Genomic DNA, 142,077 nt, shown 5'->3' with positions numbered 1-142,077 from the left:
AGCACACACCAATGACAGGTCTAGTAATGCCGTCATATTTAGGACTGTCACATGCAATGACTGCTTGAAGTCTGGTGATGCTCTGCCAAGCTTCTAATGAGACCATCTTCACCTCGTGCTTGTTTTGGGGGCTTGTTGTCCTCTTCAGCACATGGAAGGCCTGCTCAATTGGATTTCAATTTGGTGGCTGCCTTGGCCATTCAAGAATTTTCCATTTTTTAGCTTTGTTTGGCTTATTATCTTGTAGGTTGAAGCACCATCAGTGAGTTTAGAGGCCATTACTGGAACTTGAGCAGATCAGATGTTTCTAAACACCTCAGAATTCATTGTGCCGCTGCCATCAGAAGTCCCATCATCGTGAAGAGAAGTGTGGCATGCCCTGTGGCAACTATACATGCCAGAGCCATAATAAAGACAGATGAGGTGGTCCGTGTTGGATCTTGGGCAGTTCCTGTTCATCTCCACACTTTACTCTTGCCATCACTCTGATGAGATGAGGTGTCCCGTGCAACCCAACTGGGAGAATGCAGTGTTGCCAGTGTCCAGTAGGGGTGCTAAATGCCATCTTGACCTTTGCAGAGTCATTCAAGGAACTTGCTAATATCCTTTCATCATGTCAGGAGTGGTCAAGAAATTATCTAGTCACTCGAGGAGGATGTCAACGTGTGGCATATGATAAGCATTGAATTTGGAGACTTAAGTTGATAGTCATTGCAAAACCTCCAACTCTCATTGGGCTTGGGAACCAACATGATGGGACTACACCAAGGACTGTGACTCTCCTCTAATCACATCCAAGTCCAGCATTTGCTTGATTTCAAGCTCTACTTCTGCCTTTTTTGCCTCTGGGAGCTGATTGGGGCATTCCCTGATGTCCAACCCAGGTTCAGTAACAATGTCATGCACAACCAGTGATCATTGCCAAGGTTTCTCACTAACCACCTCTGGAACAGACAGGATGACTGCTTCCAGGTCCTGTTTCAGATTGGGCGTCAAATTGGGGCCAAAGGTAAAGTTCAGGTTATGAGAGAAAAGAGAGTGGGGTTGGCCGGAGTAAGGGTCTGGCTTGCTTTCCCTCCACGGTTTCAATAAGTTGATGTGGTAAACCCACTCGCTCAGTCGACAATTAGATTCTTTAACTAAATAGTCGAAGAGACCTTTCTGCTCCTTAACATCGTAGGGGCCTTGCCAGTGCGCCAACAATTTGAAATAAGAGTGGGTAACAAGAACCATAACACGGTCTCCAGGCCTGAATTCCTGGAGAGACGTACGACATTCGTAACATCGGGTCTGACCCGCTTGTGCCTTTTCCATGTTCCCTTTTAAGATGGGCTGGATTTTCGAAAATCTATCACATAACTGAGCGATGTCTCTCTATTATATAAAAAAAATCCTGGGAAGACTTTGAACGTGAGATTTTTTTCAAGTCACGCCCTCCATTCAACCACACAGTCCCTGCGCTCTCGGCTCTTATTAATTTTAACGTTTTCCTCACTTTAAGTTTCAAATAAAAGGATTGTTATATAATTAATATTTTGTTTTAACAATTATTACACTTTCTGTAAATCCAATAAACTTCATTTCACTTCTCAAATATCACTGTGTGTGTCTCCTATATGATATATTTAACTGACATTTTTTATCGTAACAACCAACGATTTATACAGGAAAATAATGACTATTAACGAGGTTGCCCAAACTTTTGCATCCCACTGTATTTCCTTCAAGGAAATGTTACAGGGGACAGGTACCTCAACCTGCTTGTGAATGATGTCATCCCAGAACTTTGACCACCTCATTTTGCGATAAATGGTAGGAACTTCCTTGACCAACAGTTTCTAAACCGGTGGTTGGGACGTCGAGGGCCTGTTGAATGGCCTCCATGGTCACCTGACCTTACCCCACCAGATTTTTCTTCTTTGGGGATATCTTAAGGACAAGGTCCACGCGCATTCTATTGACAGTTTGGAGGATATGTGCCTGCCGATTGTTGAGGAGTTCAGGAAAGTTCAAGACACATGTGATGCCATAGCCAGAAGACTCCGAGCCTGTATCCAACTGAATGGAGGACAAGTGGGACATTACATGGAAAATCAGTGGATTAATTCATTGTAAGTCCATTTTCGTTTATTACAAGATATTTCGAACAATTCTTTTGTCTTGTATTGTTTTCCTGCATTGCATTAAAAATTGCATAATTAGATCTGGACCACCCTGTAGATTAACCCTGTTTTATTGATCTTGGCTTCTTTCTTTCTTTTGACAACAGAAAAAGACTCTTTAAAGTCAAAGTGAAAGCGGATCTCTGCACGGTGGTCAAATATGATGTGATATTACTAACAATTCACGCTCTTAAAAATGAAGGTGCCAGAGTGACTCTTCAGACTTGAGGTCTTTGAGTAACCATTTTTGGTTCCTAAAAGACCCATCCACATGAAGGTTCCAGAAAGAACCATTTATTTATTAATTTATTTAGATCCATAAGCCATGAACAGATGTTAACAGATTTGTGAAATGGTTCATGCTGCATATACGTACAGGAACACGGTCAAAGTTCAGTGTCTCCTTGTCTGTTAATGTCCTGCCAGGTTCCCTACAATGCATTCAAGATTTCAGCTTTTTCTACATATTAGAAAGTTTTCAAAGCACGTAAAAACAAATTCATATGCAAAGAGCCAGTGCTTTCTGTAACGGTGCTTTGTGAAGCAATGAAGCTACGAGGACTCGCACAACCCAGTAAAGAGCCATAAAGTGCCAATTGAAGGATTTTAAGAGTGTATTGGTCCCTCTCGGAGGGTTACAACTGAAAACCTTCTATTACAATCGGGAATATTTAGACTTTAAACATTCAAGCTGAAGCACAAATTTTAATATTAGAAATATTTGACAAAATTATTCTCTTTTATTATGTACTTCTACCTCATGATCATTACATTTCTTATGAATCCCGAGTTAAAGGCGGCATACGCTAATTAGAACTGTTTATAATTTGTAAATCTGTTATTTCACTTTTCTCATCCGGTCAAAGTTACCAAAACTGTGCATCCCAATGAAGCTGTCATGAAGGATTGTCACTTGAGCTACACGTCCATGCTGTTCTCCTCTCAAACAGAAACTTGCGCGCTCGAGCTCGAGGTCTGCATGAGCGCAGAAGTTAGCGCCGTGTGCGCACGCGCAGAGACTCGCCGGCGCTGTCCAAGGGCTGAAAAGTTGCCGCCTCCTTCCGCCACTTCGTTGTTTTACGTCATCAGCCTCGTTGTCTTTAAGCGCTTCTTATGAAAAAGGTTGACGGCATACACCGCCCATCCATTCCTCCATTTTCGTAACTCACTTATCCTGAGCAGGGTCGTGGGGAAGCTGGCGTCTCTCTCGGCAATCACAGGGTGCAAAGGCAGAAACGACACCTGGACAGGGAGCCAGTCCCTCACAGACGGGGGCATTGTGTTTAAACAATCCAGACAAACGAACACTCGGTCTAAGTACGACTATATTGTTCTATATTATTTTCGAATACTAGCGATGTTTGGTCTTAACGTCTGGCGACCTAAACAATAACACGTACAACAATGATAATAATAGTCAAACTACAGCAGAGAAGTCACAGACGTGGCAAAATACAAAAAAACGGTCAAAACGGCAACAGGAATGCAGCTCTGGAACGCACTGCAAATTCAAACTATAATCGTTTCCTAAAAGAGCTTCCTTTAACTCCTGTGTTCAAACTTCGTTTTCTGTTGTTCACCGACATCTATTTGATTCGCTCTTGGTAGGCTAAAGCCTTTCTCCATAGTCCATCAGTCACTGGAAGAGCTCTGTGAGATCGTGCGATGGCTATATAATAGATAAAGTGAAAGGCACTATATGATAGATAGACAGATAGATAAAGTGAAAGGCACTATATGATAGATAGATAGACAGATAGATAAAGTGAAAGGCACTGTATAATAGACTGAGAAAGTCACCTTAAAAATAGACTTGATGGGCACCATATAATATATAGATAGGGAACGTCACTGTAAAATTAATAAACAGATACATTACAAAGGCTCTATTTAACAGATAGATAGCTACATAAAACGTTGCTATGTACCAGATAGACAAGGCACTAATTAATAGATAAATGTGATAGGCACAATACAATAGATAAAGCACTTTATTATAGATAAACATTCCTCCACAATGAATGGCACTATATAACCGATAGACATAAAAGAATCTATCTAGAATAAAGTGAGATTGTCAGTGGGAAAGAAAATCCAGTGTGAGGCAGGTAGCCCGTCCACAGTCTGTGAAGCACATCTAGTTGCATTCTGTGACTCTGAGCTGTGTGATCCTCCTCGATGTTATCAGGTTTTATTGGTGGGGTTATTCAACTGTACTCCTCGGAGACCCTCCCATGAGCTGGAATACAAACCCACCTTTTACTGACATGGAACATGTTTTGTAATTCAGCTGATCAAAGTGTAATGCTGCTGCTTTGCCTGTGGGGTCTGCGTGCAGGACATGTCATGAACCAACATAGGCTGTGTTATGAAAGGCATCTTGTGACATTCACAAAGGGAGATTCAGATGTTCATAGCGTGTGAATTCCCCCTGCGGTACTTTTTATTATTTCTAAGGAAATCTTGGCATTTTTGCACCTAAACAAAGAGTGAAGCTTGTTTGTTCCACAACACTATATGTATATATATATATATATATATATATATATATATATATAAAATATGTGTGTGTGTGTATATATATATATATATATATATATATATATATATATATATATATATATATATATATATATTCAGCAAAAAGAAACGTCCCTTTTCAGGACTGTGTATTTCAACAATAATGTTTTAAAAATCCAAATAACTTTACAGATCTTCATTGTAAAGGGTTTAAACAATGTTTTCCATGCATGTTCAATTAACCATAATCAATTAATTAACATGCACCTGTGAAATGGTCATTAAGACCTTAACAGCTTACAGAAGGTAGGCATTTAAGGTCACAGTTCTAAAACGCAGGACACTAAAGAGACTTGTCTACCGACTGTGAAAGATGCCCAGGGTCCCTGCTCATCTGCGTGAACGTGCATTAGGCATGCTGCAGGGAGGCATGAGGACTGCTGATGTGGCTAGGGCAATAAATTGCCATGTCCGCACTGTGAGACGCCTAAGACAGCGCTACAGGGAGACAGGAAGGACAGCTGATCATCCTCGCAGTGGAAGACCACGTGTAACAACACCTGCACAGGATCGGTACATCTGAATATCACACCTGCGTGACAGGTACAGGATGGCCACAACAACTGCCTGAGTCAGACCATGAACACACAATCCCTCCATCAGTGCTCAGACTGTCCGCAATAGGCTGAGAGAGGCTGGACTGAGGGCTTGTAGGCCTGTTGTAAGGCAGGTCCTTACCAGACATCACCAGCAACAACGCCGCCTATGGGCACAAACCCACCTTCGCTGGACCAGACAGGAGTGGCAAAAAGTGCTCTTCACTGATGAGTCCGGTTTTGTCTCACCAGGGTGATGGACGGATTCGTGTTTATCGTCGAAGAAATGAGCACGTCTGGGACCTGCTGGATCGCAGGGTGAGGGCTAGGGCCATTCCCCCCAGAAATGTCCAGGAACTTGCAGGTGCCTTGGTGGAAGAGTAGGGTAACATCTCACAGCAAGAACTGACAAATCTGGTCCAGTCCATGAGGAGGAGATGCACTGCAGTACTTCAAGCAGCTGGTGGCCACACCAGAGACTGACTGGTACTTTTGATTTTGAGCCTCCTTTCATTCAGGGACACATTGTGAAACATTTGTAGTTTATGTCTTATGGTGTTGACTCTTTTAGTGTTCATACAAATATTTACACATTAAGTTTACTGAAAGTAAAAACAGTTGAAAGTCAGAGGACGTTTCTTTTTTTACTGAGTATATATATATATATATGTGTGTGTGTGTGTGTGTGTGTATATATATATATATATATATATATATATATATATATATATATATATATATATATATATACACACCAGCAGACCACATGCGCTTCGCTGCAGTCGCTGTTATTGGAATAATTATGTATCTACATGCGACTTATAGAGCTTCTTTATATACAACATTTTGGTTTGTCCTGCTGGAGCCAAAGTATATAAATTTTCTCTATGACTAATTCGTGAACATGCTACATAAAAAATAGAAACGGGAAAAACGGCAACACCGCCGGGAACAACAGTAAATGAGATAAAGTAAAAGTCTACTAAACACTAAAGTACAAAAACGAAGTAGAAAGTAAGAGTAAACCGCAACACCGCCGGGAACACCGGCACACCGCGTCTACTAAACACTAAGAAACATTAAGCAGACACAATAAAGGAAAAAAATTACTATTCAGTAAGTACTGCGTCTAGTAAACAGTATATCAGTAAAGGAGAGAGGACTAAACACGGTAAGAACGGTAAGACCGCGTCAGCTGCGGAGCTCAGCTCGGAGCGAAATGAAGTGAATGAAATGACGTGTATGGGAGGGGAGATGATCACGTGACTCTCCATCCCTACACAAACACAATCTCTCAGATCACAACTCTCCTTTATATGTATAGATATATATACTGTAGCGTGTTTCCCCGGAAATAAGACAGTGTCATATTAATTTTAGGTCCAAAAAATGCACTAGGGCTTATTTTCGGGTAGGTCTTATTTTTATTGAAGTTCAAAGAAGTAAAGTACATGTTTTCCTGTTCAACAATTATACGGTACAAACTACTGGTACGTTAACGCCTGTTCAACAATCAAATCAACGTGTACGGTATTCATGTTCTACAAACTACTGTATGAGGGGGATACCCAAATGAATCTGCAATAGCGCCGCGCTGGACGGAGCCCCCGGAGCACAACCTCCTCCGCCACGGCAGGCAAGCACAGAACAACTTACTCCGAGGTAGTGTCCCAAGTTTCAACTCATCTCCCGCCGTTCTCGAGCCCTGCGGCCAGCGCGCAGCCGCGAACCCGAAAAAACACCGCACCTCACTCCTTTCCAAAAGAGAGAAGACTTTTCCCGCCTAAAAAAAGGTGAAATGCAGCACTCCTCCCCAGCAGGAAACAAAAGCCCACAGCTGCACGCCAACCACAAAGAACGAGAAGAAGCAAAAAACGAGGTTGAAAGCTGTTCCACACTCACCCACCGCAAAAGGAAAAATGTGCACCCCAAAAGCTCCGGCCAGCGCAGCGCTACTGGTATCACAGACTCGCTTGGGCACCCCTCCTATGTTAACTCTGGTTTAACAATCAACACGTGTTCATGTTATACAAGCTACAGTATGTTAACTGCTTCTACATTTATTCAAATACAATCATGTCATCTTCTTCTTCACCCATAGGATTGTATGTAAATACAATTAATCCGTTCAAGACCGTACGAACTGTATGTACATTTTTTTAAAGATGCTTAAGCACAAATATAGTTATTTACACCATAGAATGCACAGCGTAATAGTAAACTAAATGTAAAAACATTGAATAGCACTAAGAAAACCTTGAACAACAGAGAAAACTAACACTGCAAGAGTTCGCGGTTCACCGACAAAAGCGCGATAGACATACGCGCCCCGACAAATGAGCGCCGACAAATGCGCGCCGACAAAATCGCGAGAGAGGCCAAGAGAGTGGGACGCGTACGTGCGCATTATGTACACATTATGTGCTAGGTTATAACTGTTATAACTGCTGATGGCATGCCGCGAACAAATAACTCAGTCGAGGGTTGGCATAACACGTCGTATACAAAGCGGAATTACCAGCAGCCAGGCAGCCAGCAAGTCTAAATACGCTCAGCTATCAAGACGTCTTGCTGCAATTCTTCCTACATATGCAGGGCGTGATCTTAAGGGCTACCTGCGTGCCGTGCTGATAGCATGCCGCGTCTCATAATATTGACTTCTGAAATAAACACTATTATATATGCTTTGAACTAGTCATTCATATTTAATTAACCTTTCGCGATTTTGTCAGCGCGTTTTAATCGGCGCTATTTTGTCGGCGCGCATATGTCTATCGCGCAAATGACGGGTCACAGAGTTGGCGCTATAGCGCTACGAACCGCTCGCTAAAAACACTTTTTTTAATGAGTTTTAAGCAAAGGGGAAAAAAATGAACATTTGAAAAATCCGTAATTTAATAAACCACCAAGAAAAGTAACATTGCAACAATGCACGCTACGAACCAATCGCTGTAAACAGAAGTGAAGTGGAGGTTAAAATCCAATAGAAAAAAGTCTTTATTAAATTCAACGAGATTAAAACAACGCTCGGATTTGTCTCTTTAAAAACAAGCCCAGTGCATTCTTTAACTGCCTTCTCGGCCTTATGTGGCCAGCCCTCTCTCTGTTGTGTGTGTCTGTGTGTGTCGCTCTGTCTCGCTCACTGCACAGGGAATGCACAGGGAGAGACTGGACAAATCATCGGCGCGCACAAACCGAAATGGAAACTGGCTTGTTGGTACAGTAATCCCTCCTCGGGGTTGCGTTCCAGACCCCCGCAATAGGTGAAAATCCGCGAAGTAGAAACCATATGTTTCTATGGTTATTTTATATATTTTAAGCCCTTATAAACTCTCCCACACTGTTTATAAATATTCCCCGCAGAGTTATACAGCATAATCCCTTTGTATTCTCTTAGATATTAGGTAAGATTCATTGAAATGATGTATATAAACATACAGTAAAACCTAAATATTATTTTAAAGATATTGAGTGTCTCCGATATCACATATGTTTACAGCCATTACGATAGACAGGCCACCAGCAATAAATACATACAATGCAAGAAAAATAGTATACAGTAAATGTGTGTGTACAGTGACACTAAACGTACGTACATGTACTAAGTACTGTAAGTAGAAAATTAATATGGTTACTCACCAACAATGACACGATGACTTGTCCGATAACAATGAGTTTAATTTTACTGCACAACAAAGGAGAGCGTTACAGCCCTTAAAGGAGCCACTTCAGGCGATTGTGTAGCACCGCCGTTGTTCTTCTTCAATCCAAATCCCTAAAGCAGATTCCATCCAGACTACTGCCTTATTACATCCACTTACAACTTGTTTTGCATCCTGGTTAAAAGGACACTGCGGCCGTAGATCTTATATTTCTTTCCTACTTTTTAAATAAAAAGAATCGTAGCCTTCAACAAATCCAAAACGTTTACCTTTTCGGCAATCATTAACATCTTCCGTTTGCGCTTGGGCACGGCCCCTGAAGCAGTAGCAGATCGTTTTGGAGCCATAATGAAGGGCTTGACAATGCACAAAGATAAACACAAAAGAGCACAACTCTTTACACAGCGAAACACGTTGATGCTGAATGAGCGAGACAAGACTTCCTGGTTAACACTGCATTCAGAACGCAGGAACTTAACTGCGTGCTCTGATTGGTTAGCTTCTCAGTCATCCGACAATAGTGTCCCTTGTATGAAATCAACTGGGCAAACCAACTGAGGAAGCATGTACAGGAAGTAAAAAGACACATTGTCTGCAGAACCCGCGAAGAAGCGAAAAATCCACGTTATATATTTAGTTATGCTTTCATATAAAATCCGCGATAGAGCGAAACCGCAAAAGTCAAAGCGCCATATAGCAAGGGATTACTGTATACCGAGTGTGTGGTCGTGAACAAATGCAAAAGTTTGGCGAACTTTTTGGTCGTAAACCGATTCGTACGTGTTCCGAGATGGTCATGAACCGAGGTTCCACGTACTTGTACTTGTACTTGTAAACTTGTACTTGTAAAAGCGCCTTACCTTGTAACCAGGGCAGCTTCTAGGCTAAATATGGCAGCTCTCAGGACAGATGCAAAAATGGCGGAGGGGGAGGGCTCATATTAGCGGTACATCAGAAATTACTGCTAGGTCTTACTTTCGGGGAAACACGGTATATATATATATATATATATATATATATATATATATATATATATATATATATATATATATATATATGGAAAGGCACAATATAACAAAGACACAAAAAGAGATGTGACAGACACTATATAATAGATGCATAGATCTGCTATATAACAGATATCAAAGGTACTATATAGTACACACACGTGACAGGCGCTATATAATACATAGATGAGACATTATATAACAGGTGTCGCAAGCCCCTCTTTAATAGATAGATACATAGATATAATAGGCACTATACTGTATAATAGCTGGATACATATAAGTGACGGTCACAAAGATAGACGTGACCTGTACTATGTGACAGATATCAAAGATACTATATAATTAACAAGTAGATGTGGCATGCACTATATAACAAATAGACGTGACCTGTACTATATAATAGATATAAAAGGCACTATATAATAGATGTGTCAGTTAGTATATAATGTATAGATAAGGCATTACTGTATATAAGAGAGCTCACAAGCCCTAGCTAGATACGATAGGCACAATATCATAAATATATGTGACTTGTATTATATAACCGATAGATATGGTAGGTACTATATAATAGCTGGGTACATAGACATGACAGGCAGTATATAACAGACAAATGTGACGTACTATATAATAGACAGATGTGTCAGTTACTTTATAATGTAGAGATACAGCATTATATAATTGGTGTCACAAGCCCTATATAATAAGTACATACATAAATTTGAGAGGGACTATATAATGGATGTGGCCTGTACTACATAACAGATAGATAGAATAGATGGATACATTGATGTGACCTGTACTATATAACAGATATGAAAGGCACTATACAATAGACATATAGTGACAGGCATCATATAATACATAGATAAGGCACTATATAATAGATCTATGTGACCAGTACTCCATAACAGACAGATGTGAAAGGAACTGTATAATAGATAGACAGAGAACTGTGAAAGGCACCATATAGCCGATAGCTGAACCAGCCCTGGTCATGATGCCAGCCCATAATAACACACTTCGGGCTCACGCATGCGCTCACTGTCACTCATGCCAAACCCGCAGAGTCTCTGGCTTATGTAACTGCAGGTGAGGTGTGCGCATTGCAAGAATTTTACAAAGACTGCGTGTCGAGCGTCTCTCGATCCATTTGTGTTCTTGTTTGCTGTTGTTGTGTTGAACTTCAGAGTGATTATAAATCTCTGTCTCCCAAAGTGCTGGCCTCCTCGTCCCCTTCTTCTATCAGGTGACGGCTGTCCTGTTCAGGAGCCCAGACTGTCCAGAGACCCGCCAGCCCGCTTCACTTCTGCATGGCGCATTGGATGGTAGACAGGGGGCGCCAGTGATCACAGCCTTCCGCTGCACGCACATTTGGTGCGGATGGCCAGAGTGTGGCCAGCAGACTGGCCTGAGCGAAGTCATCGACAAGGTTGCGGACCACCAACACAACCCGACCCCTGCAGTAAGCAGCCCAGTCTGCCCGGGTCAGCCGCCAGTTCGCGCTCCGTCTGTCAGAAGGCGCTGCTGCAAGGGCGAGTGTGAGCTGTCATAATAAAAAGAGGTCACAGCGACAGAAATCAGATGCGTCTGAAATGGCCGTGCGTGATTGAAGCTTAACTGTCGACATGCGGCCAGATCTGCTTATGTAACGCTTCACCGACGGCCATCTGGCCCCGAGCGCACGGCCTGCTGAACCGGAGCGCATTAGCGGCACTTCACCCGCACAGCACGCTGCTCCTCGGGGGGTCGGCCTGGTTTGTGTTGATCCGCTCGGGGGTCTTTTTGATTTTTGAACACAAATACCGAGCGCACACTTGCTCGCTTTAATTGCATCCGAGTGTTTGCACTCTTGGGCCCTGCGGAGGTTGAAGATTGAATTTTACTCCCATTGTTAATAATCCATGCGTTTTTGTACGACTTGTATGTGTTAACGCATCATTTGCAGATCGAGAAAATATAAATTAATTCTAACTAATGCAATGAAAACTTAGTGACCCTTAAATGCGACAATAACGGGTTTGCACCCCAGCGGGTAACGCACCGCCCGTGTGGAGTCTGCGCGTCCTCTTCACTTCCTCCCACATCCCAAACATTCAAAATGGACCCATGGAAGGGCTGACGCCTCAATCCCCCAACCGGGCTGTCACCTCTCAGATAAACTGAAATCATTCAGGTAATAGTCACATTGTGGAGAACAGCCAAGAATGAAAACCAACAACAACACGTCCCCCTCAAACCCACTTTAGCACTCGCTTGGGTGGTGAAGTTGCCACGGTCTGAAGCTATCCTGGTCTGCTTCTTCGTTGTTTTGTGTTATCAGCCTCCTTTTGTCTCCTCGTATCAACCATGTCTAGTGAAAAGACCACTGTCGCAGAGACCCCGAGGCCGGGTGCACACGACCACCGCTCCACAGACCCCGAGGCCAGCCCCCGTTCCTAACCGACTGTTCCTTCACTTTGTTTTAGCGACACGCATACAACATGAAATACGCAAAGAAATGAAAACTGTCACTTTCACCTGTCAAAACTGAGAGGGCGGCCTCTACCGAATGCTGTGTTTTGATTGGTATAGCGGACGTAAACCTTCAGCCATTGAGTGCCGCATTTACAGCAGATACGTCAGATGAAAACTCACACTTCCTTTAATTAAAGTCATCACATCGCGCAGGATTTTATTTTTTAGATTTAACATCATCGTGAACTCGTCGCATCAAAGGTGGGCATTGTCGTCAGATGGAGGCCCCGAGCCCTGATGTCCCAGCTCTTGCGTCCCACGCGCAAAGTCACAACTTCGCGCATGCACATCATGGACGATTCTACTGTCGAAACGCAGCCCACCCCTTAAAACAGTGAAAGGCGACCTTTTTCGAGTTGCGGCGCACTAAGTCCAAAGATTTTCTTTCGCGGCGCATCTGAGGGACTGCCCATAAATAAAGTCGTGAGGACACAATCTGTGGACAATCGTCAATAAAAACAGTTCATTTTACAAGTTTGAAAGACATTTTATTAATAAAGGAATCAAAGGATAAATCTTAAATTTCATTAATGTGAACATTGAGATTGTTTTTCAGCACATATGAGATTGATGCGAGGATCAATTTTCGAAAGATCATTTGAAGTCTCTCGCGTTTCTTAGACTTCATTTCCGTAAGTGTTCCGTTATCTGTTTTTCAACATAAAATATATTTTTTAAACATTATCTTTTTAATCAACCCAAAGTTCAAAAACACTAGCAATTTTTAATATTTTACAAACGTTTTCGCGGCGCCCCTAGAAAATTCAGCGGCGCACTGGTTGCCCGACAATGCCTTAAACTCTGGCAGGTGACAGTGACAGTTTACATTTCGAGGCGTATTTCATGTTGTGTGTGGTGGGACATAAATAAATACAAAAGGAAATAAGCAAAAAATAAAAAACATCATTCATGACACATTTAATTATTTTTACTTGCATTTTATGTTATCATTTATTGTCACATTTCAAAATACATTTATTTTTGTGTGAAATAGTTGATTATGGAGGTCTGCAACATAAGTATGCAAGAAGCTAACAGAGAGACAGGTGAATAGGAAAGGCACTATATAGAATAAAATGAGTTTAATAGATAGGAAAGGTACTAGAGGATAGATAATGTGTCAAGGCACTATATAATACATCCATCCATCCATTTTCTAACCCGCTGAATCCGAACACAGGGTCACGGGGGTCTGCTGGAGCCAATCCCAGCCAACACGGGGCACGAACCAATCCTGGGCAGGGTGCCAACCCACCGCAGGACACACACAAACACACCCACACACCAAGCACACACTAGGGCCAATTTAGAATCGCCAATCCACCCAACCTGCACGTCTTTGGATCGTGGGAGGAAACCGGAGCGCCCGGAGGAAACCCACGCAGACACGGGGAGAACATGCAAACTCCACGCAGGGAGGACCCGGGAAGCGAACCCGGGTCTCCTAACTGCGAGGCAGCAGCGCTACCACTGCGCCACCGTGCCGCCCACTATATAATACAGAGATAAGTAAATCACCATATGATAAATGCATAGATGTGACAGGCGCTATATAACAGATAAGATAGACACGTGACTGGTAATATGTAAAGATAGAGAAATATGAAAAGTACCGCAAGATAGAGACGTAGATAAAAGTGGCAGATATGAAATGTACTAAATATTATACTAAACATTATACTAAATGTTAAATAGACGTGAAAGGCACAATATAATATTGTAATAAATACTTAGACATGACAAGCGCTATATGATAGACAGATACATGTGACCAGTACCAGTATATAACAGAAGTGACAGGCACTATATAATCAATAGACAGATAAGGCGTTATATAATATCATAATGAGTAGATTGATATGTCCAGTGCTTTATGATAAATAGATAAATGGATAGATGTGACAGGCACTGTAAGTTAATAAGTAGATAAGGCTTTATATAATATGGTGACAAATAGATGTAAAAGGCACTATATAACACACAAATATGAAAGGTACCATATGACACATAGATAGATACTACAGATGTGACAGGATAGATGGATCAGTAGATAAGGCCCTACATAATATGGTAATGAATAGATGTGACAGGCACTATATACTATAATAGAAGGATATACAGCCAATGCTCCAGCAGCACCCCATAATCATTGAATTTCCAAGCCCTCAGACTGTCTTCCATACATTCAGCCAATCAGCTATTCTCTATTATTATTATTATTATTATTAATGCCAGACTGCAGTCCAATCAGATTCCATCCTTTCATTCTTAAGTGCCCACTGACTGGCACACTTTGTTGGCCTGCTATGTGATTTAAGTATAAAGAAGCCCCTCTAATTTGTCTTGGCCTCATTGTCTACCTAAGAAGCCACCGTCTACATTTTTGTCACCCTGCTCAGTGACTTTGGCAGATTTGTCATCTGAAGGGTCTTTTGGTTTCACATGAGCATTTCTCTTATTTTTCAGTGTAACATCAAGGCTGGTGCATGATAGTCAGCCGACTGGTGAAGGCGTCCCCTCAAAGGCTGGCATTGTTCCTCGTCATGCCAAATCGCTCTCCATGTCACCAGCCGCAGGCCCCAAGCTCTAATGTCCCATTCCACTCACGCCTGCTGCCGACTCTGTGCGTGTCTTGACATTTGAATCGCGTTGGGATTCGCACAGTCGCCGCTTCTTTTTGGACGGCACTTTTGAAATGGAACTGGGGAGCTTCAAAGGAGTGGTGGGCCGGGAGCAGCTGCAATGCTGCATCTGAGCGGAAGACTCCTCTGAGCAGCCCCCCGTCACAGTGCGGTGTACCCATTGGAAAGAAAGGAAGGCTGCAGAGGGCCTGGGGTGCAATGCTGAATCCCATCAGATCCCTTGATGACAAATTGTGATTTGTTAATCGCTTCTTAATGCCAGATTTTAACTTAACCCCCCGCCAATGGAAAAAGGTCAGCCACTAGCGGGTACAAGGGCAGGGGTGGGGTTGTCACGTGCTAGAAAGGGGGGTTCAAACCCTCCACCCCCATCAACCCCTCAAGCCCAATCCTTCCCAGATCTCCAATGTTTGGCCTGTGACAGGAGGAGCCACTTACAGGCTACCAGCTCAATTTTAGCTTCAAGTGACTCAAGCTAGTCTCCCGTATTTGGCCACTAGAGGGCGCCATCTTCACTTTAACTTAAGGTGTCTTGAGCCAAATCTGAGCTGAATCTAAAATCGGGAGAGTGACAGGAGGAGCCACTAGAAGGCACCAGCTGTCCTTTAGCATCATGTATCACAATCGAATGAGGGTAATTAGTCCGTCACTGGGGACACCAATTCAAATTTTGAGTCAAGTTTCTCAAACCATGAGAAGATGGTCACACTTATTTCATCTGTGATAGGAGGAGCGAACTAAGCTAATCAGCTTCTAGCCAGATACAAGTTTCTGGATCAAAAAAGAAAGAGTCCCTCCTTCCCAAACATCATCTGCTACGAGATTAACTATTAGAGCGCACCAGTTCACCTTCAGCTTCACGGGCTTTGAGTCATGGAAGAACAACATCCTATGTCAGATCTGTATCAGGACAACCACTAGACGGCACCAGCACCCAAGAAGGTCCAAGAGGCAGGGACAGGTAGTCTTGATATATGATCGATGACAAGAGGAGCCACTAGAGGGCACCAGCTCCTTTTTAACGTTGGGTTTCCCTAAGCTAGGAATCTGTGGACCTGTCATCTGGTGAATGAGAGGAGCAGCCACTAGAGGGCACCAGCTCCCACTGAGGTTCAAGTGGAAGAGAAAGGTGGTCTTGAGATCTGAACGATGACAATAGCAGTCAGTAGAGGAGCACCAGCTCCCATTTAGCTTTAGGCTACCCAGGTTAGGAGCCTGTAGACCTGTCATCTGGTAACTAACAGGAGGAGCCAGTAGAGGGCACCATCTCCCATTAAAGTTCAAGTAGAAGAAAAAAGTAGTTTTGAAATCTGATTGATGACAGTGGCTGCCACTAGAGGGGCACCAACTCCCAATCAAATTCAAGGGGCAGGTGAAGGTGGTCTTGAGATCTGATCGATGACAATAGCAGCCACTAGAGGGTACCAGCTCCCACTGAGGTTCACACCGAAGTGGAAGGTGGTCTTGAAATCTGATTAATGACAATAGCAGCCACTAGAGGGCACCATCTCCATTTTAGCTTTAGGCTCCCCAGGCTAGGAGCCTGTAGACCTGTCATCTGGTAACTAACAGGAGGAGCCAGTAGGGGGCACCATCTCCCATTAAAGTTCAAGTGGAAGAAAAAAGTAGTTCTGATATCTGATTGATGACAGTAGCAGCCAGTAGAGGGGCACCAGCTCACAATCAGATTCAAGGGGCGGGGATAAGGTTGCCTTGAGATCTGATTGATGGCACTAGCAGCCACTTGAGGGTTCCAGCTCTCACTGAACTTCAAGTGGAAGCAAAAGGTGTTCTTGAGATCTGATCAATGACTGAAGGACAAACTAGAGGGTGCCATCTCCCATTTAGCTTTAGGCTTCTCGGGTTAGGAGTCTGTAGACCTATCATCTGGTAAATGGCAGGAGGAGTCACTAGGGGGCACCAGCTCTCATTGAGTTCCAAGTGGCTGGGAAAGATGGTCTTGAAATCTGTTTGATGACAGTAGCAGCCAGTAGAAGGGCACCAACTCCCAATCAAATTCAAGGGGCAAGTAAAGGTGGTCTTGAGATCTGATCGATGACAATAGCAGCCACTAGAGGGTACCAGCTCCCACTGAGGTTCACATCGAAGTGAAAGGTGGTCTTGAAACCTGATTAATGACAGTAGCAGCCACTAGAGGGACACCAACTCCCAATCAGATTCAAGGGGCAGGGAAAGGTGGTCTTGAGATCTGATCAATGACAGGAGAAGCCACTAGAGGGCAGCAGCTCCCATTTAGATTCAAGTTGACAGTTATGGAAGGTTTATTTCACACAAATAATGACAACCGTCCATTAAGTCCACTCCAGGTACTTGGAACTGCAGGGTGGAGGCTCCAGGGTGCAGAGATACCAGACTCACATTTCTTGGCCAGTGATCGCCACCCTAAAGTCTGTGACTAGAAGAGCCACTAGAGGGCACCATTCCTTATTAGCCAGAGGCCATACTGAAAGCCGAGTGGGAAAACTGAGCTGGTGGACCAATGAAGATAACTCAAACTTGTGTCGGCATCAGGGTACAACTCACTGATCACTCACTCCACTTTTATTCTTACCTGTGCTTGCTGTTGGACCCTGTGTCTCCATTACTATCTGCTCCTTCTTTACTGAATTTAGGATCCATTGTTTTCTTGCCCGTTCTCCTTTCACATACTGGCCTGTCAACTTAACACCAAACACTTAGGTTAGGCACTATATATTTTGAAAGTAAATTTAAAGATATGCTTTCATTTTTTTTTAATTATACTGTTCTTTTATCCAAAGTGAAGGTGACAATTATTATTCCCATATTCCAAGGCTGGCATCCCAGTTCAGTTCCCTTCCCAGTTTGATGTGAATTTATCTCCTCAATCTCCATCCTGAGTGATGACTGAATTAAGGGAGTCCAGGGGTCTTTGTGTAAATCAGCGCCACCTACAGGCCTGAACCTTGCATTTCACGCACTCCCTACCCATGAAGGGTCTCTTCTCACTTTTCAGGTGTATGCTTAAAACGGCGCCCCCTACAGGGCTGATCCCTGCTTCCATGATTTACTGCTGATCCAAAACTTGATGAACTTGTTATTCAAATCATGATACCTGATGTTATTAATATTATGAATTTATATTAATGACGTATTATCCTGCTTCACCCATTCAGGGTTGGTTTCCACACTGTGCCCAGTGCTACCCACAAGCCTGAACTGGTCAGAAAATGGATGGCTGTAAGATGAATGGATGCCGACTGACTGGTAAGTTGCTCATTGTAATGCAATGTTAAAAATCAAAACAATTAATTTATAAAATGAATGAATATTTATAATGAGCTATTCCAAGAAGCAGACTGCACCCCATTACATCACACGGTTCCATAATGTCTGGTTTTCTTTTTTTCTGACGTGTCATCCGAATTACCTGAAAACGACCTTCACTCCTCCATGACAGTCGTTTACCTTTTTCTGACACGTTTATCCCAGGTGACCTACAACACTTGAGAGATACACTCAGCAACATTCACAGCCAGGTGAAGTGAAGTGACTTGCTCAGGGTCTGAGGTCCGAAACCTCAACCACTACGTCACACTGACGTGAATCTTAGCACAATAAAACTGCACTTTGCACATTATCGTCTATTACTATCAAGTCTAAATTACTTTTATTGGAGTAAATGGACACTTTCTAGCGACATTGAAATAGGAGGAAATGTCTGAACGTGCGCTAAAACCCCGCAATGTCCGCCCGCCGACGCCTGCCTAAGGTGAGCTCGTTTGCCGCCCCCGCGCTCTCTAATAACCCGCTCATCCAGAAGGTGGGCGTGTCTTGATTTCATTTTAATCCACGAGCTTCCTAAAGCCACGCCCCTAACCCTTACAGAATCAAATTATATTTTCAGCAAAAACCTAAAGAGCTTATCTGTCCTGATCTGTCCCCTCCAAAAATGAAGATTTAGGAATTAGTGGAGGATTTATGATAGAAATATAGGCGGATTAGGTTATGAGAGGAAATACATTTTTTAAATCAAATGCGTTGCTTAGTAGCTAAATTTGCGCTCTATGTGAAAGGCACTATATAAGCCGAAATAAAGACTCAATCAGCCTGGTATAGTTTAATGGGTATTAAAATCACTAGCAAGAGGATACAAAAATCCATTGAAATGTTTCCATCAATCTATAAAAATTGACGATCAGATCAGGCGCTATATGTAAAAGCCTGGCTCATCTTGGCTTTTAAAGTGGTCAAAAGTTTATGGAAGAATAAACCAAAGGCTTCAGACTGCACTTTGATTAGTTTTTATCAAATCTAACAGCCTGCTCCTTAAATATGTTTTTAATTTATTTATTGATCTCCTTTAAAAATCTGTCTATTTTATGGTGCTCTATCTATCTATCTATCATATAGTGTCTTTCACATATCTATCTATCTATCTATCTATCTATTTATCTATCTATCTATCTATCTATCTATCTATCTATCTATCTATTTATTATATAGTGCCTTTCACATATCTATCTATCCATCTATCCATCTATCTATCTATCTATCTATCATATAGTGTCTTTCACATATCTATCTATCTATCTATCTATCTATCTATCTATCTATCTATCTATCTATCTATCTATCTATCTATCTATCTATCTATCTATCTATCGAGACCCCGAGTCGATTTGCAAAACGTGTTTGTTTTTCTCTCAGTAGCGCTCAGTTTTCATTGTTAATTCGTGTGCGTCTTCACAGCTCAAGTCTGACGGAGCTCAGTCTCATTCAAGCATCATTTTCCATGACAGGATCTGATTTCAAAGAAGAGCAAAGACAGGGTGGGCGCTGAGAAGAACATGACCTCCTCATTTATTAAGGGGGTAGTGGGGCTCTGTTAAATGGAGGCTCAGCGCTCATATTGAGAAAGGCTGGGGCAGTGGTAGAGTGGTAGGCGGCTCACAAGGACGAGACGATGGTCGGCTTAGGCACATCTATAAACGCAAAGACCCCCAACCACTGCATCACGATGTGAGCCCAGGGGAGCCACTTTACAAGTCAGGGCTCAAATGACGGGTAATTCTGACACCGTTCTATTGTGTGGGTGAAGCGGCCTGCATGCTGCTTATTATAGAAAAGGCGCTATATAACACTACCAGCTCACAGACTCAGCTCACTATGCGAACTTCCTGGGTCAGCTCACTTGCTAGACTTCATATTATACAGGATGAGTCAAAATGAAGTATCACACATCTCAAGGTAGAGGCAGCCGAGTGGGTTGGGCAGGGTGGGGTCCTTTGAAAGGCGAGCCCTTGTAGTTTTCAGTCGGCCACATGCCTTGGCTCGGTGCCCACCGTGCTTTCGCTGTCAAAGCTTTCGTCAAAACCAACGAACCCATCATCACTACGCAACGCGCCTTCCGAACGCACTTTAACATTCCTCCTAATGATGATGTCCCAAATCGAAAAACAATTCTTCAGTGGGTAGCTAAATTTAGACAGACGGGGTCAACATTGAACATAAAATCTCCAGGCCATCCTCGAACTGGACGAGCACCTGAAAACATCCAATTTGCAGTCTGTCTCCTAGACGTTCAGCGCGCTTCTCCCTTAGGCATTTCCAACACGTCTTTGAGAAGGATTTTGCATGAGGACCTTAATTTCCATCCCTTCAAAATGGTGGGAGTGCAGGAACTCACTGAGAGAGACTGGGAGAGCCGTAGAGAGTTGTGCGCCAACATTCTGCAAACCGTTCATCGAGATGCCATCGTCGAGGCCCATTTTCATTTGAATGTTGGGTAAATAAGCAAAACTTTGGCTATTGGGCTGAAACCAACCCTCGTGAACTTCATCAGAGACCCCTGCACGGTGAGCGGGTTACAGTTTGGTGCGCCGTTGTAGAATTTGTTATTGTAGGCCCTTACGTTGGTTTTGGTTTTTTTTTTTTTTCGATTACCGTCACTTCAGAACGTTACACTGAAATACTAGAGAACTGGAAGAAACTGATCTGGTGGATGTCTGATTTCAACAAGATGGGGCCTCATCTCATACGGCTTACGCGGAGATCCATGCAAGTTTTGCGGGGAAGCCGATCTCCCTGCGCGGCGATGTCGGGTGACTTTAACGATCGCCTGATCTCGCTCCGTGCGATTTCTGTCTCAGGTCGAAGCTATCCACACACCGACCTCAAAACCTTGAAGCCCTCAAGGATTCTTCTATTCCCCTTTGAAATGGCCGAGCGAGTCATGCGAGCGTTCAGAAATCGCCTCGAAGAGTGTAACGTTAATGATGGCCACCGCCTTGAAGACATTATTTTTTAATCACAGTGAAAATAATCTATTTTGTATACCCTTTCTTGTGTCGTAATTACATTCATTTTATCTTGTAGCGTTTTTGTAAAATAAACCTCTGAAATGTGGTACTTCTTTTTGGCTCACCCCGATTCCATTTCACAGGTAGAGATAACGGTGCTGACGTTGGCGATGAAAGGCGCTATATAAAACCGCAGTCACATCGGCCTCCATTGCATGGCTGTGTGTCGCCGGATGAGCCTCGGTACACGGAGGGGCTCACATTCTAGACACATCGAAGCTGTTCTGTTGTATGCATAAAGGGTCTCAGAGTGCGGTTCACTGTGCAAGGCGCTATATAGAACCACACGGTTACAGGCTCACTTTAAACCATCTTCTGTTTGACCCTGGACGGCTCATTTCACCTTTTGGTGCCCCCATTTCAGCAACACAGAAACAATCGATCTGCATGTGTAAATGGTGTCGGCAATGAAAGGCGCTATATAAAATGGAGGTTCAGGAGTTCACCTCACACAAAATGTCCTACTGGCTGAGCCAGGGTTCACATTTTAGCAATATGGAAGCCATTTTTCTTGGCACGCGGAATGGTGTTTCATCTGAAAAGTGTTATATAAAACACAAAGACCCCCATGAGCCCCTTTACATGCCAGGTTTCTACTGTACAGGCAAAGTGGCCTGGATGGTGAAAGGCGCCATATAAAATTATAAAGTGCCTTGCTCAGTTTCCACCCCAGTCTGCTACTGAGCTTCATTATCTTAGACTCAGGAGGTCCATTCAGTGTCACTTATGAGGGTCTGCTGTGCATGACTGCATAAAATGTTTAAACCTGTAAGGCCTTCTGCCAAGTGCCACCCTAGTGACACCCTAGTGACATGCTGGACATTAAGTAGATGACCACCAGCCACTCATGCCAGGCCTTCAGGCACAAAAACACCTGTGAGCCCACCTTGTTAGAGAGGGGGCTCCAGTTGTCCAGTCTGTCAGCACATTTCTGCCAAGCTGTGGCATCAGAGGAGTGTACCCTCCAATTTGGGTGGGTTTCATAAGGGCAGCCCATGTATTATTAAGTTTACTGAACCCACTCTGTCATACTGAAATTGCATCGATGGCATCTGGTGACACGAGCACTCAGCGAAGTGCATCTCCTGTGCCTAGCGAGTGTCACCTGAGACCCGGTGTTAAATTACCACGCTAGACGATGCCAGCCTGTGGCTATTTTTGATGCCGTCCATACCAGCTTTGTAACATCAGACGCCTCAGATTAGGCCAGTCAATCCTCATGGAATGTGACGGGCAGTCATGGGGGTGGGGGGGGGGCATCAGCCCACTTTTAGAATGGATTAACCCTCGCCCTCCCCAACACCTCATCATCTTCAAAGGCTTCTGAACAGGAAAGTAGGGTGGCAGGAGGACAAGACGGTCCACATGGGGTAGGTAGCCTGATCCTGGGGTTGATAAATCAAACTGATCAAGTGGGGACCCTCGAGGTGTCAACGTGCCTTGAGCCCACCCAGGTGCTAAGGGCCACAGTTCCTGTCCTTCATTTTCTAAATTCCATAAAGTTGTAAAGGAAACCAACAAATGAATACAAAAATAAATAAATGGGATAAGGGGTCTGCTGTGGACAAGAGACCACCGTGAGCGTGACGCGGTTCTCTTGTGCAGTCTGTTTACTTCCAACTCTTAAAAAATGAAAGATTAAAAAATAAAATTATAAAATAATAATCCAGTTTCTTTTTCTCTATCAGTCTTTTAAACTTTCTTCTATCAACTCAGGGTCATGGTGGACGCGATCCTCGGGTTCAAGTCGTGGACCAACTCTGGGTGGGACATCAGTGGGCTGCAGCTGATTATGTCCTATAAAATGAATAATAAGGAACACTTCTGAAAATGGAGGGTGGGGGCTACAAGACCCCCCACTACGCCACGCATCTGCATTAAGTGGAGGATGAGTGCCCCCCACGTCTCTGACGAGAGGCAGGAAGAGCAGAGTGGGACGACGTGCCCGCCACACAGCTGTCCTGCTCATTAAAGAGTAATGGGGGCCTCCGCAGTGACAACGACTGGAGATGGAGGGGCTCGCGATCTCATGTGACAGCAAATGACTGAGTGGGTGAGTGTGAGTGAGTGAGTGTGAGTGTGAGTGTGAGTGTGTACACATATATGGCATGTGTGCTCTCGGGTCGTGTCATAAATGTCACACGTGCAGGTACTGTATGTCTGCTTTATCAGTTTAAAGTGGATGTGTTTGCAGAATATGTTGGTACATTACGTGTGTGTGTCTTTATGTACGAGCTGTGGCAGAAAAGTAACGAGACTGATTTTTTATTTACCAAAGTTTTTATTTTTTTCAATCCCTTTCAAAGTAGTTCCCTTGGGCAGCTCCACACCGATGGAGACGTTGTTCCCACTGTTGGTAGCAGCGCTGGAAGTCTTCAACCGGTATGGTCTTCAGCATGTCCGTTACACTCTTTTGGATGTTTTGTAAAGTCCCGAAATGACGTCCTTTGAGGACATTTTTCAGTTTAGGAAAAAGTCACACGGACTGAGGTCAGGTGAATAAGGGGGCTGGGGAACCACAGGAATGCGTTTTTTCGATTGTCCTTCTGCTCAATTGTGAGGTTTTTCGGCACCATTTTGGCACCGACCTGTCGCATGTGCAAATGTTCAGTCAAAATTTGATGAACGGTAAATCTGTTCAAATTTAATTGTTCACTCAACATTCATAATGTTAAACGACGGTCTGATCTCACAAGAGTGTTCACACGTTCGATGTTTTCATTGGTTTTCGAAGTTGAAGGCCTCCCTGAAAAACTTGAGCTCGGGATAAAGAATGTCCCCCATAGGCCTGTTTTAACTTTTCAGACGTCACACTTGCCGTTTAATGGCACAACGTTGCTCCAAATTCCGCTGTTCCATTTTGCGTGACGCACAACCAAAAACACAACTTCGCTAATAGCAGTCACAAAAATCACGTAGTTAATGGAAGGAGTTGAAACTCGCACTGAGCTATGGGAGGGTACTGATACACGGGCTCTATCAAGGACAACAGCTCAGCGTTGCCAGATCGCTTGCATTGTTGCCAGTCTCATTACTTTTCTGCCACACCTCGTAAACCGTCTAACTATGTACAGTACATGTATACCTACTGTATGTCACATTCATGTCTGCTCACGGTAATATCTGTGCATGAGCGTGTCTGTATATACAGCCTGTGGATCTGATCAGTTGTATATGCAGCAGCACCCGGCAGAAATACCTGACTAATATAAATGGGCTTTCAAGGCTCTCATTTGCTCTCCATATCTGTCTGCCTGTCTATCTCACTCTCTCTCTGTGCATACTGTATATGTTATGGCGGACGGCCGGGACGCCCCTTCGATGGGTATTCAGGGGGAGCAGCCCTGGACGGTGCAGTACGCTGGATGGCCGCCCACCCTGGGTAGGCGCGGTGCCTCAGTTTCTCGCAGGGCTTCATGGGAGATGGAGTTCTCCACAGCCCTGTTGGGGTCTGGGGTGGCCGCCAGGGGGCACGGCATGGGTACCTGAGCCCAGCTGGACGAATCTTCAGCCCCACCCAAGGGTGCAACATGGAAACAGGTGATGAAGCACCTGGAGCACTTCTGGGTAGGCCATTAAAGGAGCCAGCAACCGCCACTCAATGGCCAAAGTCGGGTGGAAGGAGGAGTGATGGTGGAAGAGAAAGAGAGAGGAGTGTTTTGGTGTGGTACTTTGTGCTTTGGGACTGTGATATGGCTGGGGGACACGGGGAAGACGTGCCCTCCAGCTGAAGAAAATAAAAGTTTATCTATTTTTATACGTGCCTCCTGTGTCCAATCTGTGTCGGGTCAGGCACAATATAGCGCCTTTGTTACAATGTATATATCATAATATATAATAATAATACATATGTATATTATTTATATATATATATATATATATATATATATATATATATATATATATATATATATATATATATATATATATACACAGAGTACACAGGCAAAGAAAGTCAGTCAGTCAGCCATTTTCCAACCTGCTATATCCTAACAGACGGTCACGGGGGTCTGCTGAAGCCAATCCCAGTCAGCACAGGGCACAAGGCAGGAACAAGCCCCAGGTAGGGTGCCAGCCCACCGCAGAAGAGAGAAAGCATAAAGTATAAAGTGATATATACTCATATATATACATACATAGTCACACACACATGCTTAGGAGATATCTCCAGGACATCACGAGGTAAGCAATACCACCCTGAGTCGAGAGGGGGCGCTGTCTGTAACGACATCTCCTTTCACAAACACAGTCACACCTGGAGGATAAGCAACATCACTTCCTTTCCATGAAAGGAAGCCCCGCCCCTTCTGGGAGTGCAATATAAAGACCAGAAGGACCCCTGAAGTAGGAGTACTTTACAGACCTGCAACTGCGGAAGACACAGCGATGCCCGCTCCCTTTGAGCCTTGTTGTTGGCAGAAGCTGTTAGTCTTCATTTATGAGTGCATTTTTCTTTTCCCTTTTTTTTTCTCTTCTGTATTAATTGAAATACTTTATATTTTCTCTATACTTTACTGTGTTGTGCATGCATATATATATATATATATATATATATATATATATATATATATATATAAATAAATAAAAGCTGCTATGTCTCTGTCATTTATTGGTAGTTTAATAAAATGCATTGCATAACTCCAACAGATGTACATCATACTCATTTGTAGTAATGCATTTTATTGCTACAAATGTTAGCGATGAACCATCTGTTGGAATTTTAATCCGACATGCATTACAAACTACACTCCGACAGGTGGTGCACTGCACACGTTAAAGCTGATTATTTAGATTTCACCCTGTCTTAGATAGGTAGCATAGCTAGCATATGTATAAAGAGAGAGTGTTAATACACCCACAAACACACACACATATCTTTTTTTTCAGTACTTTCATCCTGTGCTTGCTGGGTTAAACTCCAGTTTCCCTGTGACCTGCTCAGGATAAAGCTGATTTACAAAATGAATTGAAGGAGAAATGGATGGATGGATTTGTAAATTTATGCCCAAAGCTATCAAACTGTATACGTGATATAGTAATTTCTTATTATTATAATTTACATGCTGGGGGTCCAGTGGTTAGTGCTGCTGCCTCACAGATGTCCAGTTGTTGTCTTTGTGGAGTCTGCATGTTCTCCTTGTGTGTCTACAGGTCTTTGTCCAATATCACTAAAAAGATGTACAGCTTAGTCCAAAAGGCACTGTGTGAGTTTCTGTACACTCACGCATACGTATATGTGTGTGTGTGTGTCTGTGTGTCTGTCTGTCTGTGTCTGTCTGATTGTCTGTGTGTCTGTCTGTGTGTCTGTCTGTCTGTCTGTCTGTCTGTGTGTGTGGTGTGTGTGTCTGTGTGTCTATGTCTGTGTGTGTGTGTATGTGTCTGTCTGTGTGTGTCTGTCTGTCTGTGTGTGTGTGTGTGTTGTGTGTGTGTGTGTCTGTCTGATTGTCTGTGTGTCTCTGTCTGTCTGTCTGTCTGTCTGTGTGGTGTGTGTCTGTGTGTATATTCTATATACTGTTATATATATATATATAGGTGTATATATACTGTATATATATATATATAGGTGTTACCTGTACCTGTTAAAGACAGGCTATTACATAAATGTATATTTCATGCCCTTTGTGTGCCCTCAGTGGTCCTCCTACGCCTTTCTTTGTCTCAGTCGCGTCCCCATAACGTGTGTTTCTCAAACTCTGTCATTTTGTGGCGCATTGCTTGCCTCCTGTTTGCTTTTTGGTTACCACCAATGGAAGAGGGTCCTCCATTATACCTGTCATGAAGACTTCTATTTGAATTCTTGTGAGTACTTGTTGTTTCTGAAGGCGACTCTGCTCGTTTGCTGTCGTCTTCTGTCCCTTGAGCTCCACTTGACATCTTAAACAGACTTGAACATCTGAGAATGATATCGGGAACTGAATGAAGCTTCTCCATTAAGGAGCCACCCCAACATCCTTAGGTGGAGGTGCGAGAGCACGTCTATCGCTGGCCACACACACACACACACACACACACACTCCTCCTCCCTGGCTGAGCCTTCACTTTACCGTCTCACACCTCATCAGACACAGGATGTGAATTCTTGTCTGCACCTCCAAAATGAAATTTCCACCAGTCGCTGTGCTGCTTTGGTCTTTAGCTTTGTTCCTTCCCGAACTTCTGTTCTTGGAGCTTTGATGTCACTTTAGAGCTACTGTAGTTTTTCATATTGTTGTCTAACACACAAATCCCACCGCTGACGGCAGTTTATTTGGCTGACGTGTAAAATCAGGACGCTGCTCAAGTGTTTGCGTATCTGGAGGACAGCCGGGTGAGGTGACCTGCTCGGAGCTGACCCTGCAGACTTGCTGCATCCCACCGCTGACACCAACGTGGCTCTCGTCACCGCACACCCAGCCCACTGTCTGCTGGGCTGAAGCTTCTTCCAGACTGGTGGGCTATCAGTCTGTCCTCTGTCCTTCTTCCATGGCTATTCCACTTTTCATATGGGGCAGCTATTACTTTTGCCTAGACTTCTACAATAGAGCTTCCGGCATGATTTTTTTACAGCCAGATGCCATTATCTTAAATTAATTTTGCAAACAAATAAAATCATTTAAAGAAAAACTGCCTAATTTTAAGTAAGTTAGACTGGACGACCGTCATGTGAATTTAAAACTGACTTTCCATTACTCAGCCATGGAGCGCTGGCCCAGTCAGGCATGCACTTGACTATAAATAAGCCAGCCTGAAAATAGATCAGTCGTAGTAGTGGGGGGATTAGGGGGATGTTTCTGCCCCTTCGACTTTTTGGAACTGAATAATCAAAGTTATTGAGAGAGGGCAGAAGATCATCGCTGGCCGCCATTTATAGGGCTGTAGCTTCTCCATTTTGTCTCTTTGCAGCAACAGATAAGGGTCTGGGTGAAGAGTGGGTGGGTCGGCCGCTGTGGTCTGTACGAGTATTCCATACAGGAATGGGGCGTCACTTTAGAAAAGGTTTGGACATGGAGGAGAACCCAGTATGGCCACCCTTCTCTAGGAGAGCTGCTATTAAAGCTTTGATTAACTCAGGCTTGTCCAGCTTGGGCTAGCTGAATACTGTTGGGGTGGGGGTCTCAATGCGTCCCCCCTATGTTAACTAGAAGAAGAGAAAGCCGACCCGCTCAGCACTTCAACGATCTCACAATTCATTTTTTTCTTTGATTAATTCATCTGCTTGCTAAGTAGAAAGTGCCGCAGCATAAATCCCACTCAGGGGGCTTTCTGAAGCTCGCCGGCAGATTTATGACGGCTCTAAGCAGAGCGAGCTTTGAAAGTCCAGTGCACTCTGCATAATTTAATAGCTGCGTTTTATGAGGACTTGATTAGTTTAATTCAAGAGACAAAGACGCCAGAAATCTTCCAAAGAAGTTCTTCATCTTGATTACTGGGCTGCAGGGATTTGATTGGAGGGGACCCCTGTCCATCACAGACAGACCCGCCCATTCCCAGGCCTCTCCCTAACATGTGGTTGGTTGGCATCTGCTAATTTTTTTTTTAATTATTCTGCTACTATGACACACCTCCTGTGTATGGAATTTCAAACGTAAGGAAAACGCACAGGTGACATGACGTGTGACGTGAGGCAGAACTGCACTGTAGGAGGGGTGTAAACAGCGGCGGGGTATTTCGAGATTAAACCCCTTTGCAATATGACAGTCCCAGCTGACTGACTGTAGACAGAAATATAATCTATAGACTTTATAGACTTAAGTGGGTTGTGTCTGCATTGCTGCTTCATACCCGTGACAGTAAAGACCCTGTAAACCAAAACGTAATGTCACGTGCAGTGCTTAGTCAAAAATGGACCTTTTCACATTTTTATGTTATATGACTTTGAATAATTTGGCTTTTTTTGTTACACATCAACAGAAAAAAAACTCTTTAATGTCAAAGTGACAATCAGTTTCTGCGACCACAAGGGGGCTCCACTGAGCCCCAAACCTCAGACCCAGTGTTACCCAACACAATGGGTTTTTAATTTTCACCCACACTTCTGAGCACAAATGCCAGCTGAAACATCCATCCATCCATTTTCTAACCCGCTGAATCTGAATACAGGGTCACGGGGGTCTGCTGGAGCCAATCCCAGCCAACACAGGGCACAAGGCAGGAACCAATCCAGGGCAGGGTGCCAACCCACCGCAGGACACACACAAACACACCCACACACCAAGCACACACTTGGGCCAAATACTTTAATTAAATGCATTTCTTACTCCTGTCACCTCCCAGTTGAGTGTCACCTGCTGCCCCCCGACATGATATGAGGCAGAGGGTTTCTTTTCAAGCAAAATCCGGAACTGCGGCCGGTTTCCCCGGGTTACATGAAAACCAGTACTGTCCTCCCTCAATGGCGCCCCCTGGTGGTACACAAGGACTCCAATTCTCATACAGCCCTGTGGGTGTCCTGATTGGGGTCAGCCTTGAGGAACACTGCCACCTTCTGTTTGGGGGTATAAACCGTTCCTGGAATCCATATTGAGCCAGTCCATCCATTATAGATGAAAGTTATAGGGCATTGCAGCCGGGTTGGGTCTCCATTCCAGCATTCCTTCCATTAAGGTATCCAGTCTGGGCTGGGATGTCTGTCCTTCCTCTCGGGCACTTACACGGCTAAATGAATTACAAATATAAAACACAAAATGGTTGATCACATGAGTGTTCACACCCTTTGACATGACACGTGACACCCCTAAATCTTCAATGGGGCAACCAACTGGTTCTACAATCTCCATCAACGGAGCACCTGAATGTGGAAGGACCAGCTTGTAGTGAGTCAGTATGGTGGTCTAACCTCCAAAATGAAGACAAAAGAACACAACAAGTGACTGCATGAAGAGCACAAGTCAAGGGACGGAGACAAGAGAATCTCCAAGTCACTGAATATCCAGTTAAAGCAGTCGTGAAGGCATGGAAATCTGCTAGAGCAGGCCGTCCACAAAAAAATGTGAAGAAGACGAGTGAGGAAGGCCATCAAGAGACCTCTGATTGCAGGGAGTGACAAGCAACAGTGGCTCATACTGGAGAAACTGTGCAGACAGCAACTGTGCCCGGGGGGCTCCACCAGTCGCAGCTTTAAGGGGGTGTGGCAAAGAGAAAAAAAATGCACAGGACATCTCAGATGAAGGCTCATTGGCAGACTCGGAAGTCGACTCGAAGATACTAAGGCCTGATGAGACCCCAATTAACTTTTCTGGCCATTAGACTAAACGTCATGTCACATCACACATTATCACAATCACATCTGGCAGAGTCTTGGTGTGATTCAGTGCAGCAGGACGTGGGATGCTTTCTGGGAATCAAATGGAGCAAAAATACGGAGAAATCCTGGAGGAAAACCTGATGGAGTCTGCAAGAGGCTTGAAATTTGAGAGAAGACAGCAAGACCAGAAACACAAGGAGAAGGCTCAGAGAGACACAGAAATGGCTTCAGAAAAACAAGGCGAATGTCCTGGGGTGGCCGACTCAGAGTCCACATCGCAATCCGACGGAGAATTTGCGGTGGACTTGACAGAGGGCTGTTCACTCAGGACCTCCATGACACCTCAAAGAGCTGAACAGTTCTGCGGAGAAGAAGAGAGCAGACAGAAAGGGACCCGAGCACAGCAACTCCAGGCTGTCATGGCTGCCATCTACGAAAAACTGGCGTGAAGGGGGTGAGTGCAGTTGTGTTTTATGTTGGTCAGTAATTCCGGCCACTTTGCAGAGATCTGTTTTCACTTTGACTGTTGATCAGTTGTGAAAAAAAAAAACCAATCAGTCCACTGGGATTCAACGTCGTAGAACAAACGACTGGGAGAAACTCCAACGGGGTGAAGGCTTTTTCTAGGCGCAGATTTTATGAAAGTGAAATGCAGTTGTGAAAGTGTCTCCTATTCCATGAATCATTACGTCGTTCCCCATCACACTTCTTCAGTTCCACGCGTGTTTGATAGTCGAGGCTCATGACCGAGAGAAGCCATTGAGTGGTGGAACAGCACCGCCATTTCACTACAGGTCAGGTCAGGTTGGGGGGCATGCACTGGGCCACCGCATTGCAGCACCCACCACACAATGAAATAGCTCTGGATCCCGGATGGCACCCCCAGGCAGACACGCGGTCCAGTCCCACCCTCTGGAAATGACCCTCTATCTGCTGTAGCCAGGTGTTACATGGGCGTCCCCTTGGCCTGGTCCAGCCACTCAGGTCCTTAACAGTGAGGGTCCTGTGAGCCAGATCACTAATCGCACCACATGGCCGTAATGCCGTAACTGACGTTCACTCACAATGCAGGTCATGTGCCTCTTTTGGGACTCCAGTAGCAACACAAAGTCAAACCAGCAGGACCCAAGGATTCTCTGAAGAGATGCAGTACTGAAGGAGTCCAGTCTTCATCTCAGGTCACTGGATAGCATCCATGTCTCGCAAACAGGAAGCACCAGGACTCTAAAGACTAGGACGTTCGTCCTTTTGCAGAGACATCAGGAGCGCCACACACCCCTTTCCAGCGACCTCATGACCCTCCATGCTGTCCCAATCTGTCTACTGACTTCATAGGAAGAGTCATCAGAGTCATGAATGTCACTGCAGAGGTAGGTAAGCCTCTCGACGAGGTCGACACTCTCTCCACCGACAGACACTCTGCTGATGGCCGTGCCCACAAGGTCATTAAAGGCCTGCATGTTGGTTTTTATCAAGACACTCGCAAGCCCAGACACTCAGATCACTCACTCAGTCTGTCGAGAGCCCCCATCAGGGCCGTCAATGACCCCACTACCCCACACCTAAAACCTGCCAGTCTGTGTGTGCAGCTGTAACATTTGAGGAGACTTTACCAAGTTATGTGTATAAAGTGGCATCTCCTTGAAACAAAATAAACGTAATGTTGAGGAGAAGATCCAAGATTATTGTGATTCCCAAGGCTTCTCATTTTATATGGAGAGGAATAAAATTCAGATGAAGACGACAGACATGAGCACTATGGGAACTGTCCTACTGTGACAGACTTGGAGAACTAAACCTGTTCCGGGTGCAGCTCTGGCCACCACCACCAGGCTACAAGTAAGACAGAGCAGCACTTGAAGCTATGCAGATGAGAGCAACCAGGTGCATCATGGGACTTCAGGACATGTGCTACCGTGACAGACTCCGGGAGTTTCACCTGTTTAGTCCCGAGACTATGTAGGAACCTGACCCAGATCTTCAAAAGGCATTGATCCAGCAGGAAATTTTCAACTACACGTTGAATCGCATAGTCAAGGACACCACTGGAAATTAAGGGGACTGGAGCCAGGAAGGACTTCTTCACGCAAAGAGTTGTGGGAATCTGGAACACAAACTACCAAAACATGGAGCGGAAGCAGAAACCTTCACAAACTTTAAGAAGGATCTGGAGGAGATGTTGGGACAGCTACGCTATTAGCTAAACAAACGAACTGGATGGATTGAAGGGTCTCCTTTTGTTGGTCACATTTCTTATGTTCATAAACATTAGCATTTTTTCAAAGAAACACCGAAATGATAAAGTCACCTCGACTTTTATACGTTGTGATGGACGGTGCACATGGGCAGGCATCCTGGCTGGGATGAAGTACGGTTCCTTTAACTGGATGGGAGACCAGCCCTATGACGACACTAGAACCAGGATGGAGATCGTCCTGTCTCGCCCAGAAAACCGACAGAAGATGCCAATGCGACAGTGGGTACACGGGTATTCCAGTTTTGTTGGACCCAGCCAGTATATTTGGACTGGGGAAGATAACGGGTAGGACAACGGTGGGCAACCCCCAGAACAATAGGAGGCCTCTTTTTGGGCGATGTTACCTGTGCAGATACCCACAAGCCACTCTGCACATTGTAGTCCCGTAGAACAACTTTGTTGAGTTCCATGGACGCCGCCGGAGGGGTGCCAAAGAGATTCCTCATCCCTGATTTGTGGGACTTCCATTTGACCCGAAAGTACTTCCATCGGGATATGTCCTAGAACCAGAAGTACTCTTGTGATCGGAATAGAAGAAAATGCTCAACCTCATCCAGGCGAGTCAGAGATGGAAGAGATGGAAGTGGACAAAGCTCACCTGAGTGGGGTAGAGGAGGAGAAAAGAAAGATTTGTGTTGGTTACACTTTTGGAACCTTTGCAGAAGGTGGTGTGAAAAGCAAACCATCTTTATTATAACAGGAGTTGGTGTCTGTGGGGTTGTGTTTTGGGGATGGATGATCTCTGGCGCCCCATACTGTCCACAACATGTAATGTAAGATCATGGAAGAGTGAAACAGTAAATGTCCAGGGATGACCATCACTCCTCATGTACTCCATGGTAAATCTCGCAGTGGCAGAGACAACCTAGTTGTCTAAGGCAGGCAGCTGCATGCACAAGGTAGTAAGTCGGGTAGCGCCACCTGATCAGAGACACCCAATCATCTGAAACCAGTGACTTCTTACTTTGCATGCATGAAATAGAAGGTCACGAAAATAATGAAGCAGCATTAGTCGTGATGTCCTTGCATTGATGGATTAAAGGCCAGAAGTCCACATGACCGTCATCATCAAGTTCTTCCACGAGAACCCTGAATGCCATGAGGACTGATTGAGGTCATTTATGTTAGGTAGAATGCTTAGAGGGGGCTTGCTGGATGGTCTCGTGGCCTTGGATCCCCTGCAGATTTTTGTTTTTTTCCGTCCTCCCTGGCCATCGGACCTTACTTTTTTTTTCTATGTTAATTAGTGTTCCCTTATTCTAAATTAAAACTTTTATTTGTCTTTTTTCTCTTTCTTCATCATCTAAAGCACTTTGAGCTGCATAATTTGCATGAAAATGTGCTATAGAAATAAATGTTGTTGTTGATGTTGAGGGATACCGGCGGACTGTGACGTGCACTAAAACAGGGAGTCATAGGAGCAAAACCAGATTAAGACCCCCATAGGCCCCTGGGTGACTTAATGAATGGAGCTCCTTAGGAGATAGTTGACCATACTTTATAATGCGGCACGCAGACACCCTGCTGTTTAATGGGTATGGAGATTCGAGCGGTGAAGAGGGGTGGGGGGGTTTTCTCCCCTGATGATTTTCGTATGCAGACATTAAATTGGGTCCTTGGTGAATCCGGTACGTGGAGATAGTCAATGATAAAAAAGTCCCCTGCCTTCACAGGACCCTGAGTGAGTACCCAGAACACCCTGATGGTCAAACCATCCATGTATGGGAACAAAACAGTAGAGGCGTCTCTAATTATCATGTTTCCGTGTCCTGAAACTTGTTGTGGATGTAATACAAGATCACTGAAGAATGAGGTCAAGAGAAGATGGCCACCAGTCATGGGTGTAGAGGGCTTGAATTGGGCCAGCACACAGGATCGGCAGTTTTTCATACTTCACCGGCTTTTCGGCACCTCCCACTCTGACCTACTAGGGGGACCGTGACTGTCCGATGTAAAGTTTGAATATCAGCTCCCACACCCCACTCTTCAAATGAATGTTCGAATCTGATTGCGTTCAAAACTCCTACAGCTTCATTAAGAAGTCGAGCAGCATTTCCAATATAGCGGTTAGGAGATCCAAGAAGCCGACAATAACCGAGTGAACTACAACTTCTTGATTTTCTCTTCAACCACTCCAGGGTACCCCATGGCAAATCTTACAAACAAGTGGAATGCACGAGGTTACTCCTGTCACAAGGTGGCAAGTCGGGAGAACACCAGAACCACATTTTCTGCCGGAGGACACACACACTCATTTTCTTGTTCCTGTGATTTTTTGTTTTGTTTACTGTGTACGTGTGGACCACAAGACCATGAAGACATAAAAGTCGAGGGATGCTGGCAGATAGTGGGGTCATGGGAACAAATTATGAGCAACTTCTACTCCTGCAACTTCATGAAAGACTGAAACAGGACAGGGGAAGAATATGTAGTCAACTGTATGATGGCGTAAGTCAAGCGAATGAGGTGACAGGATCATCTCTTGAGGTGACACATGCAGAATTACCATCATCCTTTATTCGGCGTCATAAATTTCGTGAAACCTCGGAATCGTAAAAACCAAAGGAAGGCTGCAACAAGTCATGTGACTGTCTGGGAATGACATAAGAGAGAAGTTCTTGTCCCCTTGATTCTTAAGTGAGAACCTGACGTATAGCAACGGGAAGGAGATAGCAAGATGTGTGTACCAGGAAGCCATGGAAACCAAGCGGCAGCATCGTTCAGAAGGATAACCGTCATTGCCTCATTCAAACAGAAATCATGAAGGAGTGAAACTTAAAAAGACGGGAGGATGACGAATGGTCAGTCATGTCCACCAGCTTGTGGGTCAAAGGGGATGAAATAATGGGGAGGTACACAATGATTTATTAAATCCACCTATGAGGTACAAATCGGTGAAAAACTGAAATACAGGTAAAATTCCATTACAACGAACTGCCAGGGACCTAAAAAATATTTCGTAGTAATGAGATTCTGTGTTTGTCACTATAGTGCTTTCTTTAACTTGCGTCCAGGCATCTGCAATCATTTCAATAGCTTCTTTCTTGTTAATTTTAATCTTCTCCTGTCTACAAGTTATGCTGACAAGAATTTTTCTCAGCATTTCCTTGCAATAATACACTTTCAGGGTGCGAATGATGCCCAAACCCAATGCTGTGCAATTGGGCGGGAGGAATTCAACGTGAACATGAAGCATGATGTGGGCAGCACAGTTATCAATCAGATGCCGAATCATCCTTTTCTTCTTCTTCATATTGTGAGGTTTATGAACTCTTTTGGGATCCCCCCACCCAATGGGAACGACACGCCGAAGTGCGTCCCAAAGTGCGATTGACGCTTCTGTGGAAGACTGTTTGTCTGTTGCTAAGGCAGGGCAATAAGAGGCTCTCAGCACTGCAGTGAAGCGCCACAGAAGTGAATCCTAAAAGATCGTGGGTGCATTATAAGTTCCTGTCTTCCATCCCAAAACATGAGCCTGAGTCTCAGTACTTTAGGAAAACCAGCTTTATTCAGCTTGAAACAGAAGCAGCAGGGTTATTTATTGTTGCGGATCTGCCGCTCTCCTATACAGAGACACAGCAGTCAGACAGGGTCATGACCAGGTTAGTGGCCAAGTAATCCTGTGCCCTGCATTTACAATGTGCCTCGGATCACCCATCGAGATCTTTACTGTTTGCTTCAGTGCCAAGCTGCATCAGAGCTGCGAGCCTGCTGTTGCCCCGGCAACAGGTAAATAGTCTTCCACAGACCCGGTGATCGCACTTCGGGACGCTCTTCAGCGTGTTGTCCCGTTGACAGAGGTCCCAAGAGAGTTTAGAAACCTCACCTTTTCTTGAATGAGTGCCGTATTAATAGGAATGTTTCTTGATCGAGCCTCACTGAACAACATAAAAACGGCTTTTTCAACATCTTCAAATATTTTTGCAACCCAAGATTTTTCTTCTTTTTTTGCTCTTTCAAGAAAGTTCACAGTGTCGATGGCAAAATTCCGAATTCACTGGCAACGTCTTTTTTCTTTTTGCCGCAATCGAGAAGTTTTATCATTTTTTCGTGTCTGCCGTTTCTATAGGAGGGTGACAATTAGTTAAATTCCAATGGATGTTTTTCAAATGTTGACGAGAGATAAGCAAAAGGTATCACTGAAAACCACCGAAAACAAACACAGCAAAAACAACAGTACGAGGAAAGAAAAAAATGTACACATTTGGGGATCGTTGTGCACAACTGAGTTGCGACCACAGAGATAACTGCTCTGTGGATGATTCATTCAAGCATTTTGAGGGAACTTCGTTGTGATGAAAGTATCTGCTGATAAAAATACTTAAATGTAATGAAAATTTCATTGTAAAAATATTCATTGTAACTGAATTTTACCTGTAGTAAAAGTAACGGGAACATATCAGATAGTCGGCTGTGTGTACCGCGAAGCTCAGCCTCAAATTTTACCGACTTCCTAAATTAACGTGAATGACACACTTAGGTAAGATGTATTTGGCTGTACCAAACTGTAAATCTTCACAAGGAAATTGTCGTAATTGAATGTTGTTGTTTAGTATGTATATTTATGTGTATTTTATGTTATTTTTCACAGTTTCTGTGATTTGCTTTTTTTCTTTTTTTAGCTTAATTCCACAAAGTTTATGTGCTGTTCTGGAAGAAAAAGACACAATTTTTAAGCAGAAAACAAGGAAATAAGACATCATTAAAAAACAAAACAGGCTAGGATCATAAAAAGCAAATCAAGGCGCACTTGCAGAGGAACCAAAGCCAAAAAGGTACAAACAAAAGTTGTGAACAAACAGTTTAGTAAACGCTAAGTAGGCTCCGGGGATTTGTCCACAAACTCAGATAGAAAATGGCCGAAAGACAAACGCGTCTTTGTAAATGGCATCAAGATTGTGACCCTTGTGGCCTCAGCCATAATCACCGTTTACAAAATTGCATCAAAACAAACAGCAAATATGAACTTTATAAAGTAAATTTCAAAATGTTAAATAGATGCCCAAAAAATTAGAAGCAAGGTCCACATAGAAGAAGGAGAGGAGATGCCAGGAAAAAATGGTTTCACCGGAGACTCAGTTATAAAGGGCCGCGCCTGCCTAGGGGTTTTTAACCTCAAATTTAAAGACTTACTTATTGGATATTTTAACCTCCACGATCTGAGACTTTTAATGGATTTTGTTTTTTTGATTGAAGATTGCACTGCACTTTAATTTGGACACTGTTTTGTTTTTGGAGTTTTAATAAAAACTGTTTTTTATTATTCACTTTTTTTACACCGACCCCTTGCTACGTATGTGTCCTCATTTGCCTGGCTCATCTCGGTAACGTTATCAAAAGTGGTGGATTCAAGAAGCTCCCAAGCATGAGGGAGAGCATGGAGCCCACCCGCAGCGTCACGGACCATTTCTGGACAACAGCAAACAATATCAAGAATGTCCATGAAAAGAGTCTCACATTACTCATGTCACATAATCGACGTGTTAACTCGTCCATTTGTATTCTCACAACTTCTCCATAAATTAAAGCCAGGGCCGTCTTAACATATGGGCACAACGAGCACAGGCCAAGGGGCCCACAATGTTTCTGATACCCATGTATGTTTCGGTTTTACTATCAAAACAGGGACCCCAGTGCTTGGGGGGGGGGCCTAGGATGCTGTTCAGACGGCCCTGAATAAAACTCGTGAATGAATGCAGAATGAACTCAGAAGTAACCACGTATTTGAACTGTGGACCACCACCATTACAAATTCCATTCACATCCACAACTGGAATGACTCAGGATTATTTAGCGGGGGTCTGTGAAACTTGCTGAAACCCCTCTGATATGCACAAGTGCAAGGCTGACCCCAAACTCCTGGTGATGTTGGCTATCTCTGGTTGTACTCGTCTCTAAGTGCACAATGCTGATAACACATGACATGCAATGATAGCCAATGGTTAAGCTGTAACAGGGCTGGACTCCTGACCAATCAATAAGGAAGAGGCGGGGACTTCAACTCAAAAGCTCTTTCTTGTTTAAGCGCATTCCATTCTATATATAGTTATAGTTAAATAGTTTATTTAACAATATTTTAGCAAAAATACACAGGATTTGCACGACTTGACACACGGATTCTATCTATCTATCTATCTTTACGCTCACGAGAATGTTTTCTGGAGGTGATTTATTTAACAATATTTTAATTAAAATTACGTTCATTTAAGATGTTGTGAACGTACAAACGGACAAGTTGACACGTGGAATATGCAACACGAGTAATGTGAGATTTCTCTCGTGGACATTTTCGATAATGTTTGCTGTCGTCCAGTGAGGGTCACCCATAGACGATTGTTTTATTTGAAACTTCGCTATTTCCGTTCTGCACGAAAATACGAGATTACAAATTTTCCTCGTCCGTCACTAAACTGCATGGGTTTAGTTATGAAAACAAATCATCCAGTAAATGTTAAGGGAAAACATAAAGTAGTAGCTCAGTTTTAGGAAGATGATAACCGACAAGATCCGTATTATTTCTCGGAGCGAATGCGTAAAAGACGCATCATGAAAGAAAGTTGTGTGGGTAACAAAATAACGCAGGACAGTCATAACTTTTGAATTCCCACTGTTTTTTTTTTTTTCTTTTTTCACATGAAATCAACATTGTGTACCTGAAATCCATTAAATCGCTCTATTCCCAAAAGTTCCAATTCCGTACACATTACATGGGTACACCATTCTTGGGGGGAATGAGGAGGGCTAAAGGAAGTCATTGAATTAAAAAAGCTTCCTGTGCAAACACAATAGCAAATTGTCCGAGCGTCAACAGGAAAGAGACACAGCTTGTTCCAAATCACACATGCACAACATAAGGATCAGATGGGAAAGAAATCGAGAGTAACGAAAACATGATCACCAACCACATGAAGTAACCAAGGCGTGTATCCCAGGCGGGAACACCTCACTCCCACAACTGACAATTTCTGAGAACACGACTTCCACAGCAGGCAGAAAGCCGTGGCCTCCCGACATTTTATCGCTTCCTTCTTCTTTCCCAATCTCTGAACATTTGGGTGGAATTGGTTACAGTTTGTACGATGGAACCATACAAGTTGGGGGTCGTCATCCGTCCAGAAGTACCTGTGTTTGTAAGGTCAATGCTAAAGTTTGAACGCAAAGCAAGACACAAAGCTCAATCCTCAACCAGTCTCCACTGAACGCGGATTTTCGAGTTCTCAGTCTCGTCAGGATTTGTTAGGCGGGAGATGCCAGACGATCCCCAGGATCTCCAGTGCTACGTTCTCACAGTTGAACACGTCGTAAATGAAACAGGGTGAAAGGGGGGAATTCGCATTCAGGTCACCAATGCCCTCCATCTCTTGAAGCCCCTGAGATGATGAAGTCCGTCAAGATGAGTCACGTGATGTTGAAGAGCGAGGGGGCGGGGGAGGGACAGGGGATTGTCACGGCGGTGGGGTGGGGGGGCAGCAGGTGCACATTTTTTTTGGTGGGATCTGAATCTATCCCTGGGGAACAGGGGATTCTGTATCCAGCACTTTTATTTAAGGCAAAGATTCCTTCATGAAAAAGCAATGTAAACTTAAGGCCGCATGGATTGACATTTTGCATGTTAGAAAAGTATTTTGTGTTCCTTTTTGGCGAAAAGAGACCCCTGCCAGTTTAGAATCAAAAATATTTTCCCTGTTTTGAGTATCCAAAATGAAAAAAAAAAAAAAAAGTTGAGATGAAAAAATATGTATCCATATGAATACTTCGAGAGGTCCATCAAAGTCAAGTATTTGTTTCAGAACACAAGCATAAGACTGCCAGGGTTCAGTTTGCACAGTGATAATCCGAGCCACGTGTGAAGGTGCAACCTCAGAAATGACATTCATGGACCAAGACATCCCCTCTTTCACTGCTTGGGTTTGATCACCACAATGGGATCCCCAGAGGTTGGCCGCCACATCAGAACCTGAGCATCGTTGGCATTGGGCTTCAGCATGGCGTGTGGTGGGATTGGTTCATTTTGGCTGAGGATCTGAGGCTGCTCCTGGGCGATGGGCTCCAGCAGTTTGGCACGCTGGCCCAGAGGTTTGCTGGGGTCCACCTCGATGTGCAGTCTCATCCGCCACTTGATGGTGTGCAGTACGATGGTCTCACTGGTGGCCTGGTTCATGGCCACCAGCCAAGTGGTAAAGCTTTGGTCCCTACGGATACTGGTCAGTTGTGCCACGTTGCTGGCACTGACGGGTATGCCCCAAGTGACGCTGGGGTAGAAGTTGTCGTTCATGCTGACCAGGAACTTGGAGTCCTTTTTGGTTGGGCCTTCAATCTTGTGCGTCTCCGTCGTATTGCCATACCAGGGGTAGTTCACCCCGTCCGAATCACTTATTGCTTGGGTCTTCTTGTCTCTCAGATCTGGGAGCTCCCAGCTTGACCTGAAGAAGAGGAAAACAAGAAGAAGAAAAAAAATCACACATCAAAGGAGTTGAAGGTACAGTCTGGGAGAACTTTAGCCATTTCAGAACATTACTAGACTGCATATGTCAGGAGAATACCAGAGACATTCGAGTCCACATCATGTAGGGTGAGCTACACTATAAAAATCTTACAGGTCACCAACACTCGTCCACTACTTCAGACCATGCTCAAAATGTCCAGTTTGCTAAATACGACTCGTGTGCTCAAACTGTGTAATACCCTAGTGAGACCACATCTGGAGTCCTGTGTGCAGTCCTGGGGTCTCATGTATAAATGGTGCGTATGCACAAAAATGTTGTGTAAGAACGTTTCCACGTTCAAATCGCGATGTATAAAACCAAAACTTGGCGTAAAGCCACGCACATTTCCACGGTAGCTCTTACCCTGTCATACGCAAGTTCTCTGCTCGGTTTTGCAGACTGGCGGCACCCAACGTCAAAGCAGTGCTACTGTTCCTGTATGGTTTATCTTTCTTTTTAAGATCCACATCACTGACACGGCTTTATAAATACACTGAAATTAATTTCATGTTGTTTATTAGTTTAATGCATCTGATTGTAATTAACCTGTAACAATATAATGGTCCACAGAATGGTCAAACTATTCCAAATACCATAACTGCTTTAGCGTTGTTACTCTCACTGCACCTCGGATCCCACAGCGGATCATCTTTTTCCATATTACTCTCACTGTACCACTCAGAGTATTTATATCACTGTATCTGAGTGTGAATCACAGCTCAGCAGCTGATCGGAAAGAGAATTATCAGGATACAGCATCAAGCACACATTTCCTCAGCCATACGCACAGTCTATTTGATCTGCTCTCATATGACAAACACTTCAGAGCCTTTCCTGTACGGACCTCACGATTCAGAAACAGTTTCATCCCAAGAACTCTAAATGCACTCAGTCAGTCCATCGAGTGCTCCTTGTAGAACTGTCTGTACTTATAAGTACAATCATCTCACTGTAAACTTGCGATACAGTTATATTACATAACCTGAGGCACTTTATAAAGCGCGTATTTACATATGATGACAATATCATTTTTAAGATGAAATGCATGTTTATTATATTCCTTCTATATAAAAGCGGTCGGGATTGTCCTTCCGTCCCGTGAGTGCTACGCAGGCGCTGAGTTTCACACGCCCGTCCATTTTGCAATGCACGATGGGATTTGTAGTTTTGTTTTTCCAGGTAAAAGATGATTTTCTACTCCAGACTGTGCGATATCTTCTTCTTGTTTCTTACTATGTAAAAGCGGTCGGGATTGTCCTTCCGTCCCGTGAGTGGAAAGTGTAGCGGTATTCCGCTTATCACAGACTTACTACTTGCAGCTTGCGGTAGCGACATGATGTGAGCAGAGCTCCCATCGTTCTCTTGCTTTTGTGCGCGATGCACTGGAAAAATAGACAAAATGATGTCTCTGGAAATAATTAATGTTGATGGAGTACAAATGCCTCACCACGTAGTAAATATCAGGGGGGTTCAAAAGGGCGACCTCAATATAGAAAAAAAGTTTAAATTTCATCAAAAAAATAACAGAAACTACGAGTATTAAAGTAATAGCGCTCAAATGCAATATAACCAAATGAATGAGTTTGTATAAAATATCAAATTGATCTACATATTGAATTGCCTTAAGAAGTGGTCAACTTAAAAGTCGGTCGCCTTAAAAGGCGGGTCAGCCTAGTATACAGATAAAACTTGAACTTTAACTACACGGTGCCGCAGTGCTAGCGAGCCACTGGCGCTCCGTTCACGGATTGTTCCCGCCTCGCGCTGTATTCTTGCTGGTGCTGACGCAACACTGGCAGGATAGATGGATAGAGTAATTAAACTTGTACTACGAAGATATTTCAATGTTCCTTAAAAGTTTTGAAGAATCGTCATTCTAAGCTTACAGATGGCTTAACGTCTATTACTGAGCTGATTGTGTGGCGATTGGTTACTTGGAGAAAGAAAAGGAAGGACAGGAATTGGAGGTTAGTAAGTTTGAAAGAGACAGTACTTCTGTAATAAAGTATTTCATCGAAGGTCACGCACGCCGCTGCAAGCATCCTGTGTGAGACATGAACAATCACTGCGCCACTGTGTTCACATGTTTAATAACACGCTTTAACTCCTATCATCATGAAAATGATATCATGTATACATCTCAGTATTTTGGTTATTCAGAGAGCTGTAATATCACAAATGTAATGGATTCTGTGTCCTGTCGGAGGAAGAGAAAGCCCGTTTAAGAAGCACGTAGTGATTCACACACACAGAGCACATAGAAAATCAAATACAAAACAAAGCATGTAACGTGCTACTTTAGTTACGATGGGTTTTGAGAAATTAGTAAATTAAACGATTTTAAGATGAAGTTTATGATGTTCTACTTTAATGGCAAAATAAGCTTTCATGTGACACTCAAACAGTGGGCTACGACTCGCCTTTTCACGGCGACTTTGATATTTGACAACTTCGTTTTCTATTTCGGGCACTGTGCGACTTTGTGAACGTGAGCTGTGGAGTTTCTCCGACATGCTATGTCACTCAATTATCTTCCTTTTGTTGTTTATGTCACTGTTTAAACCAACAAATAGTACATTTTTCTTTGCCTCCACTTGGTATTCGCTGAAATTCTTCTACTTTCCCTCGTGCTTTTGCCATTGCCTTTTCACAGAACGCTGAGCTTAAGGGCTATTTATATTGATTTGCATATTCAAAGAGGAGTAATTCTGGGAGGAATAGGGGCGGCGCAGCAGGCGCGTGCATGAGCGTTACTTTTCACGCTCAACGGGATTTATGCAGCGGAAGAACGTGGAAGTTGGCGAGCGCACAGATTTATGCATCTGGATTTTTTTGTGCATAAGCACATTTCCACTTTTGTCTGTACGCCATGTTATAGTGTGAGTTCTATGCACAGCGTTATGCATGAGGCCTCAAGTCACCATACAAGAAACATAGGGCAGCACCTGAAGCTGGGCAGAGGTGAGCAACCCAGTGTGTCATGGGATTTAAGGCCATGTCCTACTGTGACAGACTCCAAGAATTCAACCTGATGAGTCTCGAGCAGAGAACACTGCATGGGGACCTCATCCAGTTCTTCAGAATCTTCCAAGGCATCAATAAAGGGGATCCGACAGAATTGTTTCAGCTTAACGGTGAGTCACTAATCTCGAGGACATCACAATTGGAAATGCATTTAGAACTGAAGCCAGTAAGGACTCAAAGAGTTGAGGGACTTGGGAACAAACTACTGAGACATGGAGTTGAAGAAGGAACTTTCAGAACCGTTAAGAAGATCTGGAGGAGATGTTAGGACAGCTGAGCTGTTAAGCTAAACAGATGAGTGACAAATGGATGGAAGGTTCTCTTCATTTTTGTCAGACCTGTTTAGTCTCAAGTAGATGAGACTGCGTGGGGACCTCATCGAGGTCTTCAGAGCCCTTAAAGACATCGAAAAAAGAGATCCAGCAGAATTCTTTCAAATCAATGGTGAATCACCTACTCGAGGACATCAGTGGAAATGAAATGGAAATACTGAAGGACTGAAGCTGTAGCGCTGCCACATAAAGATAATGTTTTCTGCTGTTGATCGGTTGTTGGGGGGGAATAGTCTTCTGACAGAGATTGACAGCGGTACCCCAGAGGTGGAACTTCCGGTTGGTTCGGGGATTCATTTGCATAAAGCGCGCCGTCTTTGAGGGAGAAGGGGAGAAAAGAAGAACATCGGATAACAGAAAAAGACAGATCAGCTTCTGCTCTGGCCATGGGAAAAGCCTAGGAGCTCCTATCAGTCCTGTCAGAAGGTGGATGGTCTTCTCTTTAGTACCTGGGAATCGATCGTTCCGCTATTACCTATGGACTCGGGTGAGCGATCAAAAACGGACGTACTATACTTTAATCATGGTGCAAGTCTGACTGTATGTCTCTTATGACGAAGAGGAGATTGGTTATATAGTCCGCTATTTTCAGGACTCCTCATCAGCTCGCCGGCCATTGCGAGAGTATTACAGTGGACTATTCTGCGGATCTATTTATTATCTCTGGAACAGGATTTGGGGGAATGAAAACTGTTGATGTGTAGATACTTATATATGTGTGTGGCGCTGCAAATTAAGGGTTACTTAGGTTCGGGCGGGGCGATCCATGTGTAAGGGATTGTCTTGCTATTTGTTGTTTATTTGATGGACTGCAAGGATAAATATGGACTATGGTGTGCAGTGACCTATAAATGCATTGATATTAAGGAATTGTTTTACTAGAATAAAGGCGATACGGGAAATTTATTAAGGTGTGATATTGGCCTATCCTTTTATCATCTGCCTTTAGCTAGGTCAGAATAGTGGTAGCATTAACCTCAGGCTAGTGCTTGAGACGAATTGTTACAAAGCCAGGAATGACTTCTTTATGCAAAATGTTGTGGGAATCTGAAACAAACTACTGAGACATGGAGTTGTGAAAGAAACCTTGAGATCCTTTAAGAAGGATCTGGATGTTGTGTTGGGACAGCTTAGCTATTAGCTAAACAAACAAGCTTGATGGATGGAATGGTCTCCTCTTCTTTGTCAAACCTGTTTAGTCCGAGCAGAGAAGACTCTGTGGGGACCTCATCCTGGTCTTTAAAATCCTCAAAGGCATCGATAAAGGAGATCCAGCAGAGTTCTTTCAACATAACCTCGAGGACACCAGTGGAAATGCATTTAGGACTGATGCCTGGAAGCTACTCTTTATGCAAAGTGTTGAGGGACTTGGGAACAAACTACTGAGACATGGAGTTGAAGCAGAAACCTTCAGAATCCTTAAGAAGAATCTGGAGGAGATGTGAGGACATCTTAGCTATTAGTTAAACAAACAAGCTTAATGCATGGAATGGCGTCCTCTTGTTTGTCCGATTTCTTACATTCTTAGGTATTATTTGATTTGTGTCTTTTATTGCCGTGTTTTATATTAGGATTATTTATTTGTAGCTTTTAAGTGAACAAACCCAGCATTACTTTTGCTGGAGCCCTGGTAGGCCGGTGCCAACTGCATACATTGAGATGACAATAGACGTGTTTACATGCGCCTCTGAAGCCCAGTTATTCACAAAAACCTGTTTGCTAAAATGCTACGTAAGCCCTTATTGTGGTCAGAGAACCCGGGTTATTGGTGTTTGAGAAACTTGGTGTACGGAGGCAGATTTCTCCACGAATAACCCAATTCTGTATCCATGTAAACTCTTAACTGGGGACCATTAAGGGTTTTGTTGTCTCCACGTGTCCACTGCTCTTCATCAGCCTGTGTGTGTTACACGGTTTCAGCAGCCACGGATAGAAGCGTCCATAAAATAAATTTCCTGAGGCAAACACTCGGATGATCACATTATTACTAATCCTGGCTGAAATCACCCATCACAGTGTTCAATAGGGAACATGGCTAGATGTTCATAAAACAAACTGCGCTCATTTAGGTTAAGTTCTTTCAGGGGTGACAGTTCAAGTGTGGACTGCCACATCCATGACTCACTAGCGGAAGGTTTCCAAGTCCTTTCACATCTCTATCTATCTATCTATCTATCTATCTATCTATATATTATATAGTGCCTTTCATATCTATCTACTTATCAATTATATAGTGCCTTTCATGTCTATCTATCTATCTATCTATCTATTATATAGTACCTTTGATATCTATCTACTTACTGTATCTATTATATAGTGAATTTCATATCTATCTATTTATCTATTATATAGTGCCTTTCACATCTGTCTACTTATCTATTATATAGTGCCTTTCATATCTATCTACTTATCTATTATATAGTGCCTTTCATATCTATCTATCTATTTATCTATTATATAGTGCCTTTCATATCTATCTACTTATCTATTATATAGTGCCTTTCATATCTATCTATCTATTTATCTATTATATAGTGCCTTTCACATCTGTCTACTTATCTATTATATAGTGCCTTTCATATCTATCTACTTATCTATTATATAGTGCCTTTCATATCTATCTATATTTATCTATCTTTCTATCTATCTATCTATCTATTATATAGTGCCTATTATTTATCTATTTATCTATTATATAGTGCCTTTCATATCTATCTATCTTTCATCTATCTGTTTATCTATTATATAGTGCCTTTCACATCTATCTATTTATCTATTATATAGTGCCTTTCATTTCTATCTATCTACTTATCTATTATATAGTGCCTTTCATATCTATCTATCTATTTATCTATTATATAGTGCCTTTCACATCTATCTATCTATCTATCTATCTATCTATCTATTATATAGTGCCTTTCACATCTATCTATTTATCTATTATATAGTGCCTTTCATATCTATCTATCTATCTATCTATCTATAGAATACGGGGCTGCGTTCCTTTCTGCAGCCAGTCGGCTGATATGGAAGCCCAATATAATGTCCCTTAATGGCAGACATCCCACCTGACCTGTAGTGAATTCCCATGAGTGGCCGGCCTGCCATATCAAAGATGGCTCAATGAGAGGGACGGATGGGCCTCCCTACCTGGATGGGCGCGGCTCCCTGCCTCATTGGGGAGTGACAGAGGGGGTCTTTGTTCTAAAACACGCTATTGTTAGCAGGAGTTAGCTTCTCTTTTCAAGCAGACCCAGTGCTAGGCTTGTTTTGGTTTTATGATCTACTTTTGAGTTTGATTTTTGGTTAGACCACTGCCACGTAGTCTATGTGACACAAACTTACTGATCTCATGAATATTCGCCCCCCTTCACACCAGCATTTAGTAGACGACAGCCATGACAGCCTTGACTCTGTGCTCACAGGTCTTTCACAGGTCAGCTCTGCCATTTTCCTCCTTCTTCTTTACTTAACTGCTCAGCTCTGTCAGGTGTCATGGAGATCCTGAGTGAACAGCAGGTGCAGGTTATTTGTGGATAGCCGTCTTTCAAGATTTCCTCCTATTTTGCTTCCTTCATGTTAACCTCACAAGCCTTCCTGGGCCTGATGCAGAGAAGCGTCTCCACAGCCCGATGCTGCCACCACCATACTTCACGGGTGGAATGGTGTGTTTGTGACAATGTGTAGTGCAGTGCTTCTCAAATAGTGGCTCCATCAAGGGGGGCGCGTTTGACCTCGGGGGACATGCTTTTTTATTTTTCTTTTAAATTTTTTTTGAATTTAGAATGCACTTTAAATCTTTTCTGTTACATTTAATAAAGCTATTCTTTGTTGTAAATTGGTCCATATTTCTTTCTTTTTTTATTCTCTTATACGTTAATAAGGATACAGTGTTATGCAGAGGTGTACTTATAACAATTTTATAGACAAATGATACTATTTATAGTCGCGCGGGGAGCGCGAGATGTTTTCTTCTTCCTAGGGGGGCATGACAGAAAATAATTGAGAAGCACTGATGTAGTGTAACATGGCGTTTAGTATGATGGCCCAAAAGCTCAGTGTCGGTCTCACCAGACCACAGACCTTCTTCCCGCTGATGTCAGAGACCCCCATGCACCTTCTGTTGATATGTGCTGTGCGTGTGGTCTTTTGTCCACTCTCATTTGTGACAGGTGAAGCCCCCAGACACAGGCATTGTCTGCACAGTCTCAGCTACTGTAGCTTGTCACTCCTTCAACCTTCTCAGAGGTCTCCTGGTGGTCTCCCTCACTCGTCTGTTTCTGATATTGTGGCCCACCTGCTCAAACAGATTTCCAGCTCTGCCATGCTCTTTCCAGTTCTTCATGGCTGATTTTACTGGAGATTCACTGACTGGGAGATTTTCTTGTCTTCATTCCCTGACTTGTGCTCTTCATGGAATTCTCTGAAAGTTCTTATCTCTTCATTCCGTAGGTTAGCCCACCATATTAACTCCCCACAAGTCTGCTCTGCTACATTCAGATGCCACCCCAGACAGGTGACCTCCATTGAACTCATTCTGGGACTTCTGAAGTCAATGGGCTGCATCAGTGAGGATTTGAGGGTGTCATATTGGGGGTGGTGGATACTGACACGATCAGTTAAATTGGTGTTTAATATTAGTAATTAAGTTAAGCGACTTTGACATTAAATAGTCTTTAACTGTTGTTCAGAATTAAAAAAAAAAGCCAAATGAATCCCGGTGGGTTTAAATGATGTCGGGAGTGAAGACTTTTTTTATCTGCACTGTTCGCACGTTATGCCCACGCAGGCAGCTTTTGAACAGCGAATGACGCGGCCGATCGCACTTGAAGTCCCCCCTCCCCGCCACCAAAGGTATCGCAAGGTCTCCGAAAATCAATGGCTGACGCGCGATGGCGTCTCAAGTTCCGCAAGCGGTCGGAGATTCGCTTACACGGGAGCCAGGAAGGCTTCAGTCGCCGCTTTGCCGTCCCACGGACACGCTTTCAGTTCATTCCCGTTGCCCTTCAGAAGGAGCAGCACTTAATGCCAAACACACACACACTGAACACCCCCTGACCCCAGCAAGAACGTAATAAAGAAGAAGAAGAAGAAGATCGAGTGAGCCGAGCGAGAAGGTGAATCAGCGAAGACAAAAGGGTTCCACACGACACCACCTACCCGTTCAACGTGAAAGGAGCTATAAACACACAGAAAAGGCCGCTCCGGCCCTCCGATGGACTGACGGTGCGTCCAGGGGCTGTTCCTGCCTTGCGCATAGGGCTGGCTGGGATGGGCTTCAGCAACCCCCGTGAGACTGCTCGGGACAAAGCGTCCGGTGTGTTAATTAAATAGGGGTCACTCAAATACAGCAAGGGCAAATAAAAATATGAAATACACGCGGAAAAGTTATCAACGGGACTGGCGACAACGGACGGCTATAAAAAGAAATTGAATGGCCTGCCATTGAAGTTCTGTCCCTGCAGTGCGCTAAACGTGCAAAATAAACAACGGGCTGCCATCCTGGGACTTGTGGATGAGATTCACGTATTTCATAAAATAAAATAAATGACACCGCAAGGAGCTTTCACTGACTGACTGACTGACTGATTGATTTTTCTGTTTGTCTGCTCCTTCACTCTGATTAGACAGCTCAAACGTTTGCTTTCTTTTTAGTAATTCTTTTGTGCATTTCTTATACTGTTTATTAATTCATTTACTCATTTATTGAGCTACTATAAAAAAAGCCAAATTTTCTGACTTTCACATCGATTTACTCTAAAGTACCATTAACATCTATATATCTATCTGCCATACAGTGTCTTTCACCTCTATCTATCTCTCTATTATATAGTGCCTTTATGATGTGTTTGTGTTTGTCTATTAAATGGTGTCTTTCACATCCACCAATCTACTACACGTCTCTTTCTAGATCTATCCATTTATTAAGTAGAACACCTGAAATCTATCTGTATCTCTATTATATAGTGCTTTTAACATCCATCATGTACTATATAGTGCCTTTCATATCTATCTACCTATCTATCTATCTATCTATCATATGTTGCCTTTCACGTTATCTATCTATCTATCATATAGTGCCTTTCATATATTTCTATTTTATAGTGCCTTTCATATCTGTCTACCTATGGATCTATCTACCATATAGTGCCTTTCATATCTATCTATCTGTTATATAGTGCCTTTCACCTCTATATATTTATTATATAATGCCTTTCACCTCTATCTCTCTCTTTTTCTGTTATATACTGCCATTCACATCTATCCCTTTACCATGCAGTGCCTTTCACACCTGTCTATTTATCTATTATATAGTGCCTTTATGATCTGTGAATTAAATGGTGTTTTTGACATCTATGAATTTGTTTTATAGTGTTTTTTTACATCACTCTATTTATTTTTTAGCACCTTTCATTCCTGTTTATCTATTATTTCTGCCTTCACACTTATAAATTTATTATACAGTGTCTTTATGATCTGTCTGTCTATTATGTGGCATAATTCACATCTATGTATGTTATATAGTGCTATTTACTTCTATTTATTATATAGCACCTTTCATACCTATCTGTCTATCTATTAATTATACGTGTGTTCTGTCGATCTGTAGAGAGACTGATAGATAGAACTTTATTTGTCTCTAGGGGAATATTTTACAAACGTTCTTTAGATAGATAGATAGAAATGAAAGGCACTATATAATATATACATTGATATACACACTATAATCTGAACTCACACCAGAATGATGAAAAAGGTAGAAAAAAATAAATAGAAAGAAAAGAAAACATCTGACTTGGCAGTTCCAGTTCCAGTGAGGTGCTATGCAGACGTCTTGCTGTTGGTATTAAGGAGTCCTCGTCACGTTTCAGTTTCAATGATTCACTGTCTGTGTGCCACAGAGAGGATGTGCAGCATTGTTCCTAATGGCACTCAGTTTTGTTTTAATTCTCTCTTTTGCTACGACCACGGGGGTCCAGAGGGTATCCCATAACTGATTTCTTTTTTTATCTACAAAGACAGATGTCGCCATATAACAGATATGAAAGGCACTATATGATTGATCAGATGTGAAAGTCACTATTAAAGATTCTCTGTCATTTCATTTCCCTGTGCTTATGATTTCATCCTGTAGCAATAGGCAATATAAAAAATGAACAGAAGTTGTGAAATGAGAAGAAACAAAAGCCAGCACGTGACCAGAGCGGAGTTGCCTCATTCTGTCGCAGCTCCACACTTGTGGTGCACAAAGCCGAGCAGAGCACATGAGGTTCACACGCACGGACAGCCATTCAGAAAACCACACACCATTTTTTCTTTTGAAAACTGAAATGAAAGCAAACTATGATGAGCGCAGTGAACTTCTCCATATAAAAAAAAAAAAAAGTCCAAGAGAGCAGAACTGCTCAGGAGCTCAGGTGGTGACCAACGCTCATTTTGGTCTGAGATGATCTGTGGTCTACTGCCTGCAGGGTCTTGTAAATCATTTCTTCTTCTTTTACATATCTGTTTGTCACCGTTCTTTGCATCTCAGTAAAGGCCTTCATTCAACTTGATTCTTTTTTTAATTTTTGTTATATACCACAAAGAATTCTGGTCTTTGTCCGTCCTCCTTTTAATACACACTGTTAGATTGTCCTTCCACTTCAAAATGACCTGATTTAGCCCTCGGGCTTCATTTAGTCCTAAGTTCAGTTCTTTTATAGTTTAGGACTAAATGCTCTCAACAGTTTTCTGAAACGTGAAGTACCAGCTGAAGCGCCAAGCGCTGCCCAGCTGTATTTGTCAAATGGGTTAAGGTAACCAAGCAAAGGTTTATGTGTTTTGTGTTTTATGGCGACCCTGCTGTCATTGCTGGCTGTCCCATCTGTCACCCACTCTGCCTCTCTATCAATGTCTCTGCTCTCGTGAGTGGAGAGTTTGTTCTTTTTAGGTCTGATGGATTCCAGAATTGCTGTAACTCCTTGCTGGGTTGTAACTACGAATGCTGTCATGTCTGACTGGTCCTCATAGTTTAAGGTGGGCAGTTCGTGGTGCTTAAATTATGAAGAAAAGCTGAGAAAGCGGGAGTTAAAATAACAACCCTTTGATTGTTCTTTGTGTTGCACTGCACTTCCACTCTGATCAGGCCTCACCCAACACTTCCCTGCAATAGCCCACCAGACGCATTTAAATATTACAGGAGACTTTCTTAGACACTTTCACGTCCCGCGAGACGAGACTTTGTGCCAAGTCATTTTCTAACCCACTCAGTCCTGAACAGCGTTGCGGGGGTATGCTGGACGCAAGTTAGGAACAAACCCTGGACGGGGTGCCAATCCATCACAAGGTAAACTCACACACACAATCAATTTAGCATCGCTAGCACCAAATCTGCATGTCTTTGGACTGTGGGAGGAAACCCACGCAGACACGGGGAAATTATCTAAAACGTTTTTCATTTGCAGTGAATTTTCGGTGTTCGCCGGTGCCCTCATTCGCTGAATATTTTCCTTTTTTCCGCGCCATGCAGGTGATAATGTGTGAGGCCAGTGTGACGTTACAGAGATGTAACAGCCATGCGCAGAACTTTCACCCGTGTGCGATAAAATGAGTTTGGGGGTCTTTGGCTTGGGATGTTCAGCCAAAATACAATAAATAAAAGGACTGCAAAATGTGACAATAAATAAAGAAACAGAGGATGAAATGTGAGCGTAAATACATGTTTTTTAATGCGTATTTATTTATTTATTTATTTATAACGCTGCATAAAATAAGGCTTGAATGTAAAACTGTCACTTTCACTCGTCAAAGCTTGAGAGGGCGGGCTCTAGCGAGTGCTGTGTTTTGATTGGTGAATCCGTCCGCCGATTGAGCGGACGCGCTTGAGTTGACCTGGGAATTCCGCGGCACATCCGCGCGCTCAAAGCTGTGATTACGTGTGCAAGATGAGGATGCCGGAATTCTAAGCGACTTTCATTCTGTAAACTCCGGATTCATCACTGGGGGGGTCTGCATGTGAAACGTCTGCTGGAAATATGGCACTTGACGGCCGACGATTCAGCAGTTGAAACACCGCATCTGTGTTGATCTTAAGGTACGGGAGCAGAGGAACACAGTAACAAACTCAGTAATTCCTACCCAGGGTAACGAGCCGGAGAGAAAATTGACTGCGCTTGCCGGCGGACGTTTTTCCCTTGCTGAGGATGAGACGCTTATTGATTGAGTTTAGCATCCGCAAGAATATTATTTTGATGGATTATTTTTGACTTATTTATGTAGTAAAAAGTCAAGCAAAATGACACATTTTATTGGCTAACTAAAAAGATTACAATATGCAAGCTTTCGTTGTAATCTTTTTAGTTAGCCAATAAAATGTGTCATTTTGCTTGACTTTTCACTACATTCATAATGGCTAACGCGGTACAACACCCTCGTACTACTGACTTATTTATGGAGATTCTGCAGTGTAATGTTGGTACTTTGTTGTGAAAGCAAAAGCATTGTGCACTTTTCACCGCTCTTGCTGTGTGTTTGTGTCCTCTGCAACGGCCAGCATTGTTACTCTAGAGATGGGCGGGTTCTGGACAGGTGATTGACAGCAGGGTATTCACGGGTGTGCTGGGCGCTGTTCTCGTTATACCTTTGAGATCCGAGGAGCTCGAGAAGGCAGGTGGAGACTCCCATGGCATTACAAATACAGACTTGCAGATTAGAATGGGGTAATTGGGAAATGGGACACGACATGAGACGCTGGACGACGATCAGGATCCATCCATCTATTATCCAACCCGCTATAACCTAACTACAGGGTCACGGGGGTCTGGTGAAGCCAATCCCAGCCAACACAGGGCGCAAGGCAGGAAACAAACCCCAGGCAGGGCCTGCCTATTGAAGTGACTTGTTATTTTTACAAGGTATTTGCGAGTTTGATTCTGCTAGAAGGCGGCTGTAAATTATTTGTCATGGAATAAACACGCTCGTTATTAGGCGTAACTTCTGTTCATGTGTGTGTCTTTCCATCTCGGTGTTTGTTACACCTCCAGTCCAGCTCGGTTTCCGACTATCGATGTCCTGGGTTCAAGGAGGTAATGTCCGCTGCAGACAATGATAATTAAGATGTTTTGGGAAAGCTAAGGAGGTAGCATTGGTGGTGCTAAAATTACCAGTGCAGCTCCCCTGGTATGGCTTGAATCCCATCTTGCTCACAGCCTACCGAAGTCCCGAGTTCGAGAAGAGTGTGCCATCTGCAGGCAAACCCATGCATTACAATGTGTACTATAAGCAAACTCCACCTCACATTTTATGTCACTGCCCGTATGCAAAAGGTCTAACTATAGACTCCCAAAGCTGTGCCTTTCAGGAGTTCTGCAAATTCATGTCACTTGGTTTACTCAACAGTTGTCATTATTTGAGTCCGATAACCTCGTGTATCCGGGCATATTGCGTAACATCACTGACATGTAATGCAATACGAAGCGGAGCGCTGGTGGTCTGCAGCGAGACTCTACTGGGGCTCTTCATCTGCTTCACGCGTAGTTCTCCCTCGACGCCAGACACGACCTTCCCGATTACTATATTTTGGTTTATGAAGCCTTCTTCTGTTCCTTGACTTCGTTTAACGTCTGCTCAGCTTGGCTCTGATTATGAGTCGCCTTTAGGCTTGTAATTCACGTCCTGGACTTTTTGTTTATTTATGTCACATCTTCACGGTTTCAACCTTTGGTTTGTTATTTTGGTTTTGCAACTTCCCCTGCAATTCCCATTCCATCTTATCCTTGGCGTGGCCTTCCACTGCCTTCAGTTCTCTGCACTCTGACATCTCTGCTTGTGTGTTTACAACCTCCATTTTAAATACTAGGTGGCTCCGCCCCCTGCTCACTTCGCTCGCCCACCCCCGGGTTTGGTTTACCGGATATACAATTTAAAGAGATTGCTACATTCATGGGAATTGTTACATATGGATTATGTTCACTTTTACTTTAAAACATTTGTAAAAAGCAATACTTGTCCTTTATTTCCAGCCCTGGGCGCAGTTAAATCTCTTTCTTGCATGACGTATAACGCCGCTTGTGTTGTGAAGGGGGGTCGGCTGAACGCACGCTAAGGAGATGCTGTCGGATCAGCTGCTGTGTTTCTGCTGCACGTCCATCATTTAAAAGCCTGTACAGCGGCTGTCCTTTTGCCACTTCGTGTCTTTGCCGCTAGCGATGTGAGGGGGGTGCGGCTGAACACACGCTAAGGAGAAGTGGTCGGATCATCTGCTGGCGAGCTGCATATTCTGCATGTCGTCGTTTTAGGAGCTGGGAGCACATGAAGCGTGTCTGCCAAAAGCAGTCCAACAACTGCTAGGTTAGATGTCCCTGAACTTGCTTTAAATGATGGCTCACTGCCTTGTCTCGCGTGACGTTAAAGTGTCTCTCGTGGGACTTCAAATTGTCATCCGAGAAGATCACGTCTCGTCCCCTTAGTCTCCCTCCCAAGATTTTTTTTTTAATAATAGAGAGATTTAGAACATTTAGGACATCCACGTTGGCCCACCAAATGTAATCAAACCTATCGACTCCGTTCAGTTGCCTCCATGATGGTCCTCTTATTTCGTTCTGATGCACAGCTTGTTCCTTTCTATTGCTTTTGGGCCCTGTCCACACTAATACGTTATCGTTAGTGATGAGCGAGCACCAAAGTGTTCGGGTGTTCGGTCCGATCACATTGCGATGTTCGTGTGCTCTACCGAGCACCCGAGTATAATGTAAGTCAATGGGAGACAACCAGGCACCCCCTGCTCTGAAGAGGGGAGGGTTCCTGGTCCATTGGAAAAGGTCAGAAAGTGACAGAAACACCACCCAAATGGACTGGGAACAGCATGGGGACAATGTATGGATGCATCTTGGTCTCCCAAGTCACTGCTGGGAACCAGTTTGTCCGAGTTGTACGCCACTTTTACAGACTGACAAAAACACGCCCAAAACCCCCAAAAAAATCAATTTTACAGGAAAAATGACGCTCTAAAACATGATATGGGAGTGCCTGCAGGTGAGCTGACGCTCTATATAGCACCCGATGACGTGTTCCGGCCAGCCAATCACTGTAATGCCAGCACCTGACATGACTACTGGCATTACAGTGAGGGCAGTGCCTACCTGCCCCTTGATTGGCTGTCTTTAACCCGCGAAACGTGTGGGGCGGAGACTCAAGCATGGCGCACGAGCACATGTGGTGCTCGTTCGAGTAGCGCCATGCTCCGAGTATAGCGATGCTTCAGCTGAACACATCTTCGGCCGAGCATGCTCACTCATCACTAGTTACCGTTTAAGAACGCAGATCTGTCTGCATTTTGGAGACAAACAAATATTTCTGAAGATGGTCTCCAGAGCTGCAAACATCTTAAAATGATGGCACAGTGTTTCAGTACAGGTGGGTGAAAACAAAGATTTTTGGAAATAAGAGCTACATTGCATTCTGATTGGTTTGTGCTTATTATGTGGCATGTCCCTGATTGGGCCCTGCTCATTACAACATCTCATTACCTGATTGGTCACCCCTTCACAGAAGAAAAAAAACATATACTGACATAGCGGGTGGGCACAGATGGGTTGCTTTCCATATGCTTGCTCTCTTGCCTTCCTGCAGTGCCAGTCGAAACCCGTATGGAGCCTTAATTGTGGGTGGGCAGGGGGCAGACTTCCTCGGTGTCCACAGCGTGGATGTGGGAAGGTGGGCATAAAGGTTTGGTGCCCATACCACTTGGCTTACATGAACGGTGCCCCTTACGTCCATAGCGTGGCGGGGTGTGGGATAGTGGGGATGGCATTTTGGAGTGTGCAGCGCTTGGGTGCTTTTATGATGAACTGATGAGCTAAGTCACCCAGGGGTCTGTGTGTGTGTATGTGTGTGTGTGTTTGTGTGTGGTGGGGGGGTTGTCTTCATCTAGCCTTAGTTGTATCCACAGATTTGGACAAACCAAGGAGTGCATGATGTTCACTTTTATACCCCTGACCTGGTGACGTCATACACCACACACAGCTGACTTTGTGTCGTGGAAAGATAAAAATGATAATTTTAGAACTACAGCAGTCTGCCTTAATGTCGCCTCTTTGTTTAAATGGACCGTCATGAAGTATGAAGGACTCTTGAAGGTAATTTAGCTGACTAACTTTCTTTCTTGTTACAATAACTGATGACCCAAATACATTTGGGCATTCCCTCTTCTTTGTGTATCTCACTCGATCTGTACATTGTTTATTCTTAATGTATGGAACTCTTAGTTTCAAATGATCAAATAATTTACAACTTAATGGTGAAACAAATGGAGACAGCGACAGAGTGCACAGATAAAGTACGAGGAGCAAAGCTTTTAGGCAGAGCCATCCATCAGCAGGGGAGCCAACTGTAATACCATGATGTTCAGAACCCTGCGTGATTTTTTTTGACATACATAATGGCCTGTGCGAGAGACCAGAGAGCATCGACAGAGACAGATATGTCGGACCATCCCACATGAACGTCAGAGACCACAATTCAGGCATCAGTCTGAGCGGTGAATCCAAAAGCCGTCCAGGACAACGTCCTCTGTTGACATTGCTGCTAATCTTCAGTGAGCTTTCTAAGACTCCAGTAGATTCATCCCAACTTTCTCATCTATTTATATTGTCTATTGGATTATCTTCTACTAGTGGTATTTTATTTAAATTATTTCTACATTGCTTTTAAATTTCTATACTTTGTCTTTATATCTAGAGTGATGGAAGTAACAAAGTAAATTGATGGTGCCTGATCTATGAGTTATGAAGCTGAGGGGGACACCGGCAAGGAGAACAGTGCGGCAGAAGAAGAGAAACATCATTGGTGGGTGAGTGGCCTTCATGTGTCTCAATAGCATTTAGGTCGGGGTTATATCCGGGAATGTATATCCGGGGAATGTGATATCCAAGATGTGATGCTCACGCACGTGACGAGTGACATTTTTTCTTGCACTCGAGTTCACCAAAGAGACGCACCCATCGTAACTGTGAGCTGGTGCTTTACTTGCTTTGTGAATCCTGTGGCACGTTTGCATGTGGACAGCTGGACTGGGATCATTCACCAATCAAAACACAGCACTGACTAGAACCCGCCCTCTCAACTTTGACGGGTGCTCGTGACAGTTTTCATTTTGTGTTGCATGCAGTGTCGTTGAAATACACATATAAAGATATACTTAAATAAATACATGATGAAAACGTGAATTCATGCTCACATATCACTGCATTGTTACTCATGTATTGTCACATTTCACAATTCACATTTACTTATTTGTATTATTTGTTTAACGTTGTCTGACATATTCCTCCATAACTGCTCATACAAATGGGGTATGAGGGATACTGATAACGGTGTGACACAAAATGAAGGATAAAACTGACATGTTGTGTCACCATGCGAGGGTCACTGCATTGGCCAGGACTCACACAGTGCAGGGCGGATAAGAAAACAACTTGGATCATTTAAGTATAGATAGGTGGATAGAAAGGTACTATAAAATAGATAGATAGATAGATATGTGAAAGGCACTATATGATAGATAGATAGATAGATAGATAGATAGATAATCAGATTTATGTGAGTAGATAGATAGGTGATAGATAGAGTGAAGGCACTATAAAGATAGATGATCACTATATGATAGATAGATATGTGAAAGGCACTATATGATAGATAGATAGATAGATAGATAGATAGATAGATGTGAGATAGATAGATAGATAGATAGATAGAAAGGCACTATGTTATGGGTAAACACAAAAGACACTGTAGAATAGATAGATATGAAAAGCAATATATTATAGATAAAGAGATGGACAGATATAAGGGGCACTATATTATAGATGGGTAGATAAAAAAACATGGATAGACAGACCAATATGAAAGGGATTATTTGATAGGTAAATAGAAAGATATAAAAGGCACTATATTATATAAATATACTGTAGACAGAAGACAGGTGTGAAAGATGTTATATTACAGATGGACAGATAGATATAAAAGGTATATTATTTTCAAATATTAATTAGGTATGAAAGGCATTCTATTATGGACAGATATATAGACAGACAGACAAGACTTGAAAAACTATGGTATGGACAGTTTGATGTGAAAGGCACTATATGATAGACCAACAGACATGGAAGCCACTACAGATAGATAGATAGATAGATACGCGTCATATTATGGACAGATGGATAGAAAGACAGACATGAAAGGCACTATATTATGGACAGTTAGATTGAAAGGCACTATATTATGGACAGTTAGATTTGAAAGGCACTATAGTATAAACACATCGGTCAGTTTCAGAGTAGCTATTCGATGCCGCCGATATGCACACGTCTACCTAACGGTTCGTTTCGCGTTCCTCTTTGCAGTGTCCATTGAGACGTCGTTTTTTCGCATTTTGTCGCTTATCACCTTCGTGATGAACTGTTTCAAGGACCCTCCGTCGCTGCACATGTGGTTCGGTGGTGTAATCTGATGTGCATGATGTGACTACACCGACAATGAAGGCACTATATAGGAACCTCTCTTAAACGATGCGAACGTTCCCGTCCATTTCTCGTATGGCAGATTTAACAGGCGGCCTCGTTTGTATCGCATGTCGTATAAATTTTCAAAAGATAAGTTGCTCCTGCATCCGTCTAAAGCACTCTTGGTTTATTTCTTTATTTATGCCTTATATTTAGTTTGTGAATCTCGTTACAATCACGTTACATGCATGCTTTCGCAAACTTTCAGCTCCGCAAAAGATGACGCACTTCATGCTTGGTGTTAAATTTTAAACGTGAATATCCATCCATCATGTTAACCCGCTCATCTTTAAAATAAAGGCGCTGAAGTGCATTCTTTAAAGCGATTCTATTGGGGAGCAATTTTTGGTTCAAAAAGAACCAACTGCATAAAGACTCCAGAGAGAAGCTTAATTTGCTTGGATCTTAATCAGCTTCCATGAACAAATGCTGACAGATCTGTGAAATCTCAGGGTTCCAAATATTAAAAGGACTCTCGCCGCACACAGTCACGCAGGCTCAGCTCAGGTTTTCTTAATTTGTTGTGTCCTGTTCGCCCACTAGACATTAAAGATGTCTGTTTTTTCATCATATTCGAAATCTTTTCAAAGTCCAAAGAACAGATTTAATTTGCGAAGAAAACCTCACAGAATACAACGCGTCTTTGTCAGCAAGCAATGAGGAGCCAATAAAATGCCAGCCGTTGTTTAGGCGCGCACACAGCCGAAGGTTAAACTCCGCCCATAAAAACTCGCACCATACCACTTTAGCAAGGCCATTGCGGGTCCAAAGGCGCATCTGGACCACCTGTAGACCTACGTGTATTCTTCTTTATCCTTCTTCTCGCACAGCTGCGACCCGCCTTACCAGAAAGGCAGTCAGCCAGTAAGTAGTCAATGCCGTTAAGAGCAGCGGCCTCACTTCCGTAACTGCGGTCTGTTCTGACATCTGGAAGGAGAATCGCTTGGGGATTGAGATGTCAAACCGCACACCTTTATCAAATAGCCCCCCACAAATCACTGGTGACGGACTGTTTACAGCGAAATTGCCTGATGCTGCCCTCCTGACTCGACCCCTATGCCCGCTGTTTTTAGTACGGCTGGGTGGAGAAGGCGGCTCGCGAACCCTGCCTGCTTCGCCACAAGCCGCTGGCCTGATCGATTCGGGTTTGTCCATCTCCCTCACTTTTTGTGTTTTCGGGGTTTATCGTGTAGGATCAGCGCGAATCGGCGCCTCCATACCAGGCAGAGCTCACATTTCAGCGATAGACTGTGTTGTCAGGGTATGTCCTTTTTTTAAATTTGCCCATCGCCTTTACTGGGCAATCAATAATCTCTACCCGTATTCTCGGGGCGACCTGTGCTATTTTTACTCCATATTTACCACTGTTCATATTTTGGGGTTGGATTGAGGGTGGTAGTCTGTTCTATTCTTCTTTAGCCCCTCATCTTTACTTTGGGGACAGGGGGGCGGTAATGACCTACAAAATCTGTAATCTCTACTCACATTCTTGGGAGGACTGACCTGTGCTAATTTGCCTGTTATTTTCCGCCACATTCAGCGCACTTTTGGGGGGATTTGGTAATGCGCTCTTCTCACCCTTAATCATATTCTGTGCCACTTTGCCCGTCATTGCGCCACAGACATGCCAGCACTGCACATTCTAATTTTAGTGGCCTCCTCTTCAGTTTGAATTTGTTTCTCTTCTTTATCGGCAGGGCCAGCGATCTGTTCGGACTTCTATACTCACATTCTGACATTCTTTGGGGGTGAGAGGGTAGACCCCTGCCTGCCCGCCTGTACTCACATTTAAGAGATGGAGTGTTTTGAATTCCTCTTTTTAATTTGCCCCCATCATCTCCAATGAAAGGTTTTTTGTGTATCTGTAAATTGGGGTTCTTGGGGTTTGGTGTTGCTGACCTGTGCTGTTATTTGATCTCATATTCATTACTGCTAACGTTTTTGGGGGGATTTTCAGGGTTGTGATCAATTCTGTTTCTCAGCTCTGTTTGCCCCTCATCCTTACTCTAGTGGTGGTCTTTTCTAATTCTTGCTCATAGTCTGTGCTATTTTGCCCATTATTGTGGTAGTACTTGCATTCTAATTTTAGTGGTCTCCTCTTCACCAGGGGGGTTGTGGGCTGGGTAGTAATCTGTTATGTTCTGCCATTCTTGGGGAAGGGGGGGGGGCAGCAATAATCTGTTCTCACCTTCACTCACATCCTGTTCTAAATTCTGCCCACTGCAAATGCCAGCACTCCCATTCTAATTTTAGTGGTCTCTTCAGTTTCAATGTCTCCCCCCCATAGACAGGGTGTACTGAACTGTTCCTTACCTCTACTCACATTCTCACATTTTTGAGAGGGATTGACCCTGGGGGGGGGCCAGGGGTGGCAGGGGTTTATGGGCAGGCTAGTCATCTGTTCTGTTCTTCTGCTCTAATTTGCCCGTCGTCCTTCCTTTGGTAATGACCGGTATAATCCTTAAACATATTCTGCACTATTTTGCCCACCACTGCGCCACCCATGCCAGTACTCACATTTCTGGGAGGGGTTGTGTTTTCAGGGTATGTTCTACTCTTTTAATTTGTCCATCACCTTTACTTGAAGTAGTTGTCTGAAATCTGAAATCTCTACTCGCATCCTTAGGGTGGGCTCACCGGTGCTAAATTGCATTGTATTGTATGCCACATTCACCACTGGTCATATTATTGGGGGATTTCAGGATCCCATCCTTACTTTAGTAATGACCTGTTCTCACACGTTCTCATACCTTGTGTAACCAGTACTCCCATTCTAATCTGAGTGGTCTCTTTCTCAGTTCTCTTGTCCTCCTCTTCCTCATTTGCCCTCCATCCTTACTTTTTAATGTCCTGTTCTAATCCTCACTCATATTCTATGCTGTTTTGCCCACCATTGCTGCCAGTACTTGCATTCTACTGTAATTTGGGTGGTCTCTTCTTCAGTTCTAATTTGCCCCTCTTCCTTATAAACAGAGTGTAGTTATCTGTTCTAACTTCTAATCACATTCTGTTATATTCTTGAGGGGGATTGACCTGTATTGTTATTTTACACCATCATGCTTCACTCTTTGGGGGGATTATGGACAGGATAATGATCTAATCCATTCTTGCCCCTCATCCTTTCTTTAGGGGAAAGGGGGTCAGTAATGATCTGTTCTCAACTTTACTCATATTCTGTGCTAATTTGCCCACCATTACCGCACACCGGCCTGTACTCCCATTCTAATGTGAGTGGTCTCTTCCTCAGTTCTCCTGTCCCCCTCTTCCTCGTAGACAGGGCGTAGTGACCTTCTGCTCTAATGTGCCCCTCATCCTTACCTCAGTAATTGTCTGTTCTCAACCTCACTTAGGTTTTATGCTATTTTGCCCACCATTGCAGCCAGTACTCCCATTCTAATTTGGGTGGTCTCTTCTTCAGATCTAATTTCCTCCTCTTCCTTGTAGATCCATTCTATTGTTTTGCTCTAATTTGCCCCTCATGGGTCTGGGGCTAACGATCTCTTCTAATCCTTACTCATATAATCTGTGCTCATTTTTTCCATCACTGCTGCACACACCGCGGGACTCGCATTTCGAGGGTGGCTTTGTTTTGGTGTCAGGGTCCGTTCTTCTTTTTTAATTTGCCCCATCACCTCTACTCAAAGTAATCATCTGTTCTATAATCTGTAATCTCTACTCACATTATTAGGGGATTGGAAATGTGCTGATTTGCAAGTTACTTCACACCATATTCACTACTAGTCATATTTTGGGGGGTATTAGTGCTCTGTTCTGTTCTTCTGCTCTAATACACCCCCCTATCCTTACTTTGATCTATTTTCACCTTTACTTATATTCTGTGTGTTAATTTGCCCCCCCCCCTTGCAGTCAGCACTTGTGTTGTAATGTTAGTGGCCTCTTCAGTTCTAATGTCCCCCTCTTCCTTATAGACAGGGTGCAGGGGGTTTGACCTGAGCTGTTACTTTATGCCATTATGCACTATTTTCTTTTTTTGGGGGGGTCTGTTCTATTCTTCCACTCTACTTTGCCCCCCCATAATGTTTTGGTAATGAACTACTAACCCTTAGCACCCTAACTCATATTCTGTGCTAGTTTGCCCACCATTGCCCTCACCTGCCAGCACTCACATTCTAATTTTAGTTGTCTCGTCTGTTCTAACTTCGACTGGCATTCTCACATTCTTGAGGGGGATTGACTTGTGCTGTTATTTTACACCATAATTCACAATTTTCTTGGGGGGGGGTGTTTATGGACAGAGTAGTGCTCTGTTCTGCTCTGCTGTTGTAATTTGCTCATCATCTTCGATATACGTAAGGGACAGGGGGACGGTAACGATCTGTTCTCACCCTTACTCATGTTCAGTGCTAATTTGCCCACCATTGCAGCCGGTACTCGTATTCTAATTTGAGTGGTCTCTCCTCTTCAGTTCTAATGCCCCCGTCTTCATCATAGCCAGGGTGTAGTGATTAGAATATTTCTTCTGTTCTAATTTGCCCCTTCGTCCTTCCTTTGGTTCTCAATCTCACACATAATCTTCACTATTTTGCCCACCATTGCGCCACCCATGCCAAGACTCGCATTACTAGGATGGGTTGTGTTTTCAGGGTCTGTTCTTCTGTTTTAATTTGTCCATCACCTTTACTTGAAGTAGTCATCTGAAATCTGTAATCCCTACTCACATTCTTAGGGTGGGCTCACCGGTGCTAGTTTGCCTTGGTATTTTACTCCATATACACCACTGGTCATATTATTGAGGGATTTGGGGGTAGCGATCCGTTCTGTTTTTATGTTCTAATTTGTCCTCCATCCTTACTTTACTGTTGATCTGTTCTCACACTTTCTCATATCTTATTCTGATTTGCCCACCATTGTAGCCAGTACTCCAATTCCAATCTGAGTGGTCTCTCCCTCAGTTCTGCTGCCCCCGTCTTCCTTATAGGCAGGGCGTTGTGATCTGTTCTGTTCTTCTGCTCTAATTTGCTCCTCATCCTTACTTTAATGATGGTCTCTTCTCAACCTTACTCATATTTTATGCTATTTTGCCCAACATTATAGCCAGTACTCCAATTCTAATGATCTGTTCTCACCTTTACTCATGTTCAGTGCTAATTTGCCCACCATTGCAGCCGGTACTCGTATTCTAATTTGAGTGGTCTCTCCTCTTCAGTTCTAATGCCCCCCGTCATCCTCATAGACTGGGCGTTGTGATCTGTTCTCTTCTTCTGCTCTAACTTGCCCCTTCATCCTTCCATGGGTAATGACCTCTTCTCAACCGTACACATATTCATTGCTAATTTGCCCACCATTGTGCCACCCATGCCAGTACTCACATTTTGGGGATGGGTTTTGGTGTCAGTGTCTGTTCATCTCTTTTAATTTGCCCATCATCTTTACTGGAAGTAGTTATCTGTTTTAAAATCTCTACTCACATTCTTAGGGGGGCTACCATGAGCTAATTGGCCTAGTGTTTTACATCATATTCACTTCTGTTCATATTTTGGGGGGTAGATATCTGTTCTGATGTGGTAATGTGCCCATCATCCTTTCTTTCGGGATGTTCTCAACGCTACTCATGTTTTATGCTATCTTGCACACCATTGCAGCCAGTACTCCCATTCTAATTTCAGTGGTCTCTTCTTCAGTTCTAATGCTGCCCCCCACTTCCTTTAAGACAGGGCGTGGTGATCTGTTCTGTTTTTCTGCTCTAATGTGCCCCTCATCCTTTCTTTTAGCAATAGTCTCTTCTTAAACTTAGTCATGTTTTATGCTATTTTACCCACCATTGCAGCCAGTACTCCCATTCTAATTTCAGTGGTCTCCTCTTCAGTACTAATGCTGCCCCCCTTCCTTTTAGACAGGGTGTGGTGATCTGTTCTGTTTTTCTGCTCTTATTTGCCCCTGCATCCTTCCTTTGGCAATGACTGTTTCTCAGGGTGCAGTGATCTGTTCCTGCTTCCCTACTTCTACTCACAGTCTTGACCTCAGCTGTTACTTTACGCCATTATTCACCACGTTTCGGGGGGAGATTGTGGACAGTGTATACAATCTGTTGTATTCTTCTGCTCTACTTTGCCCCTCATAATGTTCTACCCTTAACACCCTCATTCCTATTCTGTGCTATTTTGCACACCATTGCAACATGCATACCAGTACTCCCATTCTAATTTCAGTGGTCTCCTCTTCATTTCTAATTCCACCCCCCAAACCTTATAGACAGGTGCCCCTCATCCTTACTTTAGTAATGGTCTGTTCTCAACCTTCCACATATTCTGTGCTAATTTGCCCCCCATTGCAGCACACCTGCTGGCACTCACAATGTAATTTTGGGGGTCTCTTCTTCAGTTCAGATATACCTTTCTCTTCCTTAAGGACAGGCCATCGTGATCTGCTCTAACTTCTACTCACATTCTCTTGACATCTGCCCATTCGCCCGTCATTGTCCGCCTGTACTCACATTCCTTTAGAGCCGTACTGGTTGAAGAACTCCATGTGGTTGCACGCCTGGATCCAGCCCACGATCCACGTCTCTTTCCTGGCCAGCGAGGAGACCTGCACCCGAGCAGACGCCCGAAAGTGCGGGGTCCGGTAACGAAGGACTACGGAGGAGGATTCGTCGATGCTGGTGGGGTTTGAATCGATGGAGGCGTTCACTTCTAGAACGACGAGGCTCTCGCGGAAGGTCTTCGGCTTGCAGCTGATGCTCTGAATGCAGCCCATGGCATGGAAGAAGAGCACGACGATCAGCGTGGGGCTCCTGTTTGTGAAGACAGAGTGACGCATGGAAACATTACCACATTGCACAGCATATTCACAGTGATCTTCTCAGGGTGCTTTGCGCTTGCCGCTTGTCTCAAATTAAGTTTTTAAGAAGTCCTCGTGTGCAAAGAACACATACGGAGCGTTCCTGTTAGATGTTTGTTGTTTCTGAGTTCCAACATCCGCACTTTTAAGCCTCTCGACGCGTCAACATCCACAGTGCAACTCCTTTGCAAGAACAAATACAAGAACATGCGTGTCCCCGTTTTTTTTTTTTAATTTTCCCGTGTGCCTGGGGTGGGGAGGCGGGGGGTGGGGTGGTCTGTGTAACTCAAGACGGCTTTAAGTTGGCAGAAGCCTGCGTTACCTTTTCCAGCGCGACCTTGGCCAGCACTGTAGGTGTCCTCTGATCTACTAGGAAGTGTCGTCCCTGATCGCGACCTTATTGTTTCCACTTTGTATTTTCCTGTACCTATAACACAAAAAAGAAGCCTCTTGGCGGTGTGTTTTTTCAGTAGCTGCTTCTAAAGTGCTCGACCACTTTTTCTTTTGAATATCTTTAGCACATGGTAGACTAGACGGGTGGAGTTGAAAGGTCCACTCTTTTTTTCTTGTTTTGTTTTGTTCTTCAGAAGCGCCAAAAAAATGTCGCTTTCTTCATTGCAATGTGTCACTGCATTGCAAAGCTATCAATTATCGCATCCAAAAAAAAAATCAACTTGCGTTTCATTGACAGGAACGTGCAAGAAGAAAAAAAAAGGAAAACGAGGTAGCGAAACTCACAAAACGTCAATCTGCGCATGGGAGATCAAAAGCCGTTATTTCCTTTTTTTTGCACCAGTTTTTGAAAGAGTCATCTCAAGAAGAAAAGCAGCCCTCTGACAAACCGAAAGTTGTGCTCTTTTTTTGTCTGCAGCCGGAGAGGAAGAGGATATTGTGACTGTGACTGTGTGTGTGTGTGTGTGTGTGTGTGTGTGTGCCTGTGTTTTTAAGCTGAGGTTTCCTGCCGGCCGATAAATGCGTTATCATCAATGTACTAAAACGCCTTTTAATTATGTAATAGCCGTGCCGCTGGCTAAAGAGCTCGGCAGCCGTGTGTTTCCTCCAACCCACAAAAATTAATTAACACGTAAAGCGAAAAAAATAGCAATACAAAGATCTATAGGTTACACACATCAGCGCACTGTGAGCACAAAGTCAAAATGACAAAGCTATACCTGATGTGCCTGTGGAAGAAGATGCATAGAAAAGGGGAAGCGAATACCGTTAGGTGTCCTTGTTTAGAAAAGAAAAGTCGCCAAAATAAATAATGAAATAATTAAATATGAACAAAGTCTTTCAAAAAGGAGGTAGACGACTTCGTCGGGGGAAAAAGGTGCAAAGAAATAGTTAACCCTGATCATCACCAATGCATCCCGATCAACGCGCACCGGACTTAACGTTACTCGCTGCAGAAATACTGAAGCTGTCCTTAAAATGTTGTTTTATGAGGAAGTGAGGCAGCTGCTAAATATATCATAATGATAAAAAAATAAAATAAAAAAAACACTCGTGCCGTGCATTTCAAATGAACTGGACCACTGAAAATTGTCAACAGCTAGGATTTCAGCGCAGGGATAACATAAATAAATAAATGAAATTAAAAAAAACGAAAGTCTCGTTCCGTGCAGGAGTTACCCAGGCCATCAAGTTAAAGCATTTTACGGTTCTTGTTTGCTGCAGCATCCAAAGGCAAGCAGGTCAACTTTGTGCTTGTAAAGTGCCTTCTTCGGTCGCTCGTCTGGCACACACACTGTTCTAAGCCGCACATTCTTGCGCACCGGCATGTCTGCCCCCCCGACTGACACTCGCCTCCTCGGATGCTTCATGTTTAAATCCCGGAGCGTCCTTCATTCCCCTAGCCCCGCTCCCATCCCTGGCAACGAAGGTAGCCTGCCAGCCAGCTTGCCTGTTATTCCAGCAGTAATCAGCAGAGAAGCGCTGCTGCAGCGTTTTTATATGAGCCGCTGTGACACACCTCTTCCGCCCGGAGCCGCTAGGCGTCTGGGAAATGTAGTTTCTTAGTCGACGAAGTCTTCGAGACATTCAGTAATCTGCGAATTACCTAAGAGGAGGACGCGTGGAGCTGGAGCGTGACGGTGCAAAGATGATAAGAATTACAACATGATGGATATAAACTGAATGATGCTTCATCTCCAGAAAAAAAATTAAACAGTCGGTGCACATAATTCACTGTTAAATGTGTTATAGCAAAACTGAAAAATCTGTAAACCAGACAGTTCACCCGTCAATGGGGATTTTGTGATCACGCTGAAGTCCTCTATCCTCATATTCACTCGTACAAAAGACGGTTAATTAATGGCACGTTATTGGGTTGTGTGGTTCCTCGTACATTTGAACCATAGGCTTTGCATAGGAAATGTGCTTTTTGCCATCAAAAAGTATGTGGATAAACCGATATATTTAATTTATTAGTAGGCTACCTTTGGATACTGGAAGATCAAGAAAACCTGAACTTTTATAGCCTCTGTTATAACTTTAAGCCTAACCCTTTTAAAATCGGTTCTTTCACAAATCAGTTATCATCTGTTCATGGCTGTTTATGTGGTTTAAAATAAAGGGTGTTTTCTTTTGGGAAACAAAAACGGTTCTCCAATGGCATCGATCTGAAGAACCACTTTATTTGTCCACTCTTGAAAATGAAGGTGCCAGGGGGGAACCATTTTCGATTCCCAAAAGAACCATCCAAATGAAGGTTCCACAAAGAACCTTTAGTTATTTAAGTCCATACCAGGCTCCATATAATGACTAGATGGTGTGAGATTTGTGAAATACCAATGGCTCCTGGTTTTAAAAGGACTTTCTCTGCATGCAATAACAAAGGCTACGTGCGGGTTTGCGTAATCTGTTTGTGTCCTTCAAGGTAGCCTATAAAATATTAAAGATTTTTTCTTCTTGCTATTATGAAGATTTCCAAATCACAAAGAACCAAACTTCATTACGCAAAGAACCCATCCCAGAATGAAATGATGCATTGTCAAGCAAAGGTTCAAAAAGGAACCACCCAACTTAATAAAACGCCATTAAAGAACCAGGATTTTGAAGAGTGTGGGCACAGGTCCCTTGAGGGTCCAAACTGGCACCGTTTCAATGAATGTGCCTGCCTTAATGTCTCGGTGAAATTTCCGAAGTTCTAGCGCACCCTTAAGGTAATTTTGTGTTTTCAAAAGCATTTAGAGGTGCCGGTCAGATTACGCAACGTTTCTGTAACTTAAGGGACAAAGAGAGGGACCCCCACTCACTCCCATCCTCGAAGTATTAATAACGCTGAGTGCGCTCTCTGGAAACAGAGGGGCGCCGTTTATAAAATGTATATGGGCACCTTGGGGCGCGCGCTCCCCTGTCTAACTATCAAAACCCACCACCCGGGGCTCCAGAGGGGCTTCGACCGGCACCGGGTGCTCTACAACGCAATGATCGATTGTTTTTTTTTTTAAGGTTTCTGGTTAGCGGATGCCATCAAATCCGTTTTTTCCACTATCTCCACATGCCGATCACAACTTTCGAGCCCACTTTTATTGGTTTTTATTATTTTATAGGAGGTTATTATCGTTTATTATTTTATTAGCACTTTAATTAGTGCAGGGGTTGGGAGACTTTCCTTCCCTTCCCCAGACCTGGTGAAAAGATCGGTGGTTGTTCATCCCAGAACATGTTCACTCCCACCGGGCCATGTCGTTTCAAAAGACTGGGTGCGGCGCTGCGTCTTGGAAGCGCCACAAAGGGATTTGGAAATTATTAGAATAAAGAGATTACGGTTGATATTTAATGATATTTCGTATAAGAAGACTGCGGTGGGCTGGCTTCAGCAGACCCCCGTGACCCTGTAGTTAGGACATAACGGGTTGGATGATGGATGGATGGATAGTATAAGATGACGGGCCGTGGCAGGCGCTGCTATAAACCAACGTGACAAAGTGGTTCTGAAGAGCGATGTCAGAGCAGAACCATTCTTTGACCCCAAAAGAATCATCTCATGATGGCTCCAGAAAGATATTTTTTAATTTATATTGTAACAATAACTACATGGTGATAACAGATTTGTGAAGTGGACAGGCTTCAGCTTCCCTGTGACCCTGAATGAATGGATGGCTGGATGAACCAATGGATTCAGGACTTTCAGAAGACCCTCGTCTGCATACAATAATTTCAGGTTTTTTTTTTGTTTTGTTTCTTTGTTTCTTTGTCTTTAGTTACCCTGCTGCGGTGGGCTGGCGCCCTACCCGAGGTTTGTTTCCTGCCTTGCACCCTGTGTTGGCTGGGATTGGCTCTAGCAGACCCCATGACCCTGTAGTTAGGCTCTAGCGGGTTGGATAATGGATGGATGGAGGGATAGTTACCCTAAGGTTAAGTGATTAATGGAAATATACTATATATCTGTGATTGGCGCTGTTAAGTAAAGCTATCAGATTCATTGGCGTTGTTTCCACAGTGGCAGAGCTGCTGCCTGGCAGTAAAGAGACAAGGGTTTGCGTCCAGAGTCCTACCTGTGTGGACTTTGCAGGTTCTCCCCATTTCTACATGGGTTTCACTGTCCAAAGGCTTGCAGGTTAGGTGAATTGGTGACCCTAAACTGGTCCCAGTGTAGGTGTGTGTTGGACTGGCGCCCTGTCTGCTGTTCATTACTGGTTTGTGCCCCTCTGTATGCTAGGATAGGCTTCAGCTGCTATCTGCGTTCCTGGTCTGAGTTAAGCGTGGTTTGAAAATGACATGCTGCCCTCCACAATGTTTGGGACAAAGGCCCAGTTTTCTTTGATTTCCCCCCTCTGCTCCATTGTTTAAAATTATAAATCCAACAATTCTGATTTGAATAAAGTGTCCATTGTAAACTTTCATTTCAGGGGATTTGTGGATATTTTGGTCACACAACACTTTTTCTACACAGTCCCCCCATTTCAGGGTGACACCATAATGTTTGGCACACAGCAATGGCAGGTCTGTTAAAGCCGTTGTCATATTTAGTCCTTTGTCACATGTCCCTCACATGCAATGACAGCTTTTTAGTCTGCGATTCACAGACATCACCAGGTGATGAGGGTTTCTCTGGTGATGTTCTGCCAAGCCTCTAATGCAGCCATCTTCAGCTCCTGCTTATTTCGGGGGGCTTGTCCCCTTAACGTTTCCTATTTAGCTTATGGAAGGCCTGCTCATTTCCATTTTCTACCTTTGATAAACCCCTGGTTGCCCCAGCAGTATGTTTGGCTCATTATCTTGTTGGAGGATGAAGTGCCAGCTTTTACTCAGATGCTTCTACACACCTCAGAATTCATTGTGCCATCAGCAGTGCCATCATCAATGCAGAGAAGTGTGCCAGGACCTGTGGCAGCCATCCATGCCCAAGCCATAACACCCCCAGCACCGCCATGTTTAACAGATGAGGTGGTCTGCTTTGGATCTTCAACAGTTCCTTCTTGTCTCCACACTTTGTTCTTGCCCTCACTCTGGTTCAGGATCGTCTTTTTCTGTCCACAAGATCTTTTTCCCAGAATTCTGCAGGCTCTTTGAAGTTGCAAATTGCAAATGTGGCCATCCTGTTTTCATGGTTTCCATCTTGCATTGTGGCCTCTGTGCTTCTGATCATGAAGTCTTCTGCTGATAGTCCTCTCTGACACACACACATCAGCCCCCTGAAGTCTGTTTCTGATCTGTCAGACAGGCATTTGGGGCTTTTCTTGACCATTGTGAGGATTCTTCTGTCGTCAGCAGCGGAGGTCTTCCTTTGCCCACCAGCCCCTTTGTGATTACTGAGCTCACCAGTGTGTTCTTTCTTCTCCACGATATTCCAGATAGTTCATTTAGTTCATCCTAAGGTTTTACCGATGTCTTGAATGGTTTGATTCTTGTTCTCCAGTCTCATATTGGCTTCTTTGACTTTCATTGGCACAGCTCATGTTGACCAATGGCATCTCCAGACCCCAAAGGGTAGAAGCAGGCCAAGGTATTTTATGAAGCCATGAAACTCGCCTGAGGAATCACAAACACCTGTGACATCAAATGTACAAAACATTAAGGTGCCCTGAAATGGGGGGACTGTGTAGAAAAAATATTGTGTGATGAAATGTCTGTAACTTGCATCGTCATGTCTGAATTGTCTGATTAGTAATTTTAAACTGTGGAGCAGAGGGGGAAAGAAATCAAGGAAAATGTGACTTTATCCCAGACATTATGGAGGGTACTGTAAATATTTAACTGTGACACAAGGTTGGGAGCTGATAGCTGATAGCACATTACTGCACCCACCACACGCCGAACCACCTGGATTGGGACCTGAAGTGCAGTGGGCGGAAGAGATTTGATTCAGATTTACAAAAAATAAATGCGCAGAGCCTAAAAACATGCAAATATTGAGTAAAGTCAATTTAGGTTAGCTGTGTAATAATAACACACCCCAAGAATATTTCTGAGGGTGACGCAACCATGTCAAAGTTTAATTTTAGCCCAATAAAATTCCATTATTCCATTATGTGCGAATTGAAATGGCACTTTGTCAAGCAAAGCTATACGTGGAAGCAGCCCAGCGCTCTTTATAAGGGTGCACCTCGTGATTGCTGCATCGTCCTTCCACTCCTGTGCCTGCTGGTGGACCGAGTGGACTTCATACATTTTCCTTTACTGTGTCTCCACAGGCTTTCCTCCAGACCCACCTGTTGTCCTTACACATCCCTAAGGACCTCCAGATCATGTTGGTAGCTTGGTGATTCCTGGTGACCCTGTGCAATAGGCATGAATACACCATGCAACGGACTATCACATCTATCAGTTATATAGTGCCTTTCTTTTCTCTCTATTTGTATTTACTGATTTGGATACTTACAACATAAGAGATACATTTGGTTACACGGCTCTTTCATATCTATCTATCTATCTATCTATTATATAGTGACTTTCATTTATATCTATTGTCAGAGATGTACGGGGACACTGCCCGGCCGGGACGCCTGGACAGTCCCCAACGGGGACAATACTTCTCCTCAGCCATGAGAGGGCAGCCGCCCGGGTCTATTTGGGGGCCACAGAGACGGAGCTGGGATGCCCGTGTGAGGATGTGGCCACCGCCAGGGGGCGCCCGGTCAGTTGGGGAGTCCTGGAGGGCAACATTTCCGCCATACCAGGAAGTGCTCCCGGAAACGGTTCTAAGACGACCCGGAGTGCTTCCAGGGGCTTTCCTGACACTTCCGCCACACCAGGAAGTGACGTCAAGGGGAGCACCTGGGACTCATCCGGGTTCTGATAAAAGGAGCCGCCTCCTTCCAGACGGAGAGCCAGAGTTGGGAGGAAGGAGACGAAGCTTGTGAGGAGGAGGAGGAGGTCCAAGAGAAAGAGAGAGAAAGAAAGAAGAAGAAGAAAGGAAAGAGTTGGTGAAAGAAGAAGAAAGGAAAGAGTTGATGAGAGAAGGCGTGGTGCAGTAAAGGAAAAATAAATAGCGTGTTTTATACATCCTGGTGTCGGTCTGACTGTGTTGGGGGTACGGTTTCCACACTATCTATCTATCTATCTATCTGTCTATTATATAGTGCCTTCATTTCTATCTATCTATTATATAGTGACTTTCATTTCTATCTATCTATCTATCAATTATATAGTGCTTTCATTTCTATCTATCTACTATATAGTGACTTTCATTTCTATCTATCTACTATATAGTGACTTTCATTTCTATCTATCTATCAATTATATAGTGCCTTCATTTCTATCTATCTATTAATTATATAGTGTCTTCATTTCTATCTATCTATCTATCTATCTATCTATCTATCTATCTATCTATCATACAGTGCTTATCATATATATCTATCCATAAAGTCTTATACTTTCGAATGCATGTATATATTTTAGGAGGTGTTCTTCTACGCGCTTGTCTGATCTCTCCAACTATGTCAGCTATGTTTGGCTTGTGCTGCCGTTCGCTCAGAACTCCGCAGGTACCGCTCATGCCTTTCACTTGTGAGAGCCTTTACTGAGGAGCTTTTTTGCCCAAACCAAGTGACTTTAAGTATTTGAGGACTAGAAGATGGGACTGTATGCATGTAATAACTTATGAGAAGTCACATCGTTATCTTCTATTTCTATCGCAGTTACAATCTTAAACTTAATTTGAGAAGCGACACATTTAGCCGATGCATGTCTTTGGGAAACGAGAGAATAGGTGCTTTTATTGCTTAGCGTAAAAACAAAAACGTTGTACTTGCTATATTGCATAGCACTTCCCATATTTTACAATATATAGTGTCTTTTTATATTAATAGCTGTAGCCTTTAGGTAATGCCAACTGCGTTGTCTGATTATTCAAACGCTCAAGGAGAATTTTTAGTACTCCGGAATGTATTTCTTAGTCTTTTTAGCAGCGCTGCGCAATTTAAGCACCATGGAGAACTCCTCTAAGGACTAAAATGTCAGGAAAGAGGAATTCTTGTGATGCCACAGGCGAGCATAGCATTGCAGAGGGAAACAGGAGAATGTGAAGCCTCCCGAGAAGACGGGTAAAACATTAGCTTTGATGAGGCGCTGTCCCTGCTGAAATAAAAATAGAAATTCTCAAAACATTTTCTTAGGAATTCCAGACGTTGCTGAAATTCATCGTCTTGCACCGCTTAGCAGCCGGGCGCGTCACTCAGAGCCACCGTCCTGAGAGATCCCGACGCCACACTGCGCCTCCTGATTAGGAACGTCAAATCTATAAAATATATATCAAATCTATTAATTAGTGCTTAGATTGCATGTTTTTATTTATATATTTTTCACATTTTATTTGTAAAGCGTTCGTTTGGAACCTTTTTCGTTTCACCAAACTCTGCAAATAAATTGAGTTGGCATCCATCCATGGTATTCATGTAGATGCTTTCCAGGAAGCTGGTTTGCATCACAGTTACACTGATGAGAACCGTTTAAATTATTAGCAGGTCATACCAGTATATAGGCATGTAAATGATATGAATTGTAATTTATTATTTATTCATTGCAATAGGCGTGTGCATATACTTAAAAATTGACGTATTATTAAAATAAACACTATATATATAAACACATATACAAAAACTGGACTGAGGCCTCGTGATGCAGCTGTGCTTATCATTGAGCCAAAAAGCCCAATATTTGTAAAAACAATTGGTTTACATTTTAATAGTTTTGTGCATATTTTGGAAATACATATGATATGAAATAAATATGAGTATATATATATATATATATATATATACTGTATACTGTATAGCGATGTAAATATAGACACAGAATATGTGGGGCTAGCCACTGAGCCACCCTCTTAAGTATCTAAATTATATAAATTATAAAATTTTACATTTTAATAGGACTGTGCATATATTTATAAATATATATATATAATATTGAAATAAATAAATATACTGTACAGTATATATATATATATATATATATATATATATATATATATATATATATACTGTTCAACCATGTAAACATAGACATGGAACATGTGCTAGCCACTGAGCCACTATGCTGTTAAGTATGAAAATTCTATAAATTAAAAAAATGGTTTATATTGTAATAGAATTGTACATATATTTATAAATAAATATAATATTAAAATAAATATACTGTGCATCCATGTAAATATAGACACAAAACATGAGGCAGGTGTGCTGCCACCATGCCCATACATGTAAATTATATGAAAAAAATTGGTTTACATTTTAATAGGATTGTGTATATATTTATAAATATATATAATATTGAAAGAAATGACACACAACAACTGGACCTGGGACCTGTGAGGCAGGCGTGTTAACCACTGAGCCACCATGCCCTTAAGCATGTAAATTATAAAAATAAAAAAATATGGCTTATATTTTAATAGGTTTGTGCATACATGTATAAGTTAATAAAATATTGTAATAAGTAATATAGGCACGGAACATGCCAGGAAGATGTGCTAAGCACTGAGCCACTATGCCCCAAGCATATAAATTATATGAATAAAAACTTGGTTTACTATATCATTTATAAATTTAGTTGTGTGCATATGCAGTTTTTAAAAATATATGAAAGATATGCTATATGTAATATTGAAATGTATATTATATACTGTACCTCCATGTACACACAGACAACTGGACACTGAGCCTGTGAAGCAGCCGTGCTAACCACTGAGCCACCGTGCCCGTAAATGACATTAATAAATAATGGTTTACCATATCATTCATGCATTGTAAAAGGTTTATGCATATATTTATAGATTTATAATATTTAAATATACACTATATAAACATGATGCACATCCATGAAAATATATTAATATTGTAATCTGTTCATGATAATAGCGAACTACACGAGGCATGACAAATTCGTGCTCGTCGTGCTCCTTGAGCCTGAAGCTGAGGTTTAACTCCGACGGCCGCCTCTGATTCCATGCACATTAATAAGTTGTTCAGTCCCAAAATAGTAAAAATGAAAAATGTCCCCTCTGGCGGATCGCAACAATTCGTTCTCCATTATTTTTAAAACTCGTATGATTCGACACAACGACACATCAAGTTTCGCAGTTCTGTTCGATTTATTTCCCGCATTAACAATCCATACGGTTAATTCTTGAGGTCTGGTTCCAAACATGGATTCCTGGAGTTAGGTAGCAGCAGTCTTAACCACTTCGCCACCCTTCAAAGAAATAAACACTAACCACATAAAATTCATTCATTCATTCATTCATTCATTTCCCGACCTCACGTAGGCTATTCCAGGCTAGAGAACCCAATGAATCTTACCTGAAACTCATTTGAATGGAGGGGCAAACCGCAAAAGCCGTATAGAGCCCACGTGCAGAACATGCCAACCTAGCCAAGAGTTGAGCTCGGCACTCTGGTCCTGCATGCAGCGCCAAGCAGGGTGCTCGTCCCATAATATGCATTGACAGCCGAGATATGGGCGAGTCCTTAGATTGCTGTGCATGAACAGCACCTGCTGCTACGGCATTAGAGCTTATCTCTTAACACGGGGTATTTTGAAGCTGAGCGAGTTGGTCTATTTCTATTCTATTAATGTCTTAAAACTTTAATGCTCTGATTGTGTCGCCAGTTACTTTCAAAGTCTGGCGTTCATTCCTCATTTTGATTGAGGTTCTGCGATTTTAGCTGTCATGTCCTGAGCAAATTACGGTCTGGATTTCTTGTTCCCTGAAAAGTTTTACTGAATGCGAATTCTTATTCGAAGTGATTCTCGTTTTTTTCTTATTTACCAGAACTTCAATTTTATCCCCTGTTCGGTTCGATCGGAGTTCCAATTGCCCCAAGATGAATTGATTTCATCGTCTGTAAATAACGCTATATTAAAGTTCGATTGCTCAATTTATGTAGTTAAGTAAAGACTACGAATGCAGAAGATGAACATGGATACATAATTGAATAGACTAATTTCTGAAATGTTACCATATTTAAAAGGATATTTTTTATTTTTTATTGAATTTATTAAAAGCACGCAAGGTTCCATACAATCAAATCAAACTTAACAAAAATAAATTCAAATGAAACCCCCATAATTTTAATATTTAATTTCCACAGAAGTTGAAAGAATCTGTTCCCAAACGTGTATCCAAGAAAGGACTGTATTCGTTGATGCTTTAAAACGAAAGTGGCTTTAAAATACGAACAAAAAAGCCGATATTATCTTTCTGGTTTATTTATGAAAAGTGGAAATTATTTGGGGGCACGCTGGGCAAAATCTGTGTCGTTTTTACAACCGACTAAGAGCAACCAATAAGATTTAAAATCTGCGGTCATCTGCTACGAGTAAGCGCTGCACGAACGTATTCCATATTGACCTATTAAAGGTCTGCCGTTTTGCGTTTCTATTGGCTGGCTACTTGCGCCTCTGATAAGCGATTGGTTAATCCATCTGTCAGTCTTTAATAATACGGTTTGTCTGCCGCAGCAGAGTAAACAGCATGCGCGTGCGGTCGGCTGGGTTTCTAATTTTATCAGCGGGACTGGAGGCGCTGGGCAAAAAATAAACATCTTCCGAGAAACGGGATATCTCTATGTGTGCTTTTGGAGGAAAGCATAAAAAGAAAGAAAGAAAAACTCGTCCAATAACGACTAACAGGCAAAATGCCGGCACACCAAAGTAGATCCCGAACTAGGGACAGGAACAACGTCCTTAACAGACCCGAATTCATGTCTTTGAACCAACCCCTGCGGGGCAACGCTGAAGTCCGAAGCGCCTCGCGCCGTCAGAGTGGACCCAAAGCGTCGCAGGGCCAGCACGAGTGCCCCGCTCCAGGCGACGGGGTCAAGGACCGGAGGGAGTCCTCTCAGCTGCCCGAAGAGGACTGCATGCAGCTGAATCCCTCCTTCAAGGGGATCGCCTTCAACTCCCTGCTTGCCATTGATATCTGCATGTCAAAGCGCCTTGGGGTCTGCGCTTACAACACCTCCTCCTGGGGCAGCGTCCGCTCCATGGTCACCCTGCTGGCCATCACCGGGCACGCCATCCCATGGATTGGAGGCACCCTGCTTTGCTTGACCAAGAGCAGCACGCTTGCGGGTCAGGAGGTTCTTGTCAATCTACTGCTGGGTAAGTAGTTGTGGAATTATGGGTTGGGGTTGGGGAGGTGGCGGTTATGTAGGACTGTGTTGCTTCATTTTAAGTTTAAAAGAGCAAATGTTAGATCACCCAGGAACTGTTCAGATTGTTATTAAGCTGAGAACAACTTAAAAAAACCCGATACTGGGAATGTAGGAGTGGCATTTTTAGCCAGGATTGGACAGTTTGCTGCTGTGTGAATACATAGAAGACTGTTTAGTAAGAAATGGTCGAAAAGCAGCAGAGGTGTTCTGAAGTAAATCGTTAACAGTGGATCATTAGGGGCTGAGTGAGTCCTTGGACTACCAGTTCAGCTTACTGGTGAATAAGCAGCTACGATATTCCAGCTTATTGTACACGCTGGACAGACAGGCCCTGCATGAACCAGAAAGAAGTGTTTGGACAAGCTGTGACCTAAATCGTAATACTAGACAGCATGCAGCTTGGAGGTAATGAGTGCTTTACAAATGGCGAGATGATTTTTTTCAGAATTCTGCTGGACATATAAGTGACAGTATTCTAACTTCCCATAATAGTAAGAATTAACCGAGTGAGACTCATGGGAGCCCTTATAAAACACGCCATTCGAGGACAGTCAGTGTGCTGGAGAAGTAGTGACAGAATTCTTCTAATTATAGTAATAATTGGACAGCCAGAAGTGTGGCGATCCCTTAAGATAATTCACAGCCAGAAGTGGTCAGTTTAATGCTGGACAAGCGTTCTGCTTGTAATCTATTTTAATAAAAGGATACGTGTCTGTGTAACCGTGTGTCTGTCTGGTTGTTATGTCTCTGTCATTCCAACAGATGGTGCATCACAAACATTAACACCGCTCTTACAAGTCCCTTACCAAATCACAGCAGAACGTAATTGCAACCCGTAATACCTGTGAGGCGAGTCGCATAACGCCCCACCATCACGCAGTTAGTCACGAAATGCCCATCGACTGCCCGGTTACACTGTTATTAACCATCCCACAACCTTAATCTTATCTGACTTAGAGGGCATTTTGTGACTGGCATTGTGGGCGTTCTGTGATGTTGTGGACATTACATAACCTACATTATACTTATTGCAGGCTGTAGTTAGACCCATGTGTATCAAATTACATTTAACAAAGACATACTGTATGCATTACATAAGTTATTCCAACAGATGGTGCATCACAAACATTGTTAGTAGTGCATTTTATTATTACACTAGGGGGCTCTGCCCCCTGCTCGCTTTGCTTGCCAACCCCCAGGCAGGCGCTCCGCACTAGCCACTTCGCGGATCTGCCGCTCACGTATGGGGAAGCAGATGTAAAATTTAAACAGATTGCTATTTTCATGGGAATTGTTACATATGCATGATAGAACTAACTATTTTACATTAAAGCAAGTAAATTGACCAGAGTAAAAAATAGTAAAACGTAATAAATTGAAAAAAAACTGTTTCATGTTCTGTTAGAGGTATTCGTTGCGTTATATGTTTTCATTCTGCTTGTCTTTGAAATTAACACGCAAATACTTTTTAAACTTTTACTGCAAAACTTCATTAAAAACAATCTTTGGAATTAGCTTTTCATTAATATCGCATTGAATTTTGATTCCATGTTTAGACTTGACAACGCAACATGTAACTGCCCGTGGTTGAATATTGTTTCTTTATCTCTATTAAATAAACCGCCTTTTTCGAATGTTTGTCCCTGTGATTTGTTAATTGTCATAGCAAAAGCTATTCTACCGGGAAACTGTAAATGTTTTAATATGAATGGCATATCAAGATCTCCTTTGGTGTCTCATGTTATTCCCTGAAGATGTACTACATGACCTTTCTTGTCGCCTGTTCAAATTTTACATGTCAGAATTGTTCGACCAATTTTGAATACAACTAATCTTGTCCTACTGCATAGCCCGTCACTCGGACAGAAATTACTCATTAAGATTACGATACGTCCTTCTTTCAACAGTAATTTGGCCAGTGGAAGACCAGATGGTGTTAACGGTTGTAGATATTCTACATGATATTGTAAGTTGATGTTTTCATCTTCCGCACCATCACCACCAACTGTTTCAGCACAGTCTATTGATACGCATTTAACCAATTTGCCGTGTAACCGATCAACAATATTCGTGTTAATTCGTTTGACGTCATCGTTTCTCGGTGCTAGGATTGCTCGTGCACTCATTTCTTCTGTTGATAACCCTTCAGGATGAAATTCATCAATAAGGTTTGGACATAATACATCTCCTTTGTTTAATTGGGAACTTAAAGTGAGGAAAACGTAAAAATTCATAAGACCTGAGAGCGCAGGAACTGTGTCTGAGAAAAGCATTCACACCAATGAGAGGTGAGAGGGCCACGGGCGTTAGCCTTTGACCGGAAATGGTTGAGAGGAGGGCAGGACTTGAAAAAATCTCTTGGCAATAGTCTCGTCTCAAGATTTTCTTTTATAATAGAGAGACATATATATATATAAGTCAGTCAGTCAGTCAATGTCCAACCCGCTATATCCTAACACAGGGTCAAGGGGGTCTGCTGGAGCCAATCCCAGCCAACACAGTGCGCAAGGCAGGAAACAAACCCACACACACACACACCCACACACCAAGCACACACAGTACAATTTTACCTGCATGTCTTTGGACTGTGTGAGGAAACCCACGCAGACACAGGGAGAACATGCAAACTCCATGCAGGGAGGACCCGGGAAGCGAACCCAGGCCTCCTTACTGTGAGGCAGCAGCATAGTGTGTGTATGTGTATATATATATATATATATATATATATATATATATATATATATATATATATATACACATACACTAGGGGGCTTCACCCCCTGTTCGCTTGGTCGCCAACCCCCGTTTTTGTTTTCCCGGATACACACTTTTTTTTTGTTTGAATTGCTGCTATTTCATTAGTTTCACTTTTATTTCAGTAACCTCTGTAAAAGCAATATTTGGAATCTTTCGAGTCTCAATGTGCTGAATCTTTTTAATGAGGTCAGCGAGACGTGTTTAATGACTTTGTACCGTAATTCAGGATCCGTTTCTCTGTTTGGAATTTCAGCACAGACAAAACGATCTTCATCATCAGCAGTTCATTATTTTTTTTTTTGTAAAGTAACCAATTAATGCATGTGAGGTAAACTCCGTTTTTGAAATTCTCTGACTTAAACTTCAAAGCCTTACAATATTTACATACTTCTGACATATCACCTGTGTCCATATATTCGATCTCTATTCACCTTTTCGTTATTTCTCCGAGTAATAATTTCTCTTTTTTTGTGCTAATGCGATCTTTACTTTCTTTTTTTTGGCACTTTTGTTTATTTCTGCTTTCATATTCTGCGTCTTGCTCTGCATGTGTTTCTATAAGTCTTTTGAATTCCAGTTTTCATTTTCTCTAATGTGTTTGTCCCCCTTGTTTTTTAACTTTGTTTTCTACTCTTTGTCTTTTATTTCTGTCCTCACTTTGTCCTGCTTTTGTTTCAATGACACTTGGTCCATGGTGATTACTTTCCCTTTTTTGAGTAATAATTTCCGTTTGTTTGCACTACTGTGATCTTTACTTTCTTTTCTTTTATACTTTCTAATTTTCCTACTTTCATAATCTCTAACCTGCTCTGCATGTGTTTAGAGCCAACATCCAGATTGGACTTCCCTTTTTTTTTTTTTTTTCCAATTCCACTTGTTCTGGGCTGATAATTACTTTCCTTATTTTCTGAATGTGCCCCTAGGTTAAATTTTTATCTTTTTTGTCTCTCCAACGCTTTTGAGTCTCTTTTCTCCGCGCTGCTTTCTTCTTCGCTTTGTCGTCTGTTTCATTTATAACATATTGTCCTTATACGCTTTATATGCGCTGTGAGCCCTGAATCTGTGTTTGCTCAAAGCCTTAGTGTACACGAATGAGTGTTTTGCTGTCTGAAGTCTTATTTGATATTGATTCTAAGTAGGGCGTATCTTGCAAGAATCTCATGTTCCACATCATCACGAGACGGTCCTGGGTCAATCTCTTGGCACAAAGTCTCATGTTTAAGGTGCCCACGAGATGCTCCGTGGCAAATCTCTCTAGTCTCACGGGTCTTTTAAGTGTCTAGAGATATATATATATATATATATATATATATATATATATATATATATATATATATATATATGCATTCTTAGTTCTGAATCACAATCTGATTATTTAGGTGTTTACGCACGTGTCTTGTATTCAAATTGTTTCAAATACTGTGTCATATATATAGCTAGCTATCTTTCTATATATATATATATATATATAGATATAGATATAGAGATATATATATATATAGATATATAGAGATATATATATATATATATATATATATATATATATATATATATATATATATATATATATATATATAGATATATATATATATACTATATATATATATATATATATATATATATATATAGATATATATATATAGATATATATATATATACACGAGTATATAGACATATATATATCCTTCTATATAAAAGCGGTCGGGATTGTCCTTCCGTCAGTGCTACGCAGGCGCGGAGTTTCACACACGCCCCGTCCATTTTGCAGTGCACGATGGGATTTGTAGTTTCGTTTTCCAGGTAAAAGATGATTTTCTACTCCAGACTGTGCGATATCTTCTTCTTCTTTCTTACTATATAAGCGGTTGGGATTGTCCTTCCGTCCGTGAGTGGAAAGCGTGCGGTATTCCGCTTATCACAGACTTACTACTTGCAGCTTGCGGTGCGAAGCAACATGATGTGAGCAGAGTTCTGGTGCTCCCATCGTTCTCTTGCTTTTGTGCATGATGCGCTGGAAAAATAGACAAAATTATGTCTCTGGAAATAATTAATGTTGATGGAGTACAAATGCCTCACCGCGTAGTAAATATCAGGGGGGTTCAAAAGGGCAACCTCAATATAGAAAAAAAGTTTAAATTTCATCACAAAATAACAAAAACTACGAGTATTAAAGTAATACCGCTCAAATGCAATATAACCAAATGAATGAGTTTGTATAAAATATCAAATTGATCTACATATTGAATTACCTTAAGAAGTGGTCAACTTAAAAGTCGGTCGCCTTAAAAGGCGGGTCAGCCTAGTGTGTGTATATGTATATATATATATATATATATATATATATATATATATATATATATATATATACATATACAGTGGTGTGAAAAACTATTTGCCCCCTTCCTGATTTCTTATTCTTTTGCATGTTTGTCACACAAAATGTTTCTGATCATCAAACACATTTAACCATTAGTCAAATATAACACAAGTAAACACAAAATGCAGTTTTTAAATGATGGTTTTATTATTTAGGGAGAAAAAATCCAAACCTACATGGCCCTGTGTGAAAAAGTAATTGCCCCTGAACCTAATAACTGGTTGGGCCACCCTTAGCAGCAATAACTGCAATCAAGCGTTTGCGATAACTTGCAATGAGTCTTTTACAGCGCTCTGGAGGAATTTTGGCCCACTCATCTTTGCAGAATTGTTGTAATTCAGCTTTATTTGAGGGTTTTCTAGCATGAACCGCCTTTTTAAGGTCATGCCATAGCATCTCAATTGGATTCAGGTCAGGACTTTGACTAGGCCACTCCAAAGTCTTCATTTTGTTTTTCTTCAGCCATTCAGAGGTGGATTTGCTGGTGTGTTTTGGGTCATTGTCCTGTTGCAGCACCCAAGATCGCTTCAGCTTGAGTTGACGAACAGATGGCGGACATTCTCCTTCAGGATTTTTGGTAGACAGTAGAATTCATGGTTCCATCTATCACAGCAAGCCTTCCAGGTCCTGAAGCAGCAAAACAACCCCAGACCATCACACTACCACCACCATATTTTACTGTTGGTATGATGTTCTTTTTCTGAAATGCTGTGTTCCTTTTACGCCAGATGTAACGGGACATTTGCCTTCCAAAAGTTCAACTTTTGTCTCATCAGTCCACAAGGTATTTTCCCAAAAGTCTTGGCAATCATTGAGATGTTTCTTAGCAAAATTGAGACGAGCCCTAATGTTCTTTTTCTTAACAGTGGTTTGCGTCTTGGAAATCTGCCATGCAGGCCGTTTTGCCCAGTCTCTTTGTTATGGTGGAGTTGTGAACACTGACCTTAATTGAGGCAAGTGAGGCCTGCAGTTCTTTAGACGTTGTCCTGGGGTCTTTGTGACCTCTCGGATGAGTCGTCTCTGCGCTCTTGGGGTAATTTTGGTCGGCCGGCCACTCCTGGGAAGGTTCACCACTGTTCCATGTTTTTGCCATTTGTGGATAATGGCTCTCACTGTGGTTCGCTGGAGTCCCAAAGCTTTAGAAATGGCTTTATAACCTTTACCAGACTGATAGATCTCAATTACTTCTGTTCTCATTTGTTCCTGAATTTCTTTGGATCTTGGCATGATGTCTAGCTTTTGAGGTGCTTTTGGTCTACTTCTCTGTGTCAGGCAGCTCCTATTTAAGTGATTTCTTGATTGAAACAGGTGTGGCAGTAATCAGGCCTGGGGTGGCTACAGAAATTGAACTCAGGTGTGATACACCACAGTTAGGTTATTTTTTAACAAGGGGCAATTACTTTTTCACACAGGGCCATGTAGGTTTGGATTTTTTCTCCTAAATAATAAAACCATCATTTAAAAACTGCATTTTGTGTTTACTTGTGTTATATTTGACTAATGGTTAAATGTGTTTGATGATCAGAAACATTTTGTGTGACAAACATGCAAAAGAATAAGAAATCAGGAAGGGGCAAATATTTTTTCTCACACCACTGTATATATATATATATATATATATATATATATATATATATATATAGAGATATATATATATATATATATATATATATATAGATATATATATATATATATATATATATATATATATATATATATATATATATATAGATATATATATAGATATATATATATATAGATATATATATATATATAGATATATAGATATATAGATATATATATATAGATATATAGATAGATAATGCTGAGAGTTGTCCATCTGTCACACACAACTTGTGAACCATGTGGCCTTGGTCCCTGATCTTCATCTTAATCAAGCACTTATGACGTGATACGTGTAACACAAACAACAAACTGGATGTGCAGACTACATCGGCCATGTAATTGGGCTTTGGGTCCTTTTCACAGCAAGTGGCAATGTGAGTGTGCGCCATAGTTGACAGGACACGAACAGCGGCAGCATCTGCTGGCAGTAAAGCAACTTGCAGAGGCCGATTACATGATAGGAAAAGAAGAAGAAGAATGGCAGGCCTGCCTTTTCATTGAGCTCAGCCTGCTGGTACTCCCAAACTCTTGGGGCCAGGGGCTGCTGAGAGCGAGAAAAAGCTGGCCGTCTTCTTCTTCTCTGGCTACACCACACGATGACATGTTTGTCTTTAGTCTTGAAAGACTGAAAAGTCTTTGTCCGCACTTCTCCAACATTTTGACCTCTGAAAATCCTTTGAAAACGCCCTCCAGAGCCGTATACTTCTGAAAACGCCGGGTTGACATTGCAGTGAGGAAGGGTGAAAATGTAGGGACTCTAATTGCAATCTGATTGGTTTGTGATTATTATCTAGCCTTTCCCTGATTGGATCTACTCATGACAGCGCCTCATTCTGTGATTGTTCACCTTTCACAGAAGAAAACCGTAATCCATCCATCCATTATCCAACCCGCTATATCCTAACTACAGGGTCACAGGTATGCGCTGGAGCCAATCCCACCCAACACAGGGCACAAAGCAGGAAACTAACCCTGGGCAGAGCGCCAGCCCACCACAGAACTGTAATCGAATATAGTGGAAGCAGAGGAGCCGCTTGTTGTGTTCCTTACCTGTATGTGTCTAAATTGCGCTACGTATGATTTGAACGCTACGTACGTACAAAAGGCAAATAATTTGCCGGTCGCTGTAGTTTTTCGAGGCATTACAGTCCCTTCGAGGATTTCTTTTTTTCTGCTGGTGTGCTTTCCCAGTATGTCATCAACGTCCTCTTTATTTTTGCTTGTTTTAGTGTGAACGGAGATTCTTTTGTAAATGATGTGAAAGCACTAGTGTTGATGGAGGTGATTTTTGGTTTAAAAACGTAATACTGTTGATGGGGATATATAGTAACTTTATTCTGCATTCATAAAAATCACAGTGGCGTTAGATTAGATTAACATTTAAAATAAATTTAGAAAAGATTGTATAGCTGCCATCACTTTAAATGCTCATGTTTTTTCTAATAATTTACCTTTTAGCTGAGGACTTCGCTCTCTTCATCTTATCTTCTTCTATGATATGCTATCCGATTGTCTGCTCAGGATTTTAAATCACCTGTCGCTCGCAAACCTTTTGAAGTATTGACCTGAAATGATGCGGTACACATATACTACATGACATCTACTGTCTGATTTTGTAGTGATGATTGACCTCCAAGGTTATTCCTGTTTTTATTTTTATTTTATTTTATCGTAGAATCAACTCTTGGCAGCGGCCAGCAGGGTGGCACATGCGTACAATCGCCATACTCATTCCCTACCACCTTCACCGTCACTTTCTCTACCTCTTCATATCTTAAATCATTCTTGAGGCAGATTGAAGACTTAAGTGCCAGCTTAAGTGAAGAATTAAAGAAAATGTACTAAGAAATTGCAACACAAGCACTGACTTCATCAGTTTTAACGCGAAAAGATGACAACAGAAGAAGAGAAGAAGCAACCGCTAGGGTGGAGAAAAGGAGATCTGCTCTGGAAGCAGCAAGCACATCAACCTCTGAGCAAACGAGTGATGAACGTACAGAGAAAGAGTCTGAAAATTAGAAATGATCAAGTCAAGTGTTTACCGTGCAGTGCGCTGTTACTGGTGCTAATACACTCACCTAAAGGATTATTAAGAACACCTGTTCAATTTCTCATTAAATGTAATTATCTAATCAGCCAATCACGTGGCAGTTGCTTCAATGCATTTAGGGGTGTGGTCCTGGTCAAGACAATCTCCTGAACTCCAAACTGAATGTCAGAATGGCAAAGAAAGGTGATTTAAGCAATTTGGAGCGTGGCATGGTTGTTGGTGCCAGACGGGCCGGTCTGAGTATTTCACAATCTGCTCAGTTACTGGGATTTTCACGCACAACCATTTCTAGGGTTTACAAAGAATGGTGTGAAAAGTGAAAAACATCCAGTATGCGGGAGTCCTGTGGGCAAAAATGCCTTGTTGATGCTAGAGGTCAGAGGAGAATGAATGGGCCGACTGATTCAAGCTGATAGAAGAGCAACTTTGACTGAAATAACCACTCGTTACAACCGAGGTATGCAGCAAAGCATTTGTGAAGCCACAACACGCACAACCTTGAGGCGGATGGGCTACAACAGCAGAAGACCCCACCGGGTACCACTCATCTCCACTACAAATAGGAAAAAGAGGCTACAATTTGCACGAGCTCACCAAAATTGGACAGTTGAAGACTGGAAATATGTTGCCTGGTCTGATGAGTCTCAATTTCTGTTGAGACATTCAAATGGTAGAGTCAGAATTTGGCGTAAACAGAATGAGAACATGGATCCATCATGCCTTGTTACCACTGTGCAGGCTGGTGGTGGTGGCGGTGGTGTAATGGTGTGGGGGATGTTTTCTTGGCACACTTTAGGCCCCTTACTGCCAATTGGGCATCGTTTAAATACGACGGGCTACCCGAGCATTGTTTCTGACCATGCCCATCCCTTCATGACCACCATGTACACATCCTCTGATGGCTACTTCCAGCAGGATAATGCACCATGTCACAAAGCTCGAATCATTTCAAATTGGTTTCTTGAACATGGCAATGAGTTCACTGTACTAAAATGGCCACCACAGTCACCAGATCTCAACCCAATAGAGCATCTTTGGGATGTGGTGGAACAGGAGCTTCGTGCCCTGGATGTGCATCCCACAAATCTCCATCAACTGCAAGATGCTATCCTATCAATATGGGCCAACATTTCTAAAGAATGCTTTCAGCACCTTGTTGAATCAATGCCACGTAGAATTAAGGCAGTTCTGAAGGCGAAAGGCGGTCAAACACCGTATTAGTGTGGTGGTCCTAATAATCCTTTAGGTGAGTGTATAATGACAATTAATATGAAGCAGAGCAGAGCAGACATTGGGGCAAAACATCTCTGAACGCTGAAAGGCGGCAGCAGCTTCGGTGTCTGTCGGACCTCCTATTGAGGTCACCTAACAAGTCCTTTAAATCTGAGATTAAAACACAATGCAGTGTATAGCAGTACTTGCTAAGTACCAATTCAAATTTTGCAAACCCACTTTTGTAATTTTGCTGCAAAACTGCACAGCGCTTTTATTCAGACAAAGCGCACAAAGAGTGCAGTGCAGAATTTAATTAATCAGTCAATAGATAATCCATAAAAACAATATGTGTGCGTGTTTGGAGGTTATATTCAGCAAATAAATGGTTAAAATCACTGTCTGGACTTTAAAAACATTACAAGCTTTAAGGTCTCCTCAGCGAGAAGAGACGTCCACCGGCCAGCACAGTCACCCTTCAGTCTATCTCATGTCCCCCCACCCCGCCACCATCCCTTGGCATTCAACAGGGGAGCCCACATGCCTCACATCACTTCTCCGGTCACCATCCCTTGGCATTCAGCGGTTGTGCCACTCCTGCTCCTTGGGGTGGCTCAGTAGTGATGAGTGAACATTTGCTGAGTTCGCTTTGCTGTGAGTTCCCCGAAAACACGGAAATGTTTGCGATATTCCCCGATCTCGGCAAACTGCATTGAAGTCAATGGGGATGGACTAACTGAACAAGATTTGATTGGATTATAATGGCGCAGTCATCTTTTTCTTGTGGGCCAAAAGGTGACCTGAACTGCGTGGCAGCAGTGCCAACCGCTGCACCACCGTGAGATCAAAGAAAAAAAAGAATGCAGTCAGAGACGCACAATCATAGATTTCATCCAAAGAAAGTGGAAATTCTGAAATAGTAGTCAACAGCTAGAAAAAATGCGTAGGTCTTTTAAAGGCGGAAAATTCAAAATGGCGGGTCATGGTTGGAGCCGCTGGCTTGTTGTGTTATCAGAAGTCGCGCTGAAGGATCTCCAAACTGTCTGTGCTGAGGCTTTGCACTTTTCCTTATATCAAAAACATAGAAACGTCTTGTAAATGGAAATAAATCTTTCGTTTTTACTATCATTTCATAGTCTCCTGCGTTTTTTGTCAGGCTCCTTCAGCGTTTGTGTTTTATCTCCACGTGGCTAATTATGCATACAAATGGGCATACAGCTCCTTCTCTTATACTGATGTGGAACTCGAAGATCGACCTGCACATTTGGCAACAACTCGTTATTTATGCTCAATACGTTGCATAAAAATAACATTTTGAGCACCTGCATTATTTACTTATCTGTTCTACCGTTAAGTAAGTCCCACGGAGTCTTTGAGGGCGATCCCATCTAATGTTGGCTGTTACAGGGGATGTCATTCTGGCCTCACAAAGCATTATGGGGCGCCAGGGGAAAAAAGTTCTCCTAGACCGGCTGAATCATCAGTAAACAATTCGATGAAAAAGGGCGAACACAGCAAATTTTGTGGCGAATAACGCTTTGGCGAAACTCGCCGATGAACACTTGTGCTCAGCAGTAGCCGTTCTGCCCAAAATATAAGCAGAGTACAAATGTACGTGTTGGAGGCTGATAATAATCAGTTCATCTTGCCTGGACTACCAGGCGGCTCTCTGTCTTTGTATGCTGATGGGCCTCTGATCTGATGTGGTCTGGCAGGACCCTTGGATGGAATGGCCTTCTGACTCGTTCAGCAAGACAGAGAGAGACAGAGACACCACACACCTATGCAGGCCTCAATTTTATCATTTCTACTGGCCCCTGACATGCCTCTAGAATCTGTGGGTGTGGAGATCCCAGTGACTCCACTCAGGCAGATTCAGCCCCCAGTCCAGTCCAGTCAAGCTGCTGGCCCATTCATGCCCTTTCTTCTTGGTCACCTGTATTCCCCCAGGCTAGCTGGCCCGTCATTTCCTATTTTGGAATTTCAGCTAGGGGGGGCTGCTTGCATGCAGAGGTCTTATCTGGCCTAACTATTATTTAAATGAAAATTTTAAAATAAAGACAATCTCTAAAATATGCACCACTATATATGATAGATATTACCAGTTTTATGGAATTTACTAAATTAACATGAGAGCAGTGGAACTTATAGAAAACAAAGAGAAACTCCTGGAGACAACATGCATTGCAATTATTTAATGGATGGCAAAGGTGTTTTTTTATTTTAAATGCACAGTAATCATTGATGTAATATTTCGATAATCGAGGCAATGAGAAGTCGAGCAAAATGACACCTTGTATTGGCTAACTGAGCGATTTACGATATGCAAGCTTTTGAGGCAACTGAGGCTCCTTCTTCAGGCAGGTTGTGGAGGCTGTGAACCATGGTGGGTTCAGCAGTACTGTTTTTCATTTTGACTCTGTGTGTGTGTGTGTGTTGATTTTAGTGTCCTCAGAAGCATAAGGTCATTGCAAAGCCAAAAGACGCACAGCATGATGGTGTCTGATGAGTCCCGCTGCATCTCTTTTTTGTAACAAAACACTCTCTTCTTCCTCCACCACTCCTCCACAGCTTTGTCCTCCTTCCACCCGACTCTGGCCCTTGAGTAGTGGCTGCAGGTTCTTTTTGCTTCCCTCCCAGAATTAGGCGCCATTCCAGCCCACAGAGGCTCATTAAGCTGTGCAGCTCTTCCAGGTGGTGGCCACGGAGCCCAACAGGTCTCAGTCCTGGAGTCCCACACCAGTGGCCTCGATGTAACCCAGGAGGGCTGCCACCATGCATTCTGGGGGACGTAGAGTGCATCCCATGGCTGCTCCCCCGGATCAATTGTTGAAGGGGCGTCCCCGTCACAATACATAGAATTTTGTTATAATGTTGGCAGCACTATTGGTTTTGTTTAGAATGCATGTGGTGTGAGAAGATGGATGTGCCCTCTACGGTTATGGGACGTATGTTCAATCGCACGATAGTGCGGCCTTGGGCTGACCAATGGTTACGTCAAACGCTGTTACTGCTATGTGTGGACTGTATAAAGTTGAGAGCAAATTTAATAAAAGTAATTTTAACATACACCAGATTTTCTCCTTACAGTATTCAGCTAAATGTTTGCAAGATAACACCTGGAATTTATCAAAACTAAGGGGCTTTGCCCCCTGTTCACTTCGCTCACCAATCCACCCGGCCTGTGCTACCCGCATGCCACTTCCCGTCTCTGCCGCTCGCTTATGTGAATTTCACTTTCACCAAACAACCAATCTTTTAATTCTCACAGATAGGCCTCTTCATTAAGAAGAAAGACTACTTTTCCCTGATGGCAACACGAATTAGTCGATCTACACGTCTCCGACTTAAAGTTTAAAGCCAAACAATATATTCGATCTCTTTTCAATGTTCCGTTATTTCACCGAGTAATAACTTTCATTTGTTTGCGCTAATGCGATCTTTGCTATCATTTTTTTGAGACTTTCGAATTTTAGTACTTTCATTATCTCTAACCTTTTTCTTCATGTGTATCATGCCAACGTTTTTGAATTCTTTACGACGTTTGACTTTGTCATCTACTCTTTATCTTTTATTTTCTGCCCCGGGCATGGTTAAATCTCTTGGCAGAAAGTCTTGTCTCGCGGGACGTGAAAGTATCTCTCTGAAAAAGTCCTGTTTCGTCCCAGGCTAAAAAGTCTCATCTCGTCCCAGGAGTTTTTTTATTATAATAGAGAGATATAAAAATATAATTTATTAAAAAAGTGCAATTCATAATTCATGACAATACCACGACAGTGCGAAATGTAATGCGGTGTCATGCAGAAATTAGCAGGGTATCTTCTAGAAAAGTCCTCAAATTGGAAGTAGGCCTCTGTGTCTCGATTTGCAGGATGCCATAGTCATCACTCACATTGATATCATGTCCGCCGGTTATCATTAGTGATACATGTTTTGTGCATTAATATTCGGACTATGGAATGTTTTCAAAGACATGCAAGTATGGAATTTGACCATGAAGAGGGATTTTAAAAGGGCTCCACTTAGAATCATCTGAAATATATATTCATTGCATTCGTAGTCAGAGTCCCGACCTGATTGTATGGGTGGTTACCTACCAGGTAACGCATGTGGTTGGTCTGCCATTCGGCCCTCTTCAGTTGCGAGAAGAAGATCAATGGAATGTTGCATAGTTTACTGTCAAATGAAGCAAAGAGTACGCGACACGTGTTTCTCCCTTATTTGTGTTACCTGGTAGGTAACCACCCATACAGCCTGGTCGGGACTCAGACTGCGAATGCAATGAATATAATTACTCCGATCTACAGGCTGTCAAATAAAAATGAACCACACACCATGGCGCAGCGTAAAGGGACTAAGTCTCTGACATTGACATCCGAGGTTTGATCCCCACAAGGGGAGCAGTGGAGTGTGTACGCCTGATGAGCCCAAATAAGGACAAAACATGTGTTGTTTACTCTTTGCATTATTTGACAGTAAACTATGCAACATGTATATATATATATATATATATATATATATATATATATATATATATATATATATATATATATATATATATATATATATATACTGTGTATATATAAACTGCTCAAAAAATTAAAGGAACACTTTGAAAACACATCAGATCTCAATGGGAAAAAGAAATCCTCCTGGATATCTATACTGATATAGACTGGGTAATGTGTTAGGAACGAAAGGATGCCACATCGCTTGATGGAAATGAAAATGATCAACCTACAGAGCCCTGAATTCAAAGACGCCCCAAAAATCAGAGTGAAAAATGATGTGGCAGGCTAGTCCATTTTGCCAAAATTTAAATTGCAGCAACTCCAAATTGTACGCAGCACTTTGTATGGCCCCTGTGTTCTTGTATACATGCCTGACAACATCGGTGTATGCTTCTAATGAGATGACAGATGGTGTTGTGGGGATCTCCTCCCAGATCTGGACCAGGGCATCACTGAGCTCCTGGACAGTCTGAGGTGCAACCTGGTGGCATTGGATGGACCAAAACATAATGTCCCAGAGGTGTTCTATTGGATTTAGGTCAGGAAAGTGTGGTGGCCAGTCAATGGTATCAATTCCTTCATCCTCCAGGAACTGCCTGCATACTCTCACCACATGAGGCCAGGAATTGTCGTGCACCAGGAGCCACTGTACCAGCATAGGGTCTGACAATGGGTCCAAGGATTTCATCCTGATACCTAATGGCAGCCAAGGTGCCTTTGTCAAGCCTGTAGCGGTCTGTGTGACCCTCCATGGATATGCCTCCCCAGACAATCATTAACCCACCACCAAACTGCTCATGCTGAATGATGTTACAGGCAGCATAATGTTCTCCATGGCTTCTCCAGACCCTTTCACTTCTGTCACGTGCTCAGGGTGAACCTGCTCTCATCTGTAAAAGGCACAGGGCACCAGTGGTGCATCTGCCAATTCTGGTATTCTATGGCAAATGCCAATCGAGCTGCATGCTGCTGGGCAGTGAGCTCAGGGCCCATTAGAGGACATGGGGCCCTTGGGTCACCCTCATGAAGTCTTTCTGGTTGTTTGGTCAGAGACATTCACACCAGTGGCCTGCTGGAGGTCATTTTGTAGGGCTCTGGCAGTGCTCATCCTGTTCCTCCTTGCCCAAAGGAGCAGATACTGGTCCTGCTGATGGGTTATGGACCTTCTATGGCCCTCTCCAGCTCTCCTAGAGTAACTGCTTGTCTCCTAGAATCTCCTCCATGCCCTTGAGACTGTGCAGGGAGACACAGCAAACCTTCTGGCAATGACACGTATTGATGTGCCATCCTGGAGAAGTTGGACTACCTGTGCAACCTCTGTAGGGTCCAGGTATCACCTCATGCTACCAGTAGTGACACTGACTGTAGCCAAATGCAAAACTAGTGAAGAAACAGTCAGAAAAGATGAGGAGGGAAAAATGTCAGTGGCCTCCACCTGTTAAACCATTCCTGTTTTGGGGGTCATCTCATTGTTGCCCCTCTAGTGCATCTGTTGTTAATTTCATTAACACCACAGCAGCTGAAACTGATTAACAACCCCCCTCTGCTACTTAACTGACCAGATTAATATCCCATAAGTTTCATTGACTTTATGATATACTCTGATTAAAAAGTGTTCTTTTAATTCTTTTGAGCAGTGTATATATATATATATATATATATATATGTATGTGTGTGTGTGTGTGTGTGTGTGTGTGTGTATATATATGTGTATATGTGTGTGTGTGTGTGTGTATATATATGTGTATATATGGAAAATATAACATGACAAATCCGCTCAAACGGGACACTCGGACCTCAAAAGTGGGGCCCCCTTAGGGGCGGGGCCTGGGGTGGGTCACCCCACTTGCTACCCCCAGATGCCGCTCCCATATAAGACCGATACCCACTACAGACCTCAGACAAAAATCTGATCAAATGTTACTGGAAAGGATGTTCACCAGTGGATACATGTAATACTAAAATGTGAGAAACTGACCGGTCTGCTAGCCTGAGGGAATACATGTGGGCCTGAGATGACGGGCCATTAACAGGCCGGCATGGCCTGAAAAGGAAAAGATCGGTAGTATTTGTGACACCACTTCCACATCCAGGAGGAAAGCCTGGGCTAGAATGGGTGCTGTGATTGGTCGAGTGAGTTGTGCCAGAAGAGGACTGGTATGAAGTAGGGAGTCGGCTTATCCTAATGGTCGGGGAAGTACATTAAGGAAGCTGGATTGCGATAAAGACAGTGTAATCATAAGGAGGTGCGACTGAGCCCCCAGACCAAAGATTCAATAATGTCCAAACACAATTCTGGTTCAAATAAAAAAAATGTATTTGCCTTCCTTACAGAAACGCCAGCCACCGTGCACAAATACAAAATCTCTCCTTCCACCACCCACAGAGGTTTGCCCGCTCTGATTCAATCAAGTGAGGCTGCAGACTTCCCTTTGACTCCGACCAGGGAACTGCTTCTCTTGTCACACCCAGGTTGTGGTTGTGTGGAAACCAGGGCAGTCATCACCTGGAAAGACCCCGATTGGACTGTGTTTGCAGACTCCAACTGCCATTCCACCCTGTGGGTGTTCTATTCAGCCCTGAGGAACTCTGCTATCTGTTGTGTTGGGAAAATGAACTGTTCCCAGTATGTCGATTTGCCCAATCCATCCATTATGGCTTCCTATCTAGGTAAGAATTCATCCTTCATCCTGGCCAGGATGCCTGTCCTTCCTCCATAGCACTTACAACAGGTAACAAAGAAACCCAGTGTGTCTCACTCTGCCGTTTTCCATCCACAGAGGAGAAGTCCATGTCTCTCAGCGGCCATATTCAAAGGCCTTGCTGGATCAAGGGCCAGGCCCAACCAGAGACGATTCAATAAGACGGCCAGTCACCTGGTTGCATTATTTTGCCAACACTAACATTTGTACTTTGTGTATTATTTAGAGCCTAATATCTTTGTGGACCTGGAGAAAGCATATGACAGGGTGTCTCGAGAGGAGCTGTGGTATTGTGTGAGGAAGTCAGGAGTGGCAGTGAAGTATGTGAGAGTTGTGCAGGATATGTACGAGGGAAGTGTGACCGTGATGGATGCATTCAAGGTGGAGGTGGGATTACATCAGGGATCGGCTTTGAACCCTTTCTTATCTCCAATGGTGATGGACAGGTTGATAGACGAGATTAGAAAGGAGTCCCCGTGGACTGTGATGTTTGCTGAGGACATTGTGATCTGTAGAGAGAGTAGGGAGGAGGTTGAGGAGACCCTGGAGAGGTGGAGATCTGCTCTAGAGAGGAGAGGAATGAAGGTCAGTAGGACCACCAAGATAGAAAACGTGTGTGAATGAGAGGGAGGTCAGTGGAATGGTGAGGATGGAGGGAGTAGAGTTTGAGAAGGTGGATGAGTTTAAATTCTTGGGATCAACAGTACAGAGTAACAGTTAGTGTGGAAGAGCAGTGAACAAGAGAGTGGAGGTAGCGTGGAATGGGTGGAGAAGAGTGTTAGGAGTGATTTGTGACAGATGGGTATCAGCAAAACTAAAAAAGGAAGGTCTACAGGACGGTAGTGAGACCAGCTGTGTTATATGGGCTGGAGACAGTGACACTGACCAGAAAGTGGTAGACAGAGCTGGAGGTGGCAGAGTTAAAGATGCTAAGATTGGCATTGGGTGTGACGAGGATGAACAGGAGTAGAAATGAGGATATTAGAGGGTCAGCTTATGTTGGACGGTTGGAAGACCAAGCCAGATTGCGTTGGTTTGGACATGTACAGAGGAGAGATGCTGGGTATATTGGGAAAAGGGCACTAAGGATAGAGCTACCAGGCAAGAGGAAAAGAGGAAGGCCTAAGAGAAGGTTTATGGATGTGGTGAGAGGGGACATGCAGGTTATGGGTGTGACAGAGCAAGATGATGAGGACAGAAAGATATGGAAGATGATCTGCTGTGGCGACACGTAATGAGAGCAGCCGAAAGAAGAAGATCTATAATACATAAAGAAACGTGTAACTCTGATACTCTGTCTTGCTGCCTGAGGTCATTGATATAAAACATTGCATAACATGAGGGCTAATGTAGGAATTTGGGGACATTTTGTTAAAGTCTGCATAACAAAGAGTATAAAGTGGAGAATAGGGGTCACTCAAAGTGTCTGAGATGGTGACCACTGTAGAAGGGTACTTTATAAAATAAAATGTGACAGCCGGGTCAGAGGTGCAGCCTGTTGTACATTTTACATCTGCATTGCTGTTTACTGATCGCCAGCATTTCATAAAACGGTCCTGCAGAACCAGCAAGGCCACGGTGGTCCCCGAGATGAGTGCAGTTGCCATATTTTGGGTTTTCAGCTTGGGTTGCAATATTCACACAGCTACTGAATTCATGTCAATAAATAAATAAAACTCAAGTTCATTTACTTCACATTGCAGCCCCTGATTTTAATACAATGCAAGGATTCTTTCTTTTTCTGCCTAAATGCCTATACTCAGTGTGGCACCGGTTATAAACCATCAGCGTCACAGCGAGCAGAGTAAAACCTCCGACACAGGGCCATGAAATCCTTCAAGTTCAGATTGGCCTCCTTGACGTGAAGCAGGATGCCCCTCGTGGCTCAGGGGGGTCAGATTGATTTCACGTGATACGGCGCTCGTTCCGACCGACTGACTGACGGCAGCAGGTTCTCCTGCGTTTGGCCTGCTGCACGTCTTCAATGTAAGAGGACACCAGCTGATGAGTCATCTCTCAAAGTTTAAAGTTGACTGCTTACTTGACACTGGCGGAGAAGCGCTGAGAGAAAATTAAGACGAGATGCCAGGCTCCCGTGAGAGTTGTAGGAGAGAGCCCACCGTGATAAAACCGAGAAACGCATCCATGCAGATGGTGTCCACAGGGGTTAGCGATGAAATCGAGGAAGATGCGCAGTGCAGATCTAGAAACTGTGTGCTTAAAGTAGAACACGGAATAAAATCATTACCATAGCGATAATGTCACCACATCCGCTGTCCCCTCACTTTTGAAAAATATGAACAAGAGGACAGTGTCAATGTATTCTCCTATTAGAGTGCATCTCACATTTTTGGAGAAGTGCGATTGCTCAATTTCTGGACTCTTCATTTAAATAATACATGGGCCCAAGTCTTGGAGCTTTAAAAAAAAATCAGAATATTGTAAGAGTAAAGTATGAGGTCTCTAAACATAAAATATCTAAATAAGAGCTCTCGTCCTAGGTTAAAGTTACTCCTCAGAAAAGTAACTCAGCCATTTCGTTGTAAATGAAAATGGCCTACAGAGTGTCCTTAGCACAGAAAAAGTAAAAGGAGCCGCAAGTTCACAGGCTTATAAAGTCTTAGCCGGCTTGAGATCACCTGTAAGTAATCACCTCTGCATTAAAATTAGTAGTGCGCCATCCGTTGGAACGTATTTTGCAATGCACGCAGTAGTAAAATGTATTGCGTTTGTCATTCCAACACATGGCGCATTTCGAACATTTGTAGCAATAAAATGCAGCGCCTATGTGTCTGTTATATGCCATTTTGGAGTGCTGTATTAATCCCCAAGGGGAAATGATCTTTTCACATGATCTTTGGAGGTCAGAGCTCAGGATCAGCCATTTGGTGTGGAATTTGTAAAAGCAGTGTTAATGTTTCTGATGCACCATCTGTCGAAATGACAAATGCAATGCATTTTATTACTAGAAATGTTGGTGATGTGACAGCTTTTGGAATGACAGAGACATAGCAACCGGATAGACACACAGACACTTATCCTTTTATTAGTATTGTGATCTAAGTAATCACCGTACACCTCCTCATTAATATTAGTAGTGCACCATCTGTTGGAATGTTTTTTTAATACATATAATAATAAAATTCATCGCATTTGTCATTCCAACAGATGATGCATTACAAACATTTGTAGTGCTAAAATGCCTTCATCTCTGTTATATGCCATTTGGTGTGGGATTTGCAAAAGCAGTGTTCATGTTTGTGATGCACCATCTGTTGGAATGGCAAATGCAATGCACTTTATTACTACTAATGTTGGTGATGTGCCATTGTTTGGAATGACAGAGACTTAGCAACTGGATAGACACACAGATGCACAGACACTTACTATTTTATTAAGGTGGCTAGCTGTACTGCCCGTCTAAGTCGGGTTGAGATCAAAGTAATCCCTTTACTCCTCCACATTAACATTAGTAGTGCACCTTCTGTTGGAATTTTATTTTAATTCATGTAATAATAAAATGCATTGCATTTGTCATTCCAACAGATGGCGCATTACAAACATTTGTAGTACTTAAAGGCCTCCATCTCTGTTATTTGTAAAAGCAGCGTTCATGTTTGTGATGCACCATCTGTTGGAATGGAAAATGCAATGCACTTTATTACTACTAATGTTGGTGATGTGCCATTGTTTGGAATGACAGAGACGTAGCAACTGGATAGACACACAGATGCACAGACACTTACTATTTTATTAAGGTGGCTAGCTGTACTGCTCGTCTAAGTCGGGTTGAGATCAAAGTAATCCCTTTACTCCTCCACATTAACATTAGTAGTGCACCTTCTGTTGGAATTTTATTTTAATTCATGTAATAATAAAATGCATTGCATTTGTCATTCCAACAGATGGCGCATTACAAACATTTGTAGTACTTAAAGGCCTCCATCTCTGTTATTTGTAAAAGCAGCGTTCATGTTTGTGATGCACCATCTGTTGGAATGGCAAATGCAATGCACTTTATTACTACTAATGTTGGTGATGTGCCATTGTTTGGAATAACAGAGACTTAGCAACTGGATAGACACACAGATGCACAGACACTTACTATTTTATTAAGGTCGCTAGCTGTACTGCCCGTCTAAGTCGGGTTGAGATCTAAGTAATCCCTGTACTCCTCCACATTAACATTAGTAGTGCACCTTCTGTTGGAATTTTATTTTAATTCATGTAATAATAAAATGCATTGCATTTGTCATTCCAACAGATGGTGCATCACAAACATTTGTAGTACTGTACTTAAAGGCCTCCATCTCTGTTATTTGTAAAAGCAGCGTTCATGTTTGTGATGCACCATCTGTTGGAATGGCAAATGCAATGCACTTTATTACTACTAATGTTGGTGATGCGCCATCTGTTGGAATGAGAGAGACAGATCATGTCCATTTTATCAAGCTGGTTAGCTATGCTGCCTGTCTAAGTCAGGTAGAGATCTAAGTAATCACCTTCACATTAACATTAGCAGTGCAATGTATTTTATAATGCATGAAGTAATAGAATGCTTACTATTTGTCATTCCAACAGATGGTGCATCATAAACATTGTGTAGTAATAAAATGTACTACCATGAATTTTTGCGATGCACCACCTGCTGGAATAACTTATGTAATGCATGCCGTATGTCTCTGTTAAATGTCATTTTGTACAGATGGGTCTAACTGCAGCCTGCAATGGGTATGATGTTGGTTACTTAATACCAACAACATCACGGAACACCCACAACGTCAGTCACAAAATGCCCTCCGAGTCAGGTATCCATCCCACAATCCTAATCTCAACTGTAGTGTAGCCGGGCATTTGATGAGTGTTTCGTGACTGACATTGTGAGCATTGTGTGATGATGGGGTGTTATGTGACTCGCCTCACAGGTATTACGGCCTGCAGTTACGCTCTGTTGTGATTCGTAAGAGCAGTGTTAATGTTTGTGATGCGCCATCTGTTGGAATGACTAATGCAATGCGTAAGTCTCTGTTATATCCCGTTTGGCAGAGAAGGGACTAACTGCAGCCTGCAATAGATATGATGTAGGTTACGTTATGCCCACAACTTCACAGAACACCTGCAACGTCAGTCAGTCACTGATATCATGAGGAAAAAGATACTCTGGTCTCATGAGATGAGAACTGACTCTCTGGGAAGAACTCCAAACGCTGTGTTTGGTGAAGACATGATTGCCACAGCATCAAGATATCTGTGTGTTTCTCAGCGGCAGGGACAGGGAGACCTCTGAATTGAAGGAAGGATGATTTCAGCCAAATGCCGAGAAGTCCTTGACGACAACCTGCCCTCCGACTGTGGTGACGGTTCACCTGCCAGCATGACAATGACCTGAAGCATATTGCAAAGCCAATGCTGGGGTGGCTTCAGGACAAGTCTGTAAGTGTCTTTGAGTGTCCCAACCAAAGTCTAGACTTGAAACCCCGTTTACAGGCGCTTCGCATCCAATCTAATGGAAGTTGAGAGCATCGGCCAGGAAGAATAAGATGGGCTGCCCAAATCCAGGTGTGCAAAGCTTTTAGAGACTTACTTAGAAGACTCAAAGGTGAAACTGCTGCCAAAGGGATGTGTGGAAAATACTGAATGAAGTGTCTGAATACTTCTCAGACCGCGAAATTTCCAGTTTTCAGTTTCAATAGATTTGCAAGCCTTTCTTAAACATGTTTTCATTTGTCATTAGGGGTTACTGTGTGCAGATTAATAGGCAAAAATGCCAGATGTATCCGTCCCAAACTAAATCTACAGCACAATAAAGTGTGCAGTGGAGGGGTCTGCAGACTTTCTGCATCTGCTCTAAAATGGCATTGCACGTGAAAATGAGGATGACATTGAAATAAGATGCAAAACACTCAGAATTATGCGAAAATAACAATTTAGAAAGAGAACAAAACAGGAGAAAAGTTCTGTGATTTCCCCCTCCAAACATAATTCCATATAAAAAATAACAAACATAGAAAATCTTGTAAAATAAACAATACCAATCACAACATGATCAGAAGAATATTATCCCAAAATGGTCTGCCATCTTTAAACTTGCCCAGCTTGTAGTCCTGGCACTGGAGTAAGAAAAGCAGCCGACATTAGGGAGCCTTGACATCGAGACAGTGAGTCCCTGAGGTAAGTTGTATAGAATGACACCCAAAAGCTGGACTAGTGAAGAGCCCAAGATTTGAAAGGAGACGTGTCCAGGGCTTAACACATGGGCATGCTGGGCAGTTGCCCGGGGGCCCCACAAGCACAGGGGCCCACGTTTTTTCTGATGCCTATGTATGTTTCTGTTTTGCTATCAAAACAGGAGACCCAGTACTCTGCTTTGCCCGGGGGCCTATGATTCTGTTAAGACAGCCCTGGACGTGTCTAGTGAGCATCTTTAAATACTTTTTTCTATCATTCATAGCCGTCCATTTTTGAAAAACAGAAAAAAAAAAAAAAACAAAATGAAATAAGACTACGTTTGAATTACCAGGCCGAAGTGACTTAAATCTGATTGTTTTTGCCTCAATTTGACACAAGTTGGATGTTACCAGGGCTGAAATCCATCCATCCATCCCTCCATTATCCAACCCACTATATCCTAACTACAGGGTCACGGGGGTCTGCTGGAGCCAATCCGAGCCAACACAGGGTGCAAGGCAGGAAACAAACCCTGGATAGGCCGCCAACCCACCGCAGGTGAAATCCAATACAATACAGTTTATTTTTGTATAGCCCAAAATCACACAGGAAGTGCCGCAATGGGCTTTAACAGGCCCAGCCTTTTGACAGCCCCCCAGCCTTGACTCTCGTAAGAAGACAAGAAGAAAATTCCCAAAAAACCCTTGTAGGGAAAAAAATGGAAGAAACCTCGGAAAAGGCAGTTCAAAGAGAGACCCCTGTCCAGGTAGGTTGCGCGTGCAGTGGGTGTCAAAAGAAGGGGGTCAATACAATACAATACACAGAACAGAACAAATCCTCAATACAGTATAAAAATAAAAATATTACAAGTATGGAGCAGAATTTAACAGTAGATGACATCACATAATAGGATTTGGATTTGTTCAGAGTCCTGGAGACCTCGGCCATCAAGCTGCCTCCCCCATTTGGGCATTCCACAGCTGGGCCAGCCAATCCGATGAAAGGACCCCTCTTTCTCACGATTCCTGCGATCCTCCATCATGGATGAGTTTACCTTAGGCAGACAAAACAACTTGGCAGATGGGCCGTGGCACCAAGCGGCACACGTGAGTACTAAGAAGAGAAACAGAATAGGTGAGGGTTAGTTTCAAATTCTAACTCTCATGTTACTTCTGTTTTAGTGCTAATGACTAACAAGAGAGATGCAGTCTGTACAGTTAATCAGCAGCTCTAGTCAGGGTGTGCTAAACTGAAGTCGTGAGTCTTCAGAGGGATTTGAAAACTGAGACTGAAGGGGCATCTCTTATTAATCCAAGCCACTTTCAGAAGTAGTCCTAGATTGGATACGTGTCCGATTCCTTGTCATGTGACATGAGTGAGAACAGTCCGACTGGAATTTGGGAGGTTTTCTGAGCGCCGTCATCATCGGCCAGCACCGGCGGTGCGGCAAAAACGGCAATGGTGGAGAGTCGAAGCTGTAACAACAGTCAGGGCCCCACCATTGCCGGCTCCTTTCTCGTTCCCACCAATCTCTTGGCACAGCAGAGCCAGCAGTAGCTGCAAAAACAGTAAAAGCGAGATGTTGGGTTTTTTTGCTGCCTTCTCAGACTTAATCACGTACAGCTGATGAACTGTTTGCCATCCTCCAGAGCAAAATGCGGTACATCCATAAACTACTAGAGCATCCATTTTAATAGCACGAGTCGTCTCACATGTGTTGGGGACTCCGATGACTCGTGCACAAGCGTATCAATGTGCGCATGCGTGCCGTTTCAGAGGACATTTAGATACTGCAGGTCACTTGTACCTGTGAATGTGAATCGTCAAGTCGGGTGAATCCGATTCGAGCAAAAAATCAGAAATTAAGCCACCAGAGGCTTGTAATGTGAACATTTAACATGACATCTAGATAGATAGATACTTTATTAATCCCAAGGGGAAATTCACATAATCCAGCAGCAGTATACTGATACAAAGAAACAATATTAAATTAAGTAGTAATAAAATGAAAAAATTTAAAATAAAATTAATGTTAGCATTTACTCCCGGGTGGAATTGAAGAGTCGCATAGTGTGGGGGAGGAACGATCTCCTCAGTCTGTCAGTGGAGCAGGACGGTGACAAAAGTCTGTCACTGAAGCTACTCCTCTGCCTGGAGATGATCCTGTTCGGTGGATGCAGTGGATTCTTCATGATTGACAGGAGTTTGCTTAGTGCCCGTCGCTCTGCCACAGATGTCAAACTGTCCAACTTTAATCCTACAATAGAGCCTGCCTTCTTAACAAGTTTGTCCAGGCGTGAAGCGTCTTTCATCTTTATGCTGCCACCCCAGCACACCACCGCGTAAAAGAGGGCACTCGCCACAACCGTCTGGTAGAACATCTGCAGCATCTTACTGCAGATGTTGAAGGATGCCAACCTTCTCAGAAAGTATATTCTGCTCTGACCTTTCTTACATAGAGCATCAGTATTGGCAGTCCAGTCCAATTTGTCATCCAGCTGCACTCCCAGATATTTATAGGTCTGCACCCTCTGCACACAGTCACCTCTGATGATCACAGGGTCCATGAGGGGCCTAGGCCTCCTAAAATCCACCACCAGCTCCTTGGTCTTGCTGGTGTTAAGGTGTAAGTGGTTTGAGTCGCACCATTTAACAAAGTCTTTGATTAACTTTCTGTACTCCTCCTCCTGCCCACTCCTGATGCAGCCTACAATAGCAGGGTCATCAGCGAACTTTTTGCACGTGGCAGGACTCCGAGTCGTATTGGAAGTCTGATGTATATAGACTGAACAGGACCGGAGAAAGTCCAGTCCCCTGCGGCGCCCCTGTATTGCTGCACACAATGTCAGACCTGCAGTTCCCAAGACGCACATATTGAGGTCTGTCTGTAAGATAGTCCACAATCCATGCCACCAGGTTTGAATCTACTCCCATCTCAGTCAGCTTGTCTCTAAGGAGCAGAGGTTGGATGGTGTTGAAGGCACTAGAGAAGTCCAGAAACATAATTCTTACAGCACCACTGCCTCTGTCCAGGTGGGAGAGGGATCGGTGTAGCATATAGATGATGGCATCCTCCGCTCCCACCTTCTCTACTTAAATGGCTGACGCCTTTATCCATGAGACTTACAACATTTACGATGCGATTGGTTCCATTTCTTTTGGTTTTCCAATTGGAGCACAGGCAGGTCAGGTGACTTGTTCAGGGTCACACAGGTGTCAGTAGTAGGATTTGAACCCCCCAATCTCAGGGTTTGGGGTCCCTCACCTTAACCACTACACCACACCGTTGACGTAGTTTTCATTCAGAAATTGAGTGTTTCTTGGGCCCTGAATTCTATGTTGACCCAAAATTAGCAAAGTCGGCAGCCTCAGTTTGCTTCTGGGGATTCTGGCAAAAAGCTTGACATGTTGAAAAGATTCCACAGACAGAATATCATTGTTTTAAAAACTTTAGTTAAAAATTCAAAGTTAAACAGTTCACTCCAAAATAACAACATTTATTTCTAGAGCACATTTTGATACAAATGATGTACAGCAGCTCAAAGTACTTTAGAAGATGAGGAAAGGAAAAATATAAAAATAAAATTGGGCAATACTAATTAACAAAGAATAAAGTAAGGTCCACTGGCCAGGGAGGACAGAAAAAAATAAAATCTGCAGGGGTTCTGAGGCCACGAGACCACCCAGCCGCCTAACATAAATGATCTCAATCAGCCTGCAGATTTTTAGGCTTCACATGGAAGAATTGGATGATGATGATGATGGTCATGTGGACCTCTGGCCTTCAATCCGTCAACTGCATGGTGCTTTGATCAGATGGTGGTGGCGCAGATCAGGATAACGGAAAACTAGAAAAAGAGCAGCAGAGAAAGTAGGGGTCAGTACGGATTGAGGAGCCACCATGAATGATAATGATAATTCAATGCATATACAGAATATGAGGGTTACACTAAAATGAAGCTCTGAGAAAGCCATGTTACAGTAATGAGTTTTTAGTTTCAGTTTTTTAAAGTGCTCCAACGTATTAGCCCGGTGAATTTCTGTCAGTAAACTCGTATTCCAGATTTGAGGTGCATAACAGCAGAAGGCCGCCCGCCTCACCACCTCTTTTTGGAATAATAAGCAGACCAGGGCCGGATTTTCCTATTAGGCTAACTAGGCTTCAGCCAGGGGCCTACATTCAAATTGTTAGCAATTTGAACAAACTTAAAAATGGGAGGTGAAAGGGCCTCGTAAGTGGAATAGCCTAGGGCCTCTTTTCATCTAAATCCGACCCTGAAGCAGACCCTCATTTGAAGATCTAAGGTTACGATTTGGACTGTAAGGTGACAGGCATTCGGAAATACAGAATGGAGTGAGATTGTTGAACTCTTTCAGAGCTATTTTTTTTTTATTTTCCCCAAAAACTCTAAAAAGCATACAAAGCAAACACAATCTGCATTTAACATTAAGCATCAGCTTTCTACGATGGACTGTCACACTGCTCACATACTTACTACATAATTGTTTGTCTGACCATTTATATTCTGAATGGCACTATTTGGAAAAGAAACAGCTACCTGCCTTTCGTTTTTGATTTCCAGATCACTTGCATCAAAATCGAAGTTTGGTAAGTCACAGTCTGATTCAGCAATAGCATGCAAAAAGCAAAAAAAAATTAATAATGCCCACAGGGTATTTTGCTTTGCTCTTTTGCCCGACATCAGTGCCATTCTAGACGTAGTTTACTCTGCACACAGGGATTCAATGTCAAGTCAATGAGTCTACCGGTCCTCCTAGCAAAGAGGGTCTACCCATAACGTGATGGCGAGTTCTGTTGACATCTCCAGCTGATTATTACCCTCTGCCCCTGGATGTCAACTAAAGTCAACATCCAACCTCAACCCCAGCTGTTGACAAAAGTCGGCATCAGCCCTAAAAGAGTTAAGGCTTTGTAAACCATCAGCAGCATTTTAAAGTCAATTCTAAATGGCACAGGTAACCAGTGTAGTGACGCTAAGACTGGGGTGATGTGCTCAGATTTTCTTTTCCTAGTTAAGATTCTGGCAGCCTCATTCTGCACTCGTCGTAATGGATTGACATCTTTTTTTGGGTGGTCCTGAGAGGAGTGCGTTACTGTAATCTAGTCGACTGAAAACAAACGTGTGAACTCATTTCTCAGCATCTTTTTAAGTTATAAGAGGTCTAACTTTTGTTATATTTCTTAAGTGAAAAAAATGCTGTCCTAGTGATCTGATTAAGATATGATTTAAAATTCAGGTCAGAGTCCAATAGTCACCCCTAAATTCTCAACCTCCATCTTGACTTTTAATCCTAATGGATCAAGTTTATTTCTAATACCCTCACGAAATCCATTTTTGCAAATCACTAAGATTTCTGTTTTCTCCTTATTTAGTTTGAGAAAATGACTACTCATCCATTCAGAAAAGGAAAGACGCAAGAAAGAAATGGCTGTGTTCCCTTAAACTGCCACATACTTGGGGGGTTAATGCACCCCCTGATGCCAAATACTTTTTTGCTGCACTTTTTAAGGAAACGTGACAATTCACCAAGAAAAGGTGAAATTTTAATGGAACACATATTTTTTTATCATACAAAGAGCATCACAATTACTGCAACGCTGATCATTTTACACACTACGAATGAACTGTAAAAACTATAAAAAAGTACAACAACAATACATTATTATATGTGCAAGGTGCAATTGACGCCATTGATGAAATTCAGTAAATCACAGAGCTATCTGTGCTTCAGCTGGCTGCACACAGAGGCCAACGTGGATCACTGTAGGCAAGTCTAGTGCAGCGGCTGAATCCCAGGGATAGTGACGCTGCAGGGGGCGCCAGTGGGCTTCTCAACAAATCTATGGCACGGACTGATCAGCTCTGGCGTGCTGGCAAATTGCCACTGGGAACTGACTATATTTGGTTTGGGCAGTTTAAGGGTTAAATATTCACTAAAGACATCACCTCATTTGCATTGGCCAATGGAAGTGATTTGTGATTGGCCAGTCCTGGCAATGTTTTACATATCTACCCGTTTCTTAGTTTACTGGCAGGTGGGACATCTTTGTTTTTGAACCACTTACTCCCAGAAATACTGCTATCGTGCTTTAGCTCAGGGGTCACCAAGTCTGGTCCTGAAGGACCACTGCGGCTGCAGGTTTTCATTTTTTTAATGAGTGTCCTGTTTGTGCTGCTAATTAACTTCTTAAAAAAGCAATTCAATTTAAATTAATTCACAAGATTTCTTCATCGTTCTACTGCATTGCTTCATTTCTTTCCTTAAATGGCACCCAAACAGAATTGAAATGTGACGTGAGCGAGCCAACAGCAGAGCAACTCAGTCAGGGTTTCAAATTCCAACCAATTTCACTCCAACCAGTTGCTTAATGAGGTGCAGATTGTTGTTGTTAATTAAACTTGTTCTTTGATTCTGTTGCTTGTTGCTGCTCTCGTGGAGCATTAGAAGACATTTCTGAAATTGTTGATTTTCTCTTTTCTAAGAGCACTGGGGACCTGAGCAGATCAGCATTCCCGAGACCTTCATCTTTCTTTAATTTCAAATATTGTATGATGGACACCAGTTGTTTTGGCTCATTTTGTACCTCATTATTGTTTGGCTTCTAATTAAGGAAAAAGAAACAATTGAGGGATCTGAGTCTTCAAGAGCAAGTCAATTAAAATTACTGTATTTACGTGTGTACCACGCGCACATTTTTTCCGGAAAATTATCATTAGAAAATTTACTTTACTTCTTCTGCTTGGGCACTCTCTCTCTCTCTCTCTCTCTCTCTCTCTCTCTCTCTCTCTCGCTTGCTCGCTCAGTCAGTCAGTCACTTGCTCGTGCATTTGCTCTCTCTCTCTCTCTCTCTTGATCATGCGCTCTCTCTCTCGCTCGCTCGTTCAGTCACTTGCTTGTGCATTTGCTCTCTCTCTCTCTCTCTCTTGATCATGCGCTCTCTCTCTAACTCTCTCTCGCTCGCTCGCTCAGTCACTTGCTCATGCATTTGCTCTCTCTCTCTCTCTCTCTCTCTCTCTCGCTCAGTCACTTGCTCGTGCATTTGCTCTCTCTCTCTCTCTCTCTCTCTCTTGCTCATGCTCTCTCTCTCTCTCTCTCTAACTCTCTCTCTCTCGCTCGCTCAGTCTCTTGCTCTCTCTCTCTCTCTCTCTCTCTCGCTCGTTCAGTCACTTGCTTGTGCATTTGCTCTCTCTCTCTCTCTCTCTCTCTCTCTCTCTCCTCTCTCTCTCTCTCTCTCTCTCTCTCGCTCGCTCAGTCACTTGTTCATGCATTTGCTCTCTCTCTCTCTCTCTCTCTCTCTCTCTCGCTCGCTCAGTCACTTGCTCGTGCATTTGCTCTCTCTCTCTCTCTCGCTCGCTCAGTCACTTGCTCGTGCATTTGCTCTCTCTCTCTCTCTCTCTCTCTGCTTCCTATATAATCACAACACTTTCTCGTACACGGGCAAAACGATTTTCTCTCTCTCTTGATTTTCTTTGTAAAAATGAGGGTGCGCGTGTTACACAAGGGCGCGTTGTACACGAGTAAAACAGTAGTTCAAAAGAAATTAATTAACAGCAAAAACCGGTCACACAATAAGAAAAGGGTTAGAATGAAAACCTGCAGCCACGGTGGTCCTCCAGGACTGGAGTTGGCGACCCCTGCTTTAGCTGGTGGAGTGAACCCCACCTGTCTTAGCCACTGTTCCCAAGCATCGGTTTAAAATGCAGTAGATAACTCCAAATGGTGAGTTAAACTGAGCAGAACATGACCACAGTCATGACTGCAACCAGAAATATCTGATATGCCACAAGCCCAACTTTGAACACCAGCCTGGCTGAGCCATGACACCCACAATAACACAATGGGAGCGTCGATCATGTGGATCAAGCATGGAAATTCTACCCTGTCATGTTCAAGCAACAGAAGGAATGTCATTACCTGAAAACTGCACAAAGAACACGCTCGTACCGTCCCGCTTGCTCCATAAGGTTATGTGTCGGTGTTTCAAATCACGTGAAGTGTATCAAATAATTCGACAGACCTCTCTTAAGGTATTTATGTTGACGCTTTGGGATTTCCATGTTTCTGTTCATAACGTTTTTTTCTAGTGGATAAAAATTCTGTTTTTTTTTTTTGGTTTGTTTTTCCGGGGGTTAACATAACGCAAAGGAAAAGCTACCGAGGAGTCCTGTTTATTTGGGAGTAGCCCGACTGTGCGTATTTTTTTTTTTTTTTTGCCCTTATCCACAGATGGGCTTTGACAGAATATGCTGGAAGGCCCCAAGTCCATCCGCACCACTTTGGGCAACTGTGTCTGTAAACTGTAAAAGCGGGCAGCCCAATTTCAGGGGTGTCCTCAGGGTATTTCATGAACCACAGCCGGATGTCAGTGGCTTTGTTCAGATAAAGGTGAACGTTTCCAACAGGAAGGTGTTGAGAAGGGATGTGAGGAAAGGGGTGCGGTGACAAGGACAGGGGACAGCAAGGGCAGGAGACAACACTTGGAATGAGGAAGGAAAAGTGGGGTTTAAGAGAATGAGACCGTGAAACAGGAGGGTCCAAACTGCACTTGGCTGTGAAGGAGGAGGAGGAGGAGGAGGCCGCAGCATCACCTACTATTCGTGGCAGAGCAGACCCTAAATACCAGCAGACCAGGTGCCGTTCCTTCAATGCACTGGATGGCGGGATTGACAGATAAATAAAAACTGCAGAATTTACAGTTAAAGTAACCCCCAGTAGACAACCCTGGACAGCAACAGAAAATGCATTCAGCATTCAGTGAAGACATCCATCATCAAAAACACTTCTGCACATCAGAAGGAATTGGCAAGCGGAGAGCTGAGGCCTTTGCTAAAAAAGATCCCACTAAGTAGTTCATCAGCAAATTGAGCACTCGCCCTAAAACGCGGCCCTTCATTCATTTCGTAATTAAATGTATCTCGCGTGACTGGGATTAATGTATAATGGATGACATTTGTAAAGGCAAGCTGTTGCGCACTGACAGTAACGATTTATTTTTATACACCATATTGTCAAAAAATAAACCACATTTTGCATACTACGCAGCGAGGACTTAAATCGATAAGAATGTGATCGGTTACGGGGTGGTGGTACGCACGCCTGAGTTGTTAGCAAACTGCAATTTGATTTATCTGGCTGGGATACGGCATGCAATGTCAGTGTGGAAGATGGTGGAAAGTGTCATCTCTAAGGTGGAACCTCCAGAAATATCTTGTGTCCAGATTTGTCCAAGAAAGACTTGGTGCAGCCAACCGGACCACCCTGTTTAATGCTCTGGCAAACAAAAATAAGATGGGGAAACGGAGCCACATCACCAACAAACACTTGGTGCGCATTGGCCACGTGAATTTACTTAGGCAGCTTCTCCTCTGAAGCACTCGTCTTGGGCAGATCATCCTTCTCTGGAAAGTCCACGTTTGAGAAAGACACCCCCAACTGGGCACACCCGCAGTTATAGGGTGTGTGTGGTGTGTGTGTATCTATGTGTATTGTGAGCTGGTCAAGCACAGGTCAAAACAGAGCTAAGACAAGTGAAAATTAGTTGGGACACCAGCCGGGTTGTCCCATTTAATCCTCTGCTCTTCTTCTTTAACTTAAACAAGCGCCTTCTGGCAACTTCCCCGTTATCCCCCCGGCCACAACACAGTCCCAAGCACTAAACACTAAAGTCAAAAACACTCCTCTCTCGTTCACCGCCACTCCTCCACAGCTTTGTCCTCCTTCCACCCGACTCTGGCCGTTGAGTGGTGGTTGCTGGCTCCTTTTATGGCCCACCCGAAAGTGCTCCAGGTGTTTGATCACCTGTTTCCAGTTGCACTCCCGGGTGGGGCTGAAGATTAGTCCAGCTGGGCTCAGGGACCCATGCCATGCCCCGTGGTGGCCACCCCAGACCCCAACAGGGCTGTGGAGAACTCCATCTCCCCTGAAGCCCTGCGAGAGACTGAAGCACCCCTCCAACCCAGCGTCCAGGGGGAGGTACTGCACCGTCCAGGGCTGCTCCCCCTGAATACACATCGAATGGGGCGTCCCGGCAGGCCGCCATAACAGTTATATGAAAAAGTTTGGGAACCCCTCTCAGCCTGCATAATCATTGACTCTCCTTTCAACAAAAAAGATAACAGTGGTATGTCTTTCATTTCCTAGGAACATCTGAGCACTGGGTGTTTTCAACAAAGATTTTAGTGACGCAGTATTTAGTTGTATGAAATTAAATCAAATGTGAAAACTGGCGGTGCACAAATGTGGGTCCCCTTGTCATTGTGCTGATTTGAATGCCTGTCACTGCTCAATGCTGATGACTTGGTTGGATGAGCTCTTTAAGCCTTGAACTTCATAGACAGGAGTGTCTAGTCATGAGTGGTCAAAGGTATTTAAGGTGGTCAATTGCAAGTTGTGCTTCCTTCCCTTTGACTCTCCTCTGAAGAGTGACAGACAGCATGGGATCCTCAAAGCAACTCTCAAAGATCTGAAAACAAAGATTGTTCAGTCTCCTGGTTTAGGGAAGGCTACAAAAGCCATCTCAGAGGTTCAAACTGTCAGTTTCAACTGTAAGGAATGGAATCAGGAAATGGAAGGCCACAGGCACAGTTGCTGTTAAACCAGCAGGTCTGGCAGGCCAAGAGAAATACAGGAGCGGCATATGAGCAGGATTGTGAGAATGGTTACAGACAACCACAGATCACCTCCAAAGACCTGCAAGAACATCTCGCTGCAGATGGTGTATCTGTACATCGTTCTACAATTCAGCGCAATTTGCACAAAGAACATCTGTATGGCAGGGTGATGAGAAAGAAGCCCTTTCTGCACTCACACCACAAACAGAGTCGCTTGTTGTATGCAAATGCTCATTTAGACAAGCCAGATTCATTTTGGAACAAAGTGCTTTGGACTGATGAGACAAAATGAGTTATTTGGTCAGAACAAAAGCGCTTTGCATGGCGGAAGAAGAACACGCATTCCAAGAAAAACACCTGCTGCCTATTGTCAATTTTGGTGGAGGGTCCATCATGCTGTGGGGCTGTGTGGCCAGTTCAGGGACTGGGGCCCTTGTTAAAGTCGAGGGTCGGATGAATTCAACCCAATATCAACAAATTCTTCAGGATAATGTTCAAGCATCAGTCACAAAGTTGAAGTTAAGCAGGGGTTGGATATTCCAACAAGACAATGACCCAAAACACAGTTGGAAATCTACAAAGGCATTCATGCAGAGGGAGAAGTACAATGTTCTGGAATGGCCGTCACAGTCCCCTGACTTGAATATCATCGAAAATCTACGGGATGATCTGAAGCAGGCTGTCCATCAAATTGAACTGAACTGGAGAGATTTTGTAATGAAGAATGGTCAGAAATACCTCCATCAGAGTCCAGACACTCATCACAGGCTATAGGAGGACAGCGTCTGGAGGCTCAAAGGAGCAAAAGGAGGCTCAACTAAGTATTGATGTCATATCTCTGTTGGGTGCCCACATTTATGCACCTGTCTAATTTTGTTATGATGCATATTGCATATTTTCTGTTAATCCAATAAACTTAATGTCAACTGTGAAATACTACTGTTTCCATAAGGCATGTCAGATATTAAAAGGAAGTTGCTACTTTGAAAGCTCAGCCAATGAGAAACAAAAATCCAAAGAATTAAGAGGGGTTCTTAAACTTTTTCATATGACTGTAGATATATATACACACATTGAGATATATATCATATATACTCACAGATAAGTCCTCCCATGGATAAGTCGGGCTTGATTTTACCGTATAATTTGTGGTATTGTATAATGTCGATCGTATGAGTCGAATGCAGAAAACTCACGCTCTATTGGTCCAAGAGATTACGATATGCTAACACCCACACAAGTATATACAGTGTATACTGTGTGTGTGTGTATATATGTGTATATATATATATATATATATATATATATATATATATATATATATATATATATATATATATATATATATATATATATATAGAGAGAGAGAGATCTATATATATAAAATTCTTTTCATGTTTGAAACGGAAATTACGTATTACCACAGAACATATTATAATACAGGAACTAATCACTTTGTTTGTGGACACCATTTTTATATCGTCTTTACGAATTGTTATTATTTGTGTGACAGTTATTTTACTGATATTGAAAAGAAGTAAACACAAACACGCCAATCTATCCCATAGAAGTGCGCCCCGCGTTGCCCTCTCCCAGCCCTACTCTTTGGACTCCAGTGCTGAGCCGTCCGCCGCCAGGCGCATTCTGACAGAGAAATTTTATTTATTCATCCAAGTGACTGTCACGGAAACTGACACATTATAACTTTTTTTTAATTGTGTTGCCCACTGCCTCCCGATTCTGACTCAACTAAAGTGAAGCAGCAGGCTTTCTTTCAAAGTCGACCCAGGAACTGCTTCTGGTCATGCAGAAACCAGAACACTCCCCTCGTCCAGCAACACCCTCTGGCAGTCCCCAAAGATCCTGAAAGGGTTGCATTTCTGGACTCCAATTCCCATGCCACCCTGCGGGTGTCCTAGTCAGGTTCAACACCAAGGAATACTGCCACCTGCTGTGTGGGGGAATGGCCTGCTCCTGGTAAGCCCATTTGCCTGGTCCTTCCATATTGGCCTCCTGGCTGGGTATGAAATCTCCCTTTATATTGGAACCTACTATATATATACTATACAGAATATACTGTACTTCTATATGTAGAGATATATGTAGGTATATATATATATATATATATATATATATATATATATATATATATATATATATATATACTAGGGGGCTCTGCTCCCTGCTCGCTTTGCTCACCAACCCCCGGGCCACTTTGCAGATCTGCACTCACGTATCAAGAAGCAGATGTACAATTTAAACAGATTGTTATTTCCATGGGAATTGTTACATAGATTATTCCATGTGTTTATATATATATATATATATATATATATATATATATAGATATATATATATATATATATATATATATATAGATATATATATATATATATATATATAGATATATATATATATATATATATATATATATATATATATATATATATATATATATCTATATATATATATATATATATATCTATATCTATATATATATATCTATATATATATATATAGATATATATATATATATATATATATATATATCTATATATCTATATATATATATATATATATATCTATATATCTATCTATATCAAGTAGTATGGTGGACATTACAACTTTAGGGACTTTTCAGAATTTGATGTGATGCTATTTTAGTAGAATGAAGTGGAGATGCCTAGCGAGCTTTATTGGGATGAATGGCCTGTCCTCGTCCACACTGGGCTAATGTTCTAATAATTATCTTGTATAAACATTCATTTTTTTCCCCCATTTTCTTTCTTTGCAGCACTGATCTTGGACATTATGACAGTGGCTGGTTTGCAGAAGCTGGTGAAGCGTAAGGGCCCTCTAGATATAACCCACAGCTTTCTGGACATAATTGCCATGGATGTGTATGCCTTCCCCGCAGCCCATGCCAGCAGAGCAGCTATGGTGTCGAAGTTCCTCCTCAACCACCTCGTCCTGGCAGTGCCCTTGCGTATCCTCCTAGTCCTGTGGGCCTTCCTGGTGGGCACTTCCCGGATTGTTTTGGGCCAGCACCACCTGACAGACGTCTTCTGCGGCTTTGCACTGGGCTTCCTCCATTACAACTTGGTGGAGATGGTGTGGCTCTCGTCCAATACCTGCCAGACACTTCTGTCCATCTGGACACTGAGCTGGAGCCCACTTTTTTAAATGAGACGGCTCAGTCTGCCCTTTGTATTTGTATTTGCAGAAGTTCTTTTTTTAAAAAAAAAAGTCTCCTCGCGGAAGCGGATGGGTTTGTTTTTGTGGAATCTGTGATGGGCAGTTTTTTTTTTTTTTTTTTTTTTTTCTTGGCAGTTCATAGACGAAGCTTTTTATGTAAGGAGACATGTCCGCCCAAGTGTGGAATCTCTTTGACTGTGATAGAGTGACTAGAGCATCCTTGACAAAAATGCATGGCATTGAGGGCCACTGGTGCCCATTGGTGTCGTTGGCAGAGAAAATGAGGGATTTCTGGTGCCGTCGCGGCCCTGTGTGCTTTAAGCAGCAGAGTGCAAAGCCATGAAAAACCAGAACTTGTAGGCTCTTGCATGTCTTCTTTTACATGTGTCTCTTGCTGAACCTGGAGTGAGAAAGGTTAGATTTTGTAAGAATATGTAAAAAATAAAAATTTACTACTGATAATGAGTAACAAAGATATGTCATGTAAGATGATTTAAGGAGAACATTTACATTGGGAAGGAAGAGCCATTCATGTTTCAGATTTTCCATTGTAACCGGTAGGTGGCACCACTGAGCCCCTAAACCCTCCAACACACCCACACAAACACAAGTTCCCGGGTTCAAATAACAATTTAATTTAGCAAATACCTTCACAGGTATTGTGTAAATACCGCCCACCCACAACCCCTCTTATTTTCTTTTCTTTTCCTTTCTTCCTTTCCTTTCACTCCTCCAGTTGAGTGTTGTCCAGCTTGACTCCAACTCCCTGAATGTGGTTGAGTGGTTTCCTTTATGCCAGATCCAGGAGTACTTCCGGTGTGACTGCACTGCAGGCTGGAAGCACTTCCGGGTCAGGTGGATGTCTCTTAAAGTGGGGATGGCCTGTCAGTACAGCTCCCCCTGGTGGCACCTATGAAACACAGCAGGGTTGCACTTTACAGAATGCCCTGTGGGTATCCATGCAGACACCATAGCCCAGGAAGACTGCCACCGATTGTATTAGAGGAGCAAAAAATCCATGAGATTGACCTTCCCCTGTCTTTCTGTTAAACTGGTAAGGAGCCTTGAACCATTCCAGTCAGAAGAGCAGCCCATGCCTGGTGTCCATGAACTGTTAAGATTGTCATTTATATGGTTTGATCATGCAACGCAAGCTCAATTTGTTCTTTAGCAGAATCAGTTGAGGATCGAGATTCGTGTAAAACTTGGTCGGTTTATCCTTGCCCCTCAAGTGAAGAAATCCCCAGAAACCTTTGCAGTAAGACACATCAAGAGACGAGACACATGGACAAAAAAGGCCATGTCGAGCAATTTTCAGTCGTAGCCTTCGTTTACATCATCGTATCGTGTTGGGGACAGTCGTGTAACGTGACAAGTCCACGATGCGGGCGGGAGAAAGAAGGGACTCGCTGTTCTTAGAGTAGATTAATTTGTATTTAAGCATGGCAGATCCAGAAATGAATTGTACGCTAATCTGACCGTTGAGTGTGTTTGAGTAGGAGGGTCGAACGGCAAACTCTTTAAAATTCTTTTCGAGGAGAAGGAACGATCAGAGCCGGGGATTAATCAAAAAAACTAAGGATGTGGATGCCAAATCAGTTTGTCCTTTGGCTTCATTGATGGATACGTAGACATTTGCTGACTTGGTCGTTTTCGGGGCAGCGGGGTGGGGGAGGGGATCGATGAAAGGTCTCGATACATTGAAATCTGTTCAGTTTGCGTTTTTGGGATTAATAAAAAGATGAACCACACATTAAGTACTGTCCTGCACCATTTTATTGACTTTTAATTATTATTAGTTTTCATAGCCTTACTGTTAACCTCCATAGAGTTTTCTCTCTATTATAAAAAAAAAAAAATCCTAGAGAGAAACAGTAGGGCGATGAGACGTGATCTTCACGTTAAGATCACGGAAGACACTTAAAAGACCCGCGAGACTAGAGAGCGTCTCACGGGGACCTTAAACATGAGACTTTGTGCCAAGAGATTGACCACGGACCGTCTGACGTGGAACATGAGATTCTTACAAGACACGCTCTACTTACAAATAAATAAGAGTACGGGCAGCCAGCAACACACACAGTCGTGTTTTGGCTTTGAGCACACGCAGATCCAGGGCTCTCAGTGCATATAAAGCGCATAAGGACAATACGTTATAAATGAAACGTAGACGACAAAGCGAAGAAGAAAGCAGTGCGGAGAAAAGAGACTCAAAAGCGTTGGAGAGACAAACAAGAAAAAGGATAATCGAGGTGCAAATTCAGAAAATAAGGAAAGTAATTATCAGCCCGGAACAAGTGGAATTGAAAAAAAGCCGGATGTTGGCGCTAAACACATGCAGAGCAGGTTAGAGATTATGAAAGCAGTGGAATTCAAAAGGGTAAAAAAAAAAAAAAAAACACCGCGATACACGTGGAGAAAGTTAAAGAATATGAAAGTAGGAAAATTAGAAAGTATAAAAAAAAAAAGAAAGTAAATATCGCAGGAGTGCAAAGAAACAGAAATTATTACTCGAAAAAGGGAAAGTAATCACCACGGACAAGGTGTCATTGAAACAAAAGCAGGACAAAGCGAGGACAGAAATAAAAGACAAAGAGTAGAAAACAAAGTAAAACGTCATAAAGAGGTTAAAAACAAGGGGGCCAAACACATGCAGAGCAGGTTAGAGAAAATGAAAGCAGAAAGAAATGACAGTGTCAAAAAAAAGGAAGTAAAGATCGCATTAGTGCAAAGAAAGAAAATTATTACTCGGAGAAATAACGAAAAGGCGAATAGAGATCGAATATATGGACACAGGTGATATGTCAGAAGTATGTAAATATTGTAAGGCTTTGAAGTTTAAGTCAGAGAATTTCAAAAACGGAGTTTACCTCACATGCATTAATTGGTTACTTTGCAAAAAAAAAATAATGAACTGCGGATGATGAAGATCGTTTTGTCTGTGCTGAAATTCCAAACAGAGAAACCGATCCTGAATTACGGTACAAAGTCATTAAAAACGTCTCGCTGACTTCATTAAAATGTTTCAGCGGTTGGGCCTCGAAAGATTCCAAATATTGTTTTTACAGAAGTTCTGAAATAAAAGTGAAACTAATGAAATAGCGACAATTAACCTCTTTATGACGTTTTACTTTTTTTTGTACTCTTTGTCTTTTATTTCTGTCCTCGCTTTGTCCTGCTTTTGTTTCAATGACACCTGATCCGTGGTGATTATTTTCCCTTTTTCGAGTAATAATTTCCGTTTGTTTGCGCTCCTGCGATCTTTACTTTCTTTTTTTTTATACTTTCTAATTTTTCTACTTTCATATTCTTTAACATTCTCCACATGTGTATCACACTGTTTTGGTTTTTTTTTTCTTTTTTTTTTTTTGAGCCTTTCGAATTCCACTGCTTTCATAATCTCTAACCTGCTCTGCATGTGTATAGCGCCAACGTTTGTGAACGTCTGTCTTTGTGAAGTTCTACTTTGCCTTTTACTCTTTGTCTTTTAATTCTGAGCCCGATTGGACGTGCTTTTTTTTTTTTTTTTAATTCCTCTTGTTTTGGGCTGATAATTACTTTCCTTATTTTCTGAATTTGCACTTAGATTATCCTTTTTCTTTTATTTCTCTCCAATGCTTTTTTCTTTTCTCTGCACTACTTTCTTCTTCACTTAGTCGTCTACGTTTCATTTATAACATATTGTCCTTATACACTTTATATGCGCTGAGAGTCCTGAATCTGTGTGTGCTCAAAGCCTTTGCACGACTGAGTGTTGTCGCAGTAGGGGGCACTAGTGCTCCCTTGAACCCGCAGGTACCACGCCAAACACCAGGTAAAAGTCCAATAATTCTTATTTATTATAATAATTAAGTGCACAAAGCACCACCACTCCACTATTCTCAATAAACAATAACCAATCCAATAAATCACAATCCTCCACTCCCAGACGCATTGCCCTCCTACCACTCAGCTCAGCTCGTGGTCTGGGAGCTCCCTCAGTCCTTTTATATTCCCCGACCCGGAAGTGTTCCCATTCCAACAGTCCACAAGTCCTTATTCCTTCCGGGTCAGGGTAAACAATGCTTTTCCTCACCCCGGAAGCTCGTCGCTCTTCCTATGAGGAACTTCCGGGTCATAGTGCGCAAAAGAGTCCACTGGCCTCCCGACAGCGACTCCCAGTGGCCCCCAAGGTATCCAGCAGGTTTGTGTATAAAAACTACATTGTCCATGAGGCCCTGTTGGAATTCAGAGCCCGTACATGCTCTCGGGAGAGCTCCTCCTGGCGGCCTTGGGGTGAGGGCCGGAATTTGAAACCGGTCATCCATTACAGTGTATTTCTTATTTGATATTGATTCTAAGTAGGACGTGTCTTGCAAGAATCTCATGTTCTATGTCATCGCTAGATGGTCCTGGGTCAATCTCTTGGCACAAAGTCTCATGTTTAAGGTCCCCGCGAGACGCTCAGTGGCCAGTCTCTTTCGTCTCGCGGATCTTTTAAGTGTCTTCCATGATCTTTACGTGGAGATCACATCTCGTATCCCTAGTGTTTGTCTCCAGGATTTTTTTTATAATAGATAATAATAATAATATGAACTGCACATGTGCGAATGACGTGAGTGTCACTTTCGGATTCCCAGAGTCACTTTCAGTTTCACTGTCCATTTCGAAGACACGCCTACACCGTTGCCTGGGTAACACTCGGCACTAATACTGTTGCCGCTTTTACAGCCCAAGTAATCTTCACGTCTTACGCAAGATGCGTCTATATCGTTGCCCAAGTGACACTCAGGACTAATGCTTCTAGCAAGTGATACTCGGGTCTAATCTTAAGGAGGTTAACTTTATCATTACTTTTGTGATCTCATCACACTACCATTTTGTTTTCTGTGTTTTTGTGGGGAGCCGCCATTTTGTGCATTGTTTTAAGGAAAGGCGGACATTTTGTTTATGGTAGTAACACATGCTGCTGCTCATGAGGGCCAATGGCAACTTCCACATATCTGTCCTTTATTCCTTTCAAATGAGCCTGTACATTTAGACAAATTGTTTCATCAAGTGCCCATTGTTTTGGGTTTTTTTTTGTTTTTTTTTTTTGTACTTTTGACAAAAAGGATGGGACTTTGCATCCTACTGTCAATTCCTGGAAGCGTAAAATTGACAAATTGTTTCATATATCATATATATATATATTGTAAGATGCTTGCTCGCACCCTTGCACCCTCAGACACCACGCCAGACACTAGGTAAAAGTCCAATGATGTGCACAAAGCACCCTCCACTCCCAAATACTCCAATAAAATAATAACAATAAAATCCTCCACCTCCCAGACATTCAGCTCATCGCCTGGGAGCTCCCACAGTCCTTTTATATTCCCTGACCCGGAGGTGTTCCTTCCCAACAGTTTTGGGTTTTTTCCATAATGCCCTGCTGGTTTTGGCGGCTTGGGGTATTGTACTTTTGACGGAGCGCCTGCCCCGAGAGGGAAGTCTTCCTCCAAGAGGACGCCATCCGGGCTCTGACTGCGTTGCCCCTGTCCTCGAAAGCAAACCTTGGGGACGGTGTACCTCCTGTCTCCCGGGACATTGATGTAGACTTCGGTCAGCTCCACCCTTTCCCCGCCAAGGAGGGTTTTCTGGCCTGCTCGCTGCTCTCCGCCCTTTTTCCCACCTTGTCAGGAGACCCCTCTCCAGTTTACTCTACTGCCAAATCAATTCTCCGCACGGGCTCGATTAATTTTTCGAGTTCCCGCACGCCAAAATGGACTTCCTGGTTTGCCATACCGTCCGCCGGAGCCAATGAACTCGCCGCTGTCGGCACGTGTTCTGCGGGTTTCTGGGAATTGGAGTTCTCTACAGACGCGAGGACCGGGCCGCCATCTTTGGTTGACTGCGACCTGCCTTTATTAATTTGTCGGCAGAAGCCATTGTGTATCTGTGGTGCTTGATATCCTTATTATTTGATGAAGTAAGTCAATCAGAATTTTTTTTAATTGCTTATAATCTAATTAGAAGATGGAAATGAAATGAGTTGTGGACAAACAGTAAAATTTTTCCAGGTCCTCTGCCAAACTATTTCGTTATGATGCTTCCACCCTTCACCCTCAGACACCACGCCAGACACTAGGTAAATGCAATAATGATATTTATTATATCTGCTGTCTTGCTGGCATTTGTCAGTGATAAGTGTTTAAGATCTGTTTAGGGCTTTTTTTTGTAGTATATCTATATCTATATATATATATATATATCTTATATATATATATATATATATATATATATTTCTTTTTGTGTTTTTACATTATGAAATATCATACAGGTCTGAATATGGACTCAAAATGAAAGTGTGGAAAGAATGGCAACTTCCAACATTTAATAAAAAAAAAAGTAACATCTTATTGATTTTGTAAATTATTGACAGTTTCTTAAATAATTAGCCCTGTGGTGAGCATCAGAGTTGTTGGGATGAGAGCAGGCCATTCAGGCTCGCCAGTCCTGTCCACTGAATTCTTCTAAAATAACATCAAGTCAAGTTGTGAAGGTCCCTAAAGTCCACAACACTACTTGGTCACTTATTCCATCTGTCTGTCATTCTTTGTATGAAGAAGAACTTCTAATGTGTGTGTGAAATCACCCCTTCACAAGTTTCCAGCAGTGTCTGCATGTTCTTGATGAGCTCAGTTTCAAGTCACCGTCTCGATCCACTGGACTCATTCCCTTCATCATTTTGCACACTTCATTTTGCACACTTCACTCAGGTCTCCTCTTCATCTCCTGTAAAGGTTCCGCTTTTTTCATCTTTCCTCATAGCTCACTCCCTGTAGCCCTGAATCAGTCGAGTTACTCTTCTCTGAACTTTCTCTAGTGCTGCTATGTATGTCGGGACACTGGAAGTACTTCCAGGGATCACTTAAAAGGAACCACCTGCTTTCATTCTGGGAGCCAAAGTCAGGAGGACAAAGCTTGCCAGAGGAGTTGTTCAGGTTGTGAGGGTCTTGGGAGAGCTGTTTGCTTTTACACATCTTAAGATGTTTCTTGTGTGACACTTTGGTAGCAAACTCCTCCTTTATAGGCCACCAACATGACAACCCAGCCAATAGCAGTCTGCAGAGATAGGGAGGTGGAATTAATTTCTAACTATTTCTGGATTTCAGCTGTTTCCCTGCGCTTCTTTGCCTTGGTGTTCTGCTTTTTACTTTTTCCCGGTATCATTCCACTTTATTAGAAATACCTTTATTTATGGCCTTTAATGTTGTGAATTCTTTATATTTCTGGATTGCTTGAGTTAATACTAAGGTCTGGTGAGAATTTCACATGCATAGCCTCATTGGCAATAGACTTACTGAAGAAATTTACTGCATATTAGGGTCATGGGGGGCCAGAACATAAAGAAGGAACCAATGCTGGATGGCATGCCAGTCAATTAAGGGACACACTCACTTATATTGGGCCAGTTTAGAGTCACCAGTTCACCTAACATCCCTAACACATGGGATTTTAGAACACTCTAGACGAGAACAGGCCATTCAGCCCAACAAAGCTCGCCAGTCCTATCCACTTGTTTCCTCCAAGAAAACATCAAGTCGTGTTTTGAGGGTCCCTAAAGTCTTACTGTCAACCACACTACTTGGTCACTTATTCCAATTGTCTATTGTTCTTTGTGTGAAGAAGAACTTCCTAATGTTTGTACGAAATTTACCCTTAACAAGTTTCCAGCAGTGTCTGCATGTTCTTGATGAGCTCAGTTTCAAGTCACCGTCTCAATCCACTGGACTAATTCCCTTCATCATTTTAAACACTTCAGTCAGGTCTCCTCTTCATCTCTTTTAAAGGCTCAGCTCTTTTAATCTTTCCTCATAACTCATCCCCTGTCACCCTGAATCAGCCTTGTCGCACTTCTCTGGACCTTCTCTAGTGCTGCTATGTCCTTTATGTACCCTGGAGACCTAAACTGCCCCCAGGACTCCAGATGAAGCCTCACCAGTGTGTTCTAAAGCTGAGCAGAACCTCCTGTGACTTGTACTCCACTCATCAAGGCGCTATATAACTTGACAGTCTGTTAGCCTTCTTAATGGCTTCTGAACACTGACTGGAAGTCAATAGCTTAGAGTCCACTGAGACTCCTAAATCCTTCTCGTAAGGTGTACTCTTGATTTTCTGACCGCCCATTGTGTATTCAAACCTCACATTTTGACTTCCTGTGTGTAATTCTTTACATTTGCTGACATTAAATTTCTTCTGCCACAAATCTGCCCAAGCCTGTCTGCTGCCCAAGTCCTTCTGTGATGATATAACGAATTCCAAATTATCTGCTAATCCACCTATCTTGGTATCATCTGCAAACTTAACCAGCTTGTTCCTTATATTCCTATCTAAATAATTTCTATATATTACAAATAGCTGCGGCCCCAGCACTGCCCCCTGCTGGTCATCATTCTTAACTTCGGCCAGTTCTGATGAGGTCCCTCACACCATCACCCTCTGCTTCATGTGTCTGAGCCAATTCTGTACCCATCTAAAAACATCACCCTGAACTCCCACTTTTTTTTAATTTGATGCCCAACTTCTCATGTGGCACCTCATCAAATGCTTTCTGACAGTCCTGATCAGTAATATCATCTGCTCGTATCCTTTTGTTGCCTCCTCACAGAATTCCAGCCTGTTAGTAAAACCTGACCTCCCTCTTCTGAGCCCACGCTGACTGTTCCTAATAACTCCTGTCCTTGCCAGGTGTTGCTTAATCTTATCCTTAAATAAGAGTTTCCTTCCATTAATTTGCCTGTGCTGCCCGTTAAGCTTACTGGCCTATAGTTGCTTGGATCCGTCCGGTCACCCTTTTTATATAATGGGATGATATTTGCCATTTTCCACTCCTTTGGAATCTCTCCAGTGTGCAGTGACTTCCTAAAAATGATGATGACCAGAGATGTCCATCCAGTCACAGGGAGAACATGCAGCACTCAGAGAAAGGTCAAATTTGAACTAAGGACTCTGCTCTGATGCCCACCTGCTAACATCCAATGTTAAAAAGATGCAAATAATATGGAAATCTCGATGGGGTGAACACTTTACCCAGAGATCTCAAACCAGACTCTAATGATGCAGAAGGACGCTCATCTGCTTGGCTTAGCTATAGCAGCCATGTGTGGACGCTAGAGGTGCTGTTGCCCTGTTGAACCCACCAGACAGACATCCCAGACACACTTGTAAAAACACAAAAAAGATGTATTAATCATTTTTCTTCAATAAAGTGCCCAGAGCACCACACTTTCCACAATTCTCAATAATCACAATAATAATCAATAATACAATCCTCCAACTCCCAGCAGCTCCGTCACACTCCCACCAAACTCTGGCTTTGTCTACTGGGGTTTCCCACACTCCTTTTAACGTCTATCACCCGGAAGTATTTCTTCCCTGGGTCAATTCCACATCTTCCTTCATCAAGTGCCCCGGAAGTACTGCGGGCTTCCGCCCTCATGACCCCAAAGTATTTCCGAGGTGGCACAATCATAAAAGTCCCCGGGTTCTTGGTGAGCTCCCCCTGGTGGCACCCACGGTACCCAATAGGGCTGAAGAAACGGACTCCATGTCCCATGCTGCCCTACGGGAATCCGAAGAGCCATTTCTATCCAGGGGAGCTGCCATCTAGCGTTCCGGGGGATGCAGTGTCCTGTAAAGGCTGTTTTTTTCCAGTTGAGGGACGTCCTGTCCGGACTGAAATGCCGGCCGTCCCTCACAGATGACAGTCACTTATTTTAGGCCACGGAGGTGCCGTCCCTGTCTGTGATCATAGCTGTTCAGCTTCAAGCCCACAATTAAACTGGACCACTTCCAGAATCCTGAGGAATATTCCTCCCCGTCTCATGTGGTCATGATGATTCCTTAGCCACTGACTGGCATCTCTGGTGTCACGAGCCTTCAGACGGTGACAGCTGCACCTCTTTTTTTTTTTTAAATATGTGGTCTGTGCCAACTGCTTTAAGTTCAGCATTCCGAAGCTGACCTGGGACATTTTATTCTCTGGCTTACTTGTATTTTTGCATCCTGACCTGCAGACTTTTAATGATACAAGTAACTGATGCATCTTTCAGACGCTTTGGATCAGTTTGACATTCCGGGTTGGCCGCAGCTGCCATCATATTCTTAAATCCAGGACCAACGATAGTCATAATAGAAGAGGAGCCGGGCAGTGAGGACACGTGACAAGCAAGTGGCAGGGGCACAAGGGCTTTGTGTGATGACCCGGGTTGGCTGCCGCTGCCATGTCCCTCTTGAATGGTCACAACTGCTCCTAGTGGTCCAGTGTTCCACAGTGGATCTATCTAACAACTTGGGAAAAACGTCACCACCGAGGGAATGCCGCTTTTTATTAATAACAACAACAACAACATTTATTTGTATAGCACATTTTCATACAAACAGTAGCTCAAAGTGCTTAGTGCTTAGTGTGATATGTTACCAGCTGGTGTAGCCTTTTAATTGCTAACTTAGTAGGTGCCACCCTGGCTTAATCAACTGCCTTGAAAGACATACTGTAGCTGCCCAAAGTCAGGGTCATGCCTCAAAATTCCATTTTGTGTCCTCAAGGTGCAGGGCACGGGTTTCATGGCATATGTGAGTGAAGCGCATCTCACGTTGCAAGGCTTGTGGAATTTATTAAAGAATTTGGTATTGATTTTCATTTCAGATTCACTAAGCAATCATGGGAGCCACAGAGAAGATTACACTAAGCCCCAATCACATGCTTGTTCAATTCATCTGTGCTCCATGTCCTGCACATTTAATATTCTTAGGTTATCTTTTATTATTATTATTATTATTATTTGAGCTTGTGTGGGGGGAGGTGGGGTAGTCACAGTGTCACATGTCAAGAGTCATACGGCAGAAGTGATGGCACAGTGACGACCCACTTTAGTTACATAACTGAGTCAAACGTTCTGCCAGCTGCTGTGGGCCACCTAGCTCTGTGCCCTCAGTCTTAGCCCAAAGTCCATGGGGGAGTGAGGGGGCTTCACTTGCTGGCCAATCAGAAAGCTGCCTGCATCCTAGGAAGACCCCCTGTACAAATGAAGAATTCGCTTCTGCCCAAAGACACATCCAGGACTGTGTGGAGAAAATGGCAAGAACTTTACAAACCCAACGTGGTACAGATATTTGGCACACTGTACTAAACCCAAGAGGAAACTGTCTTTTTACGTAACCTTTGGGGGTCAGAGAGTAGGATCAGCCATTATACAGCACCCTGGAGCACTTTTCAGGTGTTTGTTCCAAATTTTAACATTGATCCAGCACTTCAACTTCATTTATGTCTACAGTTCCCATAAAGATGAACATTTTCACATTTTTTTGTTATAAAACATTGACTCCTAATGGACTGAATTTGGCTTTTTTGACACTAATCAACGGAAAAAGACAATTTACAGTGGGGGGGGGTGAATAATTATTATAATGCCCTGCAGAATTTGCAAGTTTGCTCATTCACAAAGAAATGAACAGTCTCTCTAATTTTATGGTAGTTTCATTTTAATGGAGAGAGACAGAATATCAACCCAAAAAGTCCAAAAAATAACACACAACATCAAAGTTATAAACTGATTTGCATGTCAGTGAGAGAAATAAGGATCTGATCCCCTACAACCCCATGCCGGAATTCTGGCTCCACAAAATGGCACACAGATTACAATCAATCAATCAATGACAGATATTCCACAGAATCGATTTCTTCTGTTCCAACCTCTCCACCACCATGGGCAACACCAAAGAGCTGTGTATTTCCCACACCAAAGATGGGTGTACTGCATGAGGTTCACTTTGAAAAAATTGTTTTGATTATTTATGTGTGAGGGGCTGCACGGTGGCGCAGTGGTAGCGCTGCTGCCTCGCAGTTAGGAGACCCGTCTGGGTTCGCTTCCCGGGTCCTCCCTGCATGGAGTTTGCATGTTCTCCCCGTGTCTGCGTGGGTTTCCTCCCACAATCCAAAGACATGCAGGTTAGGTGGATTGGCGATTCTAAATTGGCCTTGGTGTGTGGGTGTGTTTGTGTGTGTCCTGCGGTGGGTTGGCACCCTGCCCAGGATTGGTTCCTGCCTTGTGCCCTGTGTTGGCTGGGATTGGCTCCAGCAGACCCCCGTGACCCTGTATTCGGATTCAGCGGGTTAGAAAATGGATGGATGGATTTATGTGTGACTTTTTTTTTTTATAGTTTTGGGTGTTAAATTCAAAAATTCCATTTAAAAAAAAACACATTTTGCTTTGCACCCCAACACACACATACACACACCTATCCTGTGCTGGGGTGGAGCAAAAGCTTTAGATTCGTCAAAACTTTTGATCTCCGGTTTTCGACGGATCTCGACATTTTAGGGTCCCCTGATACCAAAAACATTGATATCTCAATGATGGGTGTGTGCCCGTCCGTCTGTCTGTCTGTCTGTGTGTTTGTCACAGTTTCTTGAGGACGGTCCAGAGCTGAAACGGCTGGATGGAAAAACACCAAAGTCGAAACTTAAGCCTGTTATGAGAGGACGATGTGCTGATTAGTCTTTGAGCTAAAACGTGCAAGAGAAAGAGGCGCTGGAGACGAATCCTCAAATTAATTTTTGATAATATTGCAAGAATTATGGCACTTACCGTAATTCTGCAATTAATTATGAATTCTTCTCGACAATTGCTACCATAATGACATATTTTATGGTAAGAAAGATCAGCATGAGAGTGATAAATAATTACTGAAATCTTATAGGGTGCAAAGCATATACTGACGTTCACCTCTGAATTTTTTCTCCATCTTGTAACATTTTTAGTTATCTTTAACAGTTTTTTTATATTGTTTTCATGCTACACATGTCAATATTGTTTGAATTTAATATTTACTAATATTACAATCTATAATTAAAGCAAAACAGTTCATGTATTCAGTAATAAGGTCAAAATATAACTTGAATTGACCTGGTGGTGAGTACTAGCAGTAGGTCTGCCCAGCCCTGCCTTCTCACTTCACCGGAGTGCAGCGGACACCTCAGTGTGACTCGGTCAGTTGGTCGGGGACAAGAGCGGCGTTTCGGGGTGGCAAGTGGGGCGACCGCGCCTAAGGGGGGCCCGCTTTTGAGGTCCGCCTGTCCCATTCGAGCGGATTTGTCAAGTTATATTCTCCAGTTATATATAAAGTCGGTGTGTTATCTTGCAAAAATGTAACTGAATACTGTAATGAGAAAATCCGGTGGTTATTAACATTATTTTTATTAATTTCGCGCGCAAGTTTATACAGTCCACAAATACCGGTATATACAGCGTTTAACGTAACCGGCCCTGAGTGGGGTTGGTCAGCCCTATAGCCCCGCACACCCCTTAGGGCACTCAAAGGATCAATGCAGGACCGTTTCTTTTCTTGTACTGTAGTACTAGGTTGTTGTACCGTGTTAGCCATTATGAATGTAGAGAAAAGCCAAGCAAAATGACACCTTTTATTGGCTAACTAAGAAGATTACAATATGCAAGCTTTCGAGGCAACTCAGGCCCCTTCTTCAGGCAAGATGATTACATCTTGCCTGAAGAAGGGGCCTGAGTTGCCTCGAAAGCTTGCATATTGTAATCTTCTTAGTTAGCCAATAAAAGGTGTCATTTTGCTTGGCTTTTCTCTCTTTCTTGTACTGTCAATTCATATGGCACCAGAGAACCTATTGGTATTTCATCTGTTCATTTTGTTATAGGCCTACCTGTTACTGATTTTTTTTTTAAATGGAGGTTCTTTCCGGAGCCTATATGAATGGTTCTTTCGGGTTCTCTTTATGGCAATGGTCTGAAGAACCGCTTTTGCTCCTTTATTTTTAAGAGTGTGGGTGGGCTCACTTGATGAACTGATAGGCATAGAAAATAAGAGTGACCTCTCCTTCCTAAATCGAAACACGTTGGATTCCATGTAGGCTTCCCCCATCGCAAATACGGACTTTATCTTCGGCACAGGACTCCTTCATTAAAGTCATATGGATAGATTTTACTGTCGCCTCAGTTGCGCGGTTTGTACGGTCACGTGTGTAGTGAATGTGACGTCGCCTTCCGCTCACCTGTGACTGTGTGCGACAGGTAGGAGTGTGAAGTGGGCGCGCGGACGGATGAGTCAAGGGAAGCATGAGGGAGGTGGAGATCGTGACCGCGTGTGTGTCCTCTAAAAACACCGACATCTGAGCACATGTGTTCTCACCATTGGACAAAAGCGGGCATCGCAGATGGTGAGAAAATGAGGCGACATACCCGCATTGGTTCGTGTCGCCGCCACTCGGAGTTTTCGTTTGTTTGCTCCACGTGTGGAGTCTGCATGTTTGAATCTGCACTTTTTTCCATATCTCCCAAAAAAAACCCTACAGTCTAGGCTGGTAACTCTAATGTGGGGGTACGCGCCCTGTCTGCGGCTTCGCTCTGCCTTGCGCGAAGTGCCGTTCAGTTATGCGCGCGGCCAAACCCTGACCCGTATTATTATGTATCATTAAGCGGCGTGACGCGCCTAATACAGCAGGACTATGCATGATCTGATTATTAGATTCTAATACTATCTGTTCACAAAGCTGTGACCTTGTGCCGTAACAGACACCGGGAATCAACAGACTGCAGGCAGTGCTCACTCTTTAAAGTACTGGTCCTTTAATGGCATTTCACGGTTAATTTACTGGGTTGTGTGGTTCCTATTGCTTGACAAGGCACCATTTCATTCTGTGGAGGGTTCTTAGCATATTCATTTTTTTCTTTGTGCTTCCTTCCTTACGTGCTGGAAATCTTTAACGTATGGTAGGCTGCAGGACACTAGCAGATTAAGAAGACTTGCACTTTGGACTGTATGTCCAAAGTTCTTTTAAAATCGTAAGCCACTGGTATTTCACAAATCTGTTACCACCTATTCATGTTTATTTACTGTATGAAGTCTCAGAGGGCGGCACGGTGGCGCAGTGGGTAGCGCAAGTTAGGAGACCTGTGTTCGCTTCCCGGGTCCTCCCTCAGTGGAGTTTGCATATTCTCCCCGTGTCTGCGTGGGTTTCCCTGCCCGGGATATATCAGGTTGGATACTGGATGGATGGAAGTCTACAGATCTAAATAAAATAATAATAAAAGGTCTTCCTGGAACTTTGAGGTCCAAAAATGGTTCCCCTATGGCATCTTCCTTTAAAGATAGAGAGAAGTGGAGGATGAGGAGGACTGACCTCCGTTTGGCAAACAACTTTAAATGTTAGGAAGCAGCCTCATAAGTGACCGGTCACACATTCTGAGAAGGTATCCATTACAGCAGAAGCGCCCAACTCTGGTCCTGGAGGGCTGCAGCTTTTTATTCTAACCATCTTCTTAATTTGTGACCAGTTTTGACTGCCAATTAACTTCCTTTGCCTTAATTTTAATTAACTTGTCTAGACCCCATAGTTGTTTCTTTGCAGCCAAACAATAATGAGGCACAAAACCAGCAGCCACGTGACCAGCTAACCACAATATCTGAAAATAAAGAAAGATGAAGGTCTCGGTAAGGTTGATCTGCTCAGGTTACCCACACGTTTTGATGGTGCTCTTAGAAAAAACAGAAAATCAACAGTTTTGTAAATGTCTGATGTGGCAAATTGAGAGCAGCAACAAGCTATGGCATTAAATAATGGGTTTAACTAATTGGCTTCTCATTAAGAAACTGGTTGTAGTTTGAAGCTTAGATTTAGATCTCACATCTTGTTTCTGTGTGGCTGCCATTTAATGAAGAAAATATCGATTCAGAGGCCTGAATCCTTAAAAACGGGTCTATTAAAGTCAAGGGAAATGGAGTTAATTAGCAGTTTAAACTGGTCACTGATTAGGAAAAGGTTAGAATAAAAACTTGCAGTCACTGCGACACTCCAGGACAGGAGTTCGACACCGCTGCATGACAGGGTGCAGAGACGGGGCATTCCCGAAGTCTAAACTCTCAAGATGCCAGTGTTTGAACAGTGCGATGCCATACGGGGGCCATTTTTGGTCCCAAAAAGAACCATCTGTCCGCATGAGGGTTCCAAGGAGAACCATACATTCCATAAAAAAGGTGTTATAAATGACCAGGAATAAATCTGTGAAATTGAAACGGGCTCATGATTTTAAAATAAAAATAGCACAAGATAAGCTCAATATGTTAGACTACGATCACATTACAAGTATCGCAGGTCAGTTCTATTTGCTCAGATCGGATGTGCCTGTCTTCACGGTTCATATTCATAAGTACAAGTTAAACTATAATGTGAACGGGTCGGTCAGCCGAAATGGCACGCATGCGCACATCGACACGTTTGTGCGCGAGTCATCTCGTCACGTGATGCGACTCTTGGTATTAAAATGGACGCGCTGCTAGTTAGTGGATGCATCGCAGTTTGCTCTTGATGGCAGGAAATAGTTCAGCAGATGCAGTACGTGATGCCAAAAAAACTCCTGACCTTCAGCTTTTGCTGGCACTGATGCACAAAGAGATGTGTGGGTACGAGAAAAGAACCAGAAACGGTGGGACTGGGACTGCTGGCACAGCTGTAGCTCTCCTCCGTTGCTGTTTTGCTGCCCTGCCTGCCGGTGCTGGCCGATGACGGCGACGATCAAAACAAACCGCATGAATTCGGATCTGGCCGTTCTTGTTCGTGTGACATGGCCACGAATCACATACGTATCAGATGTTGGACAACTTAGGAAAGCGACATAAATCTGAGCTGGGAAGATCGTATTTCTGTATCCACACAGCCCTGAAAACATCCGATTTGAGTCACAATAGGAGAAAAACTCGGATTTGAGTCTAGTAATGTGAATTCTCAGTGTGTCCTGCACTATACAGTAAAGATTTCATTATATTCTTCTTCTTCTTTCAGCTGCTCCCGTTAGGGTTTGCCACAGCAGATCATCTTCTTCCATATCTTTCTGTCCTCTGCATCTTTTTCTGTTATACCCATCACCTGCATGTCCTCTCTCACCACATCCATAAACCTTATCTTAGGCCTTCCACTTCTCCTCTTACACGGCAGCTCTATCCTGAGCACCCTTCTATACTCAGCATCTCTCCTCTGCACATGTCCAAATTAACACAATGTCGCCTCTCTGACTTTGTCTCCCAACTGTCCAACTTGAGATGACCCTCTAATGTACTCATTTGTAATCCTATCCATCCTTGTCACACCCAATGCAAATCTTAGCATCCAAAGATTTCATTATATTAGTTGCTCATGGTCCTAGTCATGGGATTTGAACCCACAACCTGCAAAGCTATGCCTGTCTAACATATCAGGAACCTTTCCAAAAGACATAAAATGAATTTAATACGCAATGAACCCTTGCCAAAATGAAATAGTTCTTTATGAAGTGATGGTTCAACGAGGAACCACACAACCCAATAAAATGCCATTAAGGAAACCATTAGGTTTAAAAGTGCAGACGTGTACATAGATTTAGGAGATAGCATGGATTTAACACCCCTAACCCCACCGATCCCCCCACACAGATTATTGCGCGTGTTGGACATCAAATTGAAGAGTGGATGAGGTGTGGGCACCTGTGGGGCTTTGCACGTGTCTGAGGTTTAAGAGAGGAGGTTGGGCTGGATGTCAGAGATCAATGCCCCCTTCTACAACGATGCCACCGAGACCACTATATGAACGAACAAGAAAGAGACAGACTTATTAAAATACTGGTTCTAAAATGGCACTTTAATGGGTCTGTGTGGCTCTTCGTAAAGTCATCACTTGGCAAAGAATCATTTCATTCTAGGAAGGGGATTTGGGGTTTTTGGTGCTTGTATAAGGGTACTAATATGTGGATGAACAGAACTGGTAGGCTAGCAGATGTGAAAGACAGGTGCACTGTCGACCCCTTGAACCCTCAGATCAGACGTCAGACACCAGATAAAAGTCCAAAATGACTTTATTGTATAATAATAGTGTGCACCAAGCACTCTACACTCCACTCTACTCATAAATAAACACAATAATAAATCAATAATCAATCTTTCTCTCCCAGACACTTAGCCACCCTTTCTCCCAGCTCAGCTCAATGCTCTGGTGTTTCACTGTCCTTTTTATAGTCCTTGACCCAGAAGCGTTTCACCCTCTCTGTCCATGTGACCTGGAACACTTCCGGGTCAGATAAAAATCCTTCTTTTCTTCACAAAGGAAGCACATCGTTCCCTTTGTCCACGTAAATCTGATGTACTTTTTGGGCGTGAGGCAAATAGTCTCTGTGCCTCCCTGCAGCGTCCTCTAGTGGGCCCCAAGGTATCCAACAGGGCTGAGAATAAAAACTACATTGTCCAGTATTCCCTGCTGGCATTCGGGGCACCTCCATACTGCCGGGTGGGCTCCACCTGGCGGCCTGGGGGTGTTGGCTGGGATGACATGCCGGCCATATCCCACACAGGAGACAACAGAGCAAGAGGGCCTGAATGGAGCCTGTGTGGTTCTACACAACGGATTTTAAAATCGTGAACCCACTGATATTTCACAAATCTGTTGTCATGTCTTCATTGTGTTATCAGTTACAGACCTAAATAAAAGTTCTCTGTGGAACACCTGGACAGGGCGCCAGACCATCACACACACACACACACACAAAACTACAACATTACATTTTCATACAAATAATGTAGCTCAAAGGGCTTTACAAGATGACATAAAAATTAATGAATGTATAAAAAACCTAAACAAGATTAGGCAGTAATATTAGCAACCAGTAATGGCGCACTGCATGATAACGTGCAGCGGCCCCACTTGACTTGATCATTTCTAGTCTTCATCCTCTTTCTTTCTCTGTAGGTTTATCATTCATTTGCTCAGAGGTTTATTGTGCTTGCTGCTTCCTGAGCAGCTCTTCTTTTCTGCACCCTAGCGGCCCGCTGCTTCTCTTCTTTCATCGACATTTTTTTTTTTTTTTTTTTTCCTTTCGTAATTTCGTTTATATTGTATATGTGTATCTTTCTTAATATGTTTTATTTTTATTTTTTTTCTTACCCCCATTTCCCTCTTAAGGCTTTGCCCTTTCCAGGCCACAGTTGTAAATAAGAAACATGTTCTTAATCTGTTTTGCCTGGTTAAATAAAGGTAAATAAAAAAATAAATAATAAATAAAAAGGCATCTTTTCACATTAAAACCGATTAAGTCAGTGTTTGTGTTGCAATTACTTACTTCTTAATTTTTTACTTAAGCTGGCACTTAAGTCTTCAATCTACCTGAAGAATGATTAAAGATATGAAGAGGTAGGGGAAGTGATGGTGAAGGTAGTAGGGATGAGAACGGCGCCCATACACATGCGCCGCGTGGCCGCCCTGCTGCCCACTGCCAGGAGTTGATTCTACAATAAAATAAAATAAAAATAAAAAGAGGAATAACCTTGGAGGTCAATCATCACCCTGAAAGCGGGTAGTAGACGTCACGTAGTATATGTGTACCAAATTTCAAGTCAATAGTTCAAATGGTTTGTGAGCTACAGGTGATTTAAAATCCTGGACAGACAAACGGACAGCCATGGTAGCGTATTATATAAGAAGATCATATACAGTATGTAACAAAGAAAGTGGTAAGGTCGGATGGCCTGGAGGACAGAAAAATTAGAAAAAAAAAAGACTCTAGTTAGGCTGAAGAAAAAAAAACAAAATCCGCAGGGGTTTCAAGGCCAAAAGACCGCCTAGCCCCCACTGGGCACACACACACACACACACTCTAGGGGCCAATTTAATAACGCAGGAGCCCCCATGAGGATACATTCTACTGCTTCTGCTTTCTCAAAAAGTGATCCCCCTATTCAGACGTTGTGGCGAGACCATGGGAGACCACCCTTGGTATGGGCAGTGGACCCCTAAGCTGCACGTTATTTCCCTACAGCAAGACTATTAATTGTCAGTAGGTGCATGACACCCTCCCAGGCCCGTGAAGGCTGCAATTGACTCCTTTGCTTTGATTTTAGTGTTCAGACCACCCAATCAGAAGTTAAATCTCTTCTCTGCAGGGCGTGTCTTGGTACTCAGACCCCATAGCGTTGTGTGGTCAGCACACCTCATGATTACCATTTTATGCTGTGCTTTACAAATACACAGTTGAGAGATGGGCTGAGCACAGAAGTCTACAAGGCATTGGGAACACGTCCATGTGCTGCATGTGAAACCTCAGAGATGTTGGTTTTCATCGGATTCCATTCAGAGTCCTCCTGCACACCGTTCCCCTAGCAACAGACCCTCCACTCTTTGAAAGGCCACACATACAATTGTCTTGCCGGTTAAATCCATTGAATGTGACTTGTCACGACACAAGCGACTCATCACCAGACTCTCTAAGGAGCTTTAATTGGCAGCTTCAGTGGTCTTCACGTTCAGTCTGGGGGGGCCCTTATGGCTGCAGGTTTTTATTATGACCCACTTCTGCTTGTAATTGGGCTGAATTAAGCAAGCTGGTAGTTCCCAGTTAAGGTTTCGCATCAATCCAGTGTCACACGTGTGTGCATGGGAGGCAGCTTAAGGGCTCTGGTGATAGTAGCTCTGAAGAACCACTCTGGCATAATTATTTTTAATAATGTATATTTTCCTGAATGCAAAGTAATAAGAAAGAAAAGAGCAGATGATTAAATAACGAGACCGATTAAAGGGAAAAATAACTCAGTGATCGTCAAACTGCTTGGGACGAAAACCTTTGGCCACAGGTGGCCCCACGACTAGACTTGAAAACCAATGCCTGAACTTAGGTAACAGTCCCGTCTGAAATAACTTTGAATGTCACGCTTCGGAACAGCAGGGGGCGCTTTAACGCAACATTTTGTCAAAAACGGCGCTGCGTGACCAGGCGCGACTTACAAGTTAATAATCCCCGCTTGTACGACACTGCCGACCTGTGCTATCATTTCAAATGAAATGACACCTTTTTTTCATTACAATACCTAATAATTTCAAAACTGATTGGATTGAATGATGAAACACATAATTTAAGAGTAAGGGGCGGCACGGTGGCTCAGTGGTGGCGCTGCCGCCTCACAATTAGGAGATTCGGGTTCACTTCCCGGGTCCTCCCTGCGAGGAGTTTGCATGTTCGCCCAGTGTCTGAGTGGATTTCCTCCGGGTTTCCATATACATGCAGGTTAGGTGCATTGGCGATTCTAAATTGTCCCCAGTGTGTGTGTGCCCTGCGTTGGGCTGGCGACTTGCTCGGAGTTTGTTTCCTGCCTTGTGCCATGTGTTGGCTGGGATTGGCTCCCGTGACCCTGTAGGTTGGATAATGAATGGATGGATAATTTAAGAGTAGTATCATCGCAGTCCAAGTGTATTGTAGCGCCGGTGTTACGACGATATGTGCTGTTTTTTCGAAATATACTACGCATACAGATATGTGTATGTCTAAAAGTGAAACCGTCGAAATGAACATAAGATTTTGATGGTATTACTACTCACCATCAGCCAGTGTTTCTTTCTGAGGCGTTCAAATTACAATCACGACAATACTGGTCAAAATAAAAATAAAAAAACTGAGATTAAAATGGGAAAGGCATTGGATTGAAGCATTGGATACCGCCCTCAAAATAAAGGTCAAACATTTCTATTTTAGAATTTTTACAAGTGGGGAATTAATTATGTTGTACACCTATGTTACAGCAGAATATGTTGCAAAATTTACTAATGTTTGTATCATAAAATGCATTTTGAATAGTATTATTTCCATAGGTGTTGGAATAAGCTTCCAAACATATAAGTGTCGGTGAATGTGTCAGGGACAACCAGAAAGAATATTATGAAGTATCTACAAGTAATATGTCTAGTTTTGTTGTTTTGATGCAGTACAAAAAAAGTGGATTCTTTATCTCTAGTTTTTGCTGGTTTTAAATAAGTATCCATAGCATAGATATGCATAAGCATTATTGAAGACCCCTGGCCTGTGTATCATTTAGAAGGGCAGAAATTATACTGAGTATCCAAATTACAACACCAATAGTTCTAAGATTTAAAAATGACTTTACAAAAAAAAAAAAATCTGAAACACAGAAAATGGATTGTGGTGTCATTTGGACGGACACACACACACACACACACACACACCCCCCTTCAAACCCAGTTTGGTAGCCGGTAGTCTGTCCATCAAATTGTACACAATTCAGAAAAGACACCAGGAAGCGGGGTTCTTACGGAGCTGATCTGGAATTGCTAGTTAACCCAAGGAGCTCGTCCTTTAACCAGGGACTTCAGGTTTAGTCCCAGAGGTTCTCAGATAGATAGATAGATAGATAGATAGATAGATAGATAGATAGATAGATAGATAGATAGATAGATAGATAGATAGATAGATAGATAGATAGATAGATAGATAGATAGATAGATAGATAGATAGATAGATACTTTATTAATGCTCCACTTTTTCATTCCTAAACTCTCTGAAATAAATTTTAAAAAATCTATTAGACTTACTCAGATGAAATGTGGTCATTGGTTCCACGTGACTTGTTTTCTTTTACGGTGCCAGACACTTCTGCATTACTTCCACCCATAAATATTAAATTTGTTCAGTGCGACTTATTCAAGTAAATTATGCATTTTAATAAAGTTTCTTCATCCTGAATTAGTTATGCTATTTTAGCATTATGGTGTTCTTTTCGGCTACATGTATTTCAGTTATTGTTTTGCAGCATTCTGCTTCTCAATGGTTTGTTTTAGTGAACACTTTCCCAACTTGGCATTGCAAACTAGAAATAATTAGGATTTGAAAGCTTCACCAAAGAAAAGAAAAATGTCCAGAGCTAACCTCAGTCACATATCACACACACTATCGTGATAACATTTTTAATAAACAAAAATGTCTCTTTGATACAGTAAATAAATACAATATAATACAATACAGTTTATTTTTATAGCCCAAAATCACACAAGAAGTGCCACAATGGGCTTTAACAGACCCTGCCTCTTGACAGTCCCCAGCCTTGACTCTCTAAAAAGACAAGGAAAAAATTCCCAAAAAACCCTTGTAGGGACAAAATGGAAGAAACCTTGGGAAAGGCAGTTCAAAAAGAGACCCTTTTCCAGGTAGGTTGGGCGAGCAGTGGGTGTCAAAAAGAAAAAGGGGGTCAATACAATATAATACACAGAACAGAACACAAGTAATCTTCAATACAGTATAAAAATAAAAATTTTACAGGTACAGAGCAGAATTTAACAGTAGATGATATCACGTAATATGATTTGGATTTGTTTAGAGTCCTGGAAACCTCAGACATCAAGTTGCCTCCTCCAACTGGCCATTCCACAGCTTGAGACCGCCAATCCGATGAAAGGACCCCTCTTCCTAATGATTTCTGCGATCCTCCATCAGAGACGACTTTACCTTAGGCAGGCAAAACAACTTGGCAGGTGGGCCGTGGCACCAAGTGCCACATTTGAGTACCAAGAAGAGAAACAAAATAGGTGAGGGTTAGTAACAATTTATAACTGTCATGTTACTTATGTTTTAGTGCTAATGACTAACAACAGAGATGCAGTCTGTACAGTTAATCAGCAGCTCTAGTCAGGGTGTGCTAAACTGAAGTAGTGAGTTTTGAAAGCTAAGACCGAAAGGGCGTCTCTTATAGTAGCAGGCAGACCACTCCACAGTTTAGGGGCCCTGTAACTTAAAGCTCAACAGCCCACTGTTATTTTATTCATTCTTGGAATCACAAGCAGACCGGCATCTTGAGATCTTAATGCGTGCTCAGGTTTGTAAGTCATGATAAGTTCAGACCAGTAAACCAGACCTCGGCCATTTAATGCTTTATAAGTTAAAAGGAGGATTTTGAAATCTGCCCTAAACTTAACTGGGAGCGAGTGTAAGGATTTAAGAACTGGAGTTATGTGTTTGTATTTTCTTGTTCTTGTAATAATTCTTGCAGCAGCATTTTGGATTAACAATTTGAACATCCAGTGAACATCACATTGCAGTAGTCAATCCTACTAGAAATAAATACAGGAATTAATTTCTCAGAATCCTGTTTATTTAGAAAGCTCCTTAATTTCCCAACATTTTTAAGATGGAAGAAACCTGAGTTGGGCAACTTTGTAATGTGACCTGCTAGAGTCAAAGACAACCCCTAGATTGCGGGCTGATTCAGTAAAATTAATGGGGATTCCAATTGAGTTAAATGATGACAAAATATTGTTGTGATCCGCGTCATTCCCTCCAATAATTAACATCTCTTTTTTTATCTGTGTTTAAAGACAAGTAGTTCTCATCCACGCACTCCTTTAATTCACTAACATAACTAATTAAAGACAACAATAATAATAATAATAATAATTAAAAGTGCTTCGACACTCTAACCATCCATCCATTTTATAAAACCCACTAATAAATAAAACAAAGTTCAGTTTAGCTGGAGAAAAAAATTAAAAGAAATCTGCAGGGGTTCCAAACCCAAAAGACCACCCAGTCCTCACTGGACAGTCTACATAAGAAAAATATTCTCAAGTCTTCTTTATTGGTTCTTTTTAGGCTTAATCTTAGAGTTCTTGTGACAAGCTGGGTTATACGCTTCCATTCAAACATCTCAGGAGGCTGCACAGGACTTTGATCAGGTGGTGGTGGCGTAGACACCATAAGAGAACTGGAAAAAAAAAGCAAAGAAAAGTAAAGACTAATAAGGATAGCAGATTCACTGTTGAGAACAGCAATTCTCTGCATATCCAAGGTATTAAGAGGAGAACTAAATTGATACTATGAAAAAGCAAAATGGATTTTCAGGAAGGTGGCGCAGTGGGTAACGCTGCTGCCTCACAGTTAGGAGAACTGGGTTCACTTCCCAGGTCCTCCCTGCATGGAGTTTGCATGTCCTCCTCGTGTCTGCGTGGGTTTCCTCTGGGTACTCCGGTTTCCTACCACAGTCCAAAGACGTGCAGGTTAGATGCATTGCTGATTCTAAATTGTCCCTAGTGTGAGCGCCCAGCCCCGGGGTTTGTTTCCTGTGTTGGCTGGGATTGGCTCCAGGATCCTATAGTTAGGATACTGCGGGTTGGATAATGGATGGATTTTCAGGAGTTTCTTAAAATGCTCCACAGTATTAATCTGACATATCTCTTTTGATAAAGTATTTCAGGTTGTTGGTGCATAGCAGCAAAAGGCCACCCATCCACTTCTTTTAAACTTGGCTCTTGAAATTGTAAGCAGGCCGCTATTA

The 142,077-nt window shown here is 42.8% G+C and overlaps 2 protein-coding genes across 3 annotated transcripts; one reads left to right on the top strand and one right to left on the bottom strand.

The window, feature by feature from the left end:
- Window positions 1-40,410: 40,410 nt before the first annotated feature.
- fam78ab (family with sequence similarity 78 member Ab) lies at window positions 40,411-77,958 on the bottom strand. Of its 2 annotated transcripts, XM_039764389.1 has the most exons (3): window positions 77,867-77,958; window positions 66,769-67,068; window positions 40,411-41,353 (listed from the first exon to the last, which is right to left on the bottom strand). In XM_039764389.1, exons 1-3 carry the CDS (start codon window positions 77,875-77,877, stop codon window positions 40,828-40,830), a joined length of 837 nt encoding a protein of 278 aa, XP_039620323.1. In that variant the 5' UTR covers window positions 77,878-77,958; the 3' UTR covers window positions 40,411-40,827. The 2 variants fall into 2 exon arrangements, with proteins under 2 accessions (XP_039620323.1, XP_039620322.1); XM_039764388.1 differs by lacking the exon at window positions 77,867-77,958 and having other exon boundaries at window positions 66,769-69,023.
- A 1,061-nt stretch (window positions 77,959-79,019) lies between these two features.
- On the top strand, window positions 79,020-117,006 carry LOC120536049 (inactive phospholipid phosphatase 7). The gene is made up of 2 exons (XM_039764386.1): window positions 79,020-79,670; window positions 116,555-117,006. The coding sequence occupies exons 1-2, from the start codon at window positions 79,205-79,207 to the stop codon at window positions 116,941-116,943; spliced, it is 855 nt and encodes a 284-aa protein (XP_039620320.1). The 5' UTR covers window positions 79,020-79,204; the 3' UTR covers window positions 116,944-117,006.
- The last annotated feature ends 25,071 nt before the right edge of the window (window positions 117,007-142,077 follow it).

Source organism: Polypterus senegalus, chromosome 9 (genome assembly GCF_016835505.1).
Source record: "Polypterus senegalus isolate Bchr_013 chromosome 9, ASM1683550v1, whole genome shotgun sequence".
Classification (NCBI taxonomy): domain Eukaryota; kingdom Metazoa; phylum Chordata; class Cladistia; order Polypteriformes; family Polypteridae; genus Polypterus; species Polypterus senegalus.
This window is presented reverse-complemented; position numbering and strand designations above follow the sequence as displayed.

What these genes read in the sequence shown, in the direction of transcription:
- fam78ab (XM_039764388.1), bottom strand. Translation starts at nt 67,094, where the DNA reads ATGCGTCACTCTGTCTTCACAAACAGGAGCCCCACGCTGATCGTCGTG. An exon ending in CAGTACGGCTCTAAAGGAAT is followed by an intron (nt 41,354 to 66,768) that starts GTGAGTACAGGC and finishes CCTCTTCTTCAG; the next exon opens with GTCAAGCTGGGAGCTCCCAG.
- LOC120536049 (XM_039764386.1), top strand. Translation starts at nt 79,205, where the DNA reads ATGCCGGCACACCAAAGTAGATCCCGAACTAGGGACAGGAACAACGTC. An exon ending in TCTTGTCAATCTACTGCTGG is followed by an intron (nt 79,671 to 116,554) that starts GTAAGTAGTTGT and finishes CTTTCTTTGCAG; the next exon opens with CACTGATCTTGGACATTATG.